Source organism: Notolabrus celidotus, chromosome 2, assembly GCF_009762535.1.
Source record: "Notolabrus celidotus isolate fNotCel1 chromosome 2, fNotCel1.pri, whole genome shotgun sequence".
NCBI lineage: Eukaryota > Metazoa > Chordata > Actinopteri > Labriformes > Labridae > Notolabrus > Notolabrus celidotus.
In genome coordinates this window covers 19,217,167-19,340,519 of record NC_048273.1, presented here as the reverse complement: position 1 = coordinate 19,340,519, position 123,353 = coordinate 19,217,167, and the positions used below count along the sequence as shown (strand labels likewise).

Sequence of the window (123,353 nt, the reverse complement as noted above, 5' to 3'; positions counted from 1 at the left end):
CATACTGTAGGGGGGGGTGACATTTTTTTATAACACGGCAATTTCGAAGATATTGAGATAACAAGTCTTCCAATGAGAGGCACAGCTGACTGCGGGAACACTGTAGCTGTTGGCTACGAGGCTCAAACTCCGCCTCTCTCCGTCACAATCGCTCGACAGCAGCAATATGGCTGCCACCGCCGATTGGCCTCAAACAGCTCTTCAGAAACAGATGGGTGACGTCACGGAGCCATCATCCATATTTTATACAGTCTATGGTTCACACCTATAAACTACAGAAAACAAACATAGAAGACCTCTTTGTCACCCTTGTAGACTATAGATACTAAAAAGTGGACGTAGCCACTGCGCCTTCCCCTATTAGTTCGAGGTCTTGAGTTTAGCATGTTAGCCATCACCACCTTGGTTTGTTTCACCAAAAGCCTACATTTTTGCAGTCCAGAGTGAAATTGGTGACATGTAAATAGTTAGTACAGGTCAATTACTTACTTGGCTAATTAGCCTTTTAACATACTAAGCTAACAGATATCTAGCAGAACCAGTTTGCCAATTGAAGCAGAAATATCAGCAATAATGTATAAATTAGCACTTTTGAATTGGGCTCTATTTTGTATTGGGCTCTGTGACTGACTTAACACAACTCCCCTGTAAATACTCTAGTCATTCCTTGTACACTCCAATAGGAACCCCCTGTTAACTTCGCTTTGAACTCCCTTGTGTGTTCCCAAAACTCCCCTATCATGTCACTTGAAACTCAATGGCAATTCACCAGAACCTCCAACAAAGTAAGTCCCTACAAACTCTCTGTAAGCTCTTCGAGCTACTCCCTGTTAAGTTGCTGATAACTTCAAAATTACATGCACACTCTCCATGAACTCCCTCATAACTCCCTGTTAATTACCTCATAAACCTCTGTTAACTGAGAAACTCAACAGTAACCTCCTGTTAACTCCCTGTTAGCTTCCTGGTAATTCCCTGTACACTCCCTTGCATCTTCCCCGTGCCTTCCCCATGACCAGTGTCAGAGTCCGGGTCAGACTCTCTTTTAATCTCGTGGCTACAGTAACCCTGATATCAAACTATGCCACGTTCCTATCAAAACAGTAGATCCAGTGTCTTGTCTTATTCTCTTTCCCGTTGTTATTAAAGTTGTAACACTTACCACCCCTACTGGCCAGGAGCACTTTTATTAAAAAGTCTGGATTTGCTGCGTATTTCTTTTTACAGTAGTTTTCTGGTTTTGTATTTGTGGCCCTGCATTGTTTGCATATTTGCAGCCTGTTTCTACAGCATGTTTTTTGCTGTGCTGTTACATCTATTTCTGACTATTGCATGTGTGCTTGAATTTCCATCGTTTGAGTATTTGCGGCATTTTCTTCCAGATGAAGATCATTTGAGCCGTTGAAGATTGTCTGCCCTTTTCAGCCTACAGAGCAATCTAACCACATTAACCTCAGCATTAAAGAGATACTTTTAGTTTAGTTTTTTTTTTTTTTTTTAAAGGGAGTGGTGTGAGATACTTGTCAATAGTAAACGTATTAGCCACAGGAGATGCTGGTCAGCTTTGCCACTTTGTTCAGAATACATCAGGAGAACTGTCACAGTAGCTTGGCTATCAATGGCTACAGACAGGAGCAGCTCTATCATGTAATTCAGCTAATTTTGAAAAACTACAATCATAGCACTATTCTCTGTGTAAGTGCAGGCTCTATCTGGAAACTTTTCAGCGATTTACTTTGCTGTTAGAAAGCCATTTCCTTTTTGCACTATGATTGGATGCAACACATACGTATGTCTTGCGTCCAAACATTGTAAATTTAGACTTCACCAAGAACAGTACTATGGTTGGAGTTTGTTTAAATTAGCCAAAATTTGTGGTAGAGCAGAGCTGGCTCTGTTGAGATGACAGCATCCCTGGCCAAAATACTTAATGTTGACAAGTACCTCATACAGCCCAAAAACAACTATCCTGTCAGAAGGAAACATATTATTGTATTTACTGATGGCTAATACGATACTTCAGCATGTTGCTCACCAATCAAGTGATTGAAGTGAGTGAACACACCAATATTAAGTTTCACATTTGACATTTTGACTCTGATCAATCAATACTCCACAGCAATGGTGTGCCATATCTTGATAGCAGACTGTTGCAAGGGATCTGGCTCTTACCATAAACTCCAGCAGTCTGGCTTTAATCATATCAATGTGTGGACAGAGGTCCAGCTAATTTGTGGTGGGAACAAGCAAACAGCAGAGAAAATGACTAAGACAATAAAAAAATATTTTGAATAAAGTCAACAGACCGTGCCCTCCAACTTGTTTAACTCGTTCAGTTCAATGCTTGTAATAACAGCTACTTAGCTCATTTTGTTAAGACTACTGTACATAGTTAACAGTTCCAAGGGTCCAGCTCTAACTGTGAGTGAAACAGACTTTTTTTTTCTAACGGAGGGAATATAAAGGTTCCAGTCTGCTATAACAACCCAATCACTATACATGATCCCTTATTTAATAACCCAAACCAAAATTCTTGTCAAGACTCTCATTTTGTTAAGATGCTTTAATTCATTCAAATGTCTTGCCTGTATGTTGTAAGAACAAAGCTCAGAGTGGAAAGGCCAAAAGCACAAAGAAACTGAATTATCCAAATTTGATCCCTCTCTGGTAAGTTACAAAGATTGCGGCTCCTTTAACAAGAGACACTATTCTTATCTTTTTGATCATTTCATGCTCTTCAATTCCTTGAAACTCACATTAGCCAGTTTCTAGCTATTTCAATTCCATTATCGCCTTTGTCTCAAAATCTAATCCTCTGTCTGCCCATGACACCATCAGCAGGCCCACTCTAATTGCAGCGAGCAGCTTCTGCTAGCAATTCTGCTGAGAGGAGGAAAAACAATGGAAGCAAATGCTGTTTCTATTGATCAGCCAGTGTCTCTGTCCTCCCTCCAGCCGGCTGTGTTTACTGTTCCTGCATGCTCAGAGGTCTGATGTGTCATAAGATTTAGTGGCCCGGGTGAACATATTAGCCTCTGCAGAGTGTGGACAGAATTTCAGCAGCTGAGCAGAGGAAAAAGTGTCTGTAAAGGCAGACCATTCTTACCCGACACACACAGCACTTGGCTTCACACTTTTGAGGTGCAAACGTGACCATAAACTTTTGGACCACACTGTACAGGCAACAAAGAAGCCAGTCTATCATAAGCTTGATATTAAAGTGCGTGGTGACAAAAGACAGATCAAAGTGGAGACGAGGAGAGGTAAGTTGTCCAGAGTTCTTTAGGAACATAATAAATGACTCTCTTTTCATGAAGCCTCTGAGCATACCCAGTGACAGATCGCCTCACCTCTAGTGACAACTAATCTATGGGACTAAATCAAAACGAGGACAGTTGGAGTGGGCGACAGGTGCTATTGCTGACCCTTGCAGCTCCCTCCAACCTATCAATACCTCTAATGATGATGGAGGGCTGTGTAAATTAACTTTCCGCACTGTTCCCATGTCCTATCAGTCATGAAGGCCACTGGGCCGGGGAAATGAATGTTAGCTTGTCATAGGGTTTGCATTTGCATAGGAGGACGGGAAAACTGCTAATCTTAACAAAAGGCAATGGCTGACTGTCCTCAGAGGTTAGTCCAGGACACAGAAATGTCGTCCACAGCAGTGATAGCATTGTGTATGTGTGTATCTCTTCCTTCTCTCTCTCTCTGCCTGTGTATGTGTCTGCTCACCATGGCTGGTTTGCTCCTGTTTCTCTGAGTGCACGACAGATAGATGTGGTTAGGAATAAAGAGTTCTGACATCTCATCAATAGTTATCAAGGTCAGGGTCAGAGGGAAAGACAGGTAAGGTTATTGACTTTCCTTTCATCCGCACTTCACCTTAGGGTGGGGGATGGAAGAGGTGAGATGAGGAATAAAACGAGGGAGGGCACATTAGAGGTCAAATAGATGGACTGGCCAAAGGACAAGAGTGAAGAAACACCTACTGAGAACACTGGAATACTATTTTTCCTTCCCGATACCTATTTGAGTACCCCTCTGAAACTAATTTCATTTTGAAAATTTCACAATATTGGTGGAAAAACACTGAAAGCTGAACATTTTCTCAGCCTTGTGCAGCATCACAATCTCTACTGGCACTTCACTGCTGTTTGTATTTGGCCCAATAGTAATAAAATGATGTTATTTATAATACACCTTTCAGAACCAGAGTTACAAGGTGCCTCACAGGCAGCTATGAAGACAAAAAGTGTTAAAAAAAAAAAAAAAAAACAGACAAAAAAAAAAATCATATTAAGATGTTCAGATAAACACAATAAAATAAAAAATAAAAATAGCACGCCCGGTACAAGAAGGCTCTAAAAGAAAGTTATTGGTGATGATTCAAAAGAGGACACTGAAGTTAAGCTGAGATTCTCTGGCAGGGGATTCCAAAGCTTAGGGACCCGAAAAGGGGAGGGCCTGATTACTCGTAGTCACAAGGTGAAATTTAGGATCTCAGAGAATTCCTGCCAGGGGATCTCTGAATGGCATCAGGTTCTCCCTTTTAGCTCCCCTATTTCTCCCCCTTTGCTTCGACTCTCCAATTCCCCTTTGACTCCCTTCTAACTCTCCTAACTCCCTAACTTACATCTTACTCCTCACAATCTACCCTCTAATTTCCCACAAACTCACCTCCCCTTGAACACTCCTCTAACTGCCCACTCACTTCCCTCTGTGCACCTCCTTGGTGGCATAGTGGGTATCAGACTTGTACCTGTAAGTTCCTTTACTAGGTATGTTCAGCATGTCCACTTTGTGCAAATGACCAGCAGTTTTTAAACAGCAGAGGTGATCTAATTAAAGATTAAAGATTACTGATGTGAGATAAAGTTAGGATTTCAGACTTGCATGACCTGCTAGATATAAGACATGCGTCAGCTCTGCCAATTAGCCTAAAGATCTGTTGTTTTCCAAATGTCTTTCTTTATTTTACAACTGTTTGAATTTAACTTTAATCACTCAAGTCATAGATTGCAGATCTGAAATGGGGCTGAACTTTGCAACATAAGCCAAATTAATATACTGCTAATTACATCTTCCTGAACTTGTAGTGTTTCCTTGCAATCCCCTGTCAAATTACATAAGTGTCAGTATGACATAGTTAATCCACTGAACTGTTCTCATGAGAATCATCCATGGGCTAATCGTGCTTCAAAGAATAATTGCAGTCATTTAAAGGCAAAGCGTGAACAGTATTTGATAATGTGAATTCATCTTCCCCACAGACTTATTTTTCCCAGTGATCCTCCACATCCTACTTTTTTGCCTTTGGCAAGGACTATGTGCGGTCTTCTAATCCCCCATGAATGTTTGTACCATAAGATTGGGGTCCTGTCCCTTTTTGTTACATCTATATGGACAAGAAAATCTTCAGCAGTCCATTGGTATTGAGATTGAATAACATCAAGAAGTCAAGTACTTTTATTGCTCATCTCATAATAACACAGTGTTGTGAAACAAATTAGAATTTCTTTTGCATTTTCTTTAGATCACACAAATACGACATATTCATGAACAATATTCAGATACAAAATGGAATAAATTACAATCAGGATGAAAAGGAATTAATCATTATAATTATAATTAATCAATTTATTTTTAAATAACTCTTGATTTATTACGAAACAGCCTGCTATGTTAAACTTGTTGGAGAGAGATGTGTTTTTGTTCTAGAAGACTACAAATTTCCTATACAGCTCTTTGAGGTCACCTTTGATAACCATTCCTCAATGCTAGCTCATTTGTATCTGCAGATGCTGTGCTAACAATGCCAGTCTCAGTTTTGCATGCTAGCATGCTTGTTTTTTCAAGTTAGCATTTCACATTATGCTAAGACTGATGTAAATTTCATTGCTGGTCCTTGGTGATAAACCATTGTTTAAGGTGTACGGTAATAAAGTGGGGCAAGGCTTGAGAACCATTGTTCTAGCAGTTCATGCAGTAGTTGTCAAGACCTATCCTGAACCTTCAAATTAGATCCCCTGGTGCCACACTGAAAATATTCAAGGGGTAGAATCAAAACATTGAATCAATGTCACCTTCAACACAAATTATTCAACCTCAACCAAAACGTTGATCCTGATAGAATTTCAATGTTGGATCAATGTCACCTTGCTGTCTGGGACCTGACTAATCAGTGAAAGCTCAGGATACAAATCAACTTATGTCTCTGAAACAGATATAACAGAGGGCTAAAGCCAAATTTTAGGAAATCATTTTTCAACCTCTTGGATTTAATTAAAATCCCAAGAGTCCACAGGGACACTTTTGTCTGCTACATTTTAAACCACAGGCTCCTGTCTGGGGAGTGATTTGGACACTGCCCAAATCAGTTTGGTATGCTAGCACATTTATTAATTAACAAGAAAAACAAGCTGAGACTGCTTGAACTGTCCACAGATTAGCTGTTTTTTGGTAATAAACCACAGTACTGGATACGATTTAGATATGATGATAGTGTTTCTTTGAAAAGTCAAAGGTCAGAGATTTTGGGATATATACTGAAAGACCCAAATGTGTGGACCAAACTTCCTAGCGAGTCGCTCAGTAGGTTGCATGATGCTTCTTGTAACTACACGTGAACTTCATGGTGACCCAACACTGATAGTTAAGTCAAGGGGATGAAGAAGTGTTGGGAAAAGTCATCTGAGGACAATGATGTTTCAAATTTAGCTGATTGTTGTTAAGATATTTCCGTCTGTCTGTAACCCAAAGCTGACCCTGAAATAAGAGCACTACTATATAACCTTGATATCCTTCTCTCCTTCTCTTCTTCATATGCATCCATTCTCTCCTCCCCAACCATGCATACTTTTTTCTCTCTCTGAATCCATCTACCCATCAATCCATCCTTACAGAGGCCAATCAGGTGACTAGAGAGATGTTTACTAAGGAGCAGCTCACAACTCCATAAAGGCGTCACACACAGTCAGGGTTGTCGGCCTAGAGTGACGGATTGTATCAGGCCTCCCTGCCGGAATAAATAGAGGCATTAGCAGCTCTACAGCTGGCCTGTGCTGCTGCTGAGGCTTACTGGCCTATGAAATGTGCTGCATGGCAGTGTCCTGAGCCTAGCCACAGTGTGATGAATAGCTTATATTCCTGGGTAAAGCATATTAAAGTCAGATTTTATGATAGATAGCAGGTGGTAGACAGAAGAAAAGGGAGATAGGAAGGTAGCAGAGGGAGGATTAAGGAAGTGGGGGAGAGGGCTTTTGATGAAATATATGAAGGGAGGAAATTAAATCCCCAAAATATCAAAACTTCCTCTCCTCTACCTTCCAGTTCCAGTGACTGATGAAGAAAGTAGGGGCAATTTTGAATATTTAATAAGTCCCCTTTAGGTACTTGGACAAAATCTGGTCTGTGTATATTTAAGCCTCAGAAGAGAAGTTCTAATGCATGTGCTGCTCTATGTACATATACATCAAATGTGCTCCTAAAGGCAATTATCAGACAGACCTCGGCCCCATAAATCTCTCAAAGGCTGCCTCTTATACGGTGATGATATATGCTGTTTGTATCTTATTACTTTCCATCATTATAGAGATGGTTAAGTTGTCCTTTAAAGTTGTACTTTTATTTACTATTTACTATTTTGGGAAATAGGTTTATTCGTGCCTCACCTTTTACCGATGGGAGGTGTGATACTACTCATTTTTGTAGACCAAGTTTAAAGCTACTGCCATCCATCTTAGCATAGCATAAAAAACAGCAACAACCACCTCTGTTTCAATCCAAAGACTACAAAATGAATCTACCAACACTAGATTACATGATAATGTTGTTTGTTCAGAGTTTGCTGAAATGACAAGTTTTGCAAGACATCACGGACCTATGCAAACAGTGTTAATAGTTCCTAAAAAGACATGAATTGTTTTAGTGGCCCAAGATGGTTTGGAACCAGCTAAAAGACAGAGATTCCAGTTGACAGGTAGTTGGCTCAGTTAGGTATCTACACAAACACAAAAAAAGTTTTCCATAGGTATAAGTCATCTGATGCACATTTCATTGCAGGAGAAAGCCAAAGCAAACAAATCAAAAACTCCAAGCAAAAAGGCCAAGTTCCCAATCCCACCCCATATAGCAGACAGTTGTCCTTGTATTTAATATTGTTAATAAATAAAGGTTTGGTTAGCATGTCACAATTAAGTTAGTGGAGCAGTTGACAGAAATGCTGTATGCTTTTGTCCCCCTCTTACCATGAAGGGCAAAAGGTTGAGGCAGGGAAACTGGAAGAAGGATAAGGACAGGTGAGAAGGAGGATGAGGCCGTGAAGATCAGGACAAAGAGCAATGAAGTAAATGAAAATCTAAGGTGGTGGTACAAGGTGGTATAATGTGGTATAAAAAGGTGGTATAAGGTGGTATAAGGTGGTGGTATAAGGTGGTATAAGGTGGTGGTATAAGGTGGTGGTATAAGGTGGTATAAGGTGCTATAAAGAGGAGGAACAAGGTGGTATAAGGTGGTACTAGGTGGTATAAGGTGGTGGTATAAGGTGGTATAACATGGTGGTATAAGGTGGTATAAGGTGGTAGTATAAGGTGGTACAAGGTGGTATAAGGTGGTAGTATAAGGTGGTACAAGGTGGTCGTATAATGTTGTATAAGGTGGTACAAGGGGGTATAAGGTCGTATAAGGTGTTATAAAGAGGTGGTATAAGGTGGTATAAGGTGTTATAAAGAGGTGGTATAAGGTTGTATAAGGTGTTATAAAGAGGTGGTACAAGGTGGTATAAGGTGGTATAAGGTGGTACAAGGTGGTATAAGGTGGCGGTATAAGGTGGTATAACGTGGTGGTATAAGTTGGTATAACGTGTTGGTATGAGGTGGTACAAGGTGGTATAAGGTGGTGGTATAAGGTGGTACAAGGTGGTATAAGGTGGTGGTATAAGGTGGAAGTATAAGGTGGTATAAGGTGGTAGTATAAGGTGGTATAAGGTGGTCGTATAAGGTGATATAAGGTGCTCTTCAGGTCCACCGTACCTTCTAGCTAAAAACAATGAAGCTGCGACACCGTAACTTAATATCACTGGATAGTAGCCAGACCTTTTCAACACAAAGTAAGTTGTCCCCATTCATCCTGTGTGAATTACATCGTTTCCTGCTGACATGAATCACCACAGGTACTGACGAGTCAGGTGACGCACACACAGGGAGAAAAATCTGAAGTTTATGAAGTTTTCTGCACTCCATGTAGCCTACTCAAGGACGGTCCAACATAAAACAAGATTATTAAAATATTTAATGAAATGAAAGGACCAGGAATGAATTAACTTGCACATTCAAGAATCAGCATTGAGCAAAATTGTTGTACTAAATTATTTGCTGAAATTTTGTTCTCTGCTGCACCATTTATTAAGTTTTGAAAACTATTATATTAAAATGGTAATTTCCATTTTCATTAGCTAAGCTGTCATCATAGACATTTGCTTAATAATTGCTTTTCCCTGTGCTGATGGGATGTTGGCATGATGAGTGTGAAAGGAGAATTCTGCACCCTACGACAGTGTCAGCAGGCACTCATCAAGTGATTGACAGGAGGGCTCAGTGAGTAAACGCTCACCCAAGCAAAACCAGATATCAGCATTGGTTTTGGAGTATCTCCACGTGTGGCTTTTAACCTCCAGTAACTTAAAGTGTGTTATGGATCAGAGGAGATTGATCCTTGGTCTCTTGTTTTTAATCTCAGGTAGAGGGATGGTATTGACTTTTTGGCTATTATGCGAGGGGTTAAACAGACCATATGAAGCCTAGTCCCCTGAGTCCCCAGCAGATGATGTGTTGAGTGTAGTAAAGCGTCATAAGTATCTGTACGTTTTTGTAAATACTCTGACCAGCATATCTTGTAAAAAAATGCAAATGACAAATTTGAAAGTGATGCATTGCAGCTTCATGGCTGGTTGCCTATGTGGCAAGGCTTATCCCTCATTCGTTATTAACATATTTATTATTTGTTTCATTAATTTATAAAAATGATTGATCACTTTGTATGTAGCCAGGATTAATCCTCTGGCGATGCTAATCGGGTGGAGAAAATTTGAAACGGTGCATCATCAGTCAACTGGCTCCATCAGGCTCTGTTATCTGAACCAAGTGTCCTCTCATTTAATTTAATTCCTCTCCCTCTCTTCCTCCCTCTCCCTCTGTATCTCACTTGCTCTCGCTCTTGTCCTCTGAGGAGGAAAATTACACCGTGAGCAGCAGTACAAAATGATTCTGGCAGCCTGGTTTGACAAACTCCTCCAATCACTGTCTACGACTTCAGCATGATCAGACCTGTACAGCTTTACACTTAATTTCCAGAGCTGGTATCAAACGGTCATCAATCATTCTACCTTAACTTTTGGAGTAATAAATGTCGCACATCAAGCAGTTAAAAAGTCTACCACTACCGGGAACTTGTCTCCTCTCTCTTTACACAGGGACTGTTTACAACTGTGGAACACCCATGAATAATTAAAGCCCTTATGAATAACTAAGACCACGCATTTAACCACACCACACTCTCCCCGGGGACAAATGATAAATCCTTCCAATGCTCTTACCAAGGTCAGGGGTTGAGCTAATGTCTCATTAAAAACTCATTTTCCCATCATGCCATCACAGGTGAATGGGGAGTGACGGACAGCCCCGGTATTGATCCACAGTTGTTGTTTCACACTTCACACATCAAGGTCTGTTACCAGGTCATCGGGAGTACCATTGTAAATGTGAAAATAGTTGAATAGAAGTGTAATCAATTATGAAGGTTGGAGTTATTATGGCATGTATATGGTGACAGTGGAGATTAAAGGCATACTTTGACTACAGGGAACAAAGCCGCAGCAGCTTTGGCTAGACTGGGCCAAAAGCAGCTGAAAACTACCTCTGTTGGTCTTGGGGGGCTGTGTTGGTGTCATGTCATGTCATGTTGGGTCATTGTAGAAAGCAACACAGTTTTTTATTTTTATTTTTATTGTCCACTTATTGATAAACTTCCCTCCCTACTCGACTACTCTTTGTCTATAAATATTTAAAGCCATGCAATCAGAACTCAGTGAGTGACATGGGGCAAGAGACAAAGGGTATCTCTGGTATTGAATGGTGTTTTAAAAGAAATCATAATTGAAAAAAATGGCAAAACCAATGGGTGACATTAGTGTGGTTCCAATTCCATCTTAAATACTGTCAAAAGTTACAGTGAGTCACAAAACATTCTCTTTCTTTTCTTAAACTGTAGAATAAAATCAAATTGTTTTGTTTTCAGAATCAGAATCAGCTTTATTGGCCAGGTATGCTTGAACACACAAGGAATTTGACTTATTTAACTGTGCTCTCTTTGTACAAAGGCATACGAATAAGGCATACAAAAAATATATAAATATAATAATAATAACATCAACTATAAACACAAAATGATAACAAAAAGGCATGACTAATATGTACCGGCTAAAAAATAATATGATAATAGTGCAGTAGTGAGTTGTGCAGAGGTAGTTTTACATTAAAAGAGTATAGTAGGTGATAGTTAAACAATAAATAATAAACATTGTATATTTATATGTTTATTTATAAAGAGTATTGATCCTTGTTTATTTCACAGCGACAGGTATGACACTGTTATGGTTTAGTGTTCATCAGAGTGACAGCCTGGGGGAAGAAACTGTTCTTATGGCGGGTTGTTTTGGCGCACAGTGATCTGTAGCGCCTGCCGGAGGGGAGGAGTTTGAAAAAAAAAATCTTAGTTACTTTGTCATTTTGCATATTCAGACCTTGAATCTACCTGGCCAGATACTTTAGAGTAATTAAACAAAAATAGAATATCAAATGGACCATGAAGTGTGGCTCAGCAGGGAGGAGCTGCTTGGGGACTGATAGGTAATGGTGTGTGTGTGTGTGTGTGTGTGTGTGTGTGTGTGTGTGTGTGTGTGTGTGTGTGTGTGTGTGTGTGTGTGTGTTTGTGCATGTGACAGAAACAAGGAGGGTGTGTTGAGCCTGAACACTGGTGGCAGTGGGGCAATCCAGGCTGAAGTTGCAACTGTATGATGAATGTTCCCTGGACTGAGAGGGAACGATTAAACCCTTCTCACCGATCACCTCCTCTGCAGCCTGTGCGAAACCACAGGGGAAACACAGCCTAGCAGCCCCCACAATCCCAGCAGCCCCGACAGCAGAGGACACACAAACACACACCCAGACACACACAGCAAAACAGTCATTTTTGTAGCTTCTTTTTCAAAGATCAATGGACCACATGAGCGCAAGAAAAGACAATAAATTAATACAAGTTTTCCGTTAAAGTGATTGAAATGCTGTGTTGGCTGCCTCATGTAACTAGACGTCTAATCCTTAGCTTGTTTAAAATTCGTGTCCATGCATGCTGGGAAAATTTGCTGATCTGGCACCGTATTCCAGCCAGTAGAGCAACTATGCTGAATTTCATTTACAATTTTGGATTTAGGTTATATTCATTTTGATGCATGAGCATGAAGCCATCAAATATCTTGAACTTGGCTGCTACTGCTCAAGTTTTTCTGTAAATGGGCAAATCAGGAAGACAAACCCCTACAGAAAACTCTCCTCTCTCTCATTCTCTCTTTTATACACACATACACACATACACACACAGGACTAACCAAAAGGGGAACTGACATGGCTCTGAAGGTCACTGGCTACAAAACCAACTTTGATTCTCAAAGGTTTTAATGACTTTCACACAACCTGTTCACTTTCTACTTTTACTTTGAAAGCACCAACCAAGCGTTTTTTTCTTTTTTGTCATATGATTGTGAAAATCTATGTGCTGTATGTGTGTTGTTCAACATGGGAGGGTTGACATGAGGGACAGTTCACGTTCATGCCTGGCATGAAAGCCCCCTATAAATCCTGCAATGAATTATTAGCTCACGAAAAGAATGTGTCTATGGATTTTGATATTGAGTTTCTGTTGTTGGTATACGAACTATTAGATTTTGTAAGCTTTATTATGGTGAGATATTGTGTCAGGATGCTTGAATTATTGTGGGATATTTTAGGAATGTAATTTCCTTTGCTGTCAATCACAAAAATGGCAGACACTGCTTTGAGGTTTGAGCGTCAGCATGATGGATAACGCTAAAACAAATAGTGGGGGGAGGATTTTTCACTCTAAATGGAGAAATGTTTCAAAGAAATGTTGCTGCTAGAAATTCATAATTGGTTGATTCTTTTCTGCAACATTTTGTACTGTAAAAAGTAAACCTTAAGCCTGATTTAGAGCCTCCAAAATGCTGAGGACCAACAACACAGAAAAGTTAGATTTTTAAACCATTGAAGAAATTTCAGCTTATGTTTCGAGACTGGCAAAGTGTTTGATTTGTACAAGAGTAAACAACCAAACATGTTGGGAACAGAAAACAGCGTCTGGTGTTGTGTCGGCTCAAAAGGTTAATGAGGTGCTTGCTCGCTCAGAGGAGAGGAGACAACGATGCTCTTTACGGAAGAGCAGGCGTCGTACGCCTGAGGGGCCGCCATAATGACACCCCTCAGATCTCATTATCAAGCTTATTGATTGGTCATGGCCACCTGCCCCTTCCTCTACACACACACCCAAAGCACACGAATAAACACAATCACAGGAGAAATAACGAGAAAAGGTATTTCTTTTACTGTTCACTACAGAAAAAATAAATACATTTACAAAAAGATGAAAACAAATTTTTTTTAACCAACATATATATTCTTCTTCTATTGTTGGATATTTTTTAGATGCATAATGGCTCATGTACTGTATGGAATATGATGGCAAGTACAACAAACAAACCTGAAAAAGTAACACACTACATGACTGCAATGTACGCATACCCACTCCACAAGGGATGATAACACATGCACAACCCCCCCCCCCCCCCCCCCCCCCACACACACACACACACACACACACACACATACAGATATACACTTAAAAAATACATGGACGACTTCAGCTCCCGTTGTGAAGCTGGCCTTTTGTTCCAAGAGAAATTGCTTTAATTAGAATTAGCAGTGACAATAGATGGGCGCCTGGCTTCTCTGTCAAAGGTTTGAACACATTAGCAATCTGTCCATCACACACTCTCGCCATCATGGCAGGAATCATCTGGGATTATTTGAAATTATTCAGTCACATGTTAAAGCTGCAATCGAAGAGTTAATTTGCTAAAACAGTTAACTCACTTTTAAAAAATTAAAAAAACAGTTTTTCTATTAATAGCTTTTGGTATTATCAATTAACTGAGGTTTGGTGGCTTTGACTAAGTCCAAATTACTTTACTAATCAGAGGTATCTTGAAAATGTAACTTTATTTGGAATCTATATCAAAAAGAAATATGATTTTTGAAATTGTATACAAAAGGAGTTTTGTTTTGTTGGAGATCTGTTTTTGCAAATGAACTCTTAAATTTTCCTGTGTCTGCTCAGATACAATGAGATTACACAGAGGAAATGTTTAGTGGTGATAATGAAAGTGTCCTTTCATTCCAGGGTCACTTTGCTCCTGGTATTTTCAACTAGACATCCAGATTCTGTGCTGCAGCCAACTGCTGATTCACCACAGTAGGAAAGTTACCCAGTAGAAGCTGTGGTTTGGTAAGAGTAAGGTAGGAAGAGAAGTGTTTCTATTCTTTGAACAAATATTTCCAAATGGGGCATCAAATAAGCTCTTATGGCTTGGCAGAAATACAAAAAAAAGTCCCAGGAAGCAGGTTGGCAAAACTCACTCATCAATTACATAACCGCTGTGGAGGTGAGTCTCTGAAGACCAGAAGAACAAGAGCATAAATCTTATCAAAGCATTTTCACATGTAGGACCCTTCTGTTATGGCTCTGAATGCTTCTGTTTCACACCCACCCCAGGCTCAAGCCCTGTCCTGCTCCACTGGGGACACAGGTGAGGAGGCCTGCTGTAGAGTAACACCTGGCACTGGGATGAAGGAGTGGCAGCAAGTGGCACAGATTGCACAGATGCTGTTAGTTTCCCACACATGGACTCCTCATGGAGTGGAAAAGCAGAGAAAAGATGAAGCATTATGCTGTGGATGCTGTAGTTTACGAAAACAATGTAGAAAGGGGGGAAAATGATACTGTGTTGATTGAAATGGTAGAAAAAGAATAAGTTATTGCATGTTGATTCAAAACTTTTTATTTATTTGTTTGTTTTGTTTTCTTGTTGTAGCATCTCATCCAAGTGGGGGGACCTGTGGCATCTGTCCAACTAATCCAAAGGAGGTTAAATGCAGGTGTCACTTTCTGTAGGAGCAATCAAGTTTGTGTGGATCTGTATAGGGTACATCATGTATTACCAAGGGCTTATCTACCCCCCTTACAAATGCATAAACAGCATAGAAGCAAAATGCTTTTCATCTTTTGAATATATTATGAATCACTGCTTTTAAAAGAATTCCAGAATCTTATTTTTTTTCACCTGATAGGCAGCAAAAGTTTCAAAGTGCAACCTTACTACACCATGATTATAGCAGATAATTGCCATAATGGAAGGACTTCGGATGAAATAATAGAGGAGTGTATGAATAAACAGGCTTCTGTTAAGAAGAAATGGTTTCAAGAAGAAGAGGAGTGGCTATTGTTATTCAGATGCATAAGCTGCAGTTTCTAAAAAGGATATATAAAGGACTTTTTCCTGCAGTAGAAAGATCAGAATGAGTATGGTTTATTTTGATCATAGTTTGCATTGATGCAAAAAGAAATAATAGCCCTTTATTTTCCCAGGAGTACAGGCATATTTTATGACTGCAGCATGCAGTTAATACCAGTCTATGTCAATTAATTGTAAGGTATCCTATACTTATTGTTTTTAGACACACAGCAATCAGTTTTACCAGGTAGAGCAATAATCACTTTACTCAACTCAACTCAACTAAATTCAACTCAACTCAACTCAACTCAACTCAACTCAACTCAACTCAACTCAACTCAACTCAACTCAAACTTTATTGTCATTCATCTGGATAGCTTGTATACAGCTGAATGGAATTTAGTTCCTCACATGGCAGTTGCAAAGCAGTGCAAGAGCAAATAATAACACAGACAAGCAATACCCTGCAACAAGGACATAATATAAAAACAGGACAAGACAACAACATGAGGACAGACTAGAAAGGGCTGACTATATGAGTTAAACTAAACTAGACTAATTATGGATAATGGAGTGAATAAATACAGTGAGTGAGGTAGTGTAGGGTGCAAATGTTGCAATATAAATATATATTGAATAAATAGAACAGCTAAACTATTTGAATTGAAATAAATAGGCCGCAATAAATAGTTATTAAAACACAGAAGGCACAGTGGTGGTCATTGTCAGTATAAAGTGACATGTAACAGAGTCAAGATTGTCCAGGGTCCATCACAGTGTGTTGGGACAGAGGCTGGGGGGGTCAGTCAGATCACAACTGTTCAATGTAGAATAACAGTACAGTATCTTATTAGTAAGACATCACTCATCAACACGAAATCGGCAAATTGCAGATGTCTTTATGACTGTAAAGAGTTGTGTGTTGTATTGGACATTTATCTGTTATTGTGTTGAAGCCACCTTTGTGATTGGCTGTGCGCCCCTGGGGGAGGCTGGAGTGGGTGGGGAGCTTTAACAGTCTCTGCCTGTTTCCTATCGCGTCTCTCAGAGAAGCGACTCCCAGCAGCAGCAGCAGCGGAGCAGCACGAGAAGAGGAGCAGGTGGAGGAGGAGGCACGAGCGCATCACAAAGTTTGAGGTGGCAACGGAATCTCGCACGAGACACCATATCAGGTTTGTGCGTAATGTTGTTACGGTCCGTGTTTCCGATTTGAAGGGTCACAATGCTATTTTTTTTTAAATTTAGGAATTAGCACATTTGATACAAGATAAAACACGATGATTTTTAAAATACTGCGTTGCGAAGCAGCTGTAGAGGGATGACTTGCATGTCTGTGTTTTTATTTGTTAAATTGTAATATTCAGCGTGAATTGTAGCTCCAAACTTCGTCATCAATTCTGGCTGTGCGTCAAACTTCGCAGTGTCTAGTTATCCAAGTGCAAGAATTAATTGTTGTTTCTCTCGAAAAATATATTTTAAAATACTTCAAAAGAACACATTTTCGAATCAAGATAAACCAAGTGACTTTCATATATATTTCTCTGTTGCAAATGTATAGTATGTCATATAAAGGTGATTATTTTTTGATGGGGGGTATCCCACAAACACACAGAAGAGTCCTTTCAACAAACCTGAACCAGGTTTATAACAACATGAATCAATGTGCCAAGATTTCACAATTACTTTATTATAAAAAAAAATATTGTTTGCAAGACAGAATTCCCTCTCCTATTGGCCCAAAGCAAGGCACCTCCAGGGGATGTGGATTGAATCACCATGTGAGGTGGGGTGTGCAAACCGCGTGAACGTCATAGCACAGATGCAAACATCCTAAACAGCAGAACACAAGTGAATTTAAATGAGAACTGTCACTCACAGAAAAAAAATAAATTCCTGTGTGATGTATTTTGAATGTCATTTTTCAGGTTTGTAATTGATGCTAATAGGAAAAAATAACTATCAGTGCATTTTACTTTATGATGGACATCTGTCAATTCTTGTGTAGTGTGATCTGATTCCTAGCAGGGTGGAGGTGTGGGCTTTGGCTGATCCTCCACCTGATCATTTGCAAACCAGAGCTCTGAAATCTGTGCCAGGCGTTAGATGCACTTCCTGGCTCCCTGCATCCGTATCGTCTCACCTTACTCTGACAACTGCTGAATAATTAACCATGTGTTGTTAACAGTAATGAGTAATCTGAGTTTTTGCTATCTGGAATCTGATGAAGGTCATTGAGCACAGGAACGAGGTCCTGTGCTGTTTTTAGACTAGTTTGGGCTTTCGGATTAAAATGTAAGAGATACCCGAAGAGTAGAGAGCTAGTCAGCTGTCTCAGCTAAAAGACAAAGTAACAAGAATGCTCACAGGCCTGCATTTCCATAAGGTTAATTAGCTGCGCCCTATATTGCTATTTTCATGAGTTTCTTATTAAAACAAGACTGCAGAAGACTGACTTTATGGAGCTATTTGCTGAAACATTTACAGTAATACCCCACTAAAAAGCAGTGACCCTCTCAATGCAATGACATATTTAGCATTTTCATCTAATTTTATTGCAGTCTGTTGTGATATCCTTCAAAATGTAGAATACTTTCACTGTTTATGAACACAATCAAGGACGAAAAGAGACAAAGAAAGATATCTAGTGCACATCCACTGTAGGGATTGCTCTTGAGTTTAAACTTTAATTTGATGAAAACTTTTTATGTGATTGTTTGTTAGAGCTGCTGTATAAAACTTAAGCTTTGTGTTGATTTTGCCGTCCCCTGTGGGCAAAGACGTATATCTTATCGCTTTGCTGACTCTGTCCTGAGTAAGCCAAGGTAGTATTCTCATAGAAAAGAATCTCATCCTGCTTTCATCGTTGTGTAACTCATGGTCGATCTCTGCTGTGGAAATTGTCAAGAAAGGGTACTGAATCATCTGACACCAACCCCTTGCAGCGGTTTGAGGCATTAAAAATGACTACATAGAAGTTTTCAGTCTTGTCGCCGATGGTCTTGTTTGCTTTTGTAGGTCATAAAGAGGCATCAGTATTAATTCCAATCTGTTTGACAACCAGTTTGAAACTGGGGCTTCAAGGGTTTGCTCAAGAACAATGAAAATAAGAACAAACATTGGTCTGTAAGCACTCAACCTTATTGTCCATTCTCACTTTACCTCTCTTCATAGACAGCACGTCATGGTAACACTGATCGTGCCCACATGCGATGACCTGTAATGGGAGGAGAGATAGAAAGGAAAGAAAACCCCTGAGTGGTTTTACCCACAAAGCACTCCCCACGGCCCACTCAGGAAATACAGTATAACATGGGGCACATTGGAGAATCAGTTTCTCCACTGCACAGCTGTCTCACTGTGTCTCTGACAATCTGTGTTATTAGCTCTGATATCTTATATCATTTGTTCTATATTGCCTCCCTTCATGGTTGCTTTATTACATTGTTCAGACCTTTGAAAGCAGCTGAGTGAGGAGGTAAAGTCACCAAAGCATCTCTGTTGCATCGTTCTGACAGACACAATTTAAATCTCACGCTGCACGCTTCACTTGTGAAATTACTTTTTTCACACTGAGGCGTAGAAATCACCTGTGCATTTTGTGGCACTTCAGTGTATTGCCCCAGAAATAATAGCAATGTCACACTGAGCGTGATTCAATTTGGCTGTATGTAATGTGGCAACACAACACAGAGGGTCATAAACAGTGCACTTGCTGTCACACGAACACAAAAGCCAGCAGGAGGGCGAAGTGGAAAATGTCCGGGTGCAGAGGAGAGACGTAGCCAAGTCATCATCACACGTCTTCAGCCTTGACAAGTTGGAGCGAGGTGATCCCCTGTGTTGTAGCCGTTTTGATTTCCTGTTGAAGACTGGCCATCAAATATTCATCAACCCTGTAATCTATGGCCCTTTGATAACTGACACAGGGCCCGGAATTTATTGTCTGTAGCCCCCTGTAGACCCTAGAGCAGTTCTAGGCACAAGTCTATTACCTCGTCTGAAATACTAGAAGAGGGCCTATTCACTCGTTGGAATGAAGTCTGCTGATGGACCATGAAGTGTGCAAGACAATCTCTCCTTTCCTCTGCCCTTAGATGTGTTTGGCCTTCCCTTTTTCGGGTCGTAAGGCCTTATTAAATCCCCTACCAACCCCCTCCCCTCTCTTCCCCTCTGTATAAGCTCAGTACTAAAATCAGCTAAATACACCAACTTCTCCTCAGCAAGGTGATATGTCTGTGTCTTTGTGATGACTTTTCTCTCTGTGTTTAATCCATGCTTAAGAGTCCAACTGGTGTCTCCAATTGTTGGGGAGGATCAGCAGCACCCTGCTGAGCAAACTTATTTCAGCTTCACTGTTTGAATCAGCACTTTCAGCCATTGTTGGGTATTTAAAGCTCTTTGGTACTCAAAAGGTGGGCCTGATCTTGCCCCTGGATGTCATATTTTCACATTCATGGGTGCGGATCAACTGTATTTTTTGCACTGCTGACTGAAAAGCATTGTCATGTATCCTGGCTTATGCTGCTCTGACGTCTTGTGTCATTTCCTTTGACTTTCAACAATGAAGTTACTGTTTTTTTTCTTTTTTTTCAATGCTGACTCGTAGCGCTGCCACCCTCGCTTTGAGCGGGTGTTGCGTGGGCAGAGCATGTAATATATATGGCCTTCATCGTGGGCCTCTAAGCTGGCTGGCACTGACTCTACTCGGGTCTCTGTGGACTCAACAGAATGGCTGCCTTGTGGAGAGAAAGTGCTGTCCTCTGACTTTAAGACTGCTGACATTTTCATATGGCCCCTTCTTCACGCACACACACCCACACCCACATCCACACACACACACACACACACACACTCTCACACACACACTCACACACACACACACACACACACACACACACACACACACACACACACACACACACACACACACACACACACACACACACTTTCCTTAATCTCATCTCTTTTTTTCCTCTCACCTCCCCCTATTTTTTTCTCTTACCTCTTGATGTATCTTCTTGATGCCACCCTGGGCTCCCTGGGTAGCTGAACGCAGACGTGAATCATAGAGATTATCGTTCTGCTCTCAACTTTTTCTCCTTTTTTTCTACTCTTTCTCTCCCTTTGTTTTCCGCCCTTGCTTACCTCATCTCTCACCCTTTCACCTCAGCCTGGTTTTTACCATCGGGGCATTTTGCGCTGTTAAGCATTGTGACAGCAGCAGGGTGTCTTCTCAAGGTGAATTATAGGTTTGGATGGACCATCATTATCACTTACAACCTCTTCCTGTCCTCCCTGTTGTCATTTTTCTGAATTGATATCAAAAAATCTTCAAGGAAAACTTTTCCTGCTTTTTTTTTTAACTCACTCTGACTCAGCAAAGTCAACCCTGACCCCTACTTCGCCCTCAACGTCGTATCACACCTGTCATTTATAAAATACATGCAGGATGCTGGTGGATATGAATTGGCTGACATTTATTCAGTCTGATGGGTTGCTGAATAAATGGGCGGAACTGCAAAGGAAATGATAGTCAGATATGACAGAGTTCAGTAAGGTGATGGTGGTGCAGGTGAACGGATGAGAAAGGTGATTTTTGCTGCCCGTCAGCCTACACGCATCAGTGAGTTAGATGGCTGGAAGAGACAAATATGTTCCAGGACTGTCTTGCCTTTGAGTCAGCCCCTGAGGTGCCACATAACAAGATGAGAAAATCACATTCAGAGCCAGAGTCACGACTGAAATAAAATTCACAAATAGGCTCGCCCTGTGAGTGTGCACATTTAGTCTTTTTATTACAATTTTATTGCCATTATTATTTTTTTGTGGCATGGTGGCTTTATTGAGCAGGGAACGGCAGAATACTGCGAATGCTCGACATTAAAGACTAAGGTCTCACGTAAAGGGCTCTTGCGTCATAGAGGTACTATGCCAGAAATTATTTCAAACTACAGTACGTCACTTTTTATGGCCTTTGGATCATGAAATGTTTTATAAAGTTGAATACAAGCTCAAATTGCCATAACACTTCGGTTAAAAAAAAACCTGAATATACAAATTGCAGATATTTTTGGTTGAAATATATCCTTAAATTTCAACTTTATTAGAGATACCAAGCTTAGTATCACAATATCTGACCTGCAGTGATACTCACAAAATGTTAAATAATATCTGAACAATTTTTTTAAAATTTCAAATCAGGGTAAATTTACAGTGGCTGTAAAGGGTAGACAATCTACCACAGCCTTAACAATCTTCACCAGGAGACATTTGATCAAGTGCAGCAACAATACAACTTTAAAAAAAACAGGAAAAGGTCCAAAGCAAACACAACAGCTGAAATGACCTGCATATGAAAAAACATGCTGCAAAAGTCTAATCTGCTTTTACAGCAAATGTGCTCCAAGTACACAAATGATGCAAAGCATTACACACAAAATCATAGATGTGCAAAAGTTAATGTAAATCGAGGCTTTTCAACAGAAGTGCTCCAGGCTTGTAGGAGGGCACTAAGTGACACAGCTTAATTATTGACGAGACAGGGAAGAAGTCACTGAATTTATGAGTTAGTGAACCGTAACAAGAAACACTACAAGTGGAAAGTTCCTGTTGACCAGGCCTTTAAGGCTATGTTCACACTGCAGGCAAAAGTGTCCAGGTCAGATTTTTTAGAGGCAGTGTGAACACCCAAATCTGGCCCTGAATCAGATACAGATCTGTTTTTTTCAATGCGACCTCAGTGTGAACGGCCAAGGCGGATTTGATGCGCATTTCATACTTTCACGTCACTTTATAGATGGAGATGGAGCACCTCAATTGAGTGTCCTGCTGAAGGAGTCTTGGGGAGATGTAATTGAAAGTTGCCCTCGACATCCAGAAGTTTTGAATAAACTCTGTCTCTGTGAAACTATTAACGTTGCAGACCCACCACTCCTGACACCGTGTCCACATCCACGTAGACCTTTCAATCGTATTTGCGACCACAGCTCTCCAAAAAGCCGAAACAAGCAATTTAGCTCTTTTTCTTCATACTTGACCTCCTCTGCACCTTTTCATTCATTCTCCGGCTCCCACTGTACAAAAACTTTGTAACAAAGGCGAAAATGCTGACTTCCTCCATGTTTACGTTTGTGAAACAGCTGCATGTGACGTCATTGTTACTGTTCTAATGCGGGGCAGTTCGGGGTCGCAAACAGTTCACACTGGAATCGGATACAGGTCACATTATAGATGGTAATGTGAACAGGCAAACAAAAAATTGGATCTGAGCAAAAAATCGGAATTGAGCATTAAGCCTTGCAGTGTGAACGTAGCCTAAAGGCTGATTTATACTTTTGCGTTGAATCAACGGCGTACCCTACGCCTGGGGTCCGCGTAGCTTCCGTACCTACGCCTTGGCCTACGCACGTAGCTGACGTGCACCTCCTCCAAAATGTAACTCCCCGTATAGCCGACGCGGACCGCAAGCTCTGTGATTGGTCCGCTCGGCGGCTTTGTCTTTCCCGCATTTACAACACTTCCGGGATCCCGGACATCGGCCGCACATCGGCCGTGTATTTCATCTCCTCCTCTTTATTCTTCATGTAATCATGTCTGTATGATAAACAGCAACATGTATCAGCTGTAGATTAACATAACACGCTCTGAAACTCTGTGGAAAAGTAAACAGAGATCGTAGCGGGACCGGAAGCAGGCGGCCGGCTATCAGAGAGACCGCACTGCCCTCAGGCGTTTCGGCGGAGAATTGCTGCGCGACACGGACACACCGACGCACAAGTATGTTGGGCTCATGTCCGCGTCAGCCCCTGCTGCGTAGGGGAGACGCAGAAGTATAAATCAGCCTTAAGTCTACTGTGTCAAAACACATTCAAACATGAAAAAAAACCCTGCACATCTTTATTCTTGAAATAGTTTCTGATTGATGGATAACTTTGCTAAAGTGATCACTGCTTAGCGTAGCTTTGGTCAGTTATGGATCTCAGTTTGCCGCTATCGGTACTATTAGCCACCTGGTGCCAGTTCTGGACTCCGACACTGGGGTTTAACAATGCACTGTGGAAGTAGGGGAGATGTCAGGCATAGTAATTTCGCCAAGAGACCAGAGCGGGGGAGTTGAGTGAAAGCAGCCCCGAGATGCTTGAAAACAAACCCCACAAGACTTACACTGGGTACAGCTTCCTCAAACCACGAGCCCAAGTTAGCTGCTCAGCTAGCAATACACTTAGCTGACACCTAGGGTTGCCAACTGTCCCGTATTAGCAGGGACATCCCGTATATTGGACTAAATTGGTTTGTTTCATACGGGACCTCAATTGTCCCATATATTGAATATTAACTCTTGTAAATACAGCAGACTGCACTGTACAGATCCTAGTTCAGATAAAACGGCAGTGGCAGATCATGTGCAAATCAGACCTCCTGTCATCCAAGCGCAAATACGCCAAGTCCTGCAAAAACTCTGGCTGTGCAAAAGGACAAAACACTGCTTGAGTCAATCAAGAGCAGCAAAAAGTATCCATGGAAAAAGTAAATTTGGTGATTCATACTCCTCTTTTGCATTTAGTTTTTCTTTTACCTGTTTTTTTTTTTTTAAGTTGTATTTTTGGGCTTTTTTGCCTTTATTGAGAGTACAGCTGTAGAATAACAGAAATGTGGGGAGCAGGGGAAGACATGCAGCAAATGGTCACGGCCAGGAGTCAAAAGGCCACCAGCACCCCTTTTGCCTGTTTTTTGATGCAAAGAGCCAAATCGTGGTTTCTTTGAGATTTGTTCATATGAGGTTACATAATGAAACAGTAGGGATTAAAGGGAATATACACACTTTCTGCATTTCCAGTTGAATCAGAATATGAATATACGCTGAATTCACACATCATGCTCACACCTGGCACCGTACACCTGTCCCTTATTTAGTTGTGAGAAAGTTGGCAACCCTACTGACACATGGACTGTCAGGTTCGGAGAACTCAGGCATGTTGTCTACAAAGCTAAATTAGCCATTAGCAGTTAAACGGTAAAAAAGTGTCATACACTAAGGTTCCATAAGTAGTTTTCTTTAATTTTATGATGTTCCGGCCCTCTGGCCTTCTGTAAGATCATCAAATACTGATACTGGCACAGTACTTATGTTGGTCACACTAAACTGTAAAGTCTGTTGCTACTCTGGTACTAACCCTTGTTTTTTTAATATAAATGAAGCAGGCTGTAGAAAGTAGTTTAGAAAAATGTATTTCTAAGTTGAAGTCATCAGTCAGGCAGTGCGTGCAGCCTTTTTACTTCACCTCGGTACTACATTGATTGAGTCCTTCAGAACTACACTGGATACATCAGACACATTAATGCTTCAGGCTGTCTGGAAGGATGACACAAACAACCTCCTCCCTGACGTCTGGGGATCTGATCCTGCTTGTCATTTTTGGGAGGAACGTGCAGTCTGCCATGCAGCAGATGACGTTTGTATTTAGCAGCTGTAACTAAATCACGCCCCTTTGTGCTTAGTTAAAACAGAAACCTCATCTTGTACGTAATGAACGCAGATCTAGGATCTTCAATTCTTTGAATTTTGATTCGGGAGTGACCTTGAAACCCCTAAATATGCTGATAGAGAAAATAGCGAGCGTGTTCATCTGGGCTGGTGATAAAGTGATAGATTGTAGGCAGCTCTGAAGATGGAATTGCTCAGCTGCATTGAAAATCACAAAAGGACTTGTTTTTTTTTCTTTGCTCCTTCATCTGTGTACTCCATTTGTCTTTCTCTCTGTATCACCATCTCTCGTTCATTTCTCCCGCTCCACTACAGCATACTGTAAGTTTCTCTGTGAGCTGATGTGAATACTTTCCTACAGTATTAAAGGACTTTTTACTCTTCTGAAACATCCGTCAGATCCATTCTTCAAACTGATGAGGAGTGAGTAGTGGGAGACAAGGGTGTGTCCATTGGGTGGTCTGGCAACTCCAGGTGCTACCCAATGATCCTTAACTATTATTAGCAATGTCTCAGAACAGCTGTGTTGCAACAGGCAGACATCAGTATTTATATCAATCTGTCTTTTTAACTGGCTAAATATCATCAAACCAGATACACATACTTCATGTGACCCCTGCTTACGTCAATGCCCAAGTTTTGCCCCCCCCCCCCCCCCCCCCCCCTTCACAAAACACTCTGGACACTCCCCTGGTGGAAAAGCACGTGTTCCTAAAAGTGGACAGCTTCTTGATATAAAGTGTTTTGACCTCTATGTCGTGTTGCTGTTCCTGAAGTTGTTTTAAAAAGTCAGCAGTCTTCGATGCTTTCTTCTCTCACAGCGCTGCTTCTCATTTGCATGTATACTTAGTGCGAGAGCAGGGCGCCCTTTTACTCAGTGTCTTTATATCTACCTTGAACTCACAAATACACACCTTATTATACGTCAATGTGTGTGTGTGTGTGTGTGTGTGTGTGTGTGTGTGTGTGTGTGTGTGTGTGTGTGTGTGTGTGTACGTAGAGACGACCGTCTGGCTGTGTTGGAGCAGCAGAATATTTAATTGCCCCAAACTTTATCACCATTACTGTAGCGACTGAGTGTCTGCCAGCCTAATTATGACGGCGGCTATCTGAGGAGCTGAGCTGAGCTGTTAGCCAAGTGTGAAAAAGAAATGACTCCACAGACACTTTGTCTCCCTAGGGTGCTAAAAATAGCTGTAAGATGGTCATGTTTTGGTCTGTGAACTTCCAATGAGCATAAGTACAAGTTGTGTATCTTTTTATGAAAACAGGTTAAGCTTGTTACATGTTAGAGTTGGATAAAGTTGGTCTGTTGTTGCACACAGCTCAAGGTGACCCAGTCCCTGTTGTCCTCATTAGCCACAGACACACGTCAGGAGTCGGCTCCCTGAGGTGACAAATGAAGCAACACAAACACACGAGAATCACTGCAAAAAGAAAATCAAACATATCAATATGCCTTGATGATGGATGGTATCAATACATTCTCTCCGTGTCCCTTTTCTGTTTTAGCAATGTGTGCGTCAGTGTGTGTGTGTGTGTGTGTGTGTGTGTGTGTGTGTGTGTTACCCTTAATGCTGTATGCTTGTTATGGAAACCACATTTCTCTTTTAGTGATATTTGAGGGGGATACCCACCTGAGCTTGTGGGTCTCATGAAGCTGCCCTTCCCCATCTCTTCAGGTCCACTCTATCTTTATAAACAGCAAATTGGAAAGGGTTAATTCAATTCCCAGTGGGCTGTGGCTGAGACTGGGAACATTTACCATCTCTTTCTCTCTCCCCTTTGCTTTTGCCCCTTTTCTCACTGGCTCTCTCTTCTCCATTCCTCGTTGTTTCTAAAGTCTAATTACTTTTGGAGAGTGGTTTTACTCAGGCTATAAATAATGACAAATCAAGCCTGTCTCTGAGCTGAACCCTGCAGAGGCTGGCGGGATTGGTGATCTTTTGGTTGGCTGTGCTTGAAGGGGAAGAACAGAGGTTTCTTTCTATTGAAAATATCATACTGTTTGATGGGGGAATTTCTGAGACACTCAGTATTTGTGTGGCTACATGAGAGACAGACAGAAAACAAACACCCCAAGAAGCCGTAGAGATAGAAACACTGATGTTGGCGATGTCATGTTTTTGTGAAACATCCCCCAAATCTTCAATCAATCTTTGAAATATTCCTAAAAATAGTTACTTGCAATGGTAACAATAGAAAAAAACATTCATACCCTATGATTTTTTTATGGCATCAAAGATTTGCTTTTTTGATTAGTTTGATCACTATGAGAAAATGTCTTACTATTTTTTGCCACGACAATCCTAAATAAAAACATTTCAACTGGTTAAAAATGTGTAAATACATTTTTTTTTTTAGAATTTTACCTATTTGTCACAATACATCTGATAATACTCAATACATATTCCACTGAAACAATGTCATAAGTGCTACATTTACAAAACTTGAAAAAATCCCTCAACTTGTTTATAACAATGTTATTATACATTATAAACTACAATAAAGGAAAAGAAAATTGTGGCTATATTTTTCAACCCAGCCATGAAGATGTAAAGCACTTCAATTGATTTAACATCTAAGAGTGTGTATGTGCATAGGTTTGTGTTTGTGCGTGTGTATGTGTGCAAGGCAGGTGAAAATGGACTCCAATCCAGGCAAACAGCAGCAGAGCCGATAAACTGTAAGCAGTATTAATGATTGCAACATTGATAAAAGTTGTGACATTTGCATCTTTTATATTTCAAGGTGTGTCAACTGCAAAGCCCTGAGAAGCAGGAGGGCTGAATGAGAACAGAAATGTCAATAGAAATGTTCCTGCAGAAGTCCTGCTCACCTTGTCTAACCTTACCTTCATTGGAAATGTTCATTTTAATTGTAATTCTTCCCACAACTAGGCTGATAAGAATCCATTGCCATTGAAGCGTTTCCAATCGTCCCCGAATAACCACCTATTCACTCTACATTATCCCTTACTTGTGCATACACACATGCATGCATCGTGTCCCTCTTTTTACCTGTCGTAGTGTGTTTGCATGTGTGTGAGGGAGAGAAAGAGATGGTGGGAGCTAAACACAAAAGGGGGAAAGGTGACACTCTGGTCACCTGAGATGTAACTAAATTAGTTTCAGCCGCTCTCACGTTTCATTTGCACTGATGAGCTCTGTCAACATTAGCCTGACCAATGGCTCTGTGAGGCAGTGAAGAAAGTGGGGCCTTGGTGAGTGTGTGTGTGTGTGAGAGAGAGAGAGAGAGAGAGAGAGAGAGAGAGAGAGAGAGAGAGAGAGAGAGAGAGAGAGGGAGAGAGGGAGAAAGAGAGAGTGTCCATTTTAGGGCTTTTCCATGAAGACTGACGAGTGTCCGCTTCGCCTCTCTTCCTCTCAGGGGTCCGGACGGTGCTTCGAGGAAGTGTCCTGAAGGAGCAATGGAGTAGGCGAGCACTGACGCAAATCAGGCGAGACGAGTCTGATGGACGACAGTGATGTGCGCGTGAGGGTCTGTGTATGTGTCTGAGTGTGTGTGTGCGTAAACGCGTGTACATGTAGGTGTGTGTGAGGCTGATGGAGGGTGATGGTGGGAGTGAGACTTAACGAGGAGGAAAATAAGCTGAGCAATCTCTGTCTGTCCTCCCTCTACCTCCCAATGACTTATTCACACAGAGACGCACACAAACACACACACACACACACACGCACATACTGGGAGCTTATGAATGAACTATAGGACCACTGACTTTACAAAGACTTGTTGCAGAGGCAGGACATTCACCTATTTATAATTTTTTCAGCTTTAGGTTCCTTTTATTGAATCTAACAAATTGCAATATGTTGTACCCTTGCTCATTGCTCAAATAAATCAATAAACCTACATTACATGTAGAACTAATGGGATATCTGCTGTGGTATGATCTGATAAATTTCACTGTTTCAATGAGAGATCTAATTCCCCTTTAATCTTAAGTGTATTCCTCCTTTCTCTCTGTAGATTTATCATCCTCGGTCTATCAGTGAAGGGTGAGAGATAATGGAGAATGCCACTGAATTAGTACAGTGTGAATGAAATAAGAGGAGGAGGCCATGTTTGTCCCTCTTAGTCACTCTTTCACATTTATAATGGAAATGATCCCTGTCTGTGGGATTCATCAGCAATGTTCTTTTTTGTATGCATATTTGCGCCCACTTATGATCCAAAGTATGTGTACGCCTGTATGTCTATAGTGCCTCTATGTGTGTGTAGTTAGTTAATCAGTACCACCAAAGCAGGATTAAACTGGCCTAGTCATACATCGTAGTTCTTATTTGGCATCAGCCTTCATTTTTTCAAGTTGTCAGTACTTGTTTTAATTCATTCCCAACCAGAGGTGTCAAAAGTATTCACATTCATTACTCAAGTAGAAGTAGATACTAGGGTTTAAAAAGACTTCTGTAGAAGAGGAAGTATCAACTCAAGCTTTTTACTTAAGTAAAAGTGTAAAAGTACTGGTTTCAAAACTACTTAAAGTATCAAAGGAAAAGTAATGTAAGGGGGAAAAATGCCATTAAGGACAAAAGCTTAGGCTGCACCACAGGGGCCTATAGTGCACTCACAAAAAAATGTTTTTCTAACGGCCATAATGACTATAATGTTATATTAATATGTTAATGTTGAAATATTTGGGTTGCACCCGTTTCTGCCGCATCTATGCCCACTGAAAATGAAAGCATTTTCGTACAATGCAAATACATTAACCCTCCTGTTATGTTGCAGGTCAAATTGACCCTTTTCAAAGTAAAAAAAAAATGTTAAAAGTATTTTTTCGGTATGAAACTTCATCTGCTTGGCTTAATAGGTGAAATGAACATATAAAATGAAAATTGTTGATTTTGCATATTTGCAACCCCCCTTGCATTTATAGATATAGATACTGTTTGTGGGTCAATTTGACCTGGCAGTCGAAATGGGGGCTAAAAGGGGTCAGAAGTGTCAAATACTAATTGTTTCTTTGCAACTGTGTGACATATGTCACCACAAACCTACACACACTCACACACACACCCTTTTATTTTACTGAATTTCCCCCCCGGGAAAATAAAATAATTCTGATTCTGATTTTAACATGAATTTTCATTAAGAAACGAGTGAGATATCCTCATTCAACCATGATCTGTGAGGATTAAAGAACAACGTTGCACTAAATATTGATTTAAATGCTTATAAATGGAGTTAGTAATGAGATTAAATAAATGTTTATTGGGATTTTTTAGGGTTCTGACACTTTTTGATAATTAAATATGACAGGTCAAATTGACCCAGGAACATTATTGCTGTTCCTGAGATACGAACATAACAGGAGGGTTAAAGAACCATATATGTGCATTAACGTGTTTCATGGAGCGGAAGATAACAAGGCTATTTTTAAAATGTAAAGAGTAGAAAGTACAGATAATTGCCTGAGTAGAAATAAAAAGTCGGCTGAAAATTAATTACTCCAGTAAAGTATAGATACCCTAAATTTCTACTTAAGTAAGGTAAGAAAGTATTTGTAATTCGTTACTTGACACCTCTGTTCCCAACAATGTCAAAGTTCACCAAACACCACCAAGAAATGACTGAAACTGATGAAAAACTATAAAAGTGCCAAAATAAACATTGCAGCTTCAAAAATAACGCTTAAAGAAAAGTGGTGATGGAAACAGTTTCTGAAATCAGTCTAAGCCTCCTGCGTAAAACAAGATTATGGTTTCAAACCTTTAAAAAAAAGACTCGCTGATGTTGGTAACACCTGAAATGCATTTCTGATGTAGAGCTACAGATGTGTGAGAGTGTCAGTCCTAATGACGTCCTTGAAAAGCGTCTCAAGGTTTTTTCACCTTGTTTGGTAAGCAGTTCACAACAGTCATGGTGGGGCAAAGTGGATCACACAGACAAATACACACACACACACACACACACACACACACACACACACACACACACACACACACACACACACGCACACACACACACACACACACACACACACACAAAGGCCTGTTTGTACACTCACCAAAGTGCACATTCATTCACAGTGTAACAGCCAGCTCCCTGGTGTGTCACCCTGCTGCCAGCCTGACACTGGTGCACTGAGACACCAGCTGATAAAGTAGCAGATAGAAAACCTTTGAACTGGAAGCAGCAGAGACACAAAGAGAGAGAATATGGAAAAGGCATTTTGCCATGGTCATATAGAGGAAGGGCAGTTCAGTTAGTGCCAGAAAACCTCTGCTCTGTCCTGTACAGCTGCCCATTTACAGCAAGAACTAATCCGTTCCTCTATCTTCACATCCTCTATCAGTCATCTTACTTTGCCCTTTATTTCTTGTGTTCTTCCCTTTCTATATTCTTACTTTTGTCTCAATAACTAAGTCTTTTTATCTAACCCTGTCCTACAATCTCTCCGCTTTAAACAAGTCACTGTAAGTGTATAATTTTTTCATATCAAACCCCACCATCGCATTTTAATTTTCTCCCCCTTTACATTTGACCTTAAAATTTAACAGCGTCTTCTATAACCTGTTTTCCTGTTACCAACAATCACTCTCTCCCTCTCCATCCTCTCCCTTTTGTCCCTTAGGTATCTCCCCCAACACGCACTGTTCTCTGCATATCTCTCTGTATCTCATTGGTCTCAAAAAAACGCCCCGTCACCACTCCATTCAGACGGTCAATCGAGTGAAATGGTACTGCGGGTCTCGTTTCCTCTATGATTTGAAACCCAGTCCACCATGGGAGACGTGATTTTAGATTATTAATGAGGCTCCACAAACACTTTGTCTTCCCTTCAGTCGTGCGAGTGAATGAATGAAGGAGGTCAACAAGTGAACAAATGGTCGGCTGTAACACTGCACTGACAAATGAGGGTGATGTAATGTCGTATCAGTGTTTATAATTGTGCATTAATTAGTGCTAATGTGGCCTTAATGACACCATAATCAGCTTACTAATTGAGTGTCATTACAGGGGATGCAGATGGCTAATGTCACTGTCGCTGTTACTTATTGAACAAAGGGTGGGAATGATCGCACTGTGTGATGAAATGAGGAAGGAATGACTTATTCTGCTCCTGATGGTTCACATTAGCAACAATCAGTGCTAATGGGAAAGTTGTGTAATGCCTATTGTTCTATTTTAGGGGATTTGTGCAAATTTAATGTCCTCATTACGGCTTTATTGGTGACATTTTTTGGGCTTAATGCTAACCAGGTGCTTCTTTCTCTTTCAGGTGGCGTGTCCAAAAAAAAAAGAGCTGCAGTCTCACTCCAGGACTTTTGATGAAATTACGTCTGATATCAACCTCTTTGTTGGACAACTGCTGGAACATAAATTCGGATGATCAAAACTGGATGAAGCCACTTTACACATAAAAAAAACCTCAAACTAACCTTCTCAAAACCTTCACACTCATTTGCTACCTCATCTCACTTTATTTGAGCTCTTGTCAGCTCTAACACACTTACCCTGTGAGAGGGGAGAGCGTTACATTTAGCCAACATCATCCGCTACGGTGATGATGAGCTGTTTTATATTCAGGGCAATCGATTCACTGACCTCCTGATCCCATTAGCCACACACAAACACCCACACAGACACACAGCTGGTGTTTGGCGTCTGCAGATTCTTGAAAAGGTCTTGTGTTTGTAACACCTGGGTTTGGCTATCTGTTCCCTGACACCACGCCCAGACACATACTTAAACAGCTATACCAAATTGAGTGTTAGCAGTCCATCTGCATACTATTATCTCCGTCACATAGAGAGCCCTGACCTTGACTGGGAATCAGACCTGTGTTTGTGTGTTTGCATTAGTGGAAGGCAGCGACACATCCTGTCTACTCTAAATGAGAGTCAGAATGAGAGCTGATGTGGCAGAGCGGCCCTGATACATTCTCTAAAAACTAAACCGCCTGGGGGTTGGACGCTCAAATAGGAAAGCCATAGAGCTTTGTTAGATTGTTTAGTCAGTTATTTTCAAAATGCATGGCTTTTTTAAGTAGTCCATAATAATTGAAAGTGTTTGTGTGTGTGTCTGCCACATTGTCAGAGCACATTAGGGCCAGGCTTTTCTAGGTCATGTCACTCTGACTGACCTAGATTCATCAAAATAAACTGGCTGGCTGATAAAGATGTGATGTAACACTGTATTTTTCTTAATTGTTATCTACCTGCCAATTTCTTTATTAAGGATACATAACCTTCACCCAACACAAGTTGGACAAAATAAACCTTGTAATCCTTCCCATTAAGCCTTGTAATCCCACAACTGGTGTCAAGCTTGGCCTCTTTTCCCTCATGAACACCTTCCCCTCCTTCTCTACATTTCCTCCCGATACACCAACCATCCAGTCAGTGTGTAAGCCCTGCCTTCGGGCTCCGTGGAGGATGAATGATGTGCCCACACTCGACTACGAGTTGCTGCTGTCCCCGGCCAGCTCCTCGCTCCCCGGTGGTCCTGGTGGTGGCAGCAGCAGCACCCCCCCACTGGTTCTGGTTGGGGTGGACACTGAGCAACGCACCGCCTTGGCCTTTGTAGGCCTCCTCATGCTCTTCCTGGTCTTCCTGCTGGTCAGGTGCTTCAGGATCCTGCTGGACCCCTACAGCCGCATGCCTGCATCATCCTGGACTGACCACAAGGAGGGGCTGGAGAGGGGCCAGTTTGATTACGCATTGGTGTAGGGAAAAGAGGAGGAATATTTGATTGCACATGGATGAAATGTTTAACGTTGATGTATAAATGAACAAAGTTATTGTGAATGCACTGTGGGAAGACGGTTGGGTTCAACCTGATGTTCAAGTTTGAGTGGTATATGTTCCTGTACTGCTGCCTGTGTGCTGGTGTAAATATGAGGCTGCAGGACCCATTGTAACCGGTCTGTTTCAGCAGCACAGACAACTGGAATCTCTGTGAGCCAAACACTCACACAGAGTAGATCTTGAACCACGAAGGACAGAAATAATGAGCTGCACAGCTGCCTTAACATGACCTACTGTACTCAACGAACATGCTAACACATCACAACATCACTTTAGGGCTACATTTTACAAACTCTAAGGCTTGTTAGTATTTAAACAATGTATTTTTAAAGAAACATTTACATGTTTAGTTTTTCACCTTATTCACATGGTGGCTTTCTTCCTCTGAGATCATACTTAAGGTGGGAAGCTTAATGCTCTTAAAAATTGAGTACTACTGTGTTCCAGGTAAAAAAAAAAAAGTATACACAAGGTAATGTTAACTGTAATGTCAAATGGCATCTTTTTTTTTTACAACTTCTTCATGATCAGCAAATTAGAATACAACAGACTGGTCAAATCTTGGAGGAAAAATCATTAATATTTTATGTAAAAAATGAATATCTCTAACCTGTATCATTTTACAGCAGCTTACTTAGCATTCAACAACTTCATAGCTAACATTACTAATACATTAAACAGAAGGAAATGTGTATATTTGTTGCTTACAGATATACTAGCTAGCTTATGGTGATGTTTGCTAACTAAGGATCATCTTTGCTAGCTTGTGGCAATTAGTGCTGGGCGATACCACATTTTTATGATTCGATACGATACAGATTACTTTTTTGGCAATTTATTCGATACCCGATACTTTCAGTGATTTTTTTTTTTTATAAAATGCAACCCTTGAAAGACAAGTCCAATGACAAATACTGTTAATTTAAAAACTTTAATATTCAAATCCTTTGCTGGCCTTTTTTAAACAATGCAATACATTTAGAAAAACACATGGATAATAAATAATCAACATCCTCTATATAAATTCTCTGAGTGGAAAGCTTAGAACAGCCTCTTCACCACTACTTTTAAAATGACACTGTGATCATGATGTCTCTGAATTTGCCGGTACGAAACTTTGGAGTATGTTACCCTAAAAGATCAGAAGTGACACATGCGCTTTTATGTCACATTTATTAATTAGTATCGATATTTTATTAGAGTAATCGATACTCAAATGAGTAGCATGTGAGAATCGATATATCGATACCACAGAATCGATACGCCCACCATTAGTGGCAATGTCGAGTGACGGATAAAGACAGAAATTTTTTGACTAGAAATAGTTGACCATACAAATATAAATGCCTTGGTAAAATAATTAGATGCTTCCTAACAGTAACTGTAGGTGTAATAGCTACCAGTAATTTTAGCTACGAATATTTGAATGCTAACGTTTGCCTCAAACCATTTATGTTACTTTACCTTGAAATGAGGCCAGTGAGTCTGGATTTTCCCTTTGTCTAGACTTTCCATTTGCTGGTCCAGTGAGAAGCAGTGAAATACAAACAATTTGTCATATTTTTATGGTAATATGAATGGAAAACCTGGAAAACAAATGAAAGACATTGGAAAAGTAGTTGAGTTGCTCACCCTTAGTTTGATGTCAGTTTTAGCTGGCTGCTGTCTGGACATGGTGAATGACAAAGTTTCTGACCTCAAGGCTGCAATTTTTGATGAGCGCAGTCAACATGTAGAAAAAAGGCAGAACTAAACTGAAAGAGTTTACACTTGAGCAGATGCCCCTTTAATGTGTCAGTGTCCATTGTTCTTTGTTAAATTACAGACACTGATCCTCGCAGCACTCCACTTTTAGATGCTTTTAAAAGCTGAACAGGTAGTTTGTGTCTCCATCAAATGTTCTGTGTGTATGTTTTTGTGTGTTTCTGTGTCTATAACTGAGAAGCCATATTGTAATTATATATCTTATAACTGCAATTAGAGTTTATGTTCACTGGTTGTGTCCTGTTTAAGTCAGCCTGCCAAGTGTGGTGATGAAGCAAACAGCAACCTTTAGGCAACAAAAAGTTTTATTTTTCTATACTTGACTCAAGTTTGGGAGTCTTTTTGCTATCTTTCTGCCCTCTTCGTCTTACCGTTTCAATCTTCAGACTCGATTTTTCAAAGTAGAATTGCAGCCACATGTTAGAAAGAGGCAAAGCAGGTAGCTTTGCGTTTTAGTTGTGTTTTGTAACTGCATATTTTTCTGACTCTTGGCTTTGTTTTTGATACACTTGGTTGATCTCTGAAAATAAGAAAAAGGATTTACTTCTTGAATTTCCACTGATAGCTGGACTGCTTGGATGGTCCACATTGTTCATGTTGGAAATAAAATAAAATAAAATGGATACTTCTTGTTTTTTTTCTGTCACTTCTGTTTCACCCGTCTCAGAAAAAAACAGGATGCAAGACTTAAAAATATAACCCACAATACTTTATTGCCATTAATGTCACAAGACGAAGGTTTACAATATTATGTGAATCACCATCATTTTGGTGCCATTTGAATGCCATTTGGTGTCAGAAATCTTTGGTTTTGTCTTTGTACAAAGATGATGATTCAAAAAAATGTAAAGATCTGTCATGATGAATGTCTGACTTAATGATCCTTAGCTGTTAAATGTGGTGTGACTAAATGATTGTCATTTCAGCTTTTAGCTGGACTCTGGTAGCAACAAGTGCAACAGATATGGTGAACATTTGAACAAATGTAACAATCCCTATTTAAAAGTAGCAACAAGCATACTTCAATGCAAGCAGATGATTGTTTCAAGTTTGACAGTGAAGCTGAGATACAGTAAGCACACGCAATACACTTTTTTTTAAACATAGTGGCAAATAAAATAAAAATTACCAACTGAAACAAAGGTACAAAGTATACAAATGTTCCCAGGTTAGAGAAATGGTTATGTGTTATAAACATTGCCTTGGCTGTGGGACAGTGCAGCAACCTTGAATGTCAAGAGAAGACAATTTAGCACCATAGATTCTAGCTGGACATGGTCAAGTTTGTATTGATCCTTATGGTATCGCACAGACAGTGTAAGCTTGCATGACATCACACATGATGAAAATGTTAATCATCTGTCTTACATGATTGTATTTATATTGGCTGATGGCTGATATGTCTGGTGGAAGTGGTTTCAAACAACACAGTCAGTGATCACCAAGTACAATGCTGCATTCACTGTTAGGTTTTTTTTCCTCAACAAAACAAAGTCAATAGCACTTTAGGCCTTCAATATTGGGTTTTGTGTACTTTTGGCAGCCTTGACATTTAAAAAAACATCTACAATTCACTTAAAAATATACAATTTGATTTTCAAGAAGCAAGTTTGATAATATTGTTTTTTCAGCACTAAGACAAAACAAAAGACGGACATACGAAAAACAACAATTCCTAGCCAAAAAACAAAAAACAAAAACACTTTTGCAATCCAGATTCAAGACTGCACAGCGTGTATAAGAGATGGTATTATCTAGCACCTTTTTCCTCTTTGAGAGAAAAAAAAAATCATGAAAGATGACCTGACAGCTTTGTTCTTTTTTTTCTGAGGTTTGGTGTTCACCTGTGCGTGCCATTGTATCATAAAGCGTTACCTTTTGTTGCAGGAGGCAATGTTATCATGTCATGTACCTTTGAGACTGTGCTACTGTAATCACTTGTGTATCTCAGCCATCAAGCTCAGGGTCAAGTCAAAGAAGTCAGGTAAAGTCGACTTCGGATTTAATGTAAAAGCTGTCTCTCAGGTCCAGAATCAGTGCACCTGAGGTCTTAATCCCTACAGAGATAAATAAAAAATTGACCTGAACTATCTTCTTTTAAGTCTACGAGCTACTAACTGGTGTAATCCCTGCTCATGGTGGATGCTGAGCGACACTAGCACCCCCTTTTGTTTTAAAGTCAACACTGCAGTATGGTGTCTACACTGAGCAAGAGGTACTGAGGTAACAAACATGACAGCACACACATGCAAACACACTAATCCCTGCTTGCCGCTGCCCACAGGCAGGACAGAAATCAGTCACAACAGAGCAGAAACACAGCTCGCTGTTTCCTCATCTATGAATTAGTTGGAATTCAGCTACAAAACAGACTGCTATGGACTTGAGAACCTGAAATGCTGTGTAAATGTTGCAGTCCTTCGTGTTTACATTATTCAAACAGTACAAATACATTAAATGACACACTACAATACTGAGAGGGGGACAAAACCTGTTCCCCAGTGTTGTGATTTCTTTTTTTTACCAAAGATCACAGAGAGGTGACAAAATCCTTGGACCACCATGATGGAATCCCCCCCCTTTTGACTTTAATACAAGTACTTTATGACACTGAAACAAAGAGACATCAGTTACCTTACTACACTTAGATTTAAATACTACCACACTTGTTGTAAAAGACAGTTTTGGCCACTCTCAGCACTTCATTTCTTAAAAAAAAACCTCTCTTGTTTGTCTGCAAAAGTGCTTCATGGACTTGTGAACCATCTGCCTACCATATTCTCTTAATTTTGGGTTGGTTGGTCCAAGAACAAGGGCGCCTCTCTGCTATCTCCCCCACTGGCTCTCTCAGTTGTGAACGAGTGCTGGGTCGGGTACAAGTAGAGGGTCAAAGTAGAAAAAAATAACACAAAACTTGAACATATAATAACATAAACAGTAACAAAGTGGTGGTAGAGTTGGGCTGATTGACTCAGTCTTTCATAGCCCTTGATTTCTCCCTGTTGTTGGGGATGGTCCTGCAGGTAGGAGCTGGAGGGGAGGAATTATAGGATAGAAGGGCAGGTTAAACTCAAAGGCTTTAAGAATCAGTCCAGGACAGGATAGCTAGCACACTCTGAGCTCAGTGCAGGTGGATGTGGAGCTTGATACGCAGGGCGTCTCCTATTTCCCCTTGTAGGTAGTCACTGTCGTGCTGCTCCTCCAGCTGGTGTAGTCTGCGAGGCCCGAACAGCCGCAGGCTGGCAATATCTAGCCGGTAGGATCCCACTGAGGGCGGCCTCTTGCCGAGCCGGAGCACGCTCTTTCCATCCCGGCGTTCCAGCAGGCGGAACTGTTCATTGGTATTGCCGTGGGTGATGACGTAGCGGATGTGTTTCTCCAGGGGCTGCAGGGCAGGCAGGAGCTCGAGTAGAGGCTCCTTGTTGAGCAGTTGGGAGAGAGAGAGATTCATGTGGATGGAGTCCTGGGTGTCCACGCTGGCCATACTCACTGATGGTTCCTACGGTGGAGATAAGGGAAGAGGGAGAGAGGTGAAACACGAGGGAGCAGAAGTTAAACACACCCAGGTAGAAACTTTAAATAAACAGTGCTTTAGTAGATAGAACTTTATAGAATGTTGTTCTTCTTTGTCTTTTTTTCTCTTTTGTTTTTTCTTTCTTCTGTTTGTTGTTTTTTTCATTTTTTGTGTATTTGCTTTTTTGACTTCTGCTTTGATAATATCTGATTGTTTTATAACAGTCTATACTGTCCTGAAATGCCATGTTCTGTATATATATTGTGCTGTGTAACACTTGTGTTATATTCACATTTTGCACAATAAAAGAAACTGAGACACACGTACCTTTTTGATGTCATTGTCATCAGCATTTCGTTTGTGTCGTCCATTCTTTCCTCCGTTGATCTTACACTCATAACAGGTCTCAGGAGACAGACTGTCCTCATCATCACCACCCTCCACAAACGGACCCGAGAAACCTGAGCCTGTTAGACAGTGACTGGATAGAAAAAGGAGATATTTTTTGCATTACGATTAAAGTCAAATTCATATTTTTGACATACAGGACCAAATGTTTTACTAAATAAAGATAACACGTTTAAATAGGTTTCTTACCCCTGTCCGGCTCTGTAGAAGCCTCCAGGACAGCCACATAAGTAGCCTCCATCGGTGTTGGAGCAGCCATAGATACAGGGGTTGCTGCCGGTGCTACATTCATTCACATCTGAGCATCCTGAACCGGTCTGCTCAAATTCAAAGCCAGAGGGACACACACACTTGAAGCTGCCCAGTGTGTTGTAGCAAGAGGCAGAGCCACAAACTGATGCGCCCTGACACTCGTTCTCATCTGAAGAGGGAAGAGACATGGAGTTGGAAGTTGAAAGTGCGTGAAGACATCACAGTGCATGCCAGGTAACAAGAGTTAAAGTGATGATAATGTTGATGGATGGTTCTTCCACTCTGTTCTCTATTGTGATGCACAGTAGTTTGATTGGTTTAAATTATTTCTAAAATAACATAAATATTTAAATATTTAAAACAACTTCTAAAAGTATTTCTAAAGTACTTGCTAGTCATCATATTTCCCTCCAGGTCCTTTCTACTTTTGTATACCAGAGCACCTTGTGATCATTACTCCAGCCTGACCAACTCACCCACACACTGGTTCCACTGATAGTGCTGCACGTAGCCCTGAGGACAGCCACAGCGGAAGCCTCCCAGCATGTTCTGACAGCCATGCTGACAGCGATGGTTACTACTACACTCATCCACGTCTAAGAAAATGGAAACATAAAGAGTTAAAAGTCTCCTTTTTTTTAAGAGCGAAACTTATCACAAACATCTCAGGAGGACCATTTCATATTTTTCCTGATTTTAGAGAGAACACTGTCATCTTACCTTCACACTCAATGCCTGTGGTGTCCAAAGAGAAACCTTTAGAGCATTCACAGTTGAAACTGCCAGGTGTGTTGACACAAGCGGCTCGATTACCACACGCACTGTTCTGACCATTACACTCATTGTTGTCTGTTAAAAGCAGAGAAACCAATTATTGAAAAAGCGGCCTCTGCTTGAGTTTTTATTTGTTTCTGATGATGAAAAATGTGCAAGGTAAAATTGATCCTCTTAATTCTTGTACTCACCAATGCAGGCAGTCTGGTGCTGTGTGAAGCCGGGAGGACACTTGCAGGTGAAACCTCCGATGGTGTTGACACAGAGGAACTGGCAGTTGTGCTGCTTGGTTGAACATTCATCCAGATCTTAAAGAGAAAGAAGAAAGCACAATGTCCATCAAAATCAAAATAGATGGTCAATCAATCCTCAAAGCCATGAGCAGGTCAATAAAACGTATAATTACACATCAAGAGTCCTCCTACCTTTGCAGGTCTTTCCATCAGGCTGCAGGCTGTATCCTCTAGGACAGGAGCAGAGGTAGCTGCCCTCTGTGTTCTTACAGAGGAAGTTACAGGGCTTCGGTGACAGAGCACACTCATCCATATCTAGAGTGTGCACACGGGGGAAATAAGGAATATGGGCAGGGATGCTTAATTTATGCAACAATATTCATTAGCCATGAAATCAAATATCTCTGCAACCAACCAGTCATAATGCTTGAACATAATAAGAGGGGAAGAGATCAGCCATACCAATACAGGAGGTTGCAGTGAAGTCAGTTTTGTAGCCCACGTTACAGTGACAGCGGAAGGATCCAATGGTGTTGATGCACTGACCGTTCTTGCACAAATCTGGCATCACCGTGCACTCATTGATGTCTGGAGATACAGAGACATTTCAGAACGATGCTCATTCTGCCAAATTGATTCGATGAAATAAAAACCTTATGATGAATGGGTGGAGCTGCTTACCTCTACCGTCTGTGGTGTAACCAGGTCCGAGTGGGCACATCTTCTTGTACTGTACAGTGCCAGGCAGTGGGCAGAGCTCACACTGTGACCCCCAGCCTCGGCCCATGTTGCAACAGCACTCAGACTTGGTTACGCTGTTTCTGCTGGTGGATGACTGCTGGCACATTGTCTGCAGAACCTCTGCATAGCAGTAGCCCTTTCGATTGTCTGAAGGGAAAGAAAAATCACAACTTTAGGTTAAGTGACTGAATAAAATCAAACCTGCAGCAATGGTGTCAACTGGCAATACCGATCTTACCGATACATTCAGTTCCAGTGGAGCTTGACTCAAAACCGTCATTGCACTCGCAGCGGTAGCTTCCAACTGTGTTGACACAACGCCCGTTCTTGCAGATGCCAGGCTTGGCGCGACACTCGTTCAGATCTGCCAGTGTGCGGAGCAAAAGAGGGCATGATGAAGAAAGTGAAGATGTGAATAATTCAGCAATAACAGCAGGTGCTGAGTGAAGACTTAAAGGAACCACTCACACAGGCTGACACATTTTTACTCACCCATACATCCATCTCCGTCTGGTCTACGCTGCATGCCAGGAGGGCAGATACACATGAAGGTACCGATCAGGTTCTTACAGGTCATACCCTTGGAGTCACAGTCGTCCAGACCCTCATCACACTCGTCTTGATCTGGTGAGGGACAACAAATATAGGCAAATAGGAAAACAGTTACATTTTGAACTATTTAAACCTGTTTTAGTCAATTTGCAAACTAAAAAGTGATCAAAATCAGTGATAACATGAGTCAATCTACTTAAAGTGCTATGTCCTCTCACCTCTGCACATGCGTTGGTCATCTCTCAGCACATAGCCGGTCGGACACATACATTCATAGGAACCAAAGGTGTTAACACACCGAAAGGCACAGAGGAGAGGATTGTTGGAGCACTCATTGATATCTGGAGTCAGGATGAGATTTTTAAAGAATTAGTTATCAAATAATCAATATCTTTCACTGATTTGGAGAAGCAGAATAATTGTGCAAAAGTATACAACTTTTACTGTGTGAATGACTGACCTTCACATGTCATCATGGGTCCAGGCTCGAAACCCTCCTGGCACGAACACTCAAAACCGCCAACCACATTGGTGCAGGTTCCATTGCCACACGGGTTTCCGATGGAGCACTCGTCAGTGTCTGGAGAGGACGGAGAGCAGGAGAAGATAGAGGAGGTAATTAAAACTAATGAAACATTTATAGCAAACCTGAGATTTTAAAAGCACACATTAGCTGCTCTATATTAAGTCTAATAATAGGTCACTCTGACAAAGCTGAAATCTGGTTCTCCTAGTGCTCAGAGGAAAATAATTTCATGGCTGGATTATAATAGGGATGTAGGTGATACATTCTGGTCTACATTCAGGTCTAGTTTTCATCAGATAGTTTTTATCTTTTGCCTGTTTACTAAAATTTCAGAATTCATCTTACCAACACAGTTGACTCCAGTGTAATCAAGGTTGTATCCAAACGGGCATTCACAGCGGAACGATCCATCTGTGTTGATACAGATACCGTTCTGGCAGATCCCTGGGTTATTCAGACACTCGTTCATGTCTGGGAGGAGAGGAGAGGTTTAGTATAATTTAACTAGATTGATAAATACATTTGTACAAGTCGTCTGTAATTGGCTGCTACAATCAAGGGATAACATCGATTTAGTAGAACTCGCCTTGTCGAGTGTCCCCTGGTCCAGGCAGAGCTCCATGGCCATAGGGACACAGAGTGTCAAAAGCAGCTGAGGACAAACCAGCAAAGGTCAGCTTCATTATTCTACAAAAGTATTTCAGTCTGAATATTTATGTCTTAACTAAACTTCTCTCTCTGTGTGTGTGAGTGAGTTTCTATGTTACTTACCCTCGGTCTCTCGGGGGCACAGCTCACAGGGAAGTCCCCAGCCCTCACCAGGCATCTTACTGCAGCAGCACTGGGCCTTGGTTGTGTTGAAAGCTTTGGGGACGGAGCACTTTCCTGCCTCGAATTTGGTGAAACAGAAGCTCTCTCTGGTATCTGCAAAAAGAGAAAAAAATTAGAAGATGCGCTAAATCTTTTGTTTCAGTAATGTAACACACATAGGTTACACCAGCACATTCACCAGCAGCTGACACCTTCACTCACCATAGCAGCGCCGTTTGTTGTCAGAGAGCACGAAGCCTGGCTGACAGGTGCACTGGAAGCTTCCTGGGGTGTTGGTGCAGGTGCCAAACTGGCAGATGTTCGGTTCCACCTCACACTCGTTGATATCTGTGAAGGAGAGTATAAACGTGTAAGGAGCTAATAGAAAAGACTAATGAGCCTATACTTGTGTGTATGTTAGAGCAGATGGTCTGACCACTTACGTCTCCCAGATGTTTATGTGAGCGTGTTAATCAAAACCCAAGCTGGTTGAAATTGTGTGTATTATTTTAAGTGCGTGTTTGTGCCTTACCTATACACTGGTCATTCTGCACCTCATACCCAGGAGGACAGATACATCTGAAAGACCCGTCCAGATTCTGACAAGTTCCTGGAGAGCAGGTCCCAGGCAGACTCACACACTCATTGATATCTATGAAAAAAGTGAAAGCATGTGGTTATGTCAAACTATACTGTAGCAAAGTCTATACATACCAATCAACCTCATATTTTTCTTGTGTGTTTTTGACTCACCAACACAGTTTTTCCCATCATGAGTGTTCTCATAACCCTCGTGGCAGAGACACTGGAAGGAGCCCATTCCATTGATACACTGTCCGTTCCTGCACACTTGGCCCTGGAGGGCGCTGCACTCATCTACATCTGTAAGGGTGAACATTTAGAAGATTAGGACTCTGAATAATTATCTAATTTGTATATCCGCTGGCAAAAAGCAGCAACAGGAAATAGAACAAAAAGAGCCCATTAAAGCTGGCTCAGGTGTAATTTTCTGTTACAAATGAAGGTACAAAAATAAAACTTTTAGTACAGTCTGATATTTTTCCACCAAAGTCGAGGGAAATTACAACTGATTTTATTTCATTTTTATTTAGTGCTGTTTAAATATAATTGATACAACTACAAAAAAAGAGAGGCAATGTTTCTCTGATTTTAAAGTGTAAAGAAAGTGCTTCTGACTTTTGTGGAGTGGAGCATTAAATGATCCTTACCCATGCAGTCATTGTTGTGTGTGAGCTCAAAGCCGGGGAAGCAGAGGCAGTTGTATGACCCAACTGTGTTTTTGCAGGTTCCATTACCGCATGGCTGTCTGTCACACTCATCAATGTCTAAACATACACATAAAGAACAGTGTTAAGAGTTGAATATTAAGAAAAAAACATACATTATGTAGCTACTATGACTTTAAAGGATTACATATAACACAATGCTCTGTATAAGTGTGGATAGATAGATAGATAGATAGATAGATAGATAGATAGATAGATAGACAGACAGACAGACAGACAGACAGACAGACAGACAGACAGACAGACAGACAGACAGACAGACAGACAGACAGACAGACAGACAGACAGACAGACAGACAGACAGAGATAGATAGATAGAGAGATAGATAGATTGCTTCTCACCCATGCACATGGTCAGGTCAGCGGTAGCCTTGAAGCCATTGTGGCACAGACATCGATAGCTTCCCTGCGTATCAATACACTCTCCATGGCTGCACACGTTTGGAATCTCCTGGCACTCATTACGGTCTGAAAACAACAAGACAACAACAAAAAATGTGATTAAAGGCCTGAGACAGTTATTCTATGTTCATCTTATTACATTTGTATTAAAAATAATGTACACATGTTGCATGATGATCTCACAGAGCCCGATATGAGGTCTGCTAATTGCTTTTTTTTTCATCATAAAAAGATATTCCTAATTGCCTCTTTAACTAGGTTTTTTTTAACTCTATCTTTCTTTTCGTTTTTCTCCTTTTACTTTGTGAGTATTTGGACACATACAAAATAAAACTGGACAGATCTCAAGTAATTTTGTGATTGGTCAAACGCTTGTGTATCTTAACATTCCTTGGCAGATTGTCCTCTCAGCCATAAAATACAAATAATTATAACTTTACCTCAACAGGGTCCGTGTTTGACATTTTCCTAACATCACCAGCACAATCAGTCTTTCTGTCAACCTCCCTGCTACTTTAAATTGGAAACCCCCATCAAGGGTTGCCAGACAGGCTGGACTCACCGACACAGGCCCCGTTGGGGGACAGTTTGAAGCCTGGCGAGCACTCGCAGCGGTAGCTGCCTGGGATGTTGACACAGTTGGCATTACGTTGGCACAGGTTGTCTCCACTGTTACACTCATCAATATCTGCGCAGCGGGAGAGAAACATTGACATCATTCACAGGCTCCATAACTGTCTGCTCAGAGCAGGCAGTCAGCATGTGAACAGCAGGAGAGAAAACACGGCAGCTTCATTTTGGCTCTGTTACAGTGCATACAGTCGCTGCGGGTTATGAATGATCAAACGTCCAGGCAGGTGTTCTCATTCAGGGCCACTGCAGAGGTTCTAATAATACATAATGTGTAGGAAAGGCAGCGTTTACTCCACTCAGGGGACTTCTTGTCAAAGTGCCTCTCAGCCAGTGAGTGAGTGTTACTGCATTTTTGTGTGTGTATCCAGATGTTTGTGACTCTTTGAGTGTGTACATGTGATTTACTGCAGGAATGTTGGCAAGTGTTTGTGCCAGCATAAAGTATGTATTTGATATGGTACATTTGATGTATAATCATCATGCAATGGCTGAGTAGCATGTTTTTAAAAAATTGATGCAGAGTAGGGAGGTAAAGTTAGTATATTTGTGTTTGTGCGCTTGTTTTTTGTGGGTGAAGAGACTGAGAAAAAGACAAACATAAAACAACAGGACAGAAAATCTTTGCCTTCATTATTGCATGTTCAAGTGTGGTTAGTTACAAATACTTAACCTGTAACAGATAGTCAGGATTGGCAGAGTGAGTTTAAAAGAAACCATGATAGGACTGAGTTTTACCTTCACAAATGAGAAGTATGTTGTTGTAGCTAAAGCCCATTGGACATTCACAGCGGAAGCTCCCGATCTGATTGATACAAACTCCATTCTGACAGATTCCAGGGATCTCCCTGCACTCATCAATATCTGCACAAAACAAAACAATGGAATGTTTTGATGTTACCATGTTCAGGGATGATTTTTTTCTATTCAAATGTTGAAGTTGTTATGATCTTACCAATTGGCTTGCCAGTGTGAATGTCAATAATGAAGCCAGGAGCTTGGTTACCGCACAGTAACTGGTACTCAGCTGAAACACATGAGACAAGAGAAGTTTTACTAACATATATTTTTATAAACTGTCTTAACTTTTGTTTCAGAGCATGAAGTGACACCTACAGGTGGCAGGAGTTGGACAGGCCTCACACGGCTTGTTCCAGGCTTTCCCCACGTTGTAGGCACAGCAGCACATCTTCTTGGTCATGTTGAAAGACAGCTCGTTCTCACACGTGTCGTTGAAGTTTCGGTAACACACACTCTTCCTCATGTCTGTATGACAAAGAGCAAGATTTAAATCCAAAATCCTCATAGAAGACATGATGAGAGGAAATGTTCTTTAATGTAAATGAGGTCTCTCTCACTCACCCATGCAGTTGTTTCCTCCATTGACCTGCATGTACTCAGGGGGGCACACACAGGTGTAGTTACCCAAAGTGTTGTAGCAGGTACCCGGTCCACAGATCCCAATGTGGGTTGTGCACTCATCGATATCTGCAAGTAAAGATAGGATGACAGATCATTAAACATATGAAGTGGGAGTGATTTAAATAAACAAAGGTGTGTATTATCTCCTTCAGCTCTTACCCTCACAGATGCGAGTCTCCTCATTCAGATAGTAGCCTGCTGGACACTCACACTGGAAACTACCAAAGGTGTTAACACAGTTTCCACCTTGGCAGAGACCTGGCAGCTCCTGGCACTCATCAATATCTGGAGAGTAATCCGAAATGTTAGATCACTTTGTATTGATTTTATGTTAGACTGCATTTGCAATGGGAGCCAAACACTTGGCATTTTGTGCCTCCATTGAATGTAGCTGCATTTGCTAATTTAAAAGAGAACTAAAGACAAGCAGAGGGATTGGGTGGTCTACCTTCCAGGATAACTGTGATGGGGTTTGGTCTGAATCCCTCTCCTCCTGGACAGAGGGTCTTATACTCCGCTACAGACAAGACAGAGACAAACAGCAAGTGTTAAACAATGTAAACAATGTAGGAAACAATGTACAAGAGTGGGTGATAAATGTTCATCATTTGCCAGTTGCACAGTAGGGGTCCCCCAAGGGTCTATTCTAGGACCCATTTTGTTTAGTATGTATATAAATGACCTTCCCCAAGTGTGTCCAGATGTTAGCATCCAAATGTATGCTGATGATACTGTTATTTTCACCCATGCAAAAACCAAAGAACATGTTGCAGCCAAACTAACAGCTGCAATGAGCAAAGTGTCGGACTGGCTAGCTGATTCATGCTTGACCCTTAATGTAAGTAAAACAGTTTGCATGTATTTCACAGCAAGGAAAAATAATTCAGTAAATCCTGACATTTTAATTAATGGTGATGTCATCACATCTGTGACACATGTGAAATACCTAGGTATTATAATTGATGCAAACCTGTCTTTCAAAAAACAAATTAGTAAGGTCATCAGCAGTGTTAAACTTAATTTGAATAATTTTAAGAGCATCAGGCACCAGTTGTCTCCATCCGCTGCAAAGCTTTTTGTACATGCTATGATTTTTCCCCATCTGTCTTACTGTATAACAACTTGGTCACAGGCAGGTGTGACTACACTTAAACCTGTGTACTCTCTCTATAAACAGACCTTAAAAGTACTGGATAAAAAGCCAAGGGACCATCATCACTGTAATATTTTGCTAAAATATAATTTTCTCAATTTTGACAACTTCTTATTTTACTCTGATGCATGCCTGATGTTTAAAATTATTCACAATCTCGCACCCCCTCCTCTTAGAGGATGTCTGGTCTCTCCTGGCAGTGGCAGTGTCAGGAGGACCAGAGCCTCCTCTAGAGGTGACTGGGTACCACCGTTCAGAAAGACTTCCTTTGGTCAATCTGCTTTCACGGTTAAAGCTGTGGGAAAGTGGAATTCTATACCCACAAATATTCGAGACTCAGGGAGCTTTGCAATATTTAAAACCAGCCTCAAGCTTTGGCTAAAGTCAGCTCAAAACTGCCATCACCAATGATTGCCTTGTATTTATTGCATTTATCGTAATGCTATTATTTATTGCGTTACTGTTAGTATTTGTTGTATTTATTGTACTAATTTTAGCTAATATCTCAAAATGATGGACTTTTATGTACTGTATTGTGTTATGTAGTGTATTTGGTGTTTTGTGGTTGTTTATTTTTTGTCTACCTGCCCAGGGACAACAGATGTAAATTAGCTGCTAGCTAACTCTGGTGCAATTTCTTTTAATTGTGCGCTGTCCCTGTAAAAATAAACAATAAAATAAAAAATAAAAATAAATAAATAATAATAAAACTATGACACCCATGTGCACTTGGCAGTATGTATAAATAATTGTTCATTTGAGGTCTTGTGGTGCATACTTGAATTGGGAGCTGGGCAGAGTTCACAGGGGTTTCCCCAGGCTCCTCCCAGGGAGCAGCAACAGGAAGCTCTAGTTACACCCACTCCGATCTCAGCGCTGCAGGAGATTCCTCCATCCCCACGGGCAAGAATATCCAGGAAGCAGTTTCCAACACGGGTATCTGAGGAGGACACATATTTACTTATGAATACTTTGGATGCTATCCTTGAAGAAAGCAAATTCCTCTATAATACCTGCACATTTTTAAAGAGTTCTGTCCAGCAATAGATTTGAATCAGCAGGTTTAAGGTTTGACTCACCCACGCAGCCCACTCCCGTGGGGTTGAGCTCAAAGTCAGCAGGGCAGTTGCACAGGTAGCTCCCAGGAGTGTTCACACACAACCCGTTGATACAGTTCACAGGGTCTGCACACTCGTTGATGTCTGCAGCACAGAGGGAGAAACAAACTCAGCAACACACACAGCATAGCAGACACCTCGATCACATGTAAACAGTTTAGTTTGTATACTGCTGTAAATACAAGAACTAGTAATAATCTGATTGTGATTGGTTGATAAGCTGCACAAATATTAAGGAATTAAAGGAAGTCAATTATATCTTGAGGAGATCCATCTTTGCCTTACTTTGGTATATTTTTTCTGATTTCAAGAGGCTTTTATTCTCAAGGTTCCTCAGCTGAACTCTGAGTCTGCTCTGTTTTTGAATATAGTGACTGTGGTGCTTCGTAGAAGTGCCATACTAACCCGTGCAGTTTCCTCCGCTGCGGTCGAGTTCATAACCATCATCACACACACAGCGGAACATCCCTGGAAGGTTCTGGCACGTTCCAAACACGCAGATGTTCTGGAAATTGCACTCATCTATGTCTGTTGCAAAAGGCAGCAGAGAGAGAGAGAGAGAGAGAGAGAGAGAAAAAGTGAAGTTATATCACCTTAACGAAACAAAGAAGAATAAAAAGTAAGGAATAAAATCTGACTGAATAAGTGCGGTACCTTGACAGGCCTTGCTGTCTTCTGTAGGAGTGAAGCCCATCTCACACTCACAGCGGTAGCCTCCTGGAGCGTTCAGACACTGGCCGTTCTCACACAAGTTCACATTGTCTGCACACTCGTCCATGTCTGAAACAGAACCATCCAGTGCATTTTTAGTGAAGCGTGAATGAAGCTGACGACCCAACAAGCAGTGTTAGGATGTACTAGAAAAAAAAAGATCCATCTGTCTTACCAGAGCAAGAGAATCCATCTCCATTGAATCCCTCTTTGCAGGTACACCTGTAGGATCCAGGTGTGTTGACACAGTCTGCATTGATGTTACAGTTGTGGTCCTCTGCAGAGCACTCGTCCTGATCTGTAAAAGAGAGAGTTGTAAAATCAAATACATTTCCGAGCTACAAAAGACATTGTTTACTTTTAATTTCTCATAAAAAATGGTATTGTTGCACCGCTAAGATATCTGGAACATGTACTCACCTACACACTTGATACCATCTCCTATCCAGCCATCCCGACAGCGACACTTGAAGCTGCCAGGAACGTTAATGCAGGCAGCATGCATGTCACAGTTGTGAGCTCCGATTTCACACTCATCAACATCTAAAAAGATGCATAAATGCTTAGTTTTAAAACAGGCCTGAGTTGATAGACATAGAGCAGTTTTTCAAAGTAAGACGCTCTGCTGCAGAGGGCAGTAAATATTTAACTTTTTGCTCAGCAGACAGTTTTTAAATTCTATAAGTAGTAATAAATAAATAAATCATCCTTTTAAAAGTTTGAGACATTGAACTAATGCATCACTGATCTGTCTTAACCCTCCACGCATGTATGAACACACAGAGGCCCAGACCCTCTCACTGACACTTCAGCCCCTCTGTGTGTGTGTGTGTGTGTGTGTGTGTGTGTGTGTGTGTGTGTGTGTGTGTGTGTGTGTGTGTGTGTACCTGTGCAGCCCGTGGATCCCTTCTTGACAAAGTATCCCAGCTGACAGTGGCAGATGAAGGAGCCCTTGGTGTTCTCGCAGTCGCCGTGGAGACAGATGTTTGGGTTCAAGTCACACTCGTTCACATCTGGGCGGACAGAGATGGACAGATGATAAGTGAACGCTCTGGCCTTATGAGATTACAGTGAGAGGAAATGAGACTGACAGGGAACGTCCCAAGGATCAGGTCAGAGAGGATGGATAAATGAATTAATGTGACAGGCAAAAAAAGGAGGTGAAACAGCAGGTGTGAGTTTGACACATGTATTTTTAAACTAGGAGAATTTGCTGAATGTGTTTCCGAAGCTTAAATCAAACTAAGAGTAGTGTTGTTATCTTACCGATACACGTCCTCATGTCCATTGAAGCCATGAAGCCATCGTAACACAGACATCTGTATTCTCCTGGGATGTTGGTACACTGTCCTCCATCACAGATGTCTGGAGTCTCCTCACACTCGTCAATATCTGAAAGACGCAGCAAGAATATGTGTTTTATGTGGCAACACTTACTTTTAGTCTAGGGGAAAAAGTATCTTGAATACCTAGAAACTTTACGTATGCTGTGTTTTCTTACCTGAACAGGTCCTGAGGTCAGGCATAAGAGCGTAGCCATCACTACAGCTGCACTCATAGCTGCCCTCTGAGTTGGTACAGTGTGTCTCACAGCCTCCGTTCATGATGGTGCACTCATCAATATCTGCAGAGACAAGGCACAATTATAGTTCAGAATCAAAGTCACATTAGGTTAGAAATACATGTACACAAATAAATCAATGCAGAAAGTGGATTGGTGATAGTATTGTTAATGATTTGTGCTCACCAACGCAGCCCTGTCGGTCCGGTGTGGCCTGGTAACCTGTGTCACAGGAGCACTGGTAGGTTCCCGCCATGTTGACACACTGCCCATTTTTGCACAAGTTGTCACTCAGCTGGCACTCATTCACATCTGAGAGAAGAGATAAGAGTTATACATTATATATTGTATGATCTAGTGGGCCACAAAGTAATTAAAATGCATAAATGGGTGTGCCATAATATGATTTGTGATGGAAACCTTCACAAGCAGATCCATCTGTGCTGAGCGAGTGTCCAGTGGGACAGTCACACTCATAACTTCCTTCTGTGTTCAGGCAGGTTCCTCCGCTACACAGCAGAGGGTTCCTCTCACACTCATCAATATCTGTACACAGGGTGGAGAAGGAAGGAGGGGTGAAGAGGGGAGAGATGAGTAACAGTTGAATTAAAAGAGGGCAACAGGAAGGAAAGTGAATGCATGACAAGATTAGGTGAGCTGCCAAAATCACATTTTGGACAATACTTCATATAGTGTTCATTGTTTAAAATGTACAACAGTGATTGTAAATTTGCTTTCAACTTACCCATGCAGTTCTTCATCATCATGAAGCCGCTCTCATATCCGTCAAAGCATTCACACTCAAAGCTGCCAGGTGTGTTGACACAGGCACCGTGACCACACAGGTCCGGGGAGATGCGGCACTCATCAATATCTGAAACACAGAGGCACAAAAAGGACTAAATAACTGCTCAGACTTTAAGGGGAAACATTTAAGTGAAATAAATTGGACTCCCTCTGTCCCTCTCATACCTGTGCAGTTCCTCTCCTCTGCAGTCAGAGCAAACCCACTGTTGCAGCGACACTTGAAACTTCCAATGGTGTTCCGGCAATTTCCATGAGTACACAAACCCTGGAACACTTTACACTCATTCACATCTGAGGAGAAAGACATACGATTAAATGATGTCAAATAAGACAGAGATCGACTGTCATAAAGAGTGTTTTGAAAAAAGTGTGTACCCTTGTAGAAGGCTCTGCCGGTCAGAATATCTCCTCTGTTGGCGAAGCCGTGCCCTCTGGGACAGATGGTTCTGTACTCAGGTGTGCCTGATTTGGGACACTCCTCACAGTCAATTCCCCAGGCTGCCCCCACAGAGCAGCAGCACATGTCCACACGGTATCTCCCAGGCAGCGGCTGGCCACACTCATCCTCGTGCCACTTCATGAAGCACTGCTCGCTACGCATATCTAGTAAAGTTGTTTACAAAATGAAAAACAGTCAGCTCTGTTTTTTTATGACTCATGGTGTAATGACATGATAGTAACTGGAAATAACAGTTTATACAATAATCAATCCTATGTCCCCTGGGCTACAGTCTGACAGGAATATGTGCCTCTAGGAGTGATGGCTATGCAGTATAAAGAGCAGTTAGTAACAAACAACTTCCAGCCATGACTTTCTTTCCTCTTTACTGTATTGTTTACAGCCCAATTAGCAACTCAAGAAATGACCTAATTCGCCCCTCCAGATATGTCTGCTGTCATTCCTTGTCGTTTTACATCCTCTGCCACAGAACAAGTTCATCTGTGTATGATGAGTCTCAGTTTCACTGTAAATACGGATTATACAGAGGCTTCGCTCTGGCTTAGTATGAACCATAAACTGTATAAATAATGGACGTAGTATCCGTGACGTCACCCATCTGTTCCTGAGCGCTGTTTTGAAGCCAATCGGAAAAAAAAAATAAACAGACTTTCTCGTTATAAACTTATGATTAATGGATTTTAAGTTTGCTGAAATAACAACACCATGCTGTAGATTTGTAATTATTTCCTTCAGAGTCGAGGGGAACAATTAACCCTAACCTTTTTTTGTTAAACCTCCATTCAACAAAAAGGGTTATGGTTAATTGGTGCAATCCAGGAAGCCATACACCAAACCCTGCTGGAACATATTAGGTGCATACTACATGGACCACAAAGATACCACAAATGTTAACCAGAACACTTTCCACACTAAAATCTAGACTCCCCAGAGTACAGGTTTTATGTTTTTATGTTTTTATGTAGAATCTGTAAATGGAGCTCATGAAATACTAAATTGCATGTGTCTTTTGTCACCATTCAGTCCTCTTACCCACACATGTGCGTCCAGTGCTGTCCAAGCTCAGACCCTCAGCACACTCACAGCGGAACGAGCCCTGGGTGTTCGTACAGCGGCCATTTGTACACACTCCAGGGAACACCTCACACTCATTAATGTCTACAGGGAGCAGAGCATTTTAAGAACCATGATTATAAGGGGGAACACAAATACACTCATACACATTTATTCTGAAAAAGGCTACAGGGAGAACATGAAGGAACATTACAAGGACAAAAAGACTGAATGATTTCACGGGAGAGCTGAAGGTCGGTCACCGTTCATTAACTTATCAAATGTTCTTACCTTCACACACAAGGCCCTTCATACGAGCAAACCCTCGAGAGCAGGCTGTATCTGAGGAGACATGAGTAGATTGAGGGATGTAATACCGATGTTTTATGTATGAGCAATGTAAGTAGAGTCAAGTCAATGGATCTGCAATGAAATTGTACCTTTCTCTTTATCAAAGCAGCCGAAAAAAACCCATCAAAACCTGACATTTTACATTATTATTTCCTCCTTTTGGTGAAAAGTTTATACTGGCGTGGAATAATGTCTTTAGATTTTATTTCGGATTTAATGAAGTAAATAAGATGAAAATTGTATTTTTTCCCTTTTCTACTTATATTGAATGAGAAAAAGTGATTAATCTGAATACAATTTAAAAGATTTTTTAAATTCTAGGGGTGCTGGTGGCCTAGCGATCTAAGCATCCCACATATAGAGGCTATGGTCCTCGTTGCAGAGGTCGCCGGCTCGACTACCGGCCGGTCGACCATTTACTGCATGTCTTCCCACTCTCTACTCCCCATATTTCCTGTCTCTCTTCAGCTGTCCTGTCCAATAAAAGTGAAAAAAGCCCAAAAATATATCTTTAAAAAAAAAAAGAAGATTTTTAAAATTCCAAAACCTTGAGGGCTACCGATTCCTTTCTTTTAGCATACAAAATGTCTGAATAACAAAAAGGTACATCACCAAAAATAAAATGTGTATTTGTTCATGGATTTGTGTTTGTGTGTGCGTTTGTACTAACCGACTTCGCAGCGTTCACATGGGCTCCCCCAGGCGGCTCCCAGTGTTGAACAGCACTCAGACTTCAGTGTAGCTCCATTGATGTTGACCTCGCAGCGGTTGTCTTGAATGGTCAGCCAGCAGGTGCTCTTCATACTGTCTGTGGTGCAGAAGTAACGAGGAGGAATAAGAGTTTTAACCTGTTTTTTCTTGAACAGTTTGCAATCAAGGTTTACTTAGTGAATTCAATCAGCCTTGAAACATTTTTTAGTAATGTGCTAGCAGAGCTGAAGAAACAGATCTTCTTCCACACCATTTCTATAGGTAAAACTATCATTAGTTTACTTTAACTATGGCAACCAATAACTTCAATGATCACAATGTGACCTTCAACTCTCTTTAGTGCTATAAAAAGTGTGTCTCAAAATACACACTGATATGGGTAAAAAGCATGAATCATTACATTTAATCTACCACAGTTCCATTCCTTTAACTGTAAGAGTGTACAGTCATAACACCGACACCTTTTCCCAAAAACCACAATTTATTTTCATTCTTTCTCCTGCTGACTGATGGCTTTTAAATCACAGAATAGAAATGTGGACCTCTAACAGAGCCAGCTCTTGATAAATGCATTTGAGTATTTATCTAATGACTCACACTCCCTTCCAGTTACAATAACATCTGTACTCTGGATTAGCATGTAGCTTTCTCAGAATGATTTCCCCAAAGAACATACACGGCCTATTAGACCTCTGCAGAGAGCTTTACATACCAAATGTCATTTTGAATCTGCAGCAAATCTCTGTGTAATGAAGCAATCTCCATGTGAACTGAAGCCATGCATGCAAGTATTTATCGAATAAATCATCCGTCTGTGCCATTTTGCCCAACATCTGAGGCTGATGATGTTTTTGGAAACCTGAACCATAGCAGTTCTTGTTTACAAAGGTAGAGAGTAAACCTTCATTTGAATGATTACACAAACGACAGGGTTCCAGTTATACGATGAGCTTTGTGGAGGTCTCCAGAAAAACTTAGATAAATGAACTATAGAAAAGGTATAGAAAGTGAACTGCTCATTATATGGTCCAACACTCGCTTTCTTTCACACAACAGCCAGTATTCTTATCATTCAGCACAAACATTCAGCACATGCACCTCAGACAGATGTCAAAAGGCACTGTCCACTGTTCTGAAACAACAGTTCAGTGATAGTCACGAAGCTCAGCCAGTAATTTTTTTGGTTTTGTTTCTTTTTAAAAGCACTTTGGGGCAACATTTGTTTACACACAGTGGCCTGTAAATAAAAGCCATCTTCTTGCTGTTACCGAGCTCAGACTCCTACTTATGGAAGCTGAGCTCACGCTGGTTCCTCCGGCACCAACTGTTTCCTCCGGCACCAACTGTTTCCTCCTGACCCTTGTGTCCAAGTGTGTGGTCATTATCTCACACAAGCTGCGTCTAGGACCCCCAGCGCTTCTCTACTTTACATCAGGTATTTTGGAGGAGTGATGTCTTACCCACGCAGATGGTGTTTGTGGAGTCCAGCTTGCTGCCGTGTGAGCACTCACAGTTGAAGGACCCGGCCACGTTGCGACACGCTCCATTGATGCACGGGTTGGACTCGCACTCGTTGATATCTGAAACACGTGCAAACACACCTTAGGGTCAGGGCTGAGAGGGCGCATTCGAATGGATCATCATGCCTATTTGGTGCTTACAAACACAATGAGTGTGTGTCGTCTTTCCATAATCCACATGTTTACTGGGAACTAATGCAGCACATCTGGTAATAATGTCACTGCATAATGACCTTGATTGTCAGTAAAAAAAAAAAAAACACGTGGATATGAGGCAGCACGCACAGTTGAGTGTGTTTGTGTGTAAGGGAGGACATAAGTGTGTATTTGCAGGTTTACCTTCGCAAGTCTCTGAGTCAGGTTTGAAGACATATCCTTTAGGACAGGAGCAGGTGTATGAGCCGGGGGTGTTTCTGCACAGGCCGTTGTCACAAAGCAGACGGTTCACCATGCACTCGTTGATGTCTGCAGGGAGGTGAGAAAGAAGAACAAGACATTCAAAAACTAATTCAAAGATTATAATAAGTCAAAATAAAAACATCTATGTTCTTATAGTAATTCTCTTTTCCTGGTACAGCCTAACTTGATTTTGCCAATAGCTTATGGTGGCTAATCTTGGCTTATGTTACCCCAAACAAAATGTACTAACTCGTCTTTCTGGACAAGCTGTTCTTTTTAAAATCATACTGCTGCCTCTTTGACTCACCAACACAGTTCTTCCCACTGGTGTCAGACTCATAACCGATGTTACAAATGCAGCGGTAGCTTCCTCTCAGGTTCTCACAGATGCCGTTCTGACATATGTCCGGGTCCAGTCCGCACTCATTGATGTCTACAAGAAGATAGGTGTCATGCACATATAATCTAATATGTGTTTCCATACTGCCCATTAACATTCATGAACTTGATACTCACCTCTACCATCAGTTGTAATGCCAATACCACTGCTGCAAACAGCCTGGAACTCAGCTGAATGGTGAATGATAAGAAAACATTTTTTTTATGACTTTATTCTCAAAAACTTCCAAAAGCTGAAATAAAAATTTAGAAACAAGTCAGATCTGTTACCTGAGTTTCTAGAAGGACAGGGTTGGCACGGCTCTCCAAAGCCATGTTCTGGACTTGCACAGCAGCACTCAGACTTGGTCACTGCACCGGGGAACGGCCGCGAGCATGTACCCATCTTTATGGCGCCATAGCAGGTGGTTCTCATGTGTGTGTCCACACACACTCTCCCATCAACATCAATAGCCAGGCCTGGAGGGCACTCGCAGCGGAAGGAGCCCTCCGAGTTGATGCAGCGGCCGTTCATGCAAATGCCAGGTGTGAGACACTCGTCTATGTCTAATGTGGAGAGGGAACACAGAGTCCACGTCATATGTCTGCTTCAGTTTATGAGCTAAAGCAGATGTGTGTACAGATGGTGTATTTCAATACGCAAATTTAAAGGAGGATTCCTCCGGAGATGATTTCAGACATTTAATATGCAAATCATGAAACCATTTCCTTCTAAATCGATCTAATGCTCCATTCTTGAACCATCAGTATGTGGAGCATTACTTGGGTTGATACATAAGTATTTGGGTTATGCACCTGTGGTGTCTGTTTTATGGTGTGACTAAAATGGAATGTCATCTGCCCTCAAAGCTCCTAACATACATAAATACAACCCTTTGTCTGTCTACTTTTGGATAGTACATAATCGCACTTTAGGGACATTTCCAAAAATCTGACTTCAAAATTAAACCATGCATAAATAGGGTCAAAATGAGGACGGCAGGATTTTTACTTGAACACCAAATCAGTCATCATTGTTTGACTCATGACATAAGGCCTCTGTTTGTACCTCAAAAATCATTCATACCTGTGCAGTATCGTCCATTGGGTGCTAAAGAAAAGCCAGGTTTGCATATGCACTTAAAGCTGCCATCCTCGTTGATACACATGCCGTTAAGACACATGTTGGTGGTGGCACACTCGTCATGATCTGTGGGGGGACAGGGGCAAGAGGAGAAGAAATCAGGCCAAGTTTATAGAAGTCAGAGTTCGTGTGCAGGTCAATCTGTCAATCTGTGTTGGCTCCTTACCAATGCAGTTCTTTCCATCAGGAGTGAGCTCAAAGCCAGCGTTGCAGACACACTGAAAGCTTCCCTCTGTGTTTACACAACGGCCGTTGCGACACATCACTCCATTCATAATACACTCATCAATGTCTGGAGAGGAGAGTAAGCAGAGGAAGTAGAAGGAGGTTAGTTTATGTACTGAAAAGTGCCTACTTCAATGACTCGTGTTGAATTTTGATATAAGAGAAACATCTTGAGGAAATTTTGCCACAGTATGGTAGTTTTAAGGCTCAGGAGGACATACCGATGCAGGCTTGTTTGGACAGAGTTCCCTGGTAACCTTCATGGCACTTGCAGTAGTAGGATCCAGGTGTGTTGACACAGTCTCCATTGGTACATGGTTTACTCACACACTCATCAACATCTGGAGAGTATAAAAAGGCTTATGAATAAGAGAGGGAATTGACATGTACACACTGAAGCACTTCTTCAGCAAGGATAAACTGTCTCTTATTTTAAGTTCCTCAAACCAGCAGAAGATGGCAGTGCAGTGCATGCAATTAACTGTGGGTCCGTCACACAGTCACTGAATCTGCCTTTAAGCTGAGGGAGGTTATTGAGAACCAACTGAAGAGTAACATATTGATGTCTTACCAATACATTCTCCACGGATATCCTGTCTGTAGCCCATGTTGCACTCGCAGCGGTAGCTGGTCAGTGTGGGAATGCAGTGTCCGTTCAGACACAGCTGGGTGAAATGTTTGCACACGTCTATGGATTCATTCACAGACACTGTTCCTAAAAACAAAAAACACAAGAAAAAGAGTCAAATACAACTTATCAAGACTGTTTTCTTATCAAATGGACACATTAAAATCCTGAGAGACACTCACTTATACTTGGGTTTGTCTGAAGGCCGCCTCCATTGCCTCCAAAGCCTCCACCATTACCTCCAAAGCCTCCACCATTTCCCCCAAAGGATCCTCCTCCGTTGCCGTTACCATTGGGTATACTGGGGAACTTGAATCCATAGTTGAACCCATTGCCGTTAGTGTTGGGGAATTGTCCGTTGGGGTAGCCATGAGGCAGACCTTGGGGAACACCTACGATACACAGGCGCCTGAACTCATCTGAAAACAAAGCAGACCGCAGAGAGCTAGTTAGTGGATGCACTTTGTGTGGATTATTATAGTTATTCAGACTCACAGGCACTTTGAATGTGCCTGAACACTGGGAGTCCTACAGTCATCATTTCCAGGAATTGCAGAACTCACAAAGGCCATTGCTCTTTGTAATGCATTTTGATGTTTTTTATTAAATCGGTCATCCAACTGCTAAAGTTTTATTGCTCTCAGATATGCTTTCACTTTGAGCAAAGCCTGACACGGAAAATTGAGCATGTAAAACAATGAACTCCACTCCTTCATGCATGTAGTAGCAGTTTCTTTCTAGTGTGTTTTTACTTAAAATTTGAGTTCACTCATGAATTCATTTTGTGTGTGTTCAGTTGTCCCTCAGTGTTCAGCACAGTGTTGTCTGTATGGATGTTTTCACTTCATTTGACAATCACAATAAATCAAACACACACATCTTATTTTGGCGGTGCCAGTGAGCGAAGATCAGTAACAGATCAGCTATGGATCACAAGGTCTCACGCATAGGGGAGAGTGCTCTAAATTCCTGCTTGACAGAGGAGACGATGGGTCATTATCTCCGTGCAAATCTTTCCCATCTTTCTCTGTTTAGTTTGCACTCATGACATCATGCTCATCAGTCAGAGTGGGTGCTCTTACACACACACACACACACACACACACACACACACACACACACACACACACACACACACACACACACACACACACACACACACACACACACACACACACACACACACACACACACACAAGGAGAGAGAAAGCTCTGTCTGATGGCCTAAACCCCGTGTAGTTTAATATTACTGGGTTAAACTCATTTGGCTTGTGAAACATTCATGCATGTGTGGCTTTATTTACTGCATGAGCTCATGCCAAGACTTAGACAAACTAAAGAGAGTGCCAGTTTTGTGTCAGCAGGGAATGAAGGCAAAGGATGTTCTGTCCTGATTTAAAGCTAAATCCATCACTTTATTTGGGATCAGTAAGGGCACACATTGTTGAAACCATGTGTTTTTGTCAACAACTTAAAACTTTGGATCTGCTTGTAACCTTAATTCTGTTTATATTGCTTTCGTGTGTACTAACCAGATCCCCTGACGGGGCACATCTCAGGGATTTGTCCCAGAGCCCAGCAGCGTCCTGTGTCACAGCAGCACTGCATCTTGGTGAACTGGCCAGTCAGCTCTGCAGCACAGCGGCCGTTAGCCAGAGCGGAGAAACAGGTGCCAACACGCTGATCTGGAATAAGAGGATACAAATGAAGAGTTAGACGAGTGAACAGGGAGATAAATAGAAGTCCTCCTCACAGCAGAAGAAACAAATAGCTGATATGTTCCTTAGTGTATCCCACTCATCCAGGTATCCAAGTTAGAATCGTGAAACCTAGACAATAATCCACCCCATACCCCCATATGAAGGCAGAAATCAGAAAAAAAGAGAGAAAAGTCTGTAGAAAGAGAGAGCCTGTTTGGGCAAGAGCTCACCCGGGCCAGGCTGTACGCTCTACCTCCCCCTACTCCGCCGTTTTCATGAGGGACGAAAGCAGAGAAACAAGAGAAATCAGAGAGAAGAGTAAGTACAGATGTGTTAGAGAGAGAACTGGGAGGGCAGAGCCAGGACAAGATGTCTGTATGGGCTGTACGCTCTACCTCTCTATCTCTCTACCTCTATACTGCTCTACCTCTCTTCCTCCCTACCTCTATACCTCTCTACCTCCATTTGATATTTTGCAGCACATTTAACCTTAGAAAAGTTACACTGAAAGACAGATTCAGTAGGAGCCCAAATCTTTTTGCTGACCTTCATCTTGCTGTAGAAAAGTAGCACTGTACTCAAAGGTGTGTCCGTCACACAGTCACTGAATCTGCCTTTAAGCTGAGGAAGGTTATTGAGAACCGACTGAAGAGTAACATATTCACACAGCACATTATCAGCGTAAGGTGTGAGGCAACAAAGCTACAAAGGTACATCAGACTTGATACTTTCCACCACAGATAGAGTTTAAATCTGCTTTCCGGCCTGTTGCGTCAGTCTTTAAACTAATGACTTCAGGTAACATCTTCTTACAACACTGACTCTGTATTTTATGTGGGAAGAGGTTACATGTAATCACTACTCTGAAAAGAGCATTGCGGTCAGTCACAGGACTGGCCTGGCTGGGGAGGAAGCTTCTTTATGGGCAGGCAGTTGGAAAGGTTGCCTGGGGTCTCGACTGACTGCAGGAATCTGACAGGCCTCCAAAAGGGGGTCTCATTTGTTACAGTTTTCCAGGTCAGGGTCAGTGGGGCAGGGAGAGGAGGCTGAGGTTCAAAGAGTGGGGATAAGGAGTAAATGGGGAAGAGGACAGGGGTTTTCTGGTTATTTCAGGAAAAAAAGAAGGCAGATTGAGAGAGAGAAAACAACGCTTATGAAAGAGAATTTTGAGTGCATCTACAGGAAAAAAGGGGGAGAAAAAGAGGGTAGAATGTAAGGGGGGAAGGAGGGAGGAGCACAAGTCGATTAACTCGCTAATGAGCCAGCAGTCTGGAATTAATCAGTTCCATGTGGAGCAATTCTTGCCAATTAGATAGCACATGAGGGGCTGTGCTGAGTCTGGGAGCACATTCAGTACAGTACACACACATTTACATGTAATTACACATACAAACACGCATTTCCATAAAAATCCAGATGGTGTTTGCACAGAACCTTTGTAACTAAACACTGATAAACTTGTGCAATACGTAAATCATTAATTAAACGTACACAAATACAAAAAAACATGAACAAAAAAGCATCCCATAGGACTGACAGAGCTTGAGGCCGGGTGGAGGAGCGTGCGTGTGCGTGCGTGCGTGTGCGGGGGGGGGGGGGGGGGGTCAGGGTTTGCCGATGAGGATGATGATGATGGCTTAAATTGGATCCAGACTGTGGTTGCTCACTAGTGTTGCACCACTACACAGGCATATGCTTTCATTTGGTGAGGTGTTTTTACAGACTGACTGACTGGACAGGATTTTTTTGGGGGTCTTTCAAGCTTCCAACCTGTGACAGGGCATTAAGCTGTGATTACTGTCAGCCTCCCCTCTCCCACACACACAGCTCCCACTTGGCCCACTTCACCACAGTACAGTACATCCCAGACAACACAGGCCTATATACCTTCATCTTCATCACATGGTATACCCTGTTACAGACCAGAAGTGTACATCCTGCCTCTGAAACATGAAGGCAAGCCAGCAAGAAAGCAGCCCCATAAAAATGACTCTTTTATTACTTTATGTCCTGACCACAAAAAAGACAAGACGGATCAGACAGTGTGGGAAGTTTAATCAAAGTGTGTCAGTAACATCAAGAGGAAACAAGCAGAGTTTATGATATCTGTGTTTCCAGGCCAAGGCCCGTGTCTGACTGTTAGTTTGGATCTCTGGATTGAAATATCCAAACATTGCTTGGATCCTTCCCAATCTAGTCTGGTTTTGCTTTAGTCCACTTATCTTTCTTCTGTCTTTTCCCAATCTAATCTTGTCCAGTTTGGAAATGGGACAGAAACAGAGGAAGGATATATGGGGGTTATGTCTGGCACCTGTTTAATTTATCCCCTTCCTTTTTTCATTTTCTGCTTCCGCAGGCTCCAGAAATTCATCTAAGGGGGGCAGGGCACAGGATCCAGATGTCAAGGAATAGGATAAAAAAGGTCCAAGAGTAAAAAGTAAAACAAAAAAGAAGGTAGAGGAGTCATAGAGGGCTTCCGTTTTTGAGTTAAGGAGTTTGTTAAGAGAAAACCACAACAGCCGGAGGAGGAGATGTAAGAAAAGAGACGTTCCAAGCAGATACACTCATGCAGTGTCAGAGAAAACGGAACCTTGAATCACTGAACTGTAAGCTCCTCTGGAGTGATTCACATTCCAAAGAAAGAGAATTGTGTTTCCTCTGGGGGTAAAGAAGAAAGGGGATGACAGTGGAGAGGGGAAAAATGACTAATATGGACACGCTTAAAAGCAGGCATATGCAGAACTTCTGGTTTTGGGTGATTGGAGCACTGTGTCACTGTGCATCCACAATCACTCAGGCACGAGCAACAAGCTGCCAGTGACTATTTCTAATGATTCCCATTATCTTTCACTCCTGTCTCCAATTTTTCACTCATGTGTTTTGGAAAACAAAACTTATCTTCTTCTACTCTTGTCCAAATTGTTCACAGCTCTCTCTCCAGTTATCCATTTGATACTCTATTCTTTTTTGACATGTTATACTTTTTTTTCCTCCTGCTTCCCTAAGTATCTTTTATGTTCTGTTGTATTTCTCTTGTCCGATGACCTCACGAACACCACATGGTCCAAAAAAATGGGGGCATTCAAACTTTCTGGCTGGCAGAGGGCCCTTTTCTGATTGGTGTCCTGGGATGCTCTGGTGCATTCTGACCTAGCGCACAATGCCGTGTCTATATAGAAACACTTGTCCCAGTTTGGTGTGGAACAACTTGACTGACCCGTACAGAGCCCTATCCTCACGTCCGTTCAACACACACCAACTGCCATAAAAGTCTTATCAAGCATTTAAGCGTCAGCTTTTAGCTGCATTTGATGAATCCCTGCTGCCAAGTTAAACAGCTTGAGGAGAACCTTCACAGAGAAGACTGCTAATCAGATTCCAAACCATCCCATCGTGTTTGAGTATTCTGGTGTATGCATACTTTTAGAATTATTTGTTCCACCCTGCTGAGGTTACTGGTGCCATTCTTTCTGTCTCTCTGTCTTCTGTTGCCTCTTTGTTTCCTGTAAACAACACCACATGCCTGCTATACCAAAGCTAAAAGACCCACCACATGATAGGCTAGCTCTCACACTAGTTGTCAGATCAGCTTTTACCCTGTTTATGCATGTGCAACATGTGTGGGAGGTTCTGGAAAAACGTCTTTATATTTTTTAACAATTTTCCCTTAAACTTCTTTCACACAATAAAAACAGAGACTCATTTTATTTTCCACAGATTGCATAGATTCATTTGCATGAACACCAGTGGTTTTGTTTTGCTACTGGAGCTTTTATTGTAGTGGAGTAGGCCTGGGCCTCTGATGCTGATAGAGTGAAACAGGCCGACCCTGAGCTGTCTGTTTCGTGCTAAATCTTGAACTAATATATTAACACCTGGTTGTGTTTCACTATGGCTGCTGTTAGGGACGAGGTTTGCAGGAATACATTAACACCTGGTAGTGTTTCATGGGACATGTCAGTGAGGTATGCACTGTATGTTTGACTGTACGTGTGTGTGTGTGTGTGTGTGTGTGTGTGTGTGTGTGTATGTGTGTGAATGAGTCAGAGAGGTGCTAAGATTAGAGTAGATTAATGCTGTCAGGGCCAAAAAGTGCGTGCAAGTTTGTTTGTCTGCGCATGTCGACTACAGGTCTGTTGGCCAGCTTTCCTCATCAGAATGAAGGAGGGGGAATACTGGCCAGATGTGAAGCTTTCAGCAAGCCAGGGGGCTAGGAAATGAACAAAAGAGAGACACACAGAGAGAGAGAGAGAGATAGAGAGAGAGAGAGAGAGAGAGAGAGAGAGAGAGAGAGAGACACTCACCCACGCATCTGGAACCATCTGTGCTGGAGATGTAACCTCGTGGACAGGTGCAGACGTAGCTACCAGCAGTGTTGGTGCATTCTCCTCCATCACACACACCGGGAATGGTGCTGCATTCATCGATATCTGGAACACACATTCACACATGGGTATTTTAAATATAACACGATACATCATGGACACATCGGTCAAGTCTTAGCACACTCCAGCTAAAAAGTTTTTCAATATTTATTAGGTCTTCGCTTGGAAACATGACGTAGTAGCAGTACTTGTTTTAGCACTTGAGCAACTTTTTCTCCCTGGAGGAAACAACAAAGTGATCCCTATGGTTCTGCAGTTTCACAAAGTGGGAATGCGTCATTTTTTCTGTTTTCATTTTAGGTTTTAAGTCACGCTTTTAGTCACAAGAAACTGTGAAGCTCTGTGGGAGTAACACAGAAGCTGCACTCACCAAAGATTTACATGCACAACTGAATGTTAAATACTTAGAATGTATCATGTTTCAGATTAATCTCTTGTACTCCACGATAACCAATCCACTTTCAAATAAAAAGACATCTAACGTCTAAACAATTACAACTACATGACAGGACGAGGTGTTTACTAAAACTTGTCTGTTGCACGATGGAAACTAGAAAAGTTCTGGCGCTGAATGCCTTGTCATATTTCATTCCTCTGTAATAGGTCTTTCACCAGATAACATCTGAATTATTAAGTTTAGCCAACTGGAATAACTCTGCAATGTTATAATGCAACACATAATTATCTAAACAGCACAGCATGAGACTTAATAATTTGGTAAAGACTGTGTCAACAGTTTTGTCCAATCAACAACTGGCGTCTGAATTGAAACAAACGACCTGACTAAAAGAGAGAAACCTCCCCTGCTTGAGTGAATGAGCTGACCTAATTCAAACAAGCCATGGTTTGACTCAGACACAACGATGCCTGGGAGCACCTGGCTACATTCCCTGGCAGGGCCCACCTTGGGGTGGTGCACTTTATGATGGCATTAAGTTGTATTATTTGGTGAGGCAGGGGCTCATTGCTCCATGACGAGGGGAACCCAAAGTGAAGTTCCAGAAGGTATTGGGTTTTTATGATGTGTCACGCTTATTTATACACATTGGTAATTACTGCACCACTGTGGGCATATTTACTGCAGCCCTTTACCTTTAGTGGGAAAAGTAAAGAGGTTGAAGTGTTTGTCTTTCTTGGAGAATGTGTGTCTTTGTATGTTTGTGTCTACGTCTCGGTGTGAATGTGCACACTAAAGCCTGTTGTGGGAAGCTAAACGGCTGTTCTTCCCCTGCTGACTTCTGTCTGACAGCCGCAGCAGAAGGCCTAGGTGAGGCTGTGAAAGCCTGGCCAAATAAACCTTGTGTCAGCAGCAGCAGCAACACGCCAGACATTACGCTCCACACAGACGTAGTGCTCTGGGACTGAATGTGTGTATAGAAGGAAATGTGTGTCACCTGAATAAATGTCTGCATCTGAATGTGCCAAGTGAGTACATGTGGGTACATATCTAAAACACTCATCAAAATGTAGAAACTGTATATACAGTATATGTGATCTAGCCAGTTTCTGCTGTGTTTTCTTATCTGCACACTAATGTGTGAAGCCATGTGTGTGTGTGTTTGTAGAGAGTGAGTATGTGAGAATCCACAAGTGTTAGAGCAATGAGGAGGTCTGTGTGTGTAATGAGAAAGTCTCCCTGATGCGTTGTTTCTTTGTTCAGCACTAACAGCTGGTTTTAAGCCAAAAGGTTGAATTTATGGAGGAGAAATGGAAGAAGAAGCAGAAATAGGAGGAGGAGGAGGAGAAAAGAAGAGACTGGGCTAAAAGCAGGTCATAAAACCAGGTGCCTAGTTGAGCCCAAAAGGATCAGACACCCATGTCATCTTAATTACAGTTCATCTTAAATGCTCCAAAAAGCCTCCCGCATTTCCCCATGAAAGTGCTGTTTGCTCATTATCTTAAAGGGCATTTCAGTAAAAACCTTCAACCCCCAAAGGACCTGCTCTGAATGTTCCCTGAACATGGAAACCCAGGTTTCCTGCTGATCCATGACTCAAGATACTCATGAACAAATGTTCCTTTGTTTTCGCCAAACTTTCCCTCCTTTGACTCTGCATGGGACAAATGAAGGAACAACAACCCAGTGTTTCCTGATGAGGACGATGATAAATAGTAAAAACAACAAACCAACGTCATTCACTTTTGACAGAAAACAGAGAAATGGTCCATAATTTTGAAAATTTGTTCTCTGAATTGAGTCATTTAAACCTGCTTTGCCAACCCTGTTTGTCTTTGTTGAGATTGCTAAATGCTGAGGCCAGGTGTGAGCAGTCAAGACCACGGCAGCTGAACAAGCAGAGCTCTCAAAGTGTCACTCCCTGTCATACGTAAACATTTTCATATGTTTGTTGATTCTTATTAAATACGGTCATGTTTAACTTTTGACCAGGAGATATTCTAATAAACAACTTGCAGTTTCAGCTAAATATCCCTATGTTTTGTTTATTGTTGACAAGAGCCATCTGTTATCCCATCATAACAATCAATCAATTCTTATTATCAAGTATGTTTGTTTTGGTTCAAATGTCCAAAATTTGAAGATTTTTGCATTTGTCTCAGATAGAATGAGAAACATTCAGTCTCCCACTGGAACAATTGAACGCTTAATTTCTCTGAAACTGAAAGAATTTTTTCTTTTGTCACTTTTCTTGTTGTGACTACGGCCTACTTTTCTGAACCAAATGTGTTCACACTGTTAAAACAATATGGAGAGCGCCTGAGTGAGTGTGACTGAAGTTACTAATCTGTCAACCTTAAGAAACCCTCAGGGTCTCTAAGAATCAGCTGTCTCTCTTCCTCCCCCTGTTTCTCATCAATCACAACATAATCACTATTAGCTTATTTTCTTCAACATAGCATAATAAGGTAAGTTAAAAATTCGGTTTAAACATAAAAGTTGTCCGCCTTTCTAAAGCTGAGCTGTTACCGTGAGTCTGCTTTGTCTCACACTGAGTCAAGTAACTTCTCAGCCCTCTCTCTGCTGTCTGGTGCCAGCGTGAAAGTGGCTCCAGCATCCACACCCACATCTTTCAGCATGGCTCAGCATCTCTTTGGAATCACTCGTCTTCCTCTTACTGTAAGTCCTGAATTGTTGATGGCATTCTCCAAAAACCACAAGTGTAATTGATACTCTGGTGAATTAAGTGGAATCATCCTCCCTTACTTCCCAATTCATGCACTGTGACATTAATCACTTTCATTTGTGCATGTGTCATGGATATTGCCTCTGATGACCCTGAAGATGATGACACTAATTTTTAGGAAATAAAAAATGCTAATGCTCTCTCTGTATCTGGTGAATGTTACATTGATAAAAGCAGGATTTAGATTGTAACTTGTACAGTTATATACCTTGTTCAGCCTTGGTCTCACTCAGTAAAAATCATCTGGGCTACAGAAATTTAAGAGATTTCTGTAATCCTCCCAAAAGACGAACAACACACGGGCTGCAGTCCAAGAGACACAACCCCTGCCTGGCTCACCATCAGACTCTTTAGCCTAGGCATTGTTTAAATTCCAAAAAATCAACACACTGTAATGTGAGTCCACTCTGCGTGTGTGCGTGTGTTTATGCACACATGTCCGGACTGTTTAAACTCTGAACATGTCGTCACTTTTTTAAACGCCTGCAGAGATTTGTCAACTGATCCTGCCAAACCCACAGTTATCATAAAGTGCACCATCCGTGACTGTCTCACCGTTAACTCAACAAAGTGTAACTCAAGCTCCACGTTCTGTCCTGTGTATTGGTGAAATGTTAGCTGACTGCACTCTGTCCAAGTGAAACTAGTATTTTTAAAAAGCTTTGTCCATAATTTAATCTGAAGACAAAATTTGTAGCCTTTAAATGCTCACAATAGTTTGGTTTTCTTTGCTTCATATTAATGAAATCAATAGGTTAATTTGGACCGCAATCTTCAAATGAAGTATTTTACTTTGAAGTAACGATGGATGTTTTCTCACAATGGTTTGCAGCCTTTATGATTAATAAGTTGGTTAATTTGAAAAGCTAGGAGAAATAAAAACAACAATCAAAGATAGCAGCTCGTTGAAATGGCCTGTCATTTGACCAAAGATTAAGAAGTCTTTTTGATTAGGACTAAAATACCTTCAGTTCAGATTATGAGGGACCTTACTAATTTGCTTTTTATTTAAGTCATTACTTTTTTCAAATACCACCAGACTTACCTTCACATTTGTGGCTGGTTTCACTCTGACGGTGGCCGGCGGGACATTTACACTCATAGGACCCCACAGTGTTGATGCAGTTTCCTCCTGAACACAGACCTGGCACTGCCTGGCACTCGTCCACATCTGAGAGAGACGACGACAGAAGAAAAGAGACAGAAGTTGGTGAGTAGGACCTTATGTTTACAGAACAGGTTTAAGACATACTGTATCCCTTGTTTGTGAAATGCAAAAAACTACAAGAAAAGGATAAGAAAATGATATATATTCACCATGTTCCAAAATGGAGCATGTTTCTAACACACTTTCGGTTCCTAAATGACAGTCCTTGATTGTTCTATTCCACTGTTTGGAAAGGTAATGAGGTAGAAATGAGTCGTGATTTGGCACAGGCTGTTAAGTGTAAGACTAACTCCAGAAAACACCCACCAGCTCATGTTTGAGCAGGAAACAGCTTCTTAAATGTACGTTTTCCCAGCATTCACTGTGAGTCACTTTTACCAGTACTGATTCTGATTCGGGCTGGATTCTGTTAAAAGCTGTGGATTTTCTGGGATCTACTCACAAACACATACACATATACACAGTTAGATATATACTCATGTCAGCTGCACTGTTAATGTGAGGCTATACTTCCAAAGAGTCTGAACATATGTATACACCTGCATTCATGCACACGCGATAGCAATAAAAAGGCTGTTTCTAATCACTTTAATGCATTCAACCTCCTGCTTCTTTCCAAGACGGCTGGTGTTGAGGAACTCTCAGTGCCAAAGGCTGAGAGAGCAAGAAAAAAAGGCGCCTAGCAGCCAACATCCTGATGTGGAGTCTGCACTCCTTACATTTGGATTCATGGTCAGGTGTGCTTTGTACTACTGCCAGCAAGACATTGCTCTGGGCTCTCTGCTGATTAGGTATCTAGGGTATGTGTGCATTTCTGAGAGAAAAGAGAGTGGAGAGCTAAAGTGAGGGCAGAAAGGACACAACAGATTCAGAGTCACAGAGAGTAAGAGTAGGTATGAGTCACAGAGGGATGAGTGATTGTCTCACACCGGCAAACCTTTAACATATGAGCAGCCAGACAGGAAGTTGTGGAGCTAAATACAAACCAGTGACTGATGCCAGATGTCCTACCTTTTTGAGTTACCCTCTTATATAAGCTGTACAGGCTCTTGCTTAAATCTGGGTGGATTGTGAGTAAAGCTAGGGAAACACGGTGCCACCTACATGTGATATGTTTTAACAAGGGTCTGTTTGTTAGAGTTTGCTTCCATCCAGGAGCTATTGTACCAAACAATTCCTTCATAATAAAATACAGTGCCATCAAAGCCTGTGAGGAATCACTTGACTCAATTAGGAACACGTTTGGGATAGTTGGGACCAAAAAGTTGGAGAAATATGTATTACAGTACTTAAATTTTAATTTCCTAACTAATTCAATTTGGATAGTATCCAACACAAAACACACTAGAGCGCCTTGGAGCACTCGATAGACGGTCAATGGAACCTTTGTCTGCTTTTGACATTTTTTTTGTCATTGTTTTGCATCGCTAAAACTATGAAAATGACTTTCTTGTTTGCAACACTGGATTGCAGTACTTAATCTGCATAAACAAGAACTGGTTAGTTCCGACCATATCGGTACAAGTGAGCCTTGTGCAGTGAAACCAAACAGACCCTTGCACACAGACAAAGAGTATCTGTTCCTAACAAAACATCATTTTAAATACTCCATTACTGTGGCTGCATGAAATTTGAGACAGATACCTCAACATAATAGTCTGAAAAACTATCTGACTGGAAGGAACAGAGAGGGAACTGTGCATGCACTGGCCCTTAAGCTATGCAGCTCTGACAATGTGGGATGAAAGACTATTGGATACTGATGAACCTCACTAGTACCTGCAGACTCTCTGTTTGAGTTGAATGGCAGTGTTAACCTAGTGAGATCTGACTACATAGATGTTTAATCAACATCTACAAGAAATGTTTGAAAATCTTTCACTTTTGAATGGTGGCCAAAGTTGTTTTCATCTATTCAATGGAAAAAAAGCTCCATTGGCAACTTTAGAGTAAGTGTAAACACTGAATTGAACTATCATCCTTAAAGTTAAAAAAAAAAAGCATGTCTTTTGTTCTGTTTGAGTGTAAGTCTCCCTGTTTGACACCTTAATATCAATCACCACAGTCTATATGTGACGCTGCTGGGTGTGTCCATGTGGGGCGAGTAGAACTGAAGCAACAAATATCCTGGATGGGCTCATTTTACAGGGGACACGACCTCTGCATGTGTCATATGTTGATGCAGGCTTATTACTTAGTCTGGGCTGGGCCAGAGGTTATTACAGAGGCATGCAGAGAGAGTCTGGTCTGGTCTGAAGGGGTGTTGGGACACCAGCATCAGAAATGTTGATAAGAGAAGGTCAATCTCAGTTCATATTTCCCTTAATTCCTCTTTCATAATGTCTATAGCTCACTCTCTTGGACATTTGCTAGATTTGCTTGATTTTTGATGGTGCTTTTAAAGTGCTGTTTTTTTGCCAGTAATTACAGCGTATAAAATCAACTCTTAAAGTACATTTATTTTGCCTTTTACATGTGCATTAGTTTTACAGTATTTTTATGAGGACATTCGGTAACAGGATGACCCCTGAAAGCATCATGCCTGTTAAAGTCTAAGAAGGACTTACAGTACATGGCAGCTGGGACCTGCTGACACTTAAAAATATTGTTTACAGCTTTTCAGACTACTTCTGTGCACAATTTCTCATGTAAGAAAAAATATGTATACTGCCAGCTGAGTATATGTAAACACCCACTGTGCTTTAACTTGCTTGAGGGCGTTGTGAATTGAAAAAGCAGCTGAAATGATGATCAGGTTCAGGTTGAGGTCCAGGTTACTTTATTTGTACCCATAGGTAAACTTGTTTTTGATGGATAAAGTAAGGGCTTCAGTGTTTATCTGAGTCTGCACAACTGTGTCTGCTGTACTGTACGTGTGTATTTTGGTTCATGAAAATATGCAACAAAAAGGGTTTTTGTATATTCCCTTAATTCTGACCTTGGCAGGCTCCAGTGCGGATGTTGGGGATGAAGCCTCGCCTGCAGGGGTGTGGCTGGGCAGGGCACTGCTCGCAGGGGTGGCCCCAGGCTCGACCAATCGTAGCACAGCACAGGGTTTTGGTGCAGACGATTCCACTGAGCTGGCCCTGACACATCTGGTTGTTCACCTGTGTGAAACATGGTCCAGTCCTATAGTCTGTGGAGAGAGAAGGAGGAGAATATCCTCTTGTTAGTTGGTGACTGGTTTAACATTGGATTGATTAAATAATAGAACAGTGATTCATTTCCTTAAACACATCTGGAGCAGCATAAAATGAAACCAGATTAAGTATGAGAGAGACATTTCTTCCAGAAGGCATGGTTCCTGTAATATCTGAGTCAGTCTCTCTGTCTTTTCGTTTTCAATCTACTCAAACAACAAATAGAGGAATGGATGTGGAAACAAGTTGGCACGTCATTAGAGAGTGATTTAGATTGATGACTCGCTGGACATTTGGGTACATCATCATTGTTCGATTCAACCTTTTAATCAGAAACTGGCTTTGGAAGAGAAGCATTGACAAGTAGCAGGTTTTACCGAGACTTCAGAAGAACAATCTGAGAGTTGGTAGCAACATAATAGATCATGTCAGAGCGAGTGCTTTAAGCTTTTTTCTCAGAAGAGGGCTCAGATTTAACAGGAAAAGACAGACAATGTTTCTTCCAGCAGGAACTTAGCAATAGGAATGGTATGACTGGTATGTATTTAGTTCCTGTAATAATGAGTTAACCCGCTGGACTGCTACACTGAAGCACATTCCCGTCCTTTACCTAAGAAGCGGTGGTGGGCTGAACAGTGGTGGTTTCTGTTTCTATCTATATGGCCGTACAATCAGCTAATGACAGAGTGGTGGTCTGTCTAATCCCCTCATGGTGCTTATTCACTCTAAAAAATCAACGTGACAATTTCACGCAATTGCACGTCATTTTTTGAGACGATGCTCAAAGTCAGTGTGACTTTGTAAAAAACCTATCGCCAAGAACACAAAAGTGACAAAAACATCACATTGAACTTGGACAGATGTGTAAAAATTGCACATATTTTCTTGAGGGTAATGATGGTAACAGATTGCAAACAGATGCTGCAAACAAAAACATTTTGAGAACAAAATGTCTTCAGTGATCACCTTGCCTCCTCGCTGTGATGCTTGCTTGCCAGTGAAAGTGTGGCAAAATCTCATTAAAAGCAATTAACAAATCATGCACAATGACCTCACTCTGAAACTATTTCAGCAGCAATACGCCGTTCGCCTTTTCATACAGCCTAATGACGGCTTCCCTTGTGGGTGAAGCCCTTATTAAGTCCTCTGCAGTGGCGCCAAACTTAATACAGCCTTCATTAAAAAGGTCGATTGTTAGATTGTTGCAGTGGAGATGAAAGAAAAACTGCACGGTTGGCTAGCCAAGGCTGTGACAGTGAGACGAGGAGAAAGAGAGTGGACTGCTCGGCCCTGAAGGACAGAATGAGATGGAAAGATAGTAGTCGGTGTCTGGTGGGAGTCTCTATTTTGACTTATTGGTTCCTTGTGCTAGATGAAAGGGGATCACAGGGAATGGGGCAAAGAGTTGGAGACGCAGAAAGAAAGAAAGAAAGAAAGAAGGAAAGAAAGAAAAAGCTGAAAGTAAAGTAGGTCAATGTGAGCATGCAGAGTGCAGGTTGCAGTCCTCCCTCTCACCCATCTGTCTTTGTTTCTCTTTGCCCACTTTAGGTCTTCCTGTCTGCCTGCCCTCTACTCTCTCCTGCATATCAGCTGCTTTTTGATCTTCCTCTTCACGTGGCCTGGTTGGCACAGTGCAGTGAAGACCTATCCACCACATGTGCTTCCTCATGTTCTGAGCTTTAATACAACACACCTCAGAAACCCCCATAAAAAGACAAAAAGCAGCAATCCTTTAGTCCATCTCTCAAATTTTCTCAACTTCACCACCCTTCACTGCCTTTATGTGACACCCAGAGTTCACTGGTTCTTACCAAAATATATCCTTTTCAAAACACATTCTCCTTTTTTTAAAGGGCTGATCAAGTTCCCTGAATAACTAGGAGTTGTAGTTTTAGCAAACATTCCCTTCAAACTAAAATAACAGAAGTTAGAGCTGCACAGTTGGATGAATATTAATCCCAATCCCAATTTGGGCCTACCCACAACTTTATCTCTGTTAAATAAGACTACAACTCATTTAGAATTATTGTGGCATGTCTTGATACTTACAGTGAAGTTCTAAATAATTGGCCCAAAGATCAATAAATAAGGTCTGATTCTGACCTGTCAAGAATAATCATTGTTTTTATGCCTCTAATAAATATCAGTGTATATGATAGAATAGGGGCAATAAAAAGCCACCAGATCTAGGCTTTGACTAAAATTTTCTCAAGAAACCCCAAGTTGGTTAGTTTTTCTCCCTCTCTGACTACTCCATATGTTCGTGGAAAGCCCAGCTGAAAGTGTTGATGTTTATTCAAACGTGAAGGTCCATTTAAAAAAATGTGCCTCTAAAATTAATACATAATCTAGATGTTTTGATCTCAAAACGGATCTACATGATTATGATTATGTTTGTTTAGGGCTGTTGTTTGCTACAAATGAATACATACATGGCCCTCTGGAGAGCCCTAACACTGGCTCGAAGGACATCATTATGTGGAAGAAAAGAAAACAATGTGGCTCACTGATGTGTTTTTAATAGTTTTAGTCAAGACAGTTTGTCAAATGGACAGCAAAGAAGAAAAAGAGAAGGAAAATAAAAGAAGAAAAAATGTATGGCACTTCCAAATCTTCAGTCCAGGATTCTTAGAAAAAAAAAACACCTCATGGAGGAGACTGGACTTTCCCACACTCTGATCATCTAGCAATGCTCGACAGTCACACAGCTGCCAAGTGCTGCAGTGAACGCATGTGAGCTGAATTAAACATATATGCATACTCATGCTTTATCAAACACTGACACGCGCTTTCTCTCCCTTAAGCATACTGGTCCACGCTCACATTCCTTAAGGAAACGCAGCATTGTCTGAGCTGCAGCGCTGAGCCAAACAAGAAGCAGCTATTGAAGCCCTCTTAAAGTACAAAATACACAGTCATTGAAGAATGTGTGTGTGAGACAGAGTCCCGATCAATGTGTTTATTCCATCTGTTTGTGCTATATATTTTCATCTTGTGCGTAATTGTGTGTGTGGAGTGCACATCTGTGTATTTTGCATGCATATTCAGAGGACACGTGCAATCATGAGAGCAGGCAGGTCAGGACAAGGGAGCAGTCTAACATCCTGACTCGGTCCCGCTGACAACATCCGGAAGTAATTTAGTCAAATTAGTGTTCCAATTGCTCAATAGATTAAAAACATTCGCCAGATTCGCTGTCCTCTATCCTCCATCCACTCCATTCTCCTTGCTTCACTTTGTCTCTCATCCAGACTTCTCTGGTTTCACTCATATCCTTTCTCTACAACCAAGCAGCCAACATCACAATGTATACAATCCTTTTTCCTCTGAAAGTGAACACTTTTCTGTCAACTCTGTGGTACACTTAATGGAGTCATCTTATTCTTAAAAGTTTATCATACTTTTATTGTATAAACATCAGCGCTTCTAGTAAAAGTTTCCAGAATGGCCGCCAGCAGTAACCAAGCTCAGACTTTCTAACCTTTCACCTACATCTGTGCACATACATACATTAGCTCGACAGTCAAATCAGGTGATGTCAACGGGATCTGACCCTTCACATGAGATCATTTGGAAGTAAAGTAAACCACATATGACTCTATAAGAGAAAAAAAAGGCGTTTGCTCATTGCTCTGATGAAAGCTGGATTGGAGGAAGATAAATTACTCTAAAAGCTGAAAGTGAGAAATATTTAATCCTGTCTGGAACTTAAAGCCTTCTTGGAAATCAGTTTCCCATCAGCCTCAGTTTGTCTGTAAGATCAAGGACGACCCTGACCCGGGCGCTGAGGGAGGCGTAGGGGAAGAGAAATGGCTCAAGAGAAGAGGAAAAATCCAGCTTCAGATTCATTAATAACTGTTGAAGTATTTATAAAACTCCCAGGAGAGGAGGTCTGGAGAGATAAGAGACTTGAAATATGAGTTGATCACATGGAAATGAAGATAACATCATTCATACAAACTTTTCTACGACACGAGGTCTGAAAGTCAAATGAATAAGGAGATGAAATATACACATACACAGTACATTCTTGCCTCTGGAGGTGCGTGTGTGTGTGTGTGTGTGTGTACAAGCATAAATGTGTTCTTAAACCGAATCTCCTCTCTAGACTTTATACAGCTGGAAGAGTTGCCCTAGGCCTAAACGTCATGCTGTTACTCTTCTATTGAGAAAAAGAGAAACTTTTCTAATTATACACGGGGCACGTAAGAGTGTGTGTGTGTGTGTGTGTGTGTGTGTGTGTGTGTGTGTGTGTGTGCGTGTGCATATGTGTTTCCATGTTTTATCTCTAGAAGTGAGCACATGTCTGGCGAGTTTTGTGGAATTTCTAATTGCTTGCATTGTTTGTCCTTCTGCTGATGTGGATATAAATAAATGATTCAAATGTGTGGCCTCATTTGCTTGTTTGTGTGCACTTGAGTGTGTACCAGTGTTTGTTTGTGTGTGTGTGTGTGTGTGTGTGTGTGTGTGTGTGTGTGTGTGTGTGTGTGTGTGTGTGTGTGTGTGTGTGTGTGTGTGTGTGTGTGTGTGTGTGCGTGTGTGTGTGTGTGTGCCCCGTTTTGTGTCTGGGTGGTTAACCTGATTATAGCCAACCGTAGCAGTCTGTTAGTCTTATCAGCGCCATTATCAACAAGCTTGAAATCACTCCTTTCCTCTTTCTTTTATCACTCCTCAAAGAGTCTGCTCCTTTCATATCTTCCATACAAAAAGCAGCCACTCAAACGTGACTAAATGTTTAACACAGCACCAACTTACAAACACAAAAACACACACACAGATTTACAGTGTGATAACAAGTGTGGGAGAGTATGAGAGAGATAAGCCCTCTGCAGACCAACAAGGTTTGATGTCTGAAGTGGCAAGCTTGTAGCTGTGTGAGGTTAACTATACTGTGTGTGAAATTACAATAAGAACGCCTATCTATTCTTAGTGGAGCTAGGACGTCATATCTTCTGGCACCAGGTTGTCCCCTTACATTGTGTCTATACTTCACCCATTGGAATGTCAAATCTCTCTGGACTTCTACAGCTATACATGTTGATTTTCAGAGACTTCCCGTCGCAGTCCTCTCCAGCCATGGAACAATAATGAAGACTTCATATTGAACGCAGACATGACCAGGCGAAAACACAGGCCGCCAAGTGGGCTCCAGACTCCATCAACAGCTACCACTCATGGGACAAGTTACAAATTCAGCCAGGGGGAAGTCTTTTGTAGTGCTTTCTGAGCTGCAGTGAGAGTAATTTTGCCCCATTTTTCATCAGGCCAGATCAAAGACAACCATTGGGGCTGTCCAACGAGGCTACTCAAGAACTGATTTGAACAAACTCAAGCTTTTACATTTGACCAACACACTGGTGAATTATTTCCTCAACCCTGTTTTTTGGGATGGATCCCCAAAATTAAGAGCCCTTTGTGAAAAGCAGACTCTAATAAAAGTTAGACAAATGTTCCTACAATTAATTAATCCCAGTGAGCACTTCCCCTCTGAAAAGGGGTTCAAAACTGGTTCAGAGTTATTATTTTTTACTCACTTTTTGTAGTCGATCAATGACAAATTAATTGTATAAAAGCAGGGGCGGCATAACAGCTACTTCCAAGTGAAGCCAAAAATTGTCTGCTGTAGCCTACAGGTCGTAAAGACCGTCTCTTCCATTACAACATATGGAACATACTAGAAAATTAAAAGACGTCAAATATGTTTTTCTCAAACACGGTTTCTGTCATAGCAGTTAGTTCTTATGCTGAGTTATGTGCAAGGGATCATTTTCAGAAGAGTTTCAGAGAGTTATTTGATGTTTAAGGAGGGGTTATGAAGTCATGATTGACAGCTCTGTTGACAAATGTGGGCTCCTGCTGCGTTCTTTCCTGGATTAGCTGAGTAGAGGAGGAATGGCAAGAGAAAACATATTGAACACTACCGCAAGGATCATCAGACTTTCCATGACCATGAGTGTCTTCTAACACAAGAATCTGAGCTGCTCTGGACTGAATGAACCTGAGGGATGTTTGACGTTTCATCTATAAGTTAAATGTGCATGCTTTGGTAAGCATAAGGGGTATGATGTCAGTCCTGCCAGCAGCCAGACACATTTTCAGTTGTGGACTGAAGCGTAGTGTTGTAAAATTTTAAAACAGAAAATCTTTGAATTAAAAAAACATACAAATGGGTCTACACTTAGAGAAAACATCATGCTGCCTTTCCATTTAATTTATATACTTTTATTGACTCGTCGTAAATCATTTTAGAGATGGCTGGGAGTTGGCTGATTCAAACTGGAAATTTATGGAAATTTTTCCAAAAATTGACCCGTACAGTGATCCATCACTGCAGCTTTCCCATCCAGCCATGTTTAGCCCAGTGTTAACAGGAGTCAATACAGAGCAGAAATAGCACAATGTCCACCATTTCCAGCACTCCAAAATACCCAAAATACATCATCGCCTGCTGGGGAGAGGGAATTGCCCTTTAGCGATTATCGCTTTATTTGCTCTGGACTGAGCTACAGGCTGGATTTTGGGACTGACCACAGAGGCTTTTATGGGTCCACTGAGACTGAGCAGACTTAGCAGTGCTGGTAGAGAGCCAGCTTAGTGGGCCAAATCTCTTAGGAAACACATCAGAACCACTCCCTTTGTGTGTACAAGCAGGTGAAATGATGTAAAAACACTAAGGTTGCCAAAATTGCACTTTTAAATACTACAAGCATTGAAACAATCAAATCTGTTATTTTACATTGGATAGTGATTAAACTACCAATACTTATGATATAGACAACTCTACAGGTATATTTTAAACCCAAAGCTGGTGCAAGCCAAAGAGAGAGAGCAGTGCATGTTACATAGAGATACAGTGAAGAAAGAGAGCTCTGCTAATGAAAACAAATAAGGTGCTATTTATCAGTATGTCAAATGTTGGTCTCTGTTCAGTGACTTTTACAGAACTGTTTGCAGTTTGGTTATTAAAAAACAAAAGATACCCAATTATGGGTGCCCAGAAGTTGAATTTTTGTTGCCGTGGTCTCAAAGCAGGTATCGATGTTGTTTGATTTTTACTTGTAATGTATCAATGCATACAATTTTGATATCTTGGCAGAGGTAAAAAACAGATAAAAACTTAAATGGGGCGCACACAAAAAGTTGTAGGTTTACGATAATCCACAATCAATCAGTTTTTAAAGGTTACTATGGCTAAAAAGAAGTATAGCAAAAAAGAAATACACAGAAACAAAACACACATTGCTGCTCCACATTCATTGGGTAATCATGGCAGATATGTTGGGAGTAATCTCTGCTAAGAAGGAATGACTAACTCTAATTCCATCTCAAGCTACCCAAAGTCAGCAACCGCAGGCACACGCAAATTGAGCTGTAAACAAATATCAGCGCGTGCAAACTAACCACAGACACTCAGAGGATTCCCATGACTCCATCCCGCGCACCCCATTTCATACTCGTTTACTTTCACTGCTTTCATAGTCAACGTTCACCAGAAGTCTTCTCGCTGAATCACACAGTAAATCTACTGACTCATGGACTCAAACTTAATCGGTCAAACCGCAATATGCAGCAGAGTCGTGAGAACGGCAAAGGTTACACAGGGGATACGCCAAACCTGATATTAAAATAATGAACCGATCATTTATCAAAATATGAGAATATCTCAGAGGATAATCAGTGTCGATGATTAAAAATGATTTTTCTTACTGACAGTGTGTGAACATATATAAAAAGCTGTTTTCTGCCCAAAAGACTGACAAATGATTGAATTTGCTTTGTAACCTTGAAGCTGTTGTAACAACTAAGTGGAAAGTAACGCAAACCATTAAAATCCAATTCAATTTTCCTATTCAACATACGTCAGCTAGAAAAATCTGTTTCTGTCCCCACTATTGTCATCCCTTAAGAATATTGCAGTGAATCTGAATTCCCTATTCCCCTCTTTTACTCTGAAGGATATTTATAAAATACACAAAGATTGATAAATGTTTTCCCCTTTCACCAACATGGTGTGTTTTTACTTCCCTCCACCAGGCTTTGTGGACACAGCTGGGCAGACCATTTTTATTTTCACCCTGAACCCCAATCCCATCCTCCCCTCTCCCTCTTTCACTCCCTCTCTAGCCTCCCTACATTGCTCAACTCCTCGTGTCCACCATCACTCTACAAAGAAAGTCTATTCTGTTAGTCCTGTGGGGGTGTTGGGATGAGGGTGGTGGGGAGTATTTATAGCCAGATGTCTTTAAGGCTCCCTCTGGCAAACTCAACTACCATAATGTTGTACTCTCAATTAAAACAATACCCCTGAGTTTAGCTGAGGAACAAGGTGAGAGAGGATGCGAAGAAGAAGGCCAAAGTAGTGTTACAGACTTTGAAGTGTAAGTTTCTGTTCAAGCTTCAGCACAGAATGAGATAGGAAAATGTTTAATGAAAGCAGATGATGAGTGTTAATAGCTGGTTTTCAAGTCTACAGATGTGATAAGGAATGTAGAAGAAAGGCTGAGATGAATGAGTTGAGTGAGATTACAGGCCAAGGACTTCCTTTACCTTTGTGTAGGTAATAGCAGGAGGAGGGTGAGGGTTACAGAAAGGTGAGTTCAGAGAATACAGGAAGGTGTAAAGTTGCCTCTGAAGAGGTGAAGTGAGGTAAATCGGAAACGTTGCAAAGCCATCACATCTTTTTTTTATTTATCCGCCATGAGACTGTCCCACCTACTCCCAACACCCTGCCATCACTTCCCACCCACCCCACACATACCTCAGGTCTATGTTCAAAGCTCTGGAGCCGAACACCCACAGACTGTCTGAGCTGACTGTATGAAGTCATCCACGTCAGAGGAGTTTGAACGCTCACCAAGTACTGAAGAAACAATCTAACATGTGTGTCTGGACTGATAGAAGAACACTAATGATTGCACAGCCACATCAAAAACTTCCTGGTTTGATATCTTCCCTAACATTAGAGTATGAGTGGGAAGGCACAGATAAAAAGGAATGGTCACAGCATGGTCTAACACCACTCCTAACGGACTTAATGGCTTCAATTCTTGCCAAATTCGATCTTAGCTAGGTTGAATCCCATGCTTCAGAAACATCATGTATTCATATTGTAATATTTATTCCTAAATGTGTCCAAACTATGAAAATTATCCAGATTGTAAAAAAAATCTAATTCCCTTGTTAACTTCTGAAGGACCCTTTTGATCTCCAAGTAAAATACCAAGCCATGATAAGCTCCAGCAGGCCTCTATGGTATCTTTATAGACTGAACATAAGACAGGAGAGAATGTTAATACTCTGTATCAGTAAAGAAAGGAGTGTTAGGTCTCACCTCTCTCGCACTGCGGGCCAGTGAAACCATAGACACAGGCACATCTGTTGGGTCCGATGCAGCGCCCACCGTTCTGGCAGCCGTTCTCACACACAGCTACAGGAGACAGAAGAAAACAGATTGATTCGAGGAGGAATAACACACTGCTGCTTTCTTTCTCAGATACACACAAGCAGATTTTCATAAAGCCTTATTGATATCATCTTTAAATCAGAAAAACGAACACTGAGTATTGTGTGTTCATATTACAAACATATGTCATGGTTTCTATTAATGACATCAACTCTAAAGCTGTGAAAATGAATGTCATGCTTCAATGTAGACTTCCTCTAACCTTAATGATCCAGCCTTAAAAACTATAGAACTTTGTGTATTGACTTTCTGATTTTCTATGCAGCAAGGCAAGGCTGGACTTGTGGCAATAATCTGACCAATCTCACCAAAAGTTGGATCAATCTTCAAAAATCCAAGATGTTAAAATTTGTAAAAATACTGCCTCCTTATCCAAATTAATAAAGCACGACTCAGTCTTTCAAAATGTAGATGATTTGCAGATTTTCTCTCACTTCAACTACCAGAAGACATCTGCTGCTCATAACTACATAACCCAACAGGTGACACAGTACAACTACCCCCCTCCACACACTTCCCCAATGTGCTGACTGTGCAGCAGCTTCCACTCACGTTGTCCACAGTGGTTGCCTGTGTAGCCTTTGGTGCAGGAGCATGATTCCTCCGAACAGCTGCCTCCATTCATACACCTGACGTTACAGGACTGAACTGCAGGAGAGAAGAAAGGGTGAGGGGTGAGAGGGAAGAACAGATGGAGAAACCAGTGAGAACACTTACAGTGATAAATAGTTGTGTTTAATTATCATAGGTAGACAATGGTTATCATATTACACTTAAAGCAATTAATGAGACTATAACTTGATCAGTTACATTGCTGTACAACGTTGTGTTACCTAATGAAATAGGTCATCTCAGATATCTAATATTCATGGCCAATTTAACGCATTAAGAGGCTTTTTCCACTTCAGTTGGGTTTGCACAACACTGGTGTTTCTTCAGCAGCTTTAGATGAACAGACAAGGCTCAAAAGCCCCCGGGCCACAAAACCCAAGCCAATCTAGCAGACTGGGGGGGGGGCAATAAGTTGAGCCAGCTGTATACTACAGTCAGTCAGTCACTCAGGAATTTGCTGAGAGGAGAGGGAAACTAGGTGAGGAGGCTAAGAAAGAGGCACAAAGACAAAAATAAAATCTAAATGATGCACGAAGGAGAAAGTGTATGAGAGAGAAAAGGGTGTAACTTTGAAAAGCAGGTGGAAAAACAAAAGCACTGTGGTGTTTCAGGTACTATGATGTGATGCAGGGGCCTCCTGGTTGGCAGACCGCTCCACCAGACTGTGAGAGGGGCCAATCTGAAAGTCTGAAACACGTAGCAGCAGCTCTCTTAGGAGAAACTAATTGGTCTTCCTGGCAGACAGGCAGCTTTCTGCTGAGCCAGAGGAGAGGACACACCTAAATAGCTGGATGATAGAGAACTGTATGCTCTTAATGTTTCCTTGCATCCTCTGATTCCTTTCATCCTAGCTCAAAGGGATATTCTATGGTCCCTTCGTCTCCGTCTATTTTTCTTCCCTCCTCCTCTTTTGCTTGTCCCTTTACATGCCCCTCTGTCTATATTCTTCACCGTTGGTTCAACATTAATTTCCTCCTCTCTCTCTCTCTCTCTCTCTCTCTGTCTCTCTCTCTCTCTATCTCCGTCTGCCTGTTTGTGTCTCTTTCTCTCTGCAAAACCTCTGGCATGCAGGAGCTGAGGAGCAGAGGGGAAATGAGTGAGCTTCCCTGTAGCTGACTTTGTCTAATGAGACTTTGGGAGTTTGCACACTTGCCAACAGGAGGCATTTCAGCCACTGTAATCCACCCACTTATTCTGACTGTACCTAAACACACTAAATATGACTTTTGTGAGTCATGATGAGTAAATATATACTCTTTAGGTAGCTTTTCATTGGGATCCCGCACGCTGGCATTACTGGCAGCTCACACAGCAGACTTCAGTTACATGAGTCAAAGAACAAAAGCAGGAATCTTGGATACGAATCCTGTGTAGTTTCAGTAAATGAAAGGCAGAGGTGTTATTCACTGAATTGTCAACAGAGCTTTCTTTTTTTCCCCAAATATTCCACAGAAGTCTAGAAGGAATTGCTCCCATGCAATACTTGGCAGACTGTGTACAAACTTGGCAGGGACTACTTTTCGTCTGGATTATGTCTCATGGCAACATAAGGTGATAAATTAAAGCTAATCGTTTGGTACTCTGGGGCAGACTGAGTTTATAGGTCAGTTTGATTGCCTGTAGATAAAGATGGATGAGGTGTCTCCAGCCTGTCCAGCTCTACAAAAGTGGTACCAAAATACTAAGGCGCTGACAGCTTGCATTTGGAGTTAGTCTAAGCAGTGGGGATCGGCTCTTGGAGCTATGGCAATGACATTCTATCCCTGTGTCTGTTTGAAGCTTAAAATGTTTCTCTTCATGTTTTGGCTTCACTTTTGGGGAGTTGTCACCTTATAGTACAGTGTATGCTCAGTGTATTAGTGCTGTCTCTCTTCTTCTCACCATTCTCCTCATTTACTCTACCAGAATTTCCTCTCAGGTTTCTACCTCAGTTCCATCTAAGACATCATGTTGGCACTGTTCACTGCGCTCTCTTTTTCTTCATTTGAGGCCAACAATAGGCTCAGTGGTGTGAAGCACACAAAATTACTGCAGTGAGTGATTGCAGCTTTTCCTGCCTTGTAACAAACCGTGACGAAAACAGTTCCAGCGTGATTAATCCAGACTCCCCCAAAGCGGAGGGCATCTTGGGTAAACTCTTCCATTTGTCAACAACCGCCGCCCAACTTAAAGTGTGTCTTAATAGGTCAAGTGCATACACTTGGGGGAGCGATCTGGCTAGGGCTGATGAGAATAGATATGTTGCAATACGGTAAGAGTTATGGTGAGCAATTGGCCTAGTGATGTAGGTGCGCCCCATGTACAGAGATTGTAGCCCCCGTGTCAGTAGTTGCTGGTTCAACTCCCGGCCTTAAATACAGTAATTGCATATATATATATATATATATATATATATATATATATATATATATATATATATATATATATATATATATATATATATATACAAAAGACTCTCTTCTTCATTAAACCTTTGCTCTCAGAGGAGGAGGATGGCTCAAGTGCTGCAAAGTTGGCGTGATAACTCACACAGACTCTGTTAATGTCATGGTTTTTTTTTTACCAGGAACTAAATGAGAGGACAATTGGGAGAAGGAAGCAAAGGAGCCCATTTGGAGACAGTAGGAGATGATCTCACAGTTAAACTTCGCCCCTCACTTCCCCTCCCCATGACACTTCATCCCCCTGCAGGTGGAGAGAGATGGTTTGCCCCAGTGACCCATTCCTGGAAGGCTGCACGTGCAGAGCAACAGTGCTTGGGGATATGCATGTGTGTATCTTGTGTGTATGTGTGTGCAAATCTTCCAGACATCCAGCTAAGGTAATTGGGTGTAGGTTCGCGGTCCACAATGCACCTCTGTGTTCTGGTAGTGTCGTCGGTGAGCTGCTCACATCTGGGCGTTTTTTACGAGAGGCTGCGAAACACAGGAAGGCCAGGTTTGTGTGTTGAGTGTGTATGTGTTTGTGAAGGTACACTGACGGAAAACTGAGGAGCTTTATAGCTGTGTTTTGTCCTGATTTATGCACACCAAAGCGATCAGTGAGAAGTCAGCCTCAGTTTCAGTACGGATGGGTGATGTAGTGAAACAGAAAACTGCATTGGAAGCAGCATGAGAGTCAATTGCGAAAAAAATGTCTTTCCATTCTGGGAAACTCACAGTCAATTTGTTTCAGTTGAGTGAATTCTGTACCTCAAACACATCATCAATTTTATGGGTAAGTTAGACCTAGTTTTCTGCTGGACGAGCATTACTTTGTGGTCAAGATGGACCAGCAGTGACAAGGTTTCTAATTAAAACTGACTCTCTCTGCTTTCCCAGGACTCACTGGTGCTCCCTGTCAATAGCTGGTGGAAGCCTTTTAGTCTAAGGACAGCTGTTTCTCTGCATTAGGTAAAGAACGTCCGTGGTAATGATTTAGTAACTATGGTTATGGGAGGAAAAGGTTATTAAGATGACCCTGTGCGATCCTGAGCACAGCTGCTCTGCCCTAAACTGTCAGCAGGTTTATTACAAGGCTGACTTACAGCGTAAACCCCCGGTGCCTGCTGGAAACAAACGTGTAACTCCAGGTTATCTCTAAATGTGCACTTACAGCACCAGCTTGGCCCTCCAAATGTTTTTTTTTCTAATTCTGGAAATGTGTAATCTCCTTCCAGTGTATCCTCAGAAACATGTGCTTTTATTGTGCATGGGCTAAAGGCAAAGATTCCAAGAAGAGTCATAAAAAAATCCAGGACACTTGTCTGTGTGCAAAGAGGTGTTTTACATTTTGAAAATCTCAAATGTGTTGCTGATTTATTCAACCTCTGCATTCCACAAACAAGATGCGAGACATAAAGATGCTATCTATAACCCGGCAAACCAGGGTGCTAGAATTAGACGGTATAATTAAGGAAGAGGAAATTGGTGTTTCCAAACGGATCCCATAGAGCTGCAATTTGTTCCCAACTGCACTGAATTATCCTGTTTAATGGTGAACGCTCTCCAAAAGTTGGATTTAGGAGTTAGCACATTTGGAGGACAAGATCTCGGATGAGTGCTAGCCTTCTTTTGGCATGCCCTTGAGTCCTCAGAGATAGTTAATGTTGTGAAAGCAGTTTCCAGCTTATTAATATGTCGAATACACCTAAAACAGTAAGTGTAGCTCTGTGGGGATTCTAATCAAAACCAGGCTTAATAGTCAATTCTCTAATGGAGAGAGAATGATGAGGAACATTGCATCCAAGAATAGCAAAGATTTCCACAAATTAGATTGTGCAGAGCAGTGAGAAAATTAAAGCTGTATGTCATAGTCTAGCAGAACAGACAGAAGACATGGCTAACTTTTACAAATACGGTGACCTCCAGACTCATTCCACAGCATCACAGATGGGTGTATGTTATCTCAGGTCATAAAGCTGTTTGAACTTTGACCTTCATGGAGGCTACCAGAGGAAGCAGTGATTCACTCTTAAATATACTCCTCGTTTACTCACCATAAAACAATAAAACTATCTCTGATCATCCAGATCATCCGGTGAGTCGGTAGCTTACTTTCCTGCCTCCTCCTCACTGCCTGTAAACCTGTATAACAGCCAAGATAAATTCCTGCAGGAAAGCTGAGAATGTCCAAGTCTGACAGCAAGTTTGGTCCAGCTCTACTAAGCTTACCGGCTAATTTATCACTTTACAACTTTCTCGCACCATTCCTGTCCCTAAGGCACATTACTTCATTGCTCTCGCCAAAGTACTAACTCTGCAGGAGATCAGTGTGTATCCTGCCGGGTTTTTTTTCCATGTGACCACTCCTGCCCTTTTGCTTAAGGTCACATTTGATTCCATCACACATGGATCCTACTGAACTCAATCTTTTTACTCTCTAATGCTTTCAGTCCTGCTGAACTTTGATATACTGCTTTTAGTTTTAGTGCTCCGAAAACTAGAACTATTTACAACAGACTCTTAAGATTGACACCTATTTCAACTTCAAGCCAACTATGTTCAACAACTTCATCTCAGTGTGCAATTGTTTTCACCTAGCACTGCTCTATTTGGTCTATTTGGTGTTCGAGAGTTTTGCCTGGTATTATCTGTGTGTCTGTAAGCGTGTTGTGAGTGAAAATGCATGTGTTAGCCAGCTTAGTGGAATGTGAGCATGTGCAAAGGGTCTGGCAGTGGTCAAGCATAACTGACGAGCCGACTTTGGCCGACTAACGCAGTGAAGCTGAACACACTGCACACTTCTTAATACACATGTTAACACATACCTTGCTCCCCATGAGCTGCCTAATGGAGATGCTTTCTGCATGCCCTGCACATATTAACTTCATATCTAAACCCTGCACACGCTGCGTTAATCTCACCAAGACAAACGTGATTACATGTGCAGTAAACCACCTCACTCCTCTCCATTCCTTACACACACATATTCACACATACACACACACATCCTGAGTGGTCTGTAACTAAGCCCAGCAGACTGAGCTGGGGCAGCCAGACTCTCTACTTTAATCCTGACAAACCCTGTGACCTGCAGACTGCAGGCTTGGGACTCTACACACCACTATTACACTGGCTACAGTATTATTCTGGCTCTCATGAGAGAAGGGTGGAACCATAACATCTGGAAAACAGCCGAGCAATTGGATGAGTAGGAACTGAAACAGCTCAGTGTTACGGCGATATCATTTCATCAGTAGTTTGGCCCACTTAACACAATGAGCACAGTGGAGTGGAGTCAGCCTCTGGGTCAACTGAAGGAATAGTGGAAACAAACTATTTCTATCCTTGCCTCAACTAAGATGAATTTGATTATTCTTATTTTGATAGCATTGATCATTGTCTGCTGTACCTCAGGTGCTGAAAAAAACTTGCTTACCCCCTTTGTTGAGGAAACCATAGATTTCAATTTAGACAGATGTTATATATGTGCAGGAAAGACAAAGCTTTAGCAAACACAGTGATTGGGAATGGTGGGATCAGAATAGGTCGGTCCAATGGAAATCTAAAGTTAAAAAATATTCAATAGCTTACAACCAGTTGATTTGAAATGACCACTATATTCTGATAGAAATATAGAACTCCAACTACAATGTAGTACTAGAATATGTAGAACTAGAGCCCATCATTGGTATATCAATTCTGACAACCAACCACACATTTAACGGACATTTTGAAGTTTGTAACTATTTCAATTCCCACCACTTACAGAGGTAAACAGCTCTATACAATAGACTGTATATTAAATGGATGTGGTATCCGTTTTGTCACCCATCTGTTTCTGCAGCCCTGTTTAGAGCCACATAGGTAAAATTTCAGAAGCTGGAATGGGGGCTGTTTTAAATATTCCTTGAAAAATCTCTTGAATACGTATTTAAGTATTGCAATAGTAGCTACGGAACTGAACTCCAAGGTCCTCCTTGTTTGTATGCACTGGGGAAGAATTGTCAGGAAAATGCAATGTAACAGAAATACCTCTATAGCTTTCTATTACATCCATATGATGAGGTTTGAGGTTTGATGGGGTTTCAGTATGTGTGTGTGAGAATGAGTACAGTTACTGACCTCCCCCTCCTGCTCCACAGCTGGGAGAGAGCTGGCCGTTTGAACAGGTACACATGTTTGGTCTGGAACAGAATCCATCGCCACACGAATTCCTGCAAATAGCTGGAAAGAAGAAGAGGACAGTAAATTTAATTGATACATCAATTTTTCATGTCTTTGACTATTTTTGTAATCTCTTTTCCTTGGCTCTGTGGTATGACATGAAAGAGGATCTTTAGGACGAAGGAACTTACGAACGATACACTGGTTCCCTCCCGGCAAAGTCTTCCAGCCTGGACAGCAGTATGAATGGAAGCGAGAGCCACACACATTGGGCCTGACAGAGACAAAAAAGAAAGAACAAACAAACTCACTACACACTCAGACCTCCCAAACATATTTTAGTTAGACCCTGAAGAAACAGATAGAGCTATGAGTTATTTACTGAGCTCCCCAAGACCTGCACGGCCTCTGCTTTCAGGATAAACAAAACAAACTTTGATACAAAGCCTCCTCGGGTGATGGATGGAGGTATTTTCAGAAAGGGAAGGGGGGGTGCGAGGGGCCTACAGCACGAGAAGCATTTTGTTTTCATTCATGGCTGAATTTAAACTTGGAGGGACAGGATGTATAAAGTCCTCCTTTCTCCCAAATTCCATGACTGGCTGTCCTGTTCTCTGGCAAGCATCCAGGGCTGCCCCCCTTCCCCACCCCCTGCCTGCAGAGAACTTTGACCCCGTCTGACAGATGTAAGATTCATCACAGCTTATGGGAGCCTTGATTGGCCTGACAGGTTAGCCACAAATTTTCCCTCATAGGAGATGGATGAACCACATCTGAGAATGACTTGCCCTCTGCTCACGCACGCACAACACACTCGTGAACATGCAATGGGACTCAGTTTGGCTGCTGCCTTATGGGCTGATGCTCAAAATGCTTCAGTTTTTATCTTCCATGAATAATTACACACTTACTTATAACTTAATTTATTGAAAAACTGAGTCAAAATGCCAACTCGTATCCAACCCAAATCCATAGGATATGTGTTTGAGTACCAGAGTACACTTGAGTGAAACACACCAAGATGCTGCATAAAGCTGTTTAACAAGCTGAAGGTATTCCAACACTGTGGTGGTACTAATGATATCCTTAGTGACCTTTCAAAGCACATAATGACGGGTGTATCAGTCGTCATCTGTGTCGGTGGTTAGTTTTTTGCATTTGCTGTTGGCATGACTAAGAATGTGGGACCACAGTTTGGGAAATTGGGCTAAAGTCTGATCCAGATGCTCATGGTAAAGTCATTACACAGGGATCACATCTCTTTGGTCTGGACCATTTCTACCCCCAGGATGTTATTTACGACTGTTTAAAGTCACGCTAGATTATCCTGTGTTTTTTTGATAGTCACCAGGAGAAGCGCAATCAGACACAAACATGTCAAGCCCTCAAAAGGACACATCAGATATGTGCTGTGTGTCCATCAAGTAATGAGACTTGTGAGAGACAGATTGAAAGAAGAAAGGTCTAAATGGTCAATTTGGACTTCAAGACCCAGCTGTTGCATTTCCCATGTTGCAGCTACTGTATATCAAAAGAGCTTCAGTGCCTGCTAATTAAAATAATCTTTTAAACTAAGCCTTATTGAGTATTTAAAAATTATTTAAATATTCAGGGAAGGGGTAAAATGTGCAGGGTAACTTACTAAATGAAATTACACAATATGCACAATGCGATACGATAGAAAACAATATGACACAAAGACATGATACGATATGACACGACACAAAACGAAACAATAGGAAACATTACGTTACGATACTAGAAATATATTTGTATATAATGTAATGAAACATCACTAATATTTGTAAGTAATATGGAAATTGCATTGGCCAAATCATGATATAATGCTGTATGGATATTTTGTCCCACATCTGACTCTAAGTCTCAGTTTTAAATGATGTTTATTTCCTTGAACAGATTTCTGGTCACAGATTTTGTTCCTCTATGAACGGATATTTGCATATGCATACAGATAACAAATCCGGTCATAGATGTGGTCCCTATTAACTCTAACTCCATTCTCTTGTCTCAGGTTGCTAGCAGGACCGTAAACATGAACAGCACACTGAAGGGGAAGTTTTGGCCCGGATGTCTGTTATCAGTTATCCAGATATCTGCTGGCTGCAGTGGAAGTTACAGTGGAAGAAATATTGGCAGCAGCCCCCCAGAGGCTAAATCGTTGTCAGGCCATGGCCGACAGGTTCCACGACTGAACCTAAGTTAATCCTGATGACATCATTATGACTCTCATCAGGATCAGACTATGCAGAGCTCTATCCAGAGCCACGTGACATTTTGCTGTTGAAATGTGCTCAGTGGAGCGCACATCACAAGTAAACTCAAAGTAACTTTGATGTAAAGCTTTTACACCTTAATTTTAATTATTTTTCCTTAAAATGTGGCATTAGGGGAGTCAAAAATCCTACAATGTTTTATAAACTGGAGCTGTGATCTGCAATTTTGTATGTTGAATGACTTAGAGGTAAAAAAAAATATATATATATGGCATTTTCAATTGCTTGAAGATTTTAATGAGAATTTGCTCGCAATACATAGGCAGAAGTAACCAGAAGCATGTTGGCTTTGCTTTTATCTTAAAGATTGGAAATGATAAAAGCTGTTTTTGAAGGTAACATGCTACAACAGAAATGTATAACTTTAAGTCTTAAATGCAGTCTAAACCGAGGGGTTAGAGAACAGGACACAAATTGGGAAACTATCTGTTAGCTCTGACGAACTTCTCCTGATCCTTCACTCTGAAACCACCTCTACTCCCCTTCTTCTCCCCCAGAGAGGTGACAGCTGAGGTTTGAATCTCTGATGGATGGAGAGCAGTGCTCACCTCCAAACATATTACCAGATGGCACAAGGAGACAGACAAACAGGTGGGCAGTCGGACCAGAGATATTTACACAGTCGGACAGAAATAGGAGGATAAAAATAAGACAGGAAGGGAGAAAGGACAAAAGCAGTGGGATCGCTGAGAGATTCAAACATGACAGTTGGTTTTGGAGAGAAAGTGTGAAGAGCTCAAGAGGAATGGCGAGTAGGGGGAGAGAAGACAGGATGGTGGGAAAGGAACAGGGGATCAGTGGGAGGGAAAGCAAAACAAGTTTATGTTGAAAAAGAGGAGGAAGCAGGAGGAGGAGTGGGAGCGGAAAACTGAGATATGGAAACAAAGGAGAAAGCAGAATAAGCAAGAAGAGGCCGGACCCTTGGTGGGGGTTGAATTTCTAGGGCAAATACACAAACCAATTCAAGCTTTAAAAGAAACTTCAGAATAAAGCGAGACACTGACATTCCAGCACTTAATGAGTGAACCCGACGTCTTCCCTGATCTATTTCCCCACAAAGCGTTGAAGATTTTCCACAGTTTCAGACGTAAAGGATGTCAATATATGAAGGATTACACGGGTCTGACCCTGAGGTGCTCTGGTTTGTTATTCTTCCTCTCTCCCCGCTCTTTCAGTCTTTCCTCCAGGTCAGTGCCTGGTCTCCAATCACAGAGAGGAGGCTTTAGAGGATGAACTGAAGTAAAACAGAATGAAAGACAGCCATAAAGAAAGCATTTTAAGCCCCAGGGGTTTTCCTCAATATTGAAATGTCCTACTGTTCTCTGGGCTCAATCTAAAGGAGATTAACTCTTCTGTGGCCATGGCACTGCCTTTGAAGTTCCCTCCTGGGCCGTGGATCGCTCGTTAACTGCCATTAATAGTAATAAAAGGAACATGGCTGCCAACTAATTCAAGAGGAAATATGAAGACTGAAGGAAACAGGGAAACTGTGGTCAGAGTTTTTAACTGAGGGAGAGTGGTTCCTGTAAGATTTTCAGACATGGCCAAAAAACTATAATTGCCATCATTTTATAAAACTATTTCACTATAAAGTTTACAAATCTATATATATCTTTATCAAATTTAAAATAATCAGAATAAATGATTATTTGAATAAGTGATGGTAACCTTGCTTGTTGTGCAAAGAAGTGTCAGTACTTTCTTTAGGTTTTTAGCAAAGGGTTTGAACAGTAAAACTAGAAATTTCACAAGTTATATGACCGTCGCTGGCCTGAGGGTCCTTCCCATGCAGGAATCCTCAGGGGTCAAAGGCTAGGGCGGTTCAATGCAGTTGGCCTCCACTGACATACAAGGAAGGGCAGCAGCAGGCAGGCATGGAAAATGACTACAGACAGCCTGTTTCCATGAAGACACAGAGCAGAAGTTCACAGTTGTTAGGGCCTCAGGTCAGGTGTCTGTGTCCATGTATGTGTGTGTCAGTGTACTGGTCAGAGGTCAGAGGTCATCTGCCTGGTATCTGACCACTCTCGACAAGATGATTATGTATTGCTGCCTCTAGCAACACCTGGGACTGCTGCTCCACTATCAGATTTCAGCTGAGGGATGATAAAGGAGTGAAGTGTGGGGAAATAACCCAATGAAAGAGAGATAGATTTGAATCTGTGGAGAGAGAGATATACACAAAACAACATGCCATACTTTACACAAAGAAAGTAAAGATAAAAGGACAGAAGATCGTCACAAAGATCTGGGGAATAAACAAGAGTAGGGTGAAAATTCCATCAGTGAAAGTAAAAATACTACAAGAGAAATACTAAAGGGTAAAAAATAATGTTTTTCCTTGTAATTTGTTACAGAAAACAATATGAATCTTGATGTAAAATTCCTATATGTGCCATCTTATTGTATGAGGTATAGAAGCGTTATCAGCAAAAATTACAGATGTTCCAAAGCATCTGTTTCCATGTCTGTAAGCAGAAATTCAAATTCAAACTATCCGACAAGTCTAAAGATCAGAAAACACTCATGAGCATTAACAGTTTAGCGCAGGATCCCAGAGTCTGCATATAAACTCTCTCATATTGGTTTTCCAAGTGTGGCTAAAGTAACCAGAGCTAGCACCACCAGCCTTTTATACTGCTTGAGGGCTAACGTCCACATACCTGTGCTGGTTCTGCATTTCTCAAGTCAAGTAGTTGAATGCCAATTAAACCAGATACAGCCTATATACAACTTTGATCTTCATTTTCTAGATTAAAATACAGCAGAACTAGCTTCTGACTGGTGGCTGGTGGTGAGTGGCTGAGTTACAGCAGAACACCAATGCCATATACCCATGAAATATAGCAAAGTTATAATAGAGGTTGAAAAGACAGAGAATGATTGACATAAGAGTGATGTGAACAACAGATATAAAACAGGACTGACTGATTGATGGCATTTAAAAAACATACAGTAAATCACTGAATACTTCAGTGGTGTGGGTTGTTAAGAGGAGATACTGTCGTCTAGCACAATAACCTTAACTGTGGTTTACCACACAAACCCTAGCCTGGATTTCCATTTATCAGTTTGGCTTCTATAAAACCAAGATTGTTCTGTATTCAAATGATTTGTTGAAAGCTGTATTTGTTTGTGATTAGCTCTAATGACCTGCTGTTTAGCAGAGGTATTTGCAAATTAAATAAAGCCCTCTAAATGGATCAGGTCATGCAATGGGTTCTTAAGTATGAATGCAAAATGTGTGTATGCTTCCAAAAATGTCAAATTGAGGAAGTAAACTGATTGCTGAATGGTTTCTTACAGTCGGACATTAAGTGGAAGCCGCTTTTGTGAGACCACATGCCAATCAGCTGTCCAAGATAATCCCGTCTTTACAGCTCAGTCTTAGCCAGCTCATACAGTAAGCATTAAATGCAGACACATAAAATCTCAAATGGAACCCAATGCATATAAAACAGAGAGGGAACCTGGCGAATGTTCACTCATTCCTAATATAAATCCTTCTTGAGCTTTTAGTTGTTCCTTCTTTGGCCCTCGAAACACTCAGATACTGTTTGTCTGATGTGAGAAGGTTTATACTGTGACATCCAGAATGAAGAATGCATTTATTTGCTGTCAAATGAAGCATAAGACAAGGCAGACAGTCAGTAGAGGACCTCATACAGGCTATCATGGTGGTATTAACATTATCCTTGGAGGGACATGAATGGCTGAGTGTAATTCTCTGTTATGGGGCTGCCAAATCAGCCAACATCCAAGGCAGAGCTGGGTAGAGCTTGGCAAAGTTGGGCAAAGTTAATAAGGTGGTTGGCTTCAAAAAAATGTGTCTGGACTCTAGCTTTAACATACAAAGAGTCTTATTAAACTATAAATATTCAACTCTTTTAGTGTGAAGAAAACATTCCCAGTCTCTGCCGCACACTTGTCCATTGCTCATTCTACCAACCAGACAGTCAATCAGCCCTCAAATAAAGACGACTGGTCAGCCAGCCAGCCCCAGGTCTGATCAGATACCGCCCTTGAGTGGACTGATGCCAGGCTGCAGTGGGAGCCAATAAATCAGAGTCAGTCAGCATCAGACACAGTGCTAGCAGAGACAGACCAGGGAATATGGAGTTCTAGCCAGCAAATAAACACAGCACCCCAGCCCAAGGCCAGCATAATGACCATCATTAAACTAACCTCCCTCCATCTCCCACACAGAGAATCCATGAAAGCCAAACTGAGTTACTGACAGTCCACTCTGTTCACTGCAAGACAAAAACTGAAGTTTACATATAATACAAGTTTGATGGGCTGAGAGAGTTGTAGTAAATTCAACAACTCCTGTGTCACAAATATTTTGCTCTCATTGAAAATGAATGTCTTCACCCTGTGAAAGGTTAGGTGAAACATGCGCACATGTAGATGACTAGTTTAGTCCGATTTAAGATCAACTGTGATCGTTTCCAGCCTTCGACACTTAACAGTAACTGAAAATAAATTCAGCACATTAAGTCGATTTGCCTTGGCCAGGTCTATTGTGGCAAATGGCAAACGCAGTTCAATTTCATCTGACAGTTAACAGGCAACACCTAAAAAAGAAATCAAAAGGATTTCGAACATTTTGTCAAACAACTCTGGTTTGTGGTACCCAAACTTGCCTGAGGCCCGGCGTGCAAACAGAGCTTTTTAGCCTTAAAGTACCCTGAGCTTCAAAGATGCTCTGTAATCTCATTACCTATTAACTCCAGTACACAAAGCTGTCACTACATGAGCATTTCATTCCAAGCACAGTAGTGTTTCCAGAACTTAACAATGTAATGGAAAAAGTCTGCAGGCTTTTCTTACGTGTTTTCATGAAATAACACACTGTTTGGTGGAAATAATATCCTATTGTGCAAGGTCTCCTGCCTGCTTGACTGTCTCATCTGGCTCATAACTAGAGCAGAAATGTCAAAGGAATACATGCACGCTCAAAGTTTGGAAGAAAAAGTGTCTTCAAAAGTCTAAATGTCTTTTGTTATTCACCACGGATTAATGCCTTCCATATTAACCATTTTAAGTGACAAGACTGGGAATATCTATTTCATCTACACAGCAGGAGTTTTCACTGAACATGATTTTAGAGTAAACACATGCTCTAAGGCTCAATGTGAACTCTACCCTGTACTGTCTAAAGCCACAACTAAATACAGTTCACTGTGTCAAGTGTATTCTCTTGTGCCTTATTTCTTCCTTTCTTTCTCTTCCTTTCTCTCTTTCTTTCTGTCTTTCTTTCACTTTTCCAGTCCTCTGTTATTCCTTCAGCAGCTTTGTCACCTACAGCAGTGAAATAAATGCCCCTTTTCATACCCCCCTCCGGTGATACGAATACCTCATTTCCTGTGGCTTGGCACTGGGGGAACCATAAGTTGGGACAGATGGGACTCTGATTGGAATAACTGATGCAGACATGAAAACTGGCCCCAACAAAACATCCTTTGTTTTTCAAGAAGTGGTGAAATATACAGTGAAAACTCTTTGCTTCACTCACATACTCCCCATACCCAACATTTGCAGTGTTTAGGTCACAAAGTTAAAGATCTGGACTACAAGAGAGAGAGTTGGGGGAGGAGGGGGTGGTTACAGCTGAGGTGATGTGATCCCTGTACTTCACTTTCCTTCCCACATGCATGACTCAAATGAACAGCGCATTTAAAAACACACATGCATAAATGCAAGTTCATATTTACCCACTTAGGCCAGCAATCTCCCTACAGCAGTTTTGAACTGCTCTCTCCAGCTTAACTGGAATTTAGGTCATGCTTTTCAGTCATCATCTCATCATGAGATGTATAGAGGTTTTTTTCCCTCTTTCCCATGAAAATGTCAATTTGCTGTAAATATACTGGGAGATTTCAGTGTGGCAAGCAGCCTGTTAAGGTTGAACATGTGCTGTTTTTGAGAAAACAATGTGGTAGTATTCAGCAGCATAATTTGGTATAAGGCGAGCTTGGCCTCAGACCAGAAAGCACAGCAGTTGAAAGAGTGCTGCCAGGAAAGCAGAGAGGGGAAAGTCATTTATATTTTAAACCATCTCCAGACACAGCTACAAATGTTCTAAGTTATGTATGCAAAACCAAACTTAATGCAATTTTCTTCATTTAAAAAATAAAATGAATAGAATAGATGGCATACACATAAATACACATAGGTTCTCAGCCTTACCCTCTCAGTGTCTCCTGGCCACGACGTCGAACCCGCTGCGCCTCTCTCTGGTCCACAGTGCCGGTGAATCGGCTAGCTTGGTACGGTCCATCCCCAGTTTGAGCACCACTCACATGGCCGGCTGAAAGGCACACCGCTGCCCATCCCAGCAGCACCTGAGCCAGCTTCCCTGATCCCATTGGTAAGTCTGGCTACTCCTCCAACCGTAGCACCTCTATTTCACCACTCAGTCCCTAGTTAGATATTCTCTGTATTGACCCAGGCTGAGCAGTGGGACGTAGACCTGGATCCTGACCAAATCCTGGGGAGCACTCCAGAGTAGAGGCTAGACAGGAAAGAGACAAGAGGAAAGCTTTTTTAAAAAAAGTAATTGAAGCGCATATCAATCAATCTTGTGCAGAAGGGTGAATGAGCTCATATAACACATTACATTCCAGAAATTTGTGTCTCATCAACACCTCGCCTTATGTTTCAAATGTATAAAAACTAATTGACGAAAGCATGATTTAAAGTGGGTCTTGTTAAAAAAAAATGTTTTCTGTTAAAAAAAAATGTTTCCTTGTTTTTTGATCAAGTTTGCACCTGTAAACCTAAGCTGCTAGCTTGCAAAAGCTGTACATTTCATTTATCAATAAGCGTTGGCAATGACTAAAAAGTACACTGACGGCTAATCCATCACTCCTAGCTAACACGAGCTAACTACTTTTAGCTATTTCTTTCTTTTATCTACTATGTTTAGCTACCATAAGAAAACTACTTAACTATTTTCTGTTTATTTAATATGAAACTTAAATTGTTGAGCTGTTCAACTAAGTACTTAAAATGTTTATGAATTACCTTTGTCTTACTACTTCAATCATAGCCAGTTCTAGCTAACTACTTGGATGTCTCATCCACTTCGCTAGTTTTTCTTGATTTTTCCACCATATGTCCATTTTTAGCTATTCCTAGCTTACCATGTCAAGGGTGAATTTGTTTTAGCTTTAGTTAACTAATCGAACTATCTATCATTAGCCTATCTAACATTTCAGCTTTATTACTTTCAGCACATACTAGGTTATACATTACGTTCTTTAATAGCTGTCATTATCTCAATATTTCAAGTTTATCAATTTACTTTAAGCTAACACGAGTATTTTTCTTTGGTCAGGATATTAATTACATTTAGCTTATACTTGTTCAAACTGTTGTACTCTTCATATTGAACTATTTGTGGGTTCCTACCAATTATTTTTGCTTTAGCTAGCAAACAAATTTAACCATTTAGTCATTTTTTTTAGTCTATGATGGCTTTACAACTTGAACTGTATCCTTTAGGCTATTTTATTACGTTTCTGTTTTACTCTTCATTTTCAATGTCCAGGTTATGCTTGGTTAGTATTTAGATAGTTAATCTATTGATTAAAGCTAACCACTCCAATTACAGTCATAAAATGTAGCTAATAACAGTTTTTTCATTACTTTTACACAAATAGTTCTGCAGATTTACCAATACATTTTCCAACTATTTAAACTATTATAATGTAACGATGAATTTATCACTGAGCTAACAATTTGAGCAGGGTTTTTTTTCTATAATGTTTGCAAACTATTTGGTTCATTTTTCAGTTTGAATAAACTCTTAATTTTTGAAACTATTTACTCTAGCTTATTTGCAACTTTTTGGGTTATTGTAAATTCTACTAACTTTCATGAGCTAATCACATACCTCAAGGCACTGCAAACATTGTTTTTTTCCCCTGGGAATCCCTCCCGACAGCCATAATCACTTTCACCCTCATGATTCAATATCTCATACATTTTCAACTTTGAAAAAGTTTGCGAACAGGAAACTGCATTACTCTCCTGTAAAATGGTATTTAATAAAATTACGAACTTATTCAATTTTTTTGTTTGGATATGCTTGAGGGTTATATTGAGAAAAGAGAAAACATGTGTGGGGCTTGTGAAAAAAAGAAGACCATTAAAGGAAATAGAAGACACACTCACATCCTGATTTCCAGCAATCTGTTTTTAACTATACTAAACTTCAAAGCAGTCTCAAAAGTGGTTTATCACTCCATACACACCAATACATGTACTGACTAAAGACAACAGAGAGAAGTCATAAAGTGATTACAGAGAACTGTATCCAGTGAGTTGAATATTAAATGTTTATTACCATTAAAATGAAAGCTGATTAAGATTAGCATCATGTGAAAGTGGACATGGTGTCTACATGTCTCTATATGTTTGTAATTTCCAAGTGAACCACTGCACAAAGACAAAACGTCACTTTTCTGTAGAGCTACACAACTTCAATATCAAAAGCATTACATCTGTTAACCAGGTATGTGATATTTAAGCTTCAATCCATTAGCACATTAATTAAAGGTATTTTCCAAAATCAGTGTTACAAAGAATGATGCTGAAAAGTAACATAAAACATGTATCTGTCACACATATGGACATAAAACGGTAACTTCATTTTTTACTTTTATGTATACGTCATAATGCCTCTAACAGCCATACATGCAAACTGTGATCAGGGGGACATAAATCAAGACTGCTGCAGTTTTAAGGGTTAAAGGATCACAGTCTTAAATTCTAGTCTCATGCCTAGAGGGAGCCAGAGAGACAGACTGAAAGGATAGCAGAGGACTGGGTTGAGGGTTAAATGGTAAGATAAGCTAATCCATCATCTTTTAATGATCTCTCTCCATCACTGTTACTACAATAAGAGAGATCGGTGAGGTTCAATTATTAACAAAGACAAATTAGTCATCCAGGGCATGAAATTAAATTACTCTGATTATTTTTTATTATGTGATAAATGAAGTCTGAATCCTTAAATCTAATTTAGTTGGATTTGCTAACCCCATATGTAACCTATAGTCTTACAAGCATGTCCTGGCTGCATTAAGTTATGTTTAATTGAAAAACATTTAGATCTGGACAGCCCTCAGGTTTATTTGCTCTTCTCTACCTCATTATAGACCACAGGTTTAAGAGTACACCATGGGCCCCTGGTGATATATAACCTCAGCAGACCCTGCCCTCAGCCCTCAGCCCTGCAGCCAGAGGTCCAACCACATTATATATCTAAGCCGGACAAAGACAAGAAAATAAATATGGCCCCACGTCCCTCTGGCTTAAATAAATTCAAATGGATGGAAGATAGGTGAGAAGTGAACTTGCTTTAGTATGTAGATACAAAGGCAAAATGGTGGTTGGCAAGACAGTGACCAGCCAGAAGGGTAAATCAATAAATGCATTTAAACCCTACTGCTGTTAAATCTGCTATAGTTACATGTTTCACATACTTTCTTTTCTAAGGAAGCATAAAAAGTTTGAGTGTTTATCTATCCTCTCACAGCTGCTTTAATCTGGCGTGCTAAAACTCCAGTTATATAGTTATAGTTGAGAAGTTACCAACTTATTAGATTCTTCACAGTAATTTACTTTTATAGTCTGACTAGGTTTAAAAAAAAATCCATGCAAACAGTATCAAAAAGTTGTGTTTCGCTGCTTACAGTTAGAAAAGAGGCGGTATCAATGCAGAACAAAAGAAATGCAAGATCAGTTTCTCCTGACTCTTCATCTGCAAATCTCCCCTTGAACTGTGCTGTCAAAATGATACAGGAAAAGCAATCATAGAATCACCTGACCGCAATATGTCCTGTAAACCATCTCCATACACCATGACCAAGCATTAAGTAGGCTTCTTGCACTGTGATTTTAGAAAACATCCTAAAAACGAGTCAGTGAAGTGAAAAATCACAACTCCAACCTTACTTCATCCATTGAGGAATCACATATGTAGGCTATAAATGTCCCATCTGCGTCACTTAGAGGCTAGTCTATAAAACTGCCATTAACGCAGTCTTTGGTAAGTTGACAGGAAGACAATTTTCTTTCTTTTCTTTCTTTTTGTTTTTCAATAAAGCATCATTGTAATGAGCTCTGCATGTCACTGCAACTTTTATGAATGGAGCAAAAATGCAACATCAGCTCCTGCTTGCTAAAACTGCACCTAATCCCAGCTGGGAAAATGGTTTAGAGCACGTTTTGATTCCACTTAACTTGCCAGGAAAACCACTGTATGATAAGTTGAGCAGGGCAAGCCATTAAACTGTAAAACGTGACTAGCATGTACGGTTCATTTTCATGCAGTAAAAAGCCGGTAAAAAGTGCCACTTCCGACCGTCACGCGTCTGGAAACAAATGTCAAACTACTTATCCAGCATTTTGCATCTTAATGTCGTAACTTGACCCCGTCTATCTTGCAGACAAGCATACAGAGCTAATCCCCCGTGAAACAACGGGCTTCTGAAACAATAGTCACAATCACAGCCATTGATAACTTGATCGAGAAGAATAATGCGCACAATACCTTGCAACAATTGAAGTGCCTTGGCGTCGAGAAGCCCTGAGTCGGAATTTGAGACAGGATATGTGCCCCCAGAATGGAATATTGAACTATAGCCTTGTGAGAAAAAGAGAAAAGTTAGGGAATTGCCCTGTTTGGGAGAGGGGAGGGGACAGAGATGGAGGCAGAGGCAGAGAGAGAGAGAGGGGGTAGTAACGGACTGCAGGACAAACCCACATTCCTCAAGACTCCTAGAGTTGTTATAACAAGGGGGCCAAGCTGCTAAACCTTCACACTGGGGATAGCATTGCTTCACTATCATCACCCTGAAAAACACACTGCTCCAGGCTTCTTCACTGATGAGATAAGAATCCCACTAAATCTTTGATGGTTACTAAGCAGCATTTGCATGAACATCAGGCTGAGGAGGATGAGCCAATAATGACAGCTCAGCAATATAACTATCATTATCCATTGTAAGGTGAAGATGCCACTAAAGCTGGTGATCACTGTCAAATAAAACAAGATAGGGTGTGTGCTCAGAATGTGTTTGTGAAATTTGTGTTGCCGATTTTCATAGATCACACCCAATTTGTAAATAAAGTTTCCAGCAAGGCATACGAGAGAGTTACTCTGTCACTGTGTCACTTTTACGCTTGCTATTCAAACAGTCCTGCTATTTACTGCCTCAGCGGCCCACTGGACCCGTGATTGACACATCCTTGTGCTTTGTTGCCACAAGTGCTGATAGGAAGTTAACATTGAGAGAGAGAAGCCATCTGGGTGGTATATTGGTGAGGACAGCTGAGCACATCTCAAGTGTTTCTACCCACTGGGCTGATACCAGCACTCTAAACAAAGACAGGTCACTGTTGGGCTTATAAGGAGAGACTGTTTTTGCTTGAATAAACTGAGACACAGAGGTGAAGTTGATGTGCCTGCTCTTGAGAATTCATTGTTGCTGCTGCATGGGTATTGTATGTAAATGAATCAGTTGGAGATCATTCACTTGACAGGTGGCAACTTAAACCAGACCATAAACCAATTCTTGTTATACTTAGTAAACTCACCTATTGACAGAATGTAGGTTAGTTTCCTTAAAGAAGTTGTGTTACTTGTCACAGGAATTGAGCACTTGGGCTTTTGTGGGATTTGACAACAGATTGTAAATAGAAACATCAGCAGGGGACCCAGGCTCAAGACTTTGACTTTGGAACATCTGTCCAGCTGGAGTTTCCAACATCTGTCCTGTTTCATTTAAACCAAAGTGGTGAAACTGGGACCTTGAGTGGTTTTGATGACAATTTTTGCCCTAGAAGTACTTTGATTAAACCGTTAGACTTACCCATAGGCGTTTCTAGCCCATTTTTGGGGGTGCTGAAGCACCTCTAAATTGAATCCCAGCACCCCTAAAACTTGAGAGATTTCAAAAAATGTTTTACTGTATGTACAGTACTTGGTTAAGACGTAATATTTTAACAACAAAAATACAGCAGCTCCACCGCCTTTTACATAGTGTGCATTTCATTTCAAATGAAAGTCCAAAAAATAATTGAAAATGTCAATTTTTGGTATTTTTGGTACTCACTATAGGGAGCTGGTTTACTCCAGAAACATACATACTGTTTATGTGTATGTTGAGGAGCTGCTGTCTGTCTTTCCCCAGAAATTAGGGTTACCATAAGTTTCTTTTATGATTCCAATCCATTTCTCTTTTGCTGTGGTTCAACATTTAAATAACCTTTATCAGATTTGATGGTTTAGTCACAGACTTTCCCAAAAAGTGTTATACTTATCTTTCACAAATGTGGGAATGGGAACAGTTAAATTTATCTTGCCCGTCCGGGCAGATCTCTGGGTGCTCAGCACCCCTAAACATCCAATCCTAGAATCGCCCCTGGACTTACCCACGTCTATATTGTATATAACTGATATCAGCCCAAAAACACAGTAGACACATGTATTTCAAGCATGCCCCAATTACTTTAGTCAAAATCAGTAGGGGTGACCAAGTACTGGTATCAGTAAAGTGTTCTTGGTTTAGTTTGTTGTATAATTAGTAACATCCATTCACATTTTAGTGGCCATCGGCTGTAAGCAGGAAAAAATTCACTCTGGAGAGCAAAAGAAGCAAAAAGCAATCCACTGTGATTCAACCCCAGAACCCATTGGTACTCATATCACAAAAACTTAGATATATTGAATGTATTAGAACAGATATCTGTAGGCCATCAAAACTAATAATCTATTCTTAGATGTCACCCCTTTGCACCAACTCTCAAGGTCCCTTTTGAGCTGCAAATAATGGCAACACATGGAAACAGAACTGTGACCTATAAATTAGCAGCTTTATCACTAACCGCTGGTTACACCCTAAAAGCTGGCCATGGCTCTCAGAGGCTATGATACGCAGACAACAACCAATGTGTTCCAAGGTTATGTTTCTACCAATGATGCAAAGAAGCTCATCAAGGTTCTAGTTCTCCAGACGGCACAAAGGTACTCTGAAGGACCGCCGATTAAAAGAGTGGGGACACCTGGTTTGACACTGAAAAACTACAAGCAGAGTCAGTGTTTTCTGAGGACAACAACAGTTGAATCCTCTCTTTGTGTGTTAACCCACAGGTTTTTTATAAAGGTCATGAATTCTTTTTTTTAACAAAAGGACATAATGGACCTGAGGGCAATCTGGAAATACTCTTATTTATTTACTGTGACATCCCCTGGTTAGCCTGAAATGACTAACATGTTGTAATGTAATGACTTCAGCTCGTTTTTAGGACAAAGATTAACAAAGCTTGGTAATCACAACCATGTGCACAATACTTTTAGTCCCTGTAGGACCTGGCATGATCTATATTTACCAAAGTGAATGTGGGGGACGAGGATTAGGAGCTGGGATGTCTGGAGAACGGATGATGTAAAACCATCTTAAATTAACAGAGGATGTAGTCTAATTTTATATGAACACACAAACATTTAATTTTGTTTTTAATGATAAATGAGTGTTCAGTTCTGTTGCAACCACATGATGTAAACAACATTAAAACCAACCAAAGAAATTTCCATTGATCCTGTTTTGACATTGCGACATACTCCCCACGAACACAGTCACAGCTGGAATTCTTCCACACACTAAAACACCAACCACTGCATGCTGGTACCCCTTTTCACTTCATCCCCGTGAACATGGCTGCTCATTGTTCTGGGGGAAAATGCAGCAGGCTGTAGAACCAGCCCTCAACATGCAGGATGATTTGTAGTGTGCTGCAGAAGCTCACAGGGAGTCTCACACTCATTCACTGACACCATGAAACACAGGGAGAGATGGGAACACAGAATTAGACCCTGAGGAGGTTTGAGCTCATTTTCAGTATATGCATGTATGTGTGTCTCTTGTCTATTTCTTTTCTCCCTCCCTCAGCAGGCCCTCCCTCATCCTCTAAACAAAACCACATTTTTGCCAAGCAGTGATCTAGCTACAGTGAAAACACACCACTGTCTGTAAGCATTATATTTTCAGAGCCTGGGGAAATACTTTTACTAGCTCTTTCTCCCCCACTCACTTGTCTCCCATCACTGTTGGGAGTGTGGCAAACATATATGTAAACTCTCTCACACACACAGACACACTACATGCCGACCACGAGTAAACACACATGGCTTCAGAGGCAGGCTGCATATATGGCCCAAGAGCAATGTTTGCTAGCGATGTCTGCAATTTTTCATTTCAATTGACAACTTTTTTGCCTGTTCTGGATGTTTACAGAGTTTTGGCACTCTTGTTTTGGAAGGTGTTTAAGTTTGATATTTCTTTGACAGAAGTTTGGTGAGCATTTTTGGGTCTACATGGCCAATCTATTCGTTTTACAAAGACCAGACTGATTTTTTATTATAGCATTTGCCTGGTCCAGTAGGAGCAGTAATGTTTGGGCTCTGAAGTTTCCTTGCTGCTGAGCTTGGGGTCCCTCTAGTAGCTCACATGATATAAAAGATGACAAGCCAGTACAGAAACCAGAGGAGGATTGCATTATTCTTACATGAACACTTAGTAAGACGCCCCTCAAATCCCACCCGACTCACTTTCCATGTAAGTCTGCTTTGATCAAAAGTATCATCAATTTATAGGGGAGATATTGTGACTCAATGGCATTGTTACTAAGATAATGTGTACTTCATCTTTAGACTACTTTCTGAAGTGATGCCTGATCTCTCCCTGCGCTAATATAAAGATCCAGAGTCTGAAAGGGGCTTTTAGACTGTCTTTAACCCAACTAGGAGAGCCATGACTGAGCCAGATAACTTCCATGACAGCCTCTCTGCAGGGAGAGATTCATGGCCGGAATTAGTCATACTGTTACTGCTGTCCATGAAGGTGAACTAGTGCGTATGTGGATTATTTGAGACAGGATTGTGCTTGAGGAGCTTAAATTAAAGGATTTAAACTTGTTTCCATTACTTGTTTTTCTATATAGCTATGCATTAAGACTTTGGTTGGCCCTACTGGGGCACAAGAATGTAAAATATAATGCAGCTGAAGCCGTTATTTATGCTATGTAGAGGTTCCCACAGCCTTACTATATACAGAACCAAATTTTTTTGTCTTAGGGAGGGTTTGTTACAGACACATAAAAATATATTTTGACCTCAAGGTAGACCCCTTTAAAAAGATGTAAAGTGATATGCGTGTATAGAATACTCATACTTTTATGAGTGTATTCAAATGGTGTTCAAATGTGCAGTAACTCTACAATGGCTCGCCTCAGGTCTGGTGAGAGATATTCCATATGGACTTCTTGGAAATCACAGGTTTTTCACAGGTGGGTTGGTTGGATGCACACCAAGGAAATTATGCTAAAGCTACAAGCTAGTGTAAACTCAACAGACCTTTGAGAAATGGACAAAGATGAATAATAATATGTCAAGAGGAGAGAGAAAAGCTCCAAGGTTCAGTTAATGCTTGTTTGAAACAACAGGGTCAAAAGATAAACAGGGGATTGTTTTAAGGATTTATTTTCATTAAATGTAAGCTAAGCAAGTCAAATGAGGCAACAATGAGGCAATGATGAGGCTCACTGGAGCTTCAAAGCGCTCAAATGTACATCACTGACTGTCAGAGTTCCCATTTTCCACGCTGAGTCTAAACACTTGCCGACTCTCTGGCTTGTAGTATGTTTTGGCAGGGTTTAACCTTAAGTTCATGAGAGCGTGGAGGTGTGTGTGAGTGTGTGCAAGCAAAGTGCATGTGTGTGTATATGTATGTGTATATTAAGGTGGGGCTGAGGGTTTAGAGGTTGGTCCCATGGTGTCTTCATGGTCTTGGGGTTTTGCGGTAGGAGCCTGTCGGGTCAGGGTGGAGTGTGACTGGGTCGAGAGATGATCCCAGCTGGGGAATCCTGTGGTCTGCTAGTGGTTTTTCCTGGGTGGATGGAAACATGATCACTGCACTGCACACACATTAAAACACACATACACTCAACAAACACAAACAAACACACGCAAGCTCAGAGAAAGCAGAACATAGCAAGTATTTGAGGATGTTTTTTACTCAGCTGTGGGAAATACATGATTCTGACTGGTCAAAACATCATAACATAGGTGATCACTGATTCTTTCTTAAGCACCCACTCCCTATACAACACATTCCCATAGACAGACAGACGGACGGACGGACGGACGGACAGATGGACAGACAGACAGACAGACAGACAGACAGACAGACAGACAGACAGACGGTCGACAGACAGACAGACTGATTGATTGATTGATTGATTGATTGATTGATTGATTGATTGATTGATTGATTGATTGATTGATTGATTGATTGATTGATTGATTGAAACCCCCCCTCATTTTACTTGTGGCCCTTTTCCACTACACAGTTCCAGCCCTACTCGACTCGACTCAGCTCTACTCGACCCGACTCTACTCGGTTTGGGTTTCTTTTCCACCAGCCCGAGAACCGTCTCACGGTGGGCGGGGTAGTCATAACACAGCTGCGCGAAACTGCGTTCACGTCATTTTGAACACAACACAAACACAACAATCACAAACAATGGAGGACATGGAGGCAATGGTGTACTAGCTGCTCGGTCTGTGGCCGAGTGAGAGAGGAAGGCAAAAGAAGAGCAAAAGAGTACTGATGGCGTTTTTTAAAAATGGCGGGTTTGATTCCTGTGTTGAGCGCATAGGTTGAGCGTCATGCTCATGACTCTTTGGTGACGACATTCTCTGACCAATCAGTGGCTGGCAGTCCATCGACGTCATATTTTAGGATTGGCTCGGCTCACTTGGAACCAGAGCAGAGCAGGTACGAAAAGCTGGTATCTGACACGAGGTACCACACCCGTGGAAACGCAACACAAACAGAGTAGATTCGAGTCAAGTCGAGTAGAGTAGGGCTAAGACGGGCCGGTGGAAAAGGGCCATTAGTCTTTGTTTGCAGTGTTTTTCCTGGTTAACCCTTTCTTCTTGTCCCTCACCTCTAGGTCCAATTTTCGTTCCGTCATACCTTCCATTTCTTGCCTCACCTTACCAGCAGCACAACTCCGTTCAGCTCTGTAAAGACCTGGCCTCGTGCAGCTGTGTGCCCCGGTGATGCAGTGGGAGAGGAATGTCGAACTTCAAAGTATAACATGAGTGGAGACAAAGAATGGCAGTGTTCTAGGGGGGATGAGAATATGTGATCTCATAAAACAGCACACAAACACATTGGTCCATTTTATGCAGGGTTAGGCTGCAGAAGAAGATGGTGAGGATGATGAGGTGGAGGGAAGACCTGCCTCACATGTCCCTTGTCTGCTCGGTGGGAACCAGGAGAGGAAGAGGCGAGTGTACACGTGATGTTATTCCCCAGTGGTGAAGCGCAGTGTAACCCTGCACAGCTTGTTTGTCATCGAGTACATGACTGTTAAAACATACAGCCAGGAGAAGGATGGAGAGAGGTTGATGTTTGTGAGTCTTTGGTTTAAGTGGGCCACAGACTTCCTGGATAAGAGTTTTGAAATTCCATAACCCATGTAAGTGAAAAAGACAGAGGTTGGGGCCCCTGAATAAAGAAAGAAATGAAAAGAGAAAGGAGGCAAAGAGAGAAATGTAGCAAGAGTCCAAGAGAGCGGAAAGAATCCTCAGACTGCTTGCTAACAGTTTGAGAGGCTAATGGCTTTCAGATGTGCTCGACTTCCATTGTATTTTCAAAGGAGCATAAAACATTCCCTCTCAGAGGAATCCAAACAACGGCTGGAATTCACTGACTAAAAACTCACAGCAGTTAAGAACTGAATGTTTATCCCATGTTTGCTCATGTTACAAGTATTGCGTGTTTCACATCCACAAACAAGCCAACATTTCAAATTACCTTTCATTTTGGGGTTCCATAATTTCTCGAATGTTGATGTTTTCTCTTTGGGAGTGCTGCCATGGGTGCATGGAGCTGGGCGGGGGTGGTGCTCTCCCTATTTCCTGTTCAAACCTTTGGGGGAGCGGGGACTTGGATGAGGTGAGGTCATTTCTCGCTCCAACTGTAAAGTTGACTGCAGTGGGGGGTGCAATGCAGTGCGGTAGTTTCCCTGACAACTCTTAGCCAAATACTTGTTAAATCTGCAAGGTGACATACCGGGGACTCCATTTATCATAACTTTTATGCTATTATATTGTCATTTCAGTCAGAGATATGCATACTAGAAGAGATAACACATAAAAAGCTACCTTTCTGCCAAATAATTGGATGAAAGGGTCCATACAGATTGAGATCTGTCTATTAGGTACAAGGAGACAAATCGTATTTGTTTTATCTAATGTGTTTAATTTAACAGTTTAACGCTAAAATATGAAAAACAACCATTTACTGTCTAATGTAATTTGCTAAATTCTGACTTTGGACCACTTATTTCCTCGAATCTTTTGGGGCTGCTGGGCAACTTGCAAACTGATAACTGAGATATTAACTCTCCTCTTAGTCCCAGCTTCCCTCCTTGTCCTGCTCAATGCTTTCTTAAACCAGCTTTGTTTTAAGATCAGACCCTGTGCACTACTATTTCAGGGTGTAGGACCTGTTAAAGCTGGGGTTTATAGTCAGATTTAGATACACTTATTGTTATACTGGTTGAAATCATCTTTATGTCCCGATGGCAGTCAATACAAAATGTGTTCTTAAAAAAGAGCGAAAAAAAAGCTGCTCTCTACAGCCGGAGTAAACGTTGGAAAACACCAACCAATCCATGCCATCAGGAGCCAAATTATGAAACCAATCAAATCCCGTTCTACCATTCGGCCGCCTCCTGTGCATACATTTCATGTTTGTTTGTGCACAAACGATGTGCTTAGGACCAGTTTGGAATCAGTCACGATCATATGGTCGCGAAGCAGCAGCGCTTGGGCATGTGAGCGGGGGCGTCGTTTTGGAGGAGCTCCGAGTGGAGGGTGGGAGGGGTTAGATGGAGTCCTGAAGAAATGTTACGTTCAAATTCATGCTAGTTTTCCTTGACTACCAACCCTAGCTTTAACAATACAAAAACTTGTAAACTATTGAACTAGCCTTCATCCTTAGAGTATTATCTCTTGTACAACTGATGCTCTGGCTGTGTCCAAAGCCACATAACTTACTACTGCTATCTACTTCACAGTCAATATGCTGCTTACAAAAAATGCACACCCACTCAGCATCATATTCCAGTCCAAGCTACAATGGCTAAGATAGCATCTCTTAAAAAGGGAAGCTAGCATATCATACTCTGCCGTAAAGAGAATTTAATGGAAATACTAATATTTGTTACATACAGCTACGTAGTTATTCTAGTACATTTATAACAAAATTTAAAAAGTTTTATGTAACTTGTTGCTGGTTGGTGAGCTACGCTATTGTTAAGTTTGAGGGACAATGCATTTTGGGGCAGTTGAGTATGACTGGTGAGTTCCTGCCCCATAATAAAACACTCTGGCCACTTAAGTGCACATTTGGGAATTCTCGCATAGTAAACATAGCTTACCATGAAATTGCATTGCCATCATACTCAATGCAACACCATACTTAGTATGATTAGTAAAAATGGTTTATAAAATATGATGTTATACAGCTTTTGGACAAAGTTATATTTTTTGTAGCTTATCAAAGCATGGAAAGGGCTAATTGTTGCCCCTTGTGAACGTTGGAAGTGAAAGGTATCCGGCAGTACTGGTTCTCTTTCTTTTTTTTACTGTGTTTGCATTTTATGTAGCGTGAATACATAATACCTGTTGATTACCTTTTGTGTTTTATATTTTGTGCTTGTTCTAGTCTGGTTCTCAACAACCATTGAGTATCAGTTGCTGTTTTCCATCCTGTGGCCTTAGGGGGCAGTAAAGAGCTCAGCACAAAACAAAAGGCAAAGAAAATGCACATCAAGAAATCTCAGTGACGTGACATGAAGGTGAGGTTTTTAAGACAACTGGCTACATTTGGCTGGGAGTGTGTAACCAACTTCTGTATAAAGCTATTCAATAACTTACTTTAACTCATATATTATAATGCCATTTCTAATAAAACTCTCCCAAATTTTTTCCCAAGCCCAGTCTCTGCGGTCCATACAGGGTGTGGTCCTCCAAACTGAGTTATGCCACTGAGTTGAAAAGGAAAAGGGTGAAAAATGAGGCCCAATCCTCTGTCTCCCCACAGTTTACTGTTGAAAGGGGGGATGGGCAGCAGCGCCGAAGGAAATGGTGTCTGGGTCATGGAGCAATATATCAAGCAGAACCTGATTATAACTTTGATATCTCCTTCCTCCTTCCTGCTCTTAAATGTGTTCACTTTAGCATGTCTTAAACATGTCATGTTAATTCAAAGGGAGCCTTAATTTGCACAATGATGAACTAAACACACTGTAAATAGATGTAGAATTGGAACTAACTGTAGTGTTATTTCTTAAATGAATTCCATTCATGTAAAAATTAAAAAGGTTAACATCTACTCAGAGGGATTTTGTATCCATATGGCAGTATTACATTTAGAATTACACCTTTAATCCCAAATGAATCCTTACATTTTAGCATAAGCTTTGCTCTGCAGTTCCTTAGGGCCTTGCAAGTTCAATTACATTGGAAATATCTTTAATATACTATAACCATTAGATGTCCAAAACTAGCATATTGTTTTGAGAGGAGATGCCTTGAATGTCATAAAAGTTACCTTGAATCTCTGAACTCATTTACCCTGTTACTGATATCATATACTGTTGAGAATGTTTTCTGACAATCCCATAAAGGACATGTCTGAGCTGTACGAAAACACAGAGATAACATAATTCTGGTATAAATATTTGTTTAATGGTAAGACAACTTTTGCAAGATTTTCCAGGAAAAGTGATTCATGCGGCATTGTTAAACATGGCCTGTGAAGTGGCTGTTTTTTTGGCACAGCGATGTGTTACTGTAAAGAACTGCAGTGCAGCTTTGGTGGATCAAGTGTTGTCCAAAAGCTAACATGACCAACTCAGACAGATGTATCCCATTTTTTCTTCAAGTTCTTATATAAACACATCTGATCTGCACCCTGCTGAACTCCTTGACCTTGCATGTGATCATAAAAACGGGTCCATATTCAGTTTTCAACACTTGATATTTGGTGTCCAGTCAATGCATTGCTAAAAAATCCTTGGATGATCACAGTGGAGACAAGGGAGCATGGAGTTACTGACATGAGTTATTATAGACATTCCAGGACATTTCAGAGGCCAACTCTTAAGACTTGATTGTATGATTTCATGAGATCAGTATCCCTAAGTGTCTTATGGGCTCTGGTTAAAGTGATGAAATAAGGTTGTGAGCAGCGAAGAAGTTTCTCAGAGAAAAGTCAACTCATCAAAATTGCTGACTTTTCCTGTCTTTCTTTAACTGGTGTATCATCTCTTTTGTAAATAACCAGTGTGTTTCTATCAGCTTCCATGTCAAAACACATATTTTTCATAGTTACAACAACATTGAGTGCTGCAAAACAACTCAGAATAAACAGTAAAAGCTCAATACATGAGATCATACACCAAAGGGAGAAAAACTTCACTTTGATAAAGATTTTTTGATAAATTCAATATGTGCCCTGACAGCTCTTGGATGTCCACAGAGGTTTGTGACCCAGAAACTGGAAGTAATCAAAGTAAAATGTGGGTCTAAACATATCACACTTCTGATGAGTGCAGGCAAGATTGACCAGTTTTCTCCATCTGGACTCCTCTGCTGTTACAAACACATTTCAATCACTGTCAGCCGAGAATAAATGTTTATCCATAAGTGTGAGCTTGGTGTCTGCAGAACAGGTGAAGATAGCAGGAAATCAGATCATCAAAGCCAAAGATTTAACATACACACATCCACCAATTTATTTTACATCTTTCCAACAAACTAAGCTAATTTCTTAATTAAGAATTAGGCCACTTAACCCTCTCACATATGTTTTGGTCCTGCCGAAAACTAGACAGGTTTTGGAAATTGATATTTTTACAAATGTCTTCCAGATATCCTTAAAACCTTCTTTTTTAACTGCAATTTTTGGAGTTGCACCACCTGATCTACATCTCAGCCGCCAGGCAAAGATTATGATAGTGTTTGGGTCTCTTCTGGCACGTCGGCAGATGCTGTTTAAATGGAAAGAAAAATATCCTCCAACTTTCAAATCATGGATAAATGATGTTATTCATCATTTGAAATTTGAGAAAAAACGTTACACCACGAGAGGCAATGCCCAGAAATGTTATGACATCATAACATAGATATTATAAATTAGAGCTGATGACCCAACAACATTCCAGTTAATTAATTTAATTTCTACTATTTATTTATATACTTATTTATTTATGAATTAGTATATTCTTATTTTGTGTGTACATGCATACGTGTGTATGCATTTATGTGTGTATATTTGTGTGTGTGCGTGTGTATGTATGCATATATGTATCTTGTTAATTTCATTTATTTATTCATTTTTATTTATTTAATTTAGTCTTCTCACGATTTATTTTTTTTAAGTTTTTATTTACTAAGTAAGGTACATTGGTAAAGGGGCTCTGTTGGAGCTTTGGGGGTTGGGGGAGGGGGGTGTTTCACTGTTCAAAAAATGAGACATCATTGTTGAATATGTTTGTTTGTGTATAACTGTCAAAAAAAACATAAAAAGACCTTGATCAAAAAAAAAGAATACGTCCAGCTTAGCCTCACTTGGCTTGAGCACAGAAACTATCAACAAGGCATATGTTTATCTATTTGTGTGTTTTGCCATCTTGTATTTGTGCATGTGTCTGTACACATACATGTAGGAGCAGGGTGTGTGTCCTTGTCTTGCCGTGTGTTGGTTAGAGAGCCACAAAAAGCCCTTTTATGAGTGTGGAACTCTTGTAAAGCAGGTGTACTGAGACAAATGGGAGAACAGGATGTCCAGCTAGCAGCCAGCCTGCTGCCCTCTCTTGTCTTCTCTGCTGCTGCAGCACTGTGATCATTAGAGGTTTAGACAACAGATGCTAAGATACTTGAAACATCCTCTTAACCTACCTGCCTATCAGCATTCCTTCCACCTTTCATCCATCCCTCCAGTCCTTCCTGCTGTTGTCTCACGCTCCTCTTTTTTTTTTTCAGCTGCAGCTGTTTTCATGTGGGAGGGATCACAGAGGTGAAGAGGAAAGCAGAGGAGGGGCAGATCTGTAATGTAAGTGTTTGTGTGTGTGTGTTTGTGTTTGTGTGTGTGTGTGTGAAGACAAGTCAGATCCTGGAAGAAAAAAAGTGAAGATTCTTGGAAGAAATCATCACTTTGTGCTGCATTTAAGCGCAAGCTAAACAAAATATATACAGTGTAAACTCTATTAAAACAAATCGAGAAAAGGCCTCTCTCATCCTCTGTATGGGAAACTGAAGTCACGTCCCTCTATCAACACAAACAAATCCTGTTGTTCCCTGTGACTGTCTGTGACACATTTGTTTAGGGTCAAAACCTCTATTGCTGTGAGACACGCATACGCTCTGAAGCCTATTAAAGCTGAGTATCAATGGACCACCCAAGAGTTTAACACAAACCCCCAAAAAAGAGCAAAGGGTGGGTAGTGTAGGAACAGAGCAGAACATACGTAGTGACAAGAGGGAAGATCTGAAGATCTAAAGAGATGATGAGTCAATTTTCACGCTCCAAACTGCAAACATACACAAATGGTCCCATCACATATGCCTACACACTCGACACTGTTTGGTCAATACTGTTGTGCTCACTGTGTCTGAGGGCAGTTTGGTAGGATGCCTCAGGTGGCCAGCTGTGTCTGCTACATCATGACACTGTTGTTTATACACATTACTTCAGAGCTCATTTATCTATCTTGTTCATGGGTCAAAGAGATCTTCTTAGAGCTCCTGTGAGAAGCTTTTAGCTGCTTACAAAACAGTCTGAAGTTAACATTGATGCCTCTGTATGACCTTCAAAAGCAAACCAGACCATCAGCACTAGGCCTGATCATTTCTATATAGATTTTTACTACCTAAAACTGCTGCCAGGGGTAAGTGGGGTCAGCCAGGGTGAATGGCATTTTCTCATGTAAGATTCACAGAGAGTTAAACATTTGACAGCTAAAATACAATTGTATAACATTATACTTCAGAAAACACTCTTATACATGTAGAAATAAATTAGCCCACTTTGTCCAGAGGGGCTGCCACAACAGACGCAAACCAAAAGTTCCTCAAAGGAGCTTTAATTCCTCAGGAAAGTTCACTCCAACTTCTTGATTTTGTCGCACTTCTTTTATATTCACTCATATGAACTCATTTTTGCTTACTCTGAAAAAAAGGTGCAATGGTTTAAATTGTTGCAGTGGTTGTATATTATTTTAAAAATGATGGCATACTGTGCATTACACATATTCAAATTTACAGTTGGATGGACAGTATTGTGTTATTCTAAATGTAACAAGACCCCCCAAAAATAAATCAAGAATAGCTATAACAACTCCTCAAATCTAGTTAACTAAACTAGGTTGGAAGGTTGGTTTTTCATTTCATCTCAATGCTGTGATTATGGTTTTTTTTATTAGGAACACTGTGCTAAAGTTAGTGGCTATATCTTCATAAAATCTTTAATAGTTTTTTTTTTGTGTGTTCTTGGGACTTCCTTTCAGCAGTCACAATCCCAATTCCTAATGTGCTTTGCCACACTCCATCTCTGCACCAGATTCTGAAAACCTGAAATCTGAAACCCCTTCATCTACACACTCTTGTACCCTCTTGCCTTCACTTGGTAACAGGGTGAACTAGGAAAACATGGACCCAGTAGATGTGGTTTGTTCTGTTGAAGATTTTTTGTTGTTGTTTGGGGCTATACATCTAGTCTTGTGCATTACTCCTAAAATAATTGTGTTGGGCACAATCTATGACCCTTATTCAATATTTGCTGCAATGCCTGGGCTAGCACTGGGGCTACCTGGACCAAAGGAGGAACTAACAACCACTCTTACTGTCCTGTCTGCACCTTACAATAATGACCCGCAAGCTAACCTTTCCCCAGCCAGCCTCCAATCTTCACCTCTATTTGTTAACTTTCATCCTGCAGGTTTCAAGTCTGCTCCCTTGTCTGCTATCCATCAGCTAGGTTTAAGCATGCTAGTCTCTCTTCGGGCCAGCCCCCAAACGGCTGCTTGTTTGCTACCTGGCTATTTTCTGCCTGCTTATTACAAGCTAGTTATCTCACTGGTTAGTCTGCTACAGGCCTTTCCTGAGTATACTCTAAAGACCCCTACTTTTTCTGATGCTAATTAAGCCTGTGTTAACAGTGTGGTGAATCACCTTTACATCTATACATTAGCTGGGTAATGTACCTGCCTGACCCTTTTTGCAGAGTTAAGTGGAGTCCTCAAAAAGAAGATATGGTCAGTCTATCAACCTCTTTTGTTGTATCCCTAGAGATCCAGCTTCCCAGTGCCAAACACACTCAGCTACAAACCACTTGTCAGTAGCCGCATGCTGACTCCTTACCGTGTCCTCTTCCCCTGCCTGGCTAAAACCTCCTGAAGGATCCCCTTCACCTGTCCTCACTGAGCCTTCACTCTCTTCTTCTGTTGCTAAGAAGCATAAATGTACTTTGTTTTTACACTTACAGCTGGGATTGGTAGTCAGATTTAGATAAACTTTTTGTTATACAGGTTGAAATGATCTTTATATCCCGATGGCAATCAATACATAATGTGTTCTTAAAAAAAGAGTGAAAAAAAGTCGCTATCTACAGCCAGAGAAAACCTGGGAAATCACACACCAATGCCTGGCTTTAGGAGCCATTATGAAACCAATCAAATCCCGTCCTGCCGTTCTGCCCGCCTCCTGCGCATACATTTCATGTTTGTTTGTGTTTTTAACTTTCACTATGATAATGTTTTGGTGTTTTCTTACCACTGAGTGAGACATGAGTTGACGTAGAGCAAAACACAAATGATGTGCTTAGGACCGCTTTGGAATCAGTCACGATCATATGGTCGTGAATCAGCGGCGCTTGTGCATGTGAGCGGGGGCGTCGTTTTGGAGGGGGGGGGTGTTAGACGGACATGCTACATTCAAATTCATGCTAGTTTTCCGTGACTACCAACCCTAGCTTTAACTCCTGGACCTACCCTGCTACCTGCCTGCTGTTTCCTGTAACAAGTTTACTTGTCTGTCCAGCTACCAGTAGCCTACCTACCTTTCAGATTTCAAACACACAATAAATAACAGTTCTCTGTCTGTATTTGGATCTTACTTGTCTGCTTGTACTATTCTGCTTAACTGATAAAAAAGCTAAGCTATGCACAGCTATGAGAATGCTTTCAAGAAGTTTGTATATCAGTATTCACATCTTTTGAATTTTTTTTCTATCATATTCAGATATTAAAACTACCAGTGCTAAAACCTGCTTTCCCCTTTCATACTTTTGTACTTAGAAGGACTCTTTGCACAGCTGGATCTCAGCATGCACAACCTAGTTATTCAGCCAAGTGTTAACCGTGCATATGCACATGGAAAAACTTGGGGAGGCAACGTTACACCAGAGGAATGCAATGTAGCATTTCCTTTTGGCCATAATCAATTACACAATAACAAAACAGAGGATAATAAAAGAGCCAATTGGCTAATGATGTCAGATCATTTTGTAAAGGAGCTAGTAAACACAGCACATGCAACATGTATATGCATTTCCCACCTCAACCCATTTGCTCATGGTTTTCTATTTAAATATTTGCTCTCTGAGTTAAAACAAGAGGTTGCCATCACTTAGACTTCAACATGTGTCTGCTTGGCATTGACAAGTGTAAGCATGCTCAGATGGGCTGTGACTGCTTGTCACCCAACTGCAGCTCCCACACGGGGTGCTTTGAAGTGTCGCAGGCCCCCCACATGGAGAAAGCAGCACTGTAGGTGTACAAGCAGACAGGCCTGGGGGTTGAAGAGGGTTTTTTGTCGGGATTAAAGGCAGTGCTGTGGCAGTCCAGCTGTTTGTTCTACCGTCCCCACACGAAAGAAAGACACAAGAGCTGCAAGAGTCAATATTTGTTTCTGTGTGTGTGTGTGTGTAGCTAAGACTGAGATAGACTCATTGAACTCTTCAGAGAGGTGTGTGTGCCAGTTCATCATTTTTGTGGTTCTTTGAATTCTTGCTTCTTCAAAGCCGTGAAAAACACTTTTGAAATGGTTCCTTAATATGAAGTAAACTTGGCCATCTATTCTCCGAGACTTCCTGTAATGTTGCTGGAAAAGCTAAGAGCTGAGAAGTGAGTTTGGAGGTGTGTGGTCTTTCTGAGGAAGTGTGTGTAATGCTTTCTATATAACATGGTCTCCAACATCTGGTACTAGTTGAAGGCTGGTGGTTGGCCCTGTGAGTTTGAAAGTCTCCACTGCATCATCACACTGTTTAGCTTAATTTGAATACTTTACTCTATTTTGCGTCACCAACTGAAATAAAGACTCCACATGTGGGCATTGTAGATATCACAGACTTGTGTACCAGACAAAGCTTCTGTCAAGGAAAACAATTTGAACTTGGCAATAAGATTAATCTTGTCAGAAGGTTGAAAACAAAATGCAAGACAGTTCTTGACGACTGCTTTTGTGTCTTTTGTGTCTTTTGCAGAATTGGAAAGATAAATGGTCAGACAGTCTTCAACTGAAGGCCAAATGAAATTGTATTTACATTAAAATAAGGGAGGTTATATCAGGTTACAGTAATATCATCCTGACTTGTCAGAGTGGTATAAACATGCATATGAATGTGTTTGATCACAGTAATCTAAGGACTAGCCTGAGGAATGCTGTTGGCTCCGTCAGCATCTCTCTCCAGCCCGTCCATCTTCATTATAGCCGTTCCCACATACTGGTCATGTGATTTACAGCTACGGGCCCCAACTCTGGCGATATAGGGCAAATTCCTGACCGGGATCCGTCAAGTTTTGTACACACAGCGGGAGCCAGAAGCCTAGAAGAGAGGAGAAAAGAAGCGAGGGAAGGGAAGAAAAGATGAAGAGATAAAAAGGGAGAAGGAGAAGAAATAAGATCAGGAATGCATCTCTCGATTTGTCAAGATCACAATAGGTAACAGGGTCTTGCTGTATTGGCGGGTTTATCTTCCTAACAGATTTAAAGGAGATTGTACTTTTTTGTCATAACAATCAATACTTTCTAGGAAAAGAGTGAGAAATAACATCGGTAAGGTCAACAGAGTACAACAGGAGAAGAGGGAAACCACACAGAGCAAGAACTTTCCAAGTCCAGGGTTTGCTCTGAGAAGTGTGAGGTTTTACACTGTTTAAAATCTCCAAAGTATTGTTGACTTAAGACCTCAGGACCATTTCAGTAAAACAGCACATCGAGTGCCTCTGCTGTATACTGTGGTGGCAGACTGACATGTAACACATGTAACACAACATGTTAGCTTTTCGGCTTTTATCCAAGATGTCTTACAGCACATTTCCATCGTGGGAAGCGATGTGAAAGCCAAAACCCATGCTTACTATACAAATGAACAGAACTTTCCAGATGGGATATGTAGCAAGTTTAGCATCAAACAGATTTACAATAACCTTTACACCCTGGAAAATGGGCTGTGTTTGACAAGACTGCTGGGTCAAATTAGGACCAACTACATGCATGAGTTAATCTAGGCCAGCAAGATTGGTTGCTGGTTCCAACAATATGTGATCATCCCAGTAGCTGGTTTATTTTAACTTAAGTACTGGGTATATCCATTAATAGGTTATCATAGTTTCATATTGTCTTACAGTAAAATATTTGAAAAATGCTATTTCAATGTTTTTGTTAAAAGGTAAAGATTAAGAATTAAAGGATACTAAGGTGAGATATTACAAGACTGTCTAGTATTCCTTTCTGTGGACAGGACAGCTAACTTAAGCTAATTGAAACATAGGCAAGGCAAGGCAACTTTATTTGTATGACGCATTTTATACATGAGGGCAACTCAATGTGCTTTACATTAAAGATTAAAAGCATTGGAAACATTCAGACAAGCATAAAATAACACAATTAAAATTTCAAATATAATAAAACAGAAAAGAAAAGGAAAATTAGAAATATATTAAAAATAAAATAAAAATTTGCGTTTAAAACTAGTTAATAGAAGCTAAGATAGGACGGCAGTGGCAAATAAAAAAGTCTTAGTCATTGATTTAAAAGAGGTCAGAGTTGGAGTGGACCTACAGCTTTCAGGGAGTGTGTTCTAGATATGTGGTGTATCATGACTAAATGCTGCTTCACCATGTTTCGTTCTGACTCTAGAGACTGAAAGCAGACCAGTACCTGATGGCCTCAGAGGTCCAGATGGTTCATAAAGTAGCAGCAGATCAGCAATATATTTTGGGCCTAAACCATTCAGTGCTTTATAAACCATCAGCAGGATTTTAAAGTCTACTCTCTGACAGACAGGAAGCCAGTGTAGAGATCTAAGAACTGGAGTGATGTGATCTACTTTTTTGGTCCTTGTTAGGACTCGAGCAGCAGAATTCTGTGTGAGCCACAGTCGTCTGATGGACTTTTCAGGGAGTCCTGTAAAGACACCGTTACAGTAGTCTAGTCTGCTAAAGATAAATGCATAGACAAATTTTTCTCTATCCTGCATAGGTGGCTACTTGCAAATATCTGGTCAGTTAATCTCAGTGTATCCTTGAACCGCAAGTCTGCTTGCCATCCTTTAGTTATCTTTAGTTAGCCAAAAGAAGGCAAACTTAAGGACGGCTAACTTTAAACTAAGCTAACAAAACACTATACTAAAATTAGCTTAATGCTAAAAGAACACAGTCATTTAAGCACAATTCTACAAACAAATATTACTCATGACGTAACAGTGGGCAAAAGTTAAATCTTACATTTTCCTTTTCCCCAGCTTGCCTTTAAATGTTCAGTATGGTGTGCACTGCTTCATCAGTTATAAAAGAGCCTAAAGTTGACAGCTGACACACAGTTGACCTAGCAGTAGATTTAAATTTGTTCTGTCAGGTTGAAACAGTCGCCGTTGCTGACCCAACAGTTAACCTAACAGCTGGATTACACTAAAACTCTCTTGAAACAACCCAAAAAAATGACCTAAGAGGCTCAAAGCACCATATGGGTTGTTAAAATAATCCAGCATTTTTTAGCATGTAGCATGTTTGCAAGAAAAACACAACAGCTGTTGCTGTTAATGCTAGATAATAGTGTTGCTGTTGAGTGACCATTGCAGTCATTGTGAATGGGTCACTGTGAAAAAAAGCACAGTCATTACCCAATTAACAATGCACTGAGCTTGTAAAACATGAGATCATGTAAAAGGTGTAGTTTGTAATTTCCTCAAACCACTTCAAAAACTAAAGGAGGTCTGAAAACAGCAGCAACAGTCAAAAGAGTGAAGTGTTGTTGTGAGAATGGAAACAGCAAATCATGGTAGGATAGTGATACGATTAGTTATTATTTTTATGACAATTATAATAAGGGACAGATCAATTCAGGTGGCAGATTCTTTCCTCAGATGACTAGGGGTAAGTAATACCTGCTGTTGGCTACAGCTTTTTTCCACTGGCATTCAAATTATGCACCGAAACCTTACCACCTTTCCATCCTCCTCCACCTTCCACCCCCCACGCCTGCACGCTACTTAGATCCAGCTTGTCCCCTCATCTCTTGTGATCCCAAAAGACTAGTTTTTTTTTACTTCAGACTGCAAAGGAAGCCAGCCAAATATGATGCAGTCTAAGAGAGACCTTAATGGTGGTATGATAATGATAATCATTACTGAAATGCTGATGAAAGATGTGTTGCTGTGAGTAATTCAATGATGTCACTGGAAGACAATGAGAAGCTGAGGTGGAGAGAGGCAGCTGTGCGCGTCTCAACCTGTTAAAGTTAAAGGGACAAGGCTGAGGGCAGCTGTGAAGGAGGATCCACTCTCAGAACTACAGAGGGGTTTAGCGAAGGGGGGTTCTTTTTGAACATTTATACAGGCACAAATTAATATGAGTCTGGTGCTTCTCAATTCTTGATTAGTATGTTGCAGATTGATTGGAAAAGGTAAAGGTTGCAGGACAAATGTTTATGGATGATGGCATGCTGGAATATTAAAACAAAAGCTAAATAAGACCAAAATGAATCTGGACTTCTAGGGGTAAACGTAACATAACAAACAAAGATGGTTCCCATTTTCCTCCGGAGTCTAAATTCTCTGGAATCCAGATTTGTTTTCCTTGTTTCCAAATATTAGTTTGATTGCCCAACAACACATGATTATGAATGGATATTTAAAGCATAAAGCTGGCCAAATATATTCTATATTTATCTTACAAACAATAAACCTGATGAAAAGACTAAAACAAACACTTCACTGAGTCCAAATAAAAAGTATTTCCTGTTGCCAGTGTCTCATGTG

At 41.1% G+C, this 123,353-nt stretch overlaps 2 protein-coding genes across 3 annotated transcripts; one reads left to right on the top strand and one right to left on the bottom strand.

The window, feature by feature from the left end:
- The first annotated feature begins 16,688 nt into the window (after window positions 1-16,688).
- On the top strand, window positions 16,689-34,237 carry LOC117826296 (cortexin-1-like). Of its 2 annotated transcripts, XM_034702251.1 has the most exons (3): window positions 16,713-16,812; window positions 28,512-28,628; window positions 32,368-34,237. In XM_034702251.1, exon 3 carries the CDS (start codon window positions 33,434-33,436, stop codon window positions 33,815-33,817), a length of 384 nt encoding a protein of 127 aa, XP_034558142.1. In that variant the 5' UTR covers window positions 16,713-16,812; window positions 28,512-28,628; window positions 32,368-33,433; the 3' UTR covers window positions 33,818-34,237. The 2 variants fall into 2 exon arrangements, 1 of the variants encoding a protein (XP_034558142.1); XR_004634017.1 differs by lacking the exon at window positions 28,512-28,628 and having other exon boundaries at window positions 16,689-16,812; window positions 32,368-33,268.
- Window positions 34,238-36,346: 2,109 nt separating this feature from the next.
- On the bottom strand, window positions 36,347-102,635 carry fbn2b (fibrillin 2b). Its single transcript, XM_034673232.1, has 65 exons — window positions 102,506-102,635; window positions 98,134-98,458; window positions 89,839-89,921; window positions 89,606-89,707; window positions 83,001-83,096; window positions 82,317-82,412; window positions 72,784-72,981; window positions 69,723-69,848; window positions 65,454-65,579; window positions 60,982-61,134; window positions 59,632-59,868; window positions 59,393-59,536; window positions 59,043-59,162; window positions 58,763-58,888; window positions 58,540-58,662; window positions 57,744-58,019; window positions 57,591-57,644; window positions 57,382-57,507; window positions 57,015-57,140; window positions 56,616-56,735; window positions 55,115-55,252; window positions 54,385-54,435; window positions 54,073-54,198; window positions 52,956-53,183; window positions 52,746-52,871; window positions 52,519-52,647; window positions 52,194-52,319; window positions 51,960-52,085; window positions 51,714-51,836; window positions 51,479-51,604; window positions 51,100-51,225; window positions 50,633-50,755; window positions 50,388-50,510; window positions 50,156-50,281; window positions 49,907-50,029; window positions 49,463-49,585; window positions 49,162-49,323; window positions 47,679-47,747; window positions 47,390-47,515; window positions 47,171-47,296; window positions 46,925-47,074; window positions 46,764-46,835; window positions 46,547-46,672; window positions 45,741-45,866; window positions 45,119-45,244; window positions 44,699-44,815; window positions 44,223-44,351; window positions 44,002-44,121; window positions 43,692-43,817; window positions 43,431-43,583; window positions 43,246-43,311; window positions 43,005-43,130; window positions 42,594-42,713; window positions 42,352-42,474; window positions 42,074-42,205; window positions 41,820-41,945; window positions 41,522-41,728; window positions 41,303-41,428; window positions 41,033-41,155; window positions 40,799-40,915; window positions 40,554-40,682; window positions 40,310-40,429; window positions 39,771-40,002; window positions 39,501-39,654; window positions 36,347-39,158 (listed from the first exon to the last, which is right to left on the bottom strand). Exons 2-65 carry the CDS (start codon window positions 98,310-98,312, stop codon window positions 38,781-38,783), a joined length of 8,661 nt encoding a protein of 2,886 aa, XP_034529123.1. The 5' UTR covers window positions 98,313-98,458; window positions 102,506-102,635; the 3' UTR covers window positions 36,347-38,780.
- Between the last annotated feature and the right edge of the window lie 20,718 nt (window positions 102,636-123,353).

Coding starts and splice junctions, on each gene's coding strand:
- LOC117826296 (XM_034702251.1), top strand. CDS start 33,434: ATGAACACCTTCCCCTCCTTCTCTACATTTCCTCCCGATACACCAACC.
- fbn2b (XM_034673232.1), bottom strand. CDS start 98,312: ATGGGATCAGGGAAGCTGGCTCAGGTGCTGCTGGGATGGGCAGCGGTG. Junction 89,922..98,133: donor GGCCAGGAGACACTGAGAGG/GTAAGGCTGAGA, acceptor TGTCTCTGTCAG/GCCCAATGTGTGTGGCTCTC. Junction 40,683..40,798: donor GCACCAGACTGCCTGCATTG/GTGAGTACAAGA, acceptor TGCTTTTAACAG/ACAACAATGAGTGTAATGGT.